This window comes from Diplotaxodon limnothrissa, linkage group LG23 (assembly GCF_057381915.1).
Source record: "Diplotaxodon limnothrissa isolate DT_005_m linkage group LG23, D_limnothrissa_male_GT1.1, whole genome shotgun sequence".
In the NCBI taxonomy this organism is placed as follows: domain Eukaryota; kingdom Metazoa; phylum Chordata; class Actinopteri; order Cichliformes; family Cichlidae; genus Diplotaxodon; species Diplotaxodon limnothrissa.
This window is the reverse complement of record NC_140617.1, coordinates 22674811-22818586: the sequence shown is the minus strand read 5'-3', so window position 1 is coordinate 22818586 and position 143776 is coordinate 22674811. Positions and strand designations below refer to the sequence as shown.

The window sequence follows — 143776 nt, the reverse complement described above, 5'->3', positions numbered from 1 at the left end:
AGCCTCGATTTAGCTCATTTGCAAAGAAAAACACTCCTAACTCATGTCATATCCGCAGTTTGACCGATTCACAGCTCCTGAGGGTTTCCTTAAGATAACAGCACTGGGTTCAGGCTTATTAAGGGTGGAAACTGGGCTTCTCCTACACTGGGCTTCATCTTACATCCACATGTTGGTCAGGAAGAGGCCGTCAAGCACTCAGCTCTGAAACAGGCCAGCTGTTCTCGAGCCAAAGCAGCAGAACAGGCCTGGGCTCTTGTCATGCCCTCGCAACAGCTCACTCCCTTTTAGCTTCACGTTTGTGTGAAGCTCTCTGGAACAATGACTATGTATCAGGGGGAACATCAGTGTTCATAGCCAGTTCAGCTGATAAAGGGTCGTTTTATGAGACTACTGACCTCAGTCATGCACAGATTTAGATTTGAAAGAAAATAAGGAATCAGGAAAAGGTCCATGCACTATTTGCAGTACTTTGTGCTTTAAATCTTTGAGTTTCAACAAGGCATGGAGACTTGTAACTTTGTAAGACTGATAGACATTTTGTGAAGATAACAACAATACTGTTTTATAGCAAAAAGCCTTCTGACTCCAGCATCGTGTCAATTGTATAGCTACGAAGATGGTATCAGCTATCTTGTCTACCTCCAAAGTGTTAACCATACTTGTCAGAAATTGATCAGAAATTGAAATAATGTTTCAGTTAATACATAAATTGAAGATGCTGTCTTAGCATCTTCTAGGATTTGGATGCTAGTGGGTTAGAACCAGACTAGATTGTTCACCTCCTGGCTTGCATAATGATCTTTTAACATTGAAGAAATTCTGTAGAATGTTCCATGTAGCCTGCAATTCTCATATAACATCATGAAGTATTCTGCTGAAAATACAACGTCTTAACCTTTATTTTAAAATCAGTCTTTTTTGAGCCTTTCACAGTCGCAGCAGCAGTTCAGTCTAACATGGCTTTTAGGGTACAAATATCAGACTAAGCTTACAGTATTGGTTTTCTAATTGTCTATCAACCTATTTTGCAGATCTATTACCAATAATTTAGGGCACAAAGGTGGAGTTTGAGTCTAGTGACCAAAAGATGAAATTACAGCAAGAATGAGCTTCTGCCTTCAGATGGCTGAATGTAGTCTTTGAGACAGCATGAGCAGCTCTGATATCTGGGTAAAGCCATTTGTAATGAAGAAGGCATTTGAGGTGGTTCTGGCTTCAAATCAGGATGTCTTCAGATTGTTGGGGGAGTTTAAAAACTTTTTTTTAGGCATACCTCGCTGAAATTATACCCTAAATTTGCTAAAGGGTTAATATTTCTCACCTGGCTTATGGATCATCTGAGGATTTATTAGAAAAAAACTGGTCAATGTTGTTGTTGCTGTAGTATGTCTAGATTACACTAGATAGCATGCTACCACTGGAACTACTGACTACTGGTGCTACTCAGAAAAGATGGATGGAAAAATAATTTTAAAAACCTGTCCATGTTTACACTGAGAAGATAAAGTATTGGAACCATTGCAGGAACAATGCCCGATAGTCTAGAAACAGGACAGCGTGGGGTTGGGCACCATCTCCAAATGATTACAGAGAGAAACAACACACAGTGTCATATATGTGAATACTCCCAAACTTGAGTCATGTTCGGGCGTAAGTGTTTCTTTTTATGATGTGGCCCCTGAGAAGCCTCGAGGCTTTGGAAAACGCCTGGGACCCAAGCTCTTCCAGTTTACTATGTATGGAGTTGTGCCAGCATAATTAGTTTCAGATGAACTTATTAAAAAGATTATTTTTCTTATAAAAAAAGAATCAGAAGTGATGTTATTAATATGAAATGTATATAAGGCGTTCAGATCTTTTTTTTTCTTCTTTTTTTTAGATCATGTTTCTTAAATCTTTCCAATGCACAGAGAAGAAAAGGAAACCTTTTGCTTGAAGATTCAGCTGGCTGGAAAACGTCTTTTGAGGCAAACACATCCTCGCAGAGCAGGACTGATTTCTCCTCAAAAGTTGCCCAGTATCAAAATGTTGAGTGCACCAGACAGAAAACATGGGCGGTTTTAAATTCTGGATCAATGTGAAGCAGTCAGTGTCTTTCCAAAGTTAATAATTTCTTTCCTTTGAGGGCGTTTTACCTTTTTTTTTCTCAAAATGGCAATGATAATTACCACCGTGAATGAACATGACCACCACCATTTATTTCCTGTGTTTGACGGAGCACCGATTCCATTACACAACCATTATTTAGTCTACGAATTTTGCCAATGGCAATAAAAATCGAGACGATCTCCTCCACGATGGAACTTACACCCCTCAACACATTCATTCAGAGATGAGGCTGCCAGAAAACGGCAAAACTGCAAAAAGTGTCTCTATGAGCACACACTCTCCTCTTTGAGCATATTTAACATTTTTTCCTCCCATCTCAAATTGATTTGTTTGGAGAGACAAGTATGCATGCATGTGTTATAAATTCCTTAATCTGTAAACCACAAATATCAACCACCTTGTAAATCTCTTTTAGTTCAACATGGCAAGAATTCTTTCTGTGCAGTAGAAGTTCTGCTTTTAATAGGCTATCGAGCAGATTATTATGGATATATTTAGTGCGGCATGCATGTTTTTTGGGGGGGTTACATTTTTGGATTATATGTTTCCTTTCACAGTTTGTGAATTTCCTCACTTTTAAACTGTACATGGCAAGATGTATGTGTCTCATTTTTTGCTGTGTACTGAGTCAGTACTGCACATATGCAGATCTGCATATGTGCACATCCTCATATGTACCTCGAACTACTGTCTGATATTACAAATATCAGTGGTCAGTGAATATCATCTGAGTAGTTGAGGGAGTATGTATAGAAGTTGGATCCTGTTACTACTGTTGCCTTTATCTCTTGTGAACATTGTTTTGATATGTCAGTTGCAAATTAATTCCTGCCATAACCTGAAAAGACAGATTACAGTACACGCTGAACGCAGAACAATATTAGATTTCTGTCTTGACGTCATGATGCACATGAGGCGGAAAGGTGATTAAGCGCAAGGAGCCCGAGGCAGACTTCTGGGATCAGGAATGTCAACAACTGTGGCGTGTAGTGTCAGTGAAGTACATTGTAGAAACTGGCAGATTCCACTGACTTCCACCACTATCGCCCAACTACTTTGAACTGACATGAAGGTAAAACTCAACCACTCATTACAGCCAAGGTATGCATAAGAGCATCACTAAAAACGCAGCACAAGGACCCTTGAAGCAGATGATCTTCAGCAGCAGGTGCCACTCCTGTCAGCTAAGAACAGGAGGCTCACCTGGCTCACTGGTTCACCAAAATTGGAAAACAAAAAATTAGAAAAAGGGTGTGCTAACTGCCACAGTGATGTCACAGCAAGAATCCACTGACTGGGGCCTGTCTCTTTACCTGAAGTTTGCATGTTCTCTTTGTGCCTCCTTGGGCATATACTCCAGCTCAACAGCGACTCTGAATTGACTAAGTGGAAGAAAATAGGTGGATGTAAACATGCTGAACACCTGCTTTTAATGATAAGAGCTCTATTTTACTAACCTCTAACCGATACTAATTTTCATTGATAGAACTCAATAGTTTTTAACTGTTAAATAAACATTGCAAAAGTTATGTTAAATCTGCAATAGTATTTTTTAGTCTTTTATGTGAAAAAAAAAGACATTTTCACAACAAAAGGAAAATTGTGGCTACTCACAGATACAAGGTTTTCATCATATTTTACATTAGACATGTTAATTCAGTCTGTTTGTAAATTAATTATATTCATGTATTTTAAATAAAAGGAAAATTCTATCAAATTAATCAGAAAAACACTGCTAAATTATGGATTTTTATAGTGTGTGACCCAACAGGCCTACTTTGTGGTGCTGCGTGGGTGGCTTCCTGCTGTTCTCTCGCTGGCTAAGGTGCCACCCACTTTCTCCTATGGAGCCAATGTGCAGTTAACTCCATTCAGCAATCAGCAATAGCTATAAAAGTTGGGAAGAGGTGCTGGCCAGCCCTGCTAGGCCAACTTCAGAAGTATAGTGAGTTACCAGGAAGTAGCTGCCTTCTACTGCAAGTGAGAAGTGTTTTCGTTGGGTGATGCTCTAGTTCAGCTGTTTTTATTTCAATTTCACCACCATTTAAGATTTGCTGCCTCCGTTCTCTTGTTTTTGGCTTTCATAGTTACAGAGGGTTTGCTATCTGTTGTAATAAACCTTTTCAATAGAATCTTGTTTTATTCATTGATTTGCTTGTTTTGGAAAACACAACATGACTCACTTCTATTCTCTGTCTATCCTTTTTATAGAAATAACAATCTTGAATATTGAATTTATTATGGAGATGCAATATGAAGAGATAATATTTCTTCATGCAAATTCAAATTGGATTCGAGCAATTAGCTTGTTTCCAGAAAAGAGCACTTGCACAGGTTATGCAAGGCAATGATTTCAGCATCTGGCAGAGTGAGTGATAAACCACTGGCACTGACTGTCTCTTTCAAGATGCATGATACAAACTCCTACTGGAGCACGGAAAAACAACACACATGGCTTGCATCAGCTAGGTTCAGCAACTTCAGATCCCAAGTCTTCCTGAAAAACTGCGCAGTGGAAGTAAAAAAGTACAATTGTCTTTCTCTCTTTCTCTCTCTACCTTTGAGTAAAACAGTTAAGAGGCCATCACTGGACAAGTATGTTAGCCACTGCTCCCAGATGTGATGATGTTTTTGTGTAAAGCTACTTTGAATCAAGCAATCAAGGTCAAGTGGTCAAGATCTGTGATTTAAGTCAGGAGCTTGAATCCATTCATGCCTGCCACCTCTTGAATTCGTCCTGTTTTGGGTTTTTTTTGAAAATGCTCAACTTTTTCTCAGTTTTGCTTCCACTGTTTGTTTGCTTTCCCTCTTTTTTTATAATTATTTGCCGTACTCCAACTAGAATCTTCTTTGTTCAGCAGTTCAGTCTCTTTTGTTTATGTACTCCTCTGCGTCCTTTTGTTCTCTGCCCAATTATCTGTTTACTCTGCCTAGTCAAGCATTCCAGCTGTGAGTGTTTCACTTGTGTTCTTTTGTTTCTAGTTTCTGTTTTCTTCGTGAATTTTTGTCAGCTGCCCTCTTGAATGGCCTTGAGATTTTTTCCCCTTTGTGCTTGCCCCTTGCTCATCATCATGTGTTTGACCATAGCTTCATAAGACCTGAATTTGGATATTTATGCTTCTCGTGTGCTTTGTTTGAATCAGTGCGTGCACACCGCATTCAGGCTCATATGACAATGAAGGAACCTGCCAAACTAATGCATGTTTTAGCCACTTGCAGTCAGGTGAAAAAAATCAATAATAGTGGTAGCTGTTTTGAAGTTGTTATTGTAAAACATGTGAGTAAAAATTCATGTTCCCGACATCACATATCTAACCTGGAAGAGTATATGTAATGGGGTGAGTGTTACTCAGGTTACACACAGGAGAGCAACTGTCAGATCACAACACAGTCTGCACTAACGAGGGCAAAGCAGACAACTGACAATTAAAGGGAGAGTAAAAAGTAACTACCAACAGAAACTTTATTTTTCCCTTAATTAATTTTACTTCCCTCTGTCTTCGTTTGGGGTTTTTTTGGGTTTTTTTGCCCTTTTTTATTCACCCACTATGTTAAATTGGCCAGTCACGCACCAGTATGTATGCCCATTGTCCATTTCATTAGTTACACATTTCGAGTACTAAGTTGGACCCCCTTTAGCTTCTGCAACTGCGTTAACTCTTCATGGCACAGATTCAGCAAAGTGCTGAAAAGATTGCTAGAACGATTCCAGATTTTTGTCATTATTCACATGACAGCATCACACAGTTGCTGCAGGTTTCTTGGCTGCTCATTTATGATGCGATGCTGCCATAAAGGGTTGGACATGGTCAAGAACAATACTGAGGTAGGTGGTAGTGTTCAAACGGTGGTTCCCTGGTGCTAAGGGTCCGAAGTGAGAAAACCAGCATCACTAGTCTGAACTTTTGATATGAGGCGAGATAATTCCATGCTTTCATTTTGTTTACCCCAAATTCTGACTCTACTATCCAAAGATTCTAGCAAAAATTGAGATTTTTTTCAGTTTTCTTTTGTCCAATTTTGGTGAGCCAGTGTGAATTGTAGCCTCAGTTTATTGTTTTTGGCCAGCAGGACTGGCACATATTGTCATCTTCTGCTGCTGTAGCCCATTTGCTTGTTCAGAGATACATTCTGCATAACTTAATTGCATTGAGCAGCTGTTTAAGTTACTATTGCCTTTCTTTCAGCTCAAAGCTGTTCTCCTCTGACCTCGGGCATCAACAAGGCATTCTGTCCTTTTCAGATCATCACCTGTAAAGCCTAGAGATGGTTATGTGTAGCGCAATACATCAGCAGCTTTTGAAATACTCAGACCAGCCTGTCTGGGGCCAATAATATTACCACATTCAAAGTGACTTAAATCGCCTTTTTTCACGATTCTGATGCTCAGTTTGAACTTCAGCAGGTCGTCTTGATTATGACCAGTGTTGGGCAAGTTATTTTGAAAAAGTAACTAATTATAGTTACTAGTTACTACTTCAAAAAGGTAACTGAGTTAGTAACTGAGTTACAAGATTCTAAAAGTAATTAGTTACTTGAAAAGTGACTATTGCGTTACTTTAAAAAAAAAAAAGTTTAACCCTCTGGGGTCCAGGGTATTATTGGCCATTTTTAACTACTTTTGATGTTTCCTCTACATTTCACCTTTAAAAACTATTTATTTGCCTTGTTTGGTATCATTCTTTTCAGCACAACCTCACATGTCTGAATTTACAGTTATGTTTTCATTTTGACATACTGTATTTACACAATTGATCTAAAATTAGACAAAAAACTTAAAATCCGAGTAGAAAAAGTTATATATTTTACTGTAACAACCACAAACATTAATTAACCATATTTCATAACTTTAAATACAAATATAAATTGCCAATTTTAAAATCATATGCACAGGTTTTGCAAACAAAGTTGTTTTCAGCCATTTCCTTTTTACCCCTTTTTTAATAACCATTTCAAACTGTTTACATAACAATCAGCTGTTCTGCATTCAATAAGATGCCACACAAATTATTTGTGCCACTCCAAATATTTCTGTCCACTATAAAGGAGAACACCACAGCCTGATACCTGCAGCTCTGACTCCTGTTCTCTACCCGGAGACAGCAGTCACCTCATTGTTCTTACACACAACATAAAACTATCCACAACACTACACACTAACTACACACTCCAAACACGCTAAACGTCACAAATCTCTCACATCTCAAAACTCGCTCTCTCTCCTTTTCTGCTCTCTCTCTCTCTCTCTCTCTCTTTTTCTGCTCTCTCTCTCTCTCTCTCTCTCTCTCTCTCTCTCTTTTTCTGCTCTCTCTCTCTCTCTCTCTTTTTCTGCTCTCTCTATCTCTCTCTCTCTTTTTCTGCTCCCTCTCTCTCTCTCTCGCTCTCTCTCTTTTTCTGCTCTCTCTCTCTCTCTCTTTTTCTGCTCTCTCTCTCTCTCTTTTTCTGCTCTCTCTCTCTCTCTCTCTCTCTTTTTCTGCTCCCTCTCTCTCTCTCGCTCTCTCTCTTTTTCTGCTCTCTCTCTCTCTCTCTCTCTCTCTTTTTCTGCTCTCTCTCTCGCTCTCTCTCTTTTTCTGCTCTCTCTCTCTCTCTCTCTCTCTTTTTCTGCTCTCTCTCTCTCTCTCTCTCTTTTTCTGCTCCCTCTCTCTCTCTCGCTCTCTCTCTTTTTCTGCTCCCTCTCTCTCTCTCTCTCGCTCTCTCTCTTTTTCTGCTCTCTCTCTCTCTCTCTTTTTCTGCTCTCTCTCTCTCTTTTTCTGCTCTCTCTCTCTCTCTCTCTCTCTTTTTCTGCTCCCTCTCTCTCTCTCGCTCTCTCTCTTTTTCTGCTCTCTCTCTCTTTTTCTGCTCTCTCTCTCTCTCTCTCTCTCTCTTTTTCTGCTCTCTCTCTCTCTCTCTCTTTTTCTGCTCCCTCTCTCTCTCTCGCTCTCTCTCTTTTTCTGCTCTCTCTCTCTCTCTAAAACTCCCCCCTTTTCCTAAACATCCAAATGTCATGTTGTCATATCATTTTTGATTGGTCGACATGGTGCATTTTTCCACCAACACGAAAGAGGTGTTTTTTTGTTTAGTTTTTTCTTTTTTTTGGTCATAAGCAGAGAGTGCTTGCTAGTGCTGTCCTTAGACAGTAAACTTGACAAAACTATTCAGGAAAAAACACCACGTATATATTGTTTATCATGGCTCTGGTTTTACACGGCCTATCAACACAATTTAAAAACTGGTAAATATCACCTTGTTGGTTTGTCATCTTGAAGGAGTCATGTGATTGGCTTACCACGACTACTTTATTCTTCCTCAGTCAAACAGCAGCACTCATGCGATTGTTTTGCCCCCCTAGCTGCAGGTGTTGTGCCAAAAAGTGATCGTCACGCAGAAACTGATTGTCTGCTAGAAAGTCATTGCCGCCCGTGGGAGCGTGCGCAGGTGCTTAAAGCTAGCGCCCAGATTACCAGGGGTGCACGTAAGTGGTCAGCAGGTACACAGGCGCTGTCAAAATAAAAGATGTGCACCAGATAAGAAGTTGCAACGCACGTTTCCTTAGGAGGACAGACATTTGTTTAGAACTCTTAAAGATGTAGAAGAAGCAAGCTCCTTTAAGCAATTACTTTGGTGTTCCTCCACCTCCAAACAAATGTCAGAAGGAGTCCGAACCGCAAAAGAAGCGCGTATTCTTGGAAAAGTGGTTGCAGGAGGTGAGCTGGCTTCATACAAATGCCAGCTCACTTTTCCCACTTTTCCAAGTGGGATGCGCACCTGTGGACCACTTATGTGCACCTCTGCAGATTACTTACAGCTACTTCCGTGCAACTGATATAAGGTGCGGTAAACTGAACACAGCTTCAGCCGTCTGTTTGTTGAAAAATAGTAACGCGACCACACCGCATTTTCTTGTTAGTAACGGTAACGGCGTTGTAACGATAGAAATAGTAATTAGTTAGATTACTCGTTACTGAAAAAAGTAACACCGTTAGTATCGCCGTTACTTGTAACGCCGTTATTCCCATCACTGAACATGACTACATGTGATGACTTGCTGCCATGACTTGGTTAGTCTGGCTGATTGGATATTTGCATTAACAGTTAAACACGTGTACCTAATATAGTTGCTGGTGAGTACCACCTGTTGTTCCATTCCAGCCTCCCTTTGGTATTTATTCTTAATTCCTCCACGTATGACCTCAGGCTGCACCTTCTCTTTTTTTTTCTTTTTGTGTGTGTTTATTTTTGTATTCTGTATGTTATTCATGATACATTTTGGGGTTTTGGGACTGGTTTTCTGATCAATTTCTGGTCAAGTTAATAAAGAAATACTAGAACCTGGATGCTGAGGTACAGAGTATCTGGCTCTGCATGTCACTAAACAATCTGAACACAAGCAAAGACCACAGTCAGACCTCTCCTCTTCGATTTCACCTTAAAACAAAACGGCATGCTGATTTTGTATAATTCTTTCAGGTTTCTGTATCCGCAAATCACACGCTTGACTGATTATTTCTTCCTTGTTTATTGTAACTGTTGGTTTAGCTGTGAGGCCCGCAGATCTTTCTCCCTGTTAGTTATATATCTGTTTATGACCACATCTGTGAAGTCAGTTCTGTATGCAGGCTATTTGCAGTGTAAACAAAAGGGTTCCGGTGTAAATAGAGGAATTAGATATGCCTCATAGTAAAAAACCTGGTGGTCATAAACCATGAGCATCTCAGAGTTCCAGTTTTGGAAGTCATCTGTTGTTGTTATCAGTACCGATACTACAATTTTTTAACCAATGTGAAGAACTGAAGAGGAATGTCACCAGTCTCCTTATTGAGCATCATGTGAGGTGAACGAAGGCAGAAACACACAGGCTTCGACTTAACTCCCTGACGATATAAGCACGTTTTTACTGTTTTGTTTTCACTTGAGCTTTTAGCATGAAGAAGCTGTTGAATGAGTTTTTGATGACAGCGGCAGTGCGCACACATACACACACACACTTTGGAGGGAGCCTTTTAGTGATTTTAGTAAGTTATTTAAGTTTAGGCTTTTGTGTGAATGCATGAATCTGTGTCTGTATCTCATTGTACAACTGTATAGTGACAATAAAGGTATTCTATTCGAACACTGAATCTCCTCAGATTTTATGATTTGATGATGATGAGGGGTAGATGTTGTCCAGGCAATGAGAGAAAGCCATGCTGTTAAGAGAAGGTTAGTGGTTTTCAACAGCCACAAGTGTGGTTTTTTTTCTTGAAAGAAAATCACAAATCACAACAGTCGCCTCAAGGCGCTTCATATTGTAAGGTAGACCTACAGTAATAGATACAGAGAAAAACCCAACAATCATATGACCCCCTATGAGCAAGCACTTTGGCGACAGTAGGGAGGAAAAACTCCCTTTTAACAGGAAGAAACCGGCAGAACTAGGCTCAGGGAGGGTTGGCCATCTGCTGCGACTGGGGTTGGGGTGAGAGAAGGAAAACAGGATAAAGATATGCTGTGGAAGAGAGACAGAGAAAAATAAAAAGTATGATTCAATGCAAAGAGGTCTATTAACACATAGTGAGTGAAAAAGGCAGAGGTATGCTAAATTACCCAAGAACTGGACAGGAAACCTGTGACAACAGGCCTGATGGGGTGATGAATCTACATTAGACATTTCTGGTTCAAATCATTGTCAGTATGTACAGAGGACGTCATAAGAGAGGTACAGCTGTGAGTGGCTACAGCCATCTGTAAAGTACTGTGGAGGCTCTGTCATGGATTGGGCTGCATTTCAGTCAGTGGCATTGGAGATCTTGTCAAAATTGGTGAATTATAAACAACATGATCCACCACGCATTTTTCAGCATGACAACGATTTCAAACACACTGCCAATAAAAGCACACCTGGATAGAAAAAGACACAGTGGGCACTATCAGTCATGGATTGGCCTCCCCAGAGTAAACCTCAAGATTATTGAAGCAGTGTGGGATTATCTTGACAGAGAACAGAACAAAGTGCAGAAACATCCAAAGAGAAACTTTAAATTTCCTTCAAGAAGCCTGGAGAACTATTCCTAATGTCTGTCTGTGTAGGTTCTCAGTCAACCATGTCATGGTACCCTTAAGAGCTTGAATAAAGAAGGCAACCAGACTTCAGGCCACCAAAACTTTGAAAAAAACCTCTTGGGTGAGACATCTTCACAAACTTGTGTTTTTCTTTCTTTTTTCAAACTCTTATTTCAAAAGACTACTTAAAGAAAAAACAAGAAAGCTGAGCATTCAGGCTAAGCTGAAGAAAAAGGGTGGACATACCAAGTGTTGACTTTCAGACTTGTTAGAATTGTACAGACTCTGATTTTACCTTAGGTACTGTATTTCCAGTGTGCTTGCATGTTCCAATATACTGCTGTGCTTATTTTGCATCTTCCCAGAAAATATCAAGAAAATAGATCCAACTCAGACTTTTTCGGAGTACTGTACATTAAATATACTATAATGTCACCTAAAATATCAAACTACTGAATTTCAGTTCACTGAATAGCAAGCCACCAGCTTCTCCTGACCTCTTTTGTGAAGTACACATTCAGACAAAACCAGCAGCAGTGTGTAGCTGTCATTGAAGCAGACCCCTGAGTAACATCTCTCTCACACACCTCTGCAGGCAGACCTGCCTCCACAGCTTTCCACCAAAACAACACGGTCTAGCCTCATCCATCACTGTGACACTGAGTGTTCTCCTTTTGACTGCACAGAATGTCCTTTCCTCACAGTTTGGGGGTAGTGTCAAGGGAATAATGGCTATTTATGATGCATTTATGTACAATACGATGGGATGTTGTCAGGGGCCCCAGCTTTCAAGGTTCAGTTGTAAACTGACAGTTTTGAAGGGCTTCAGGAACTAAATACCTGTCTGAAAGCTTTTATTGTTCAGCACAAAAATATGCTTCTGCTACCACGAATCATGCATCATATTCTCAGCAAGTATTAGCAAAGGAGCCCCTGAGATTTTATCATCACATCTCTGTGGTTCTTGACCTTGGAAGGGCTTCCTACAACAAAATGTAACATCTTGAGTGTAATGAATGCAATTTCCCTCGTCCTCCCGCGCTGTTTTGCAGGGTTGAGATGGTGTTATGCATGTTAAGAAACTCGCAGCCCTCCCACACAACCATCTGCTATCACGCTGTGTGTTGGAAAGTATTTATCACGCACTTTTGCAATCAGATTCCTCTGATCCGGCAGAAGTTTGTTCTGATAACTTTTATTTTAGCAGACTGTGAAAGTTGTAAGCTACAACAGGGAAAACAGCAAAATCCCTTTTACATCCTGCTTTCGTATCGGTTCAGAATTCAAGGACTGACGCTCAAATGGGCATTATGATGCTGCAGCAGGCATGATAACAACACCCCCACCCCCCATCCCTCTGATCTGCTGTAAGAGGATCTGCGGGCCTGGATATGGCATGGCAACTGTACAAGGCACCAAGCTTCCAAGCACACCGTATCTGTTTGCTTTGGATACTGGTGTTGTTGCAAACCTCCCGCAAGAGGATAATATTTCTTTGTAATTAATAGCAGCCTGTTCTGTCTTTTGGCAGAGGAAGGAAGCTGGTTTGCAAACAGAGAGAGACGGAAACTTTGCTTCTTTGCCGGTCGTGGTTGATTTGGATCAGCTGGATGGAAGAGCTTCTCTCGACTGCAAGAACTGGTTGTGAAGATTTGTTCTGCTGGAATACCCTTGTGCAAAAGACTGATCTGCAATCTCACTTACCTGTAGGGAAACATAATGAATTCCAGTAATCCTTTGGAAACCAGCTCTCAATTTTACTAAACTGTTATACAGAGTGTCCAGATCCTGGCAGCTAAAAGGCCTTAAAAGTAAAGCCCAATTTGGTTCATGTGGTTAATTGAAGAAAGTCTCTGTGAAAAAAGAATTCTGATTTAGGCTTAAAGAGTGTTAAGAATGGGAAATGACTCTTGCATTCATGTCTGCAGTCTTATCTAATGTCATCGGGTTCACAGACTTGGCTTGAGTGCAACATAAATTGGCATCAAGAAGCTGTAGATGCAGCCTAATCTCTGTGAAATGCCATAATCCTGGAAGGCTTTAAGGCTCTCGACTTGCAAATACACTAAAACAAAAAGATTCAAGTTTAGCCCTAAATGCCTACATCTCACAAGCATTTGCAGGCTCATTTGAAGCTGTTTCATACATTTTATCGATGTATGGCTTTACTAGTGCAGAATACAGATTTAAACCTATTTAAAGCTTACATGTTCAAGGTTCAAGGTTCAAGGTTCTTTATTTGTCACATGCATAGTTATACAAGTATAACACACAGTGAAATGTAGCCTGACACACTCCTCGACATGTGCAAAAATGGGGGGGGGGGGGGGGGGGGGGGGTAGAGGAAGAACATTATATATATATATATATATATATATATATATATATAGATATAGATATAGATATATAGATATATGTAGTATATACATTGGGTGAATGTGCAGTAGTAGCAGCAAGCAGGTGAATTCTGTACATTAATAAGAATAGACATCTGACTATTTTACAGGATAGACAATATAGACATATTTAAAATGAAAGGAATTTGGAATGTACATTGTGCCTTGGTTTAGTGTCTGGAAGAGTCCTGTCTCAGTCAATTATAGATGATGTGAGAGGGCGGGTGTGTGTGTTTAGGGCACGGATGGCTTGGGGATAGAAGCTCCTCTTGAGTCTTTCTGTCCTTGCCCGGAAGATGCGGAACCTTCTACCAGATTGCAGAAGTTGGAACAGTTTGTTGCCAGGATGGGACGGGTCCTTCAGTATCTGCGCTGCTCTAGTCCGGCATCTCCTGGTGTAGGTGTCCTGAAGCGGGGGGAGAGCAATCCTGCAGCAGCGTTCTGCTGTACGGATCACTCTCTGGAGAGCTTTTTGGTCCTTCACATAGCTGTTCCCAAACCACGATGTCATGTTCTGTGTGAGGATGCTCTCCACAGCGCCTGTATAGAAAATCCTGAGGATCTTTGGAGAGACCCTGAACTTCCTCAGTTGTCGTAGGTGATACAGGCGCTGCCTAGCCTTTTTGGTCTGGACCTGAATGTGGGCAGCCCATGTCAGGTCTGAGGAGATGTGGACACCAAGATACTTGAAGGACTGCACCCTCTCCACTGGAGCTCCATTGATGATGATGGGCTTGTAGTCTCTGTGCTGACCCCTTCTGAAGTCCACCACCAGCTCCTTGGTCTTGCCGACGTTCAGCTGGAGGTGGTTGTCCTGGCACCATGATGCCAGATTCTTCACTTCATCCATGGAGGCCGCCTCATCGTTGTTGGAGATGGCACCCATGTAACTCCTTTACGCAACACAAAGCTATCAACCTGCAGACAACACACATCCGGCTTCAGCAAAAAACAAGAGCAGCTCTGTGTGTGCAGCGAGGAAAAAGGCACATCCCTCTGACACATTTCTATCAACTCCAGAGTGTGATTGTAAGAAGCTCGTCTCGGCCAAGAAGAGTGACTCGGGCTGCTCTCATGACATGTCATTAAATCACGGCTGTAGAGGGTATTAAGACGTGTCAGTGACAGCTTAGTGAAAGGTTTGTTTAGCATTGTTTTTCTTTTCAGACGAGTGAAGCATGCTGTAGGTCAGCACTTGACTGAGGAAGAAAAACAAAAAGAGGTTGACCAGAGAAATTTACGACTTAAAAGTGCACAAGAAGAAAGTGTGAAACCGTGTGTCCCTGTTGTTAAATCCACAAAAAAGATCAGAAATCATTTTATCAGTTTGGTTAAGACATTAACACCACTAAAAATTGAGTTCTCATCAGCTTATGCCTAACAATGTCATGTAACACTAGCACTAGTAGATTGTAAACACCATTTACAAACAATGCCATATACTCATCTATATGGCACACAAAACACAACAGAAGTAGAAAAATCTCAACATAGGTTTAATAAAACTCAACAGAACTAAAAAGAAAACGGCTCACAAAACAAAACAAAGTGATTTAGGACAGACAAAAATGTGAATTAACAAGCTGCAGAAGTGACTAATAGCAAGCATCTATCTACATTATTACATAAAGTTTTTCTCCTTCGCAACTTTGATGAATCCTGCCCTTCTTTTCAGCGTGTCCCGGTGCAGTCCACAGCTGTTTCGCTACGTTATTGTCTCCCCTAAATCACTTCCCTTCTGTTTTGTGAGCTTTTTCAGCAATTTCTTATTTTCTGGTGTTTTCTTAGGTTGCACAGCATTGTGATCTCTCAGAGCCAACATACATCTGTTAAAATCTGTCTATCAGGACTGTATGTTTATGGCCAAAATAATTATCACAGTTATTTTTAATCAATATTGAAATCGCCGTTATTTGTTCAGTAACAATTGTTCATTGATTTTAGAGATAAAATGGTTTTATTGCACTTTCACATCTGTACAAATCTTTGCATCATTCTAAAATTGATGCAAAAATTCAACCAAACCTTAACACAGAATCATCAGGGCCCCGCTCTTTCACTCCATTCATTGTACCTGTACGATGACTGTGACTAAAACTTGTAGCAAAGAACTTTGAGAACTCTCTCTATTTTGCACACAACGCTTCGAGAGATAATTTTTCAACTCCATGTTCAAGATAGATTTGGCAAGATTCTGCAGTCACCTTTCTTGAAAGCGTGCTCTTTAAGATGTTCATTTAAAGAAATTCATTCCCTTGTTATTCATCTCTTTCTGTCTAGATAATACAACTCCCTCATTCAAGTCTAACAAAGTCTGTTACAGTATCATGTATCCTGGAATAGACATGGCTTTGGCAGCAGCTCATAGAGAAGACATGAGAAGAAGAGTTTCAGTCCTGATGATTTTTGGAAGCGGGTGCAGTGCACATATCTGATACTTGACGGTGCAGGGCGACAGTGTTCATCATGCACATTTCCATGATTCTCATCAGTGTACTATCTCAATACCTTGGAGCCCAAAATGTTGAGCTGACAAGCTCAGCACCTCTGATAGAAATCTGCAACGCTCACGGAAAACGTTTTTTTCCCTCTTGCCAATTGCCATGCTGGTCTCCTTGGCCGCTCACCTTGACATTATGTGCATGATTCCTAAGGACACTGGCAAAAGCAGGATTTCTTGTATTGCTGACATGACTTACCTGACGCAAACTGTGCCAGGGTTGTAAAATAAACCACTAGATTGTGCTCCACACATAATTATACACAAGTCAACATTGCTGGAGATAATTTACCTCGGAGGGTGTAAAACAAGTGTACCAGTGTTTATGAAAGCCCGCACTCACAGGAGAGCTGATAGAACATTGCTGAGTTTGAAAGACTGAAAAAATTATCTTATATCAAGCCTTAAAAAGCGTGAAACTACATAGAAAAATAATGGTTTTCTAAGAAATCGTTTTGCAGTGTTCTGCAGTTTTGTGTGTACGCAGGATTAAAAAAAACAGCAAAAAAAGTTTATGTAAAAGGTAAATTGTGCGTCAAAGCAAAATCAGGGCTTCATTTCACATCTGCCCCAAAGCATGCGGCGCATTTTTTCCTTTGACTCAAACTTAAGACTACGCCGCCTATATAATATTATACTATAGTCAAAGTAGATTAAATGAAGGGTGTTGCTTTATGAGCGTTCTAATCTGACATATTTACTGCTTGATTGAAGGTTGCAGTTAGGTGTGTTGCCATTCCCGCGTCAGCAAGTTTCAAAGGGTGATTCAACTATTTTGACTTTTTCGCAATTACCCAGGCCTAATTGAGACAGGAATCAACCTGATTAACCTGATTACACAGTTGCTTTATTGCCCCAGTTTGAAGACACAAAGTCCTGCATTGTGAAGACACAGCCTCGGGTTATTTATGTTTTTATTGGTGCAAAAACTGAGACTCTGAGGAGGTAGAACACAGGATATGAAGCACACAAGGAGATTGTCCAAGGCGCTTTAGTTGTTTTTAGTTGAAGAGACAAACAGGCAGTTATTATAAGTCCAAGTAAGATTATGTGAGTGTAATCTAAATTCACCAATATGGTATTTTACAATTTTATACATGGGAACATGTACAAAACAGACGCTGGGCAGCATAGCAAAGTCCAAGTAAAATGCAACCAGTTACTGGTACACTAGATGTAACCTAGCATTGAACATGACCAGCCTTTCCCCAGTATCTGATTATAAATGAATTAGCACATTACATGTAAAGCTTACACCTGAACTCTTGATCCAACACAGAATGGATCCATGCGTTCATGTTGTTTAAATCAGATTCAACCAAATATTTCAGCGGAAATCGAGTTCTCCATAATGAGTTTGAGTTACTATTTCCTTTCTATTATGTCAAGCAGGCTAGCCATTGCCCTCTTTCATCAACATAACATTTTCACTCAGAGGACATTTTTACTCAGAGAACCATCCTCTGAAAACCCTAGAGATCGTTGTGTCGGGAAGGCTACACGAGTCTCACTCATTATGCTTAAGGTTTCCTTCTGTTAAATGGTAGTTTTTCATTATCCAGTGTCTGTCCTGAATTCAGTATGTAAAGGCCATGTGGGACTTGGGATGTGATATTTTGATTTTTTTTAGACAGACAGACAGAGACTTTAATTGATTGATTTCAATAATTACTGAAACTTGGACTATGTTTTAATTTACATTCCTCCAATACAGCAAATCGATGTTGCAGTTGCATGTTGTTCATTGCAATTTAGTATTGGCCCCACAGCTATGGATGACTGCTTTATCAGTGTGCCACTCTACAGACTTATTTGTTTCTGCAAACAAGCCATCTTAAAATGAAGAGGTCATCTGGAGGAAGCACTTCATTATGTGCACACACTGACTCAAATGAAGTACAAAACGTGAGCAACACCAGAAGGAGTTAGCCTGGGCTCGCCAAATCACACTGACCATGAAAACCACAGCGGGACTTATTCTGGGAAAGACCCTTTGCTAAAACGTAACCATCACTCATTGCGTTGTACATGGACGCCTGTGGGAAAGGCCAGCGTGACCGCAGCTTCAAACTGTGCAGGCCCACAACAAGGGCTAAAACCTCAGCGCTGTAAATCAAAACAGTTCCCTGGAGAGCATCTTCCAGCCAAACTCATCGATATTTTCCTGGGACAACTTCTGCATACCAAACTGCAGACAAATAGAAGCCGCAAATTCTGAGAAAGCATTTTCATTTCAATAATAATTCTAACAAGGGGTCCAAAAATCGTTTTATTCCAAGAAATGTTTTTATATTTTCTGATTTAACATGTGCTAGGGCAGAATTGCAGAGCATTGTGACCCAGCCCTGAATTTAGCTGTAAATTACACTGATAAGAATGTGCACTTTCAGAGAAAACACATTAGATTTAGGAGTTTTTCATCGCGGGATACTGGAAACGCAGAAATTCCTAAAGAGAGTTTGGTATAAATTCTCTTATGGCATGTCAGCATTGGTTGTTGTGAGCCAAATCCAAGTTACCTCCCTCTGAGTGAAAGACAACCTGACACAATTTGTCTTCGCTGCAAGCCGTTTAGATGCAGCTCGTGTTACAAAAGAAACAATCTTCCGCCAGATCTGAATATTCGGGTTCCATGAATTCACAAAAAAAAAAAGGCACTTGTTCTTTAAGCAGAGTCGCCAGGGCACAGGAGAACCAAAGCTTTTCCAACATCTGGATCCAATGAGCTTCCTTTGTCCCATCCACAGTTGCCAGGGCCACACAGATGTACTGACAGGGTTTTACCCAATCTTCCATCTCACGTACTGCTTTCTATAATCCTCCCTCACCAAACCCTGCAGCCTACGGAGCTCTTTAAACGTCTCACTTGTGCTTGTTTTTCCACCTTTTGCCTTGCTCTATAGTTCTCCATGCAGATCACAGCACCCTGCCGATTATGCGGCTTACATTTCCCAAACACACTCTATATGCGCCATGTAATTTGGCATTGGCAACTGTAATTGCCGTGTCATGGGGGCAAAGAAGTGCACTGTCATCTTAACAAGTTTGTGAATCAGAGAAACCGCAGCCAGACTCATTACGGTAAAAGGCAGAAAAAAATATGGATTGGCAGAAGAATTGTTTTCCTTTTATCGTTACTGTAGGCTGTAAACAGCACTTTATGCTGTTTTTTCTTCAGTCCAGATACTGTCACCAGTGCTGCATAGCCATTGATGTGGTGTGGCTCAGGTTTTGCTGGGAATTTCATTCAGTGATGCTTGAACTTCTGTAGGTAACACTGAGCTTAATCACCGCTCAAGGTACTTGCCCATTAATTAAAAACAGCCGCTGCTAAACACTTCCTGGTCAACAGGAAGAGATGAGTAGAGACTAAATAATGTTTCATCTGTTTGTCATCAAAGAGCCATGAGGGATATTGAAGGTATAAAGTATATCTGGATTACTGTGGCATCCATCAGCTCAACCTGTACTTCATCTTCAATCCACTCAAACGCACTTGCATTTCTTGGAAATTTAGCCCTTGTGTATCTAACTCTGACTCTTTTAATTCTTCTGGGAAATGATTCTGGATTACAAGCTGCCTCAGCACATTTGCAGCTGTTTACTCGGTTTTGTCGCTTACAGTAAGCTCTGACTGTGTGGTGTGGCATGCATAAGTCATGGATATTAGTCATCTTTCAAGCCACAGTCAGCTCCATACAGATTAACACCAGCAGAAGCTTTTTAGTCTTGCATTGATTATAGATGGGTTTCATACATAGGGGATTTTCACTTAAATGCATCCAAAAAGTTTGTACCGGTATGTATATTTGTTTTACACTGCATAGTTTTCATCTTTTCATTGGTAAAGATGTTTGAACAACAACAATTAGTAATTAAATAATTAACCCTACCAATTCCTGCTGTCAGTTTCACGGATTATCGTGTGCTCCTTGTTCAGTTTCACAATTTGACTGTGAAAGTTCAAAATATTTATAAATTGTATGTTTTGGTTCAAGTTTGGCATCTTGGGTTTTTCTGAAGCCAAAAGTGACAATATTTAGTCAAGAAGCTGAGTGCTAAGTTTTTTGCTAATGCTAGCTGCCCTGGCTTTATCCACTGACTATATATGCACACAGGACAGACACATATACCTGCTAAATCCAAACAAATATTAACACACGAATGCTAGAATTGTACATGCCTAGTAGATAGCTGTCAAACAATCATGTGTTAAAGCAGCCAGCCTCCTAATGATAATACTGCAAAGTGTAGACTTAAATAAATTTAATCAAGTAAATAATATGAATAAAAATTCTCCTGAAGTTGTTTTTGAGCTAGATGGACACTAGCTATAGTGACAAAAAACAATTGTGCTGTCACATTAGATATTTTAACATGAGTAGCTAAGGACATGAGACAATAACAGATCCTCTTGTTAAAATGGCCAACTTTACAGGATTAGAAAGCATATTTAGAGATTGGTGCAAAAACTAATTTGGGCTTGCTGTGTCTCATGAGTTTTTGCTTCAGTTTTTGCTGTTTTATAAGTTTATCATTTGGCACTAATTAGTCAATATGAGTCTGTAGGTTGGATCCCTGCATCTCATCTAGCTAACCAAGTTTGCTAGTATTACCTTCTAACTCAGCATGCAACCCTTTCATCCATATACAAAAAACAAACATGGAACAGCCAAAACACCACCAAAAGTCCAAAAGCATTAGATGACAGTAAATACATCTGCCTTATTTACTGTCTATGGATTCGAGAGAAAAAATCATCCAGGTCCAAAAAAAAAAAAAAACAATCTGGAATTGCCTTAAATTGGCATTTTTTCTAATGGCCAGCAGGGTGTAACTCTGATTGCAAAAAGTTCTAATCTGTGAGACTTCATTAAACACTTTCCTTAGGACTTTATGAGCTCAGCTAATAATTCCATATCATTCTGAATCCAACAAGAAGTTCATTCTTTGAATTGATGTTCTCATTTGAGTCTCAAAACAGGACAAACCAGGGGGCGAGCATGCAGTGACCTTTAGTTTCACATGTTTGTAATGTTGTGTTTCAAAACTGCTAAGCTTTAGGCTTTGCAAATAAACTTCATTGATGCTTGTATAACAACACAGAATGGCACATCTTCTTTGTACAGTCTGTGGTTAATACATTTATGTAAAAATGATTGACTTGATGTCAGTCTGTGCTTTGGCACCACAAAATATCTTACAGTGCAGACTCTGAAAGTATCACTTTCACAAAGATTCTTTGGCATATTTGTTTCTCCCTGGGGATAGAAAGAAATCAGACACTTAGCCATAGATTGTATCGCCTCTCCAAACTATTTTGTGCTGAGGTTGCTTCTTTTCTCTGCTTTTGATCATTTCCTCTCTTCAGACGTCGCTCAAGCTGGCTCAAGATCCATTGTCTAGTGCAGAACAAGTGCATGCAGTGTCTTTTAACAGATAATAAACTAGGTCAGACTATGAAAGCCAAACTGCAGACAGAAGACGAACAATGGTAAAGAAACCTTTCAAAGTTTTCGGGAATCCACAGAGATCCCTGTCATAGACTACCCCCACACCCTCTCACCCCCCCAGGTCTGCAGTGGCAAATTTTACACATTGTAGTTCAGATTTGTCCCTTTTGCTCAACAATCAGTGACAGAGCCTGTCACTGTAAACATCATCATCATTAGCAATGGCTGTTCAGCTATGACATAATTTGTCACAGTGATTTAGCATCGATGTGACAGACCTGGAAGTTAGTTTTAGTAACTGCTCTAATCTTTTTCACAAGACAACCAAACCTGATGATGTCACAGGGAAGTGACACATTTATAACAAAAACATTATTGAATGCAAAATAAATATGCTAAGCTCAGTGCAAGGATGTTTTGATGCTCTAAAATCTTCTTCCATTGGGAAATAAAAGTCTGAGAAATGAAGACATAAAAAAGCAAAAGTGAGTGGTGGAGGTTCTGAGGCCCAGGCTGTAGTGGGCGGTTGTTCTGCCATGAGTTTCTTAAGAGTATGACATGTACATACATCTCTTTCTCTACTGCACACATGACCTATTTTTCTCTCTTACTGCTGCTATAGGAGTTGGATGCAAACCAGCACTGCAGAGTTGGGAGTGTCCAAGCATGTGGAGGGTGACATCATTTGGCTGGAGGTTGTGTTTTTAATGCACACTACCTTTCTGTTCCTGACTGTGATTCAAGCGAGCATCTCCTCAGGTTATGACACATTCCCTTGATTCACAGAAACTGAGACTACAAGTTTAAATCAAACAAATTATTAAAATTAGTTTCCAATGTTGGAAATTTTTTTCTCAGGGAAGTCAAAGTACTGGTGCAGTTATAGCAGCCAGTTCAGACAACAGAGCAGCAGGAAATGAATCGTTACTTCCACACAAAATGACATGATCTGGACTCACAGAGACTTGAACTAAACTAAATGCATTTGAGGTCAAACATATTTATTGCTATAGGTTGGCCTAAAATCAAAGACAAAGTAGAAATAAGGCTAAACTTCGAGTCTAGATAAAATAATGGCAACCTGGAATAATTTGCATCAGCTTATAGGGAAATAAGTTTCATTTTTTTTGTCTAGTAGCCTCTGGAAACGTGCATGGCAATACCAAACTCTATCAAAAGAGGGTCAAAGTCAACTCTTGACCTCAAAAATGACAATTCAGTGTGTTACATCATTACATCACACAATCATGTAGTTTACCCAGCTGGTTTTTGACAGCAATTTGGCCGTCCATAAACACTCATGAGAAAAAGAAAGTTTCCACAGGACTCTATGTTCTCATATAAAAACAATTCAGTAGCTTGTAGAACAACCTTGAGCAGCAATAATTTTAAACAACTTTGGTTCAATGAAGTAAGCAGGCATTCATTTATGCACAGGTTTCTTTAGGCCCTGCCAGAATATTTCAATCAGATTCAGTATGCTGTAGATTTGCTGCTGTGCTTGGGACCATTGTCCTCTTACATGACCCGGTTTAATCCAGACTTTAGCTGTCAGACAGATGGCCTCATATTTGACTTCATGATACATTGATATATAGAGGAGCTCATGGTCGACTCAATGGCTGCAAGGTGTCCAGGTTCTATGGCAGTAAAACAAGCCCAAATCATGACACCTCCACACCCCTATACACCCCTGCTTTCATTTAAAGCAGGGGTCTCAAACTCAAATGAGCCGTGGGCCACTTCTGGCACCGTCATCTCATTGTAGGGCCACTTTAGTGTCCAAATAGTACAAAAAAACAAACACGAAAACACCCACTAATATTTCCTAAAATGTGGTGTTTTTCTTTTTTTATTTAATTCGAAATATTGTGTAACAAGACAAAATTGCAAACATGAAGGCAATTTATTTCTCACTCTTAACTATCTGAAGCCTTTCAGTTTCATTTGTCATCCGCAAGTTAGTGCAGGGTCAACATTGCAATGAAATGTCTTTGATGAGCAGAAGACAGTCACTCAGCAGTATAGTACAGTAGTTTCATTGAACTACCAAATAAACAGCTCTTTCTGGCCAGACACGTGGCAGCACCTTTGCTACAATTTTGTTTGTATTTAACAAAATAAAAATGCAGGCATAAGCGTACACATTAGTTTTTGACTCCAAGTGAAAAATTTTTCTTTCCAAATAAATCTCTCACTGAACTAACACAGCCAATCCCTCAACATGTTTGCACTCTCGGCTCCGAACCGTGGTAAGGAGACCTCTGGCTAATACTTTGGGTTCCGTATCGGGCTCGTAGCCGGGAACTAGCTTTACTGTCTGGGTCAACTTTGCTAGCGAGAGACAGAAAGAGGCATTGAAAGGCTGCTCCAGCAGAACTTTATTGTTTTGTAGGAAAACACGAACACAGTGTAAAATCGAGTCTTAATAGCTTACTGGGCTCGTCAGGCACTCTTTTTGGCTGCAGTGGTTATTTTTATATTTACATGCTTCCATCTCCCGTTTCTGCTCGGTACCACCTCGTACTTTTCACTTTCCTTTTTCTCCCTCCCTCACGCTCACACACACACAGCGGGAGGGGAGGTCCCACGCGTTCTCCCTGCAGCAAGAACTACACCGCCCATGAGGCTACAGTCTTAAAGGGCCATGCCTGTAACATTCTGCCGTAGTATTAAATAATTTTTTGTATAATAATTTTTTAAAAATATTTCTTCACATCAATCCGCGGGCCGCAAGTTTGAGACCCCTGATTTAAAGGATCATCAAAATGTAAGGCAATTTGGCAGTACAATATTATAGTAAAAAAATAACAAAAATTTTGTGTCTGCTGTCACTCCTGTACATCTTCTTCAGTTTGTGTTCCTTGTGTTCCCATGTTAGTGTGTGGCTTCTTGTTAACCTTGCTATTCATGCTGTTTGTACTTACCTCATTCTCCTGTCTCCTAGTCGCTTCACGGAAGCCATCTTGCAACCTCGCCATAGCCTTGCTCACCTAGACGCTGGTCTCCTTCATCCTGCTGCTGCCGGTAAAATCCTCTCAGTTACTACCACTCTCACCTGCCTGCCTACCTGTCCAACTGCTAGGAACCTTGGACTCACCCAGACCTCAGTCTCTCGCCTTCCCCTCCTGCTTCTCCACCTGCGAACGATGCCCTTGACCTGCCATAGTTTCCCCCATCAAGTTCCTGCAACGAGCCATCATAGTGTCCCATCACATGTTATTTGTCACTTCCCTCTTAGCTCTGAGTCTCATATTTGTCTTTCAAACATTTGTTTCGGTTTTTCACTATGGGGAACACTCTCTCAGCGTTGTCCTCAGAAGCCTCTATGTCATTACTCCAGCCAGCATTGGCTGGCAGTCGTAATGCCTGCGTCAGAGAGGGACCACCCTCCTCCCTATAAATGGTTGTGACGCAGCGTCACCGGTCATTCAATTTCCTCTTCTCACTTCTCAGAAACCTCATCTCTCCTGACTGTCAACGTGAGTGCTAGCTTAACTGTCCACGTGAGCAAGCTAACACCTTGGTCGCTAGCACGGCTATCGGTTTCCAGTCGCCTGCTCTTCACCACAGAGTGGAGAGTGTGTTAGCTGGCACCACACACATAGCACAACAGCTAGCTGACCAAGCTAACTGTCTTTGCTTCACACGGTCACCAAGCCAAGTAGCACAAGCGCTAGTCACCACACTAGCTAGGTCATACTAGCTCACCATAGCTAACTGACCGATTTAAAAAAATAAAATAAAATAAAATCAGCATTAGCTGTCCAGCCATTCCAAGCTACCTACACCAAGCTTCCTTAATATGGCAGACTGCAAACCACTGCCCAGAATTTGCCCATGCAGTTACAAAATTTCAGCTTCAGATACACATGATGCTTGTGTGATGGGCCTCGGGCTGAAACACACCCATGCGGCTATTTCCACACCGGATTCATGTGAACCCGGTGTGCGAAGGCTTTACCCTGAAAAGCCTTCGTCGAAGGCTAGCCTGTCAGCCACACCAGGCACCAGCTGGGGCGAGATGGATATCGTCCTCCTGTTGGTGGACAATGCCGAGGTCAGCTGCGAAGCCTTGAGGCGAAGCTGCCTGATTCCCTCGAGGTTAATGACGAGCTACTCAGCGAATCCTCTGAGGGAGCGTCGGAACATCACGTTTCGGACAAGGATGATGACGTTTTCTTTGCCCCCTCTGCTTGGAATTCTGCGACACAAGGGGCCGATTGTGATAACCCTGGGACACAGTCCCGCAGCATGGAGCTATTTGACATTGCAAAACGAGCAGCTGAAAAGCTGGCAATCCCATGGACCATGGTGACAACGGAGACCTCCACCTCACGATACCAGGGTAAAAGGCTCCCCAAAGCAAAGTGCTTGTTACTAAGCAGGTACTGCCGCTTTTCTCCGAATGCGTGGACGAGGTCACATGCTGCTGGGCAAAGCCATTTTCGTCACCCAACCCCGTGCAGGAAGCGGCGGCGTTTGACTGCGCTGGAATATAGAAGAAGGGCCTCTACCAAATTCCCACAGTGAAGAATCTGGTGGCTTCTCATCTCCACCCAAACCAGAAACTTTCCCTGTCATCTGGTCATCTGCAGTCCTCCCTGGCTAACAAGGCATATAAATCGGTTGCCACTAGATCTGCGAAGTGTGTCAGCGATATTTATGCACTGTCAATATACAAACAGTGCACCCAATTCACGCGGGATAACTCTAGAGTCACACTCTGGCCAAATCTGGCCTTTGTGCCCAAAAATCCTTATCTCCAATGCACCCCATTTGAACTAGAAGCTTTTTTCCCCTCCTCCTTTCCCCTCCTCTGAAAAGGAGTGGCTACATACTCTCTGTCCAGTTAGGACTTTATGTACCTATATAGAGAGAACAAAGGCTTTCAGGAGGACGGATCAGCTGTTTGTTTCCTGGGCTAAACCACATGTAGCCTCTCATAGTTCATGTTTATAGTCCCTGCTCACTTCATAGCCTTAGCTCTGTTTACCTTGTGAACCTCGTCATAAATAAAGTTATTTTTTCATCACTTCCTGAGTCTCTGGTTGAATCTCTCATCTTGGGCTGCTGAGCCGTGACAAGTTTACAGCAAAGGTCTGAGAGGCAACCAGTCAACCATCTTGGAAGGAGTGCAGTTCTTCTCAGACAGATTGGGAAGATTTGCAACTAGTTGCACAATTACAAACACACTGCAGTCAGTCTGGGTCTTGCTTTTTTTGCGCTGTCATGAGTGTTTCTTTTTGCATAGTTATTTGCCTACAGAGAGTCTACAGATAGGGGTTTTCAAAGCTCAACTAAGCATATGTCAAATACTGATGGGCTGACAAGTGAGCCAGAACAGAGAAGGGAATATGCAGACCAGGTGTACCATTTACTTTGGGCACTACCTCCATCTGTCAACGGACAAAGCTCCATAACTCCACAAGGTCTACCAAAATACTGCCAATACAGAAGCATGTTCAGCTGAGCTCAACTCTGCAACATGTCTCTCTCCAGTAAACTGGTTATACTCTCATTATTTTCATGGTCTTACACTTGGTTACTCTTGTTTTAATGTCTTAACTATCTCTGAGTCTAAGTTGGACCCTGAATGTAAGCTTGTGATGTGCATTTCTGTGTAAATGGCAACAGATTAGGAATAGATTTGTGATTTTTTTCAAATTTATCACAGTTAAATGCCGTTATATCACAAACAGATTGAATGCAATTGCCAGCTTGATACCATACAATTGTAAAATGATTGACCGATAGTAAGCTGACTCTATTTTACCTCCTTTTTTCATTGATGTCTTGATGCACCAAAGTTGCTTTGAAAATGACAGCTGACCTTGATTGATTGCAGATCTGATCCTCGAATTCAAAGAGACCATTTCAAAGGGAAAGAGATTGGTAGATTATTGCACACAGTAAAATTAATTTTGGTCACACTGTGGTCTGCAGCCATGCTTTTCCCTAGCATGACTTTTCTGTTGTTTGGATAGCTGTCCACAATCTATTGGACTGCACAATACACAACTAAACAGTGCAGTATGTTTAGTGGGTCAAGCATTGAGTCCACGTGGATAAATGGTGTCTTTTTTGTTTATGTTTTTGAATTCTTTGCTCCTAAATCACCCTACCTCAAAGTTGAGAGCTGTTTACTGTAACTCTGCACCCACCAACTTACTGACCAGAAGTTATTTTGCCTGTTACAGCCACAAGTTGTTAAATTTCACTGTTTTCTGATTTCCACAATCCTGCCAGTCTCTTCCTGTGTGTGCCTGCCCTAAGAGTGCCGGTGTGGATAAAAATTTCACTAAGTCAGAACCGAGCATACCAAACTGAATTAAGACTAAAGTTGTAAGTACTAAAGCATGGCTTATCTGTGCCAATTAACCCCCACAAGCAAAGCATGTAGCTAACGGAACTTAGGCTCCTAAAGATTTGGGACTGAATCCTCAGCACATACAGCAATTTGGCCTAAACATTAACAGCACTGGAAATCTAAACCTTGCCCTTCTATGCAGAGCAGCTAAAGTCACCATCTGTGCATCACATGGCCAATATACATCAGCTGACTCAGAGCTCATTTATATAGAAAGACTAACCTTAACAGACACTGCACTCTGGTTCACAAACCCTAGATGCACTTGGACCACAAATCCTCTCCGTCTCACATCTGGAAACAAAAGAAAAAGTAGTGCAGACATATTAGCTCTGCCAATGTGTCTCTGGGTCATAAATCATCAATTTATGAATCATAGATGTGCAGCTGAGTCTGAGAGTGAGCTTTGTGAGGAAGATCTTTGCAGTTGGAACCTGCGAAGCACAGACGTGCCTTTAAAGCTTCACAATCTGAATGGTGCTCTTTCTTTCCATGTCTGCACAGGTAGACGGTGTGGGCAACACCAAGATGACTTTTCGCCACAGGTGACGCCATTCGTCACCCGATACAGCATAAAGGTCAAGGGAAAAGACAAACAGGGGGTCTGGAGACCTGAGCAGAATTTGCAGACAAAGTTTCACAAAGAGGGGTAAGGGGAGGAGGGGGAAAGAGGAAGAATAAAGGTGTTTCAAAGGGCAGTTTCAGCTAAAAACATCTGGATTAATACAGCTATGGGACACATAACCTCAGTTTAAACACCAAGATCTAACAGGATGTTAACAAAGAGGAAAAATAAAGCTAAATAATCCAGAAAGTACATGCAGTAATAAGAAGAGGAACAAGAGGAAGAACATGACCGGGGTCAGAAGCATTAAATGAATTCATCTTGGTGTGTGCAGATAATCTGTTTACTTACAACACAAACATGCTCATCATCTGAAATCCTCAGGCATATATTGCTATCTGCCAAAACATCCAGTGAATTACGACCGTTCTGCACTCCGCGAGAGCTGACTACTTATCTCACTGTGGACACTGACCTCGCTGAGACATAAAATAAGGTCACCGTGAGTGCAGCTCGCCTTGATCTGGACACTTTGCAGCACACATTGCTGGAGAATTCGTCTGTTATTGTTAAGACAGGCATCTCGCAAATATTTAAAGCTACAGTGCCTTGGCCACAAAAACAGAGGCCGACTCGATATCTGAGGGGAATTATAAATGTGTTCCCGTTTCACATGCAACTTTTGGACGAGTCTGAGTTTTCTCTGAGAATAGAAGAGTGTTTGGGATCCTTCAAAGGCCAAATTCACCAGTTTATGAAAGCAAAGCAGGTGTAAAATGCTAAAACAGAGAAATTCCTTTAGATCAGGGATGTCAAATTCATGACACACACAGCCCACTTTGATGTGGACCGGGCCAGACTGGTGAAACTACACGATAAACCTATAGAAAAGGTTACACATAAGGTTCTGGTAGATCGTTGCACAGACTGTCCTCTAATTTTAAAATTTTAGAACAGAAAGCTTTCATTAGAGAAAATGTCTTGCTTTGATGTAGTGTGGGTGGCAGTCGGGTCAGAGCTGTTGTTGACCCAACGTTTTGAGTATGGACTTTTTGTCAGTGTTTAGTTTTCCCGTGTATGTTTCCTGTTTTATTGTGATAGTCTTCTGTCACATATCCATTATGTGTAGTTTACTTCCTCCATTTTATTAGTTAGAGTTATTCCTGCCTGTTTCCTCTCCTTCCACTATCCTGTCTATTTAAGCCCTCAGTTTGTCTCTGTCATGTCATCGTCATCATCTCCTCCTGTGTGTACACGCACCCTGTCTATTCAGTCATTTGCCTTCATGCCAAGGAGCTCGAGCAACAAAACTGTGCATATTCCAAGATGGCCTGCTGAGTCCTGCTTTTGGATCCTATCTCTCTGTTTTCCACACACTTGACCGTGACTGAAAATAGAGTTAAAAGTTCAAAATGGGTCCACTAAACCTGTCAAGTCTTTGCCAGGCTGCTTCAGGCCCCCAGGCCTTATGTTTAACACCTCTGCTTTAGATTTTAAACGGACTTATTCATTTTTTCAAACTGACCATACCTAAATGGCAACTGTGCAGTGAGAAAGATAAGGTCTCATTCAATCGCCTACGGGAGCATCGTCTAGTGTCTGGCAGATCTGGAGACATGCCAGCACCCGCCCTGTGAAATCAGCATCTCAGCGCACGGACTTGACAAGTGCGCCTCCCTCTGATTCCCCCCCCCCCCCCCCCCCCCCTTCCTCCTCCCCTCCACGCGTTGTTTGACATGCCCGTCGTTACAGGCTTCGCCTCTGGCAGTTTCTTTTTTTAAAAGGCAAGCTCAAAGCCGCAGATTATACATTCTGCTCGCAATCTGCGCGGGCGAAGTAACCTACAGTGAGAGAGAGACACACAGAGAGAGAGAGAGAGAGAGAGAGAGAGAGAGAGAGAATCAGCGGGCTTTCTTTTTTTCCTTTTTTTATTTGAAGAGGAGCAGCCTGCGCGTAAACGGAACCGGGCATCACTTAAGGGAGATTTACGTGGTGTCTGGATAATTTCATTTGTTTGTTTGGCTCTTTTTTCAACTCTTGGTAACTCTGCGGGGTTTTAAGGAGGACGGCAGAGTGAGAGAGCACGCGAGTATCGGATACGCTGCCACTCACAAGTGAGCGCGCAGAGGCACCTGTGGATGCGACTCGCACCCGCCTGATGTTCGGACTGAGACCAGAGACATAGAAAGGATTCTCCGCAACGCTTAGCTGATACTCCTCTCCACCGACTCGTCACCACTCCACTCCATTCCAATCCACGCAGTTTCACTCCAGACCCGCACCCACCATGCCTATGCGCCTCTCCCTCCTGCTGGTTCCGCTGCTGACCATCGCCGGCTGCGACTCGTCCTACGTGCCGTGCGAGCCATGCGATCAGAAGGTGCTGTCCATGTGCCCGCCGGTGCCTGTGGGCTGTCAGCCGGTGAAGGAGCCCGGCTGCGGGTGCTGCATGACTTGCGCGCTCGAAGAGGGCCAGCCGTGCGGTGTGTACACAGGGCCATGCACGCGCGGGCTCCGCTGCCTGCCCAAGAACGGAGAGGAGAAGCCGCTGCACGCGCTCCTGCACGGCCGCGGGGTGTGCAGGAACGAGAAGTTGTACAAACTGCTGCATCCGTCAAAAGGTAGGCTTGTGAAGGGTTACCTGTGAAGGGAACATGGAGAGGCGGTTACTCTTAGTGCTGTGTGTGTTAGTTTAAAGATAAAGGGACAAATGGGAAATGTGGGTTACGCAGCAGTAACACTTCCATGTTCTCCGTGACAGCTCTGATAGTGTCATCGCGCGAATTCCTGCTTCACCCAAAGATCTGACGGTGCAAAGAAATAGTAAACAGCTGGAGAGAGATGTTACTCCTCCCTTGTCAGTGCAGGAATTTTGATGAAGCCCACAAGAGATGCACAAACTCCCTTTCAGAGAGCGAGAAGGATGAATAATCTCACTGCGCTTTCCGCTCTCCTGCAACTTTGTTTCTACTCAGTTTGCTTCTGAGGGGTTGATGGGAGTCTCCTCAGCACTTGAGCTGACCCCCGTGAACTCTTTGAGCAGTTGGTGTGTCCCGTGGTGATCAACTATAGGGCCCTTGTGGGTCTGCAAGTCTTAAATCAGCGGCGTCCCGTTTCTCCTCCCCTCCCTCTTCCAGTCAGACGAAATAAAAAGGGAGAAGATTACAGGTGGTTCTCAGCGGGGCTCCTCTGTGGCTCCAGCAGAGCTGCCTTAGCTTGCACTCATTGTCTTCAAGGTGTGAAATCATGTTTTGCCCACATACCTTCCTCTATGGTTACCTGTCTCTTTTTTTTTTTTTTGTCTTTAGACCTTTCTTCCTTTCTTTTGTCAGTTCGTCTACCACCTGTGCCTTTTCTCACACACCTGACCCACCTTTGTTTTTGTCCCAACACACAGCCTTCTTCTCCTCTTTCCCTGCCTGGCTGCTGTCCCTCTACATCTTTTCCAACCTATTCTTCTTCTTCTCCTTCTCTCCGCCACCTCATTCACTATCCCACCATCTCCACGATTCACCGTTTCCATTCTATCTCTTGCTCCGTTTTTCCTGCAGAGTTTCAATGGAAACATAAATATTCCTACTCTGTTTTAAACGCCAGCGGGCTGAGCAAGGAAAAAAAAAAAGAACTTGAACTATTTTCTTGCTCTGTGATATTGGCATAAAGTCCAGTAACAAGAGGTGGAAAATGGGAAAAGAGCGTGAATCAAAATCTTACTTTTGAACTGAAGGTCAGTTTTGATCCTCAGCCAGAAATGTGTTATTTGCTTACAGTGCTGTTGTGCAGTATGATATACGATCGATACCAAGCAAAGACTGGGCCAATATTGCTGATACTAATACCGATACATTTAATTTGTAATAGCAGCTTATGTAGAAGAGTGCATTGAGAGAGAGAGCTGTGATTTTTACTTCCCACAATAAAACACACCTTTCAGCTTTTTATGTATCTTGATACTGTTTTTTTTTTTTTATCTAAATCTGCCTGTTATTTTAAATGTGTCATAAGCTATAAATAAAATACATGTGACATTTGTCAATAATTAATTTAATACAATTCAGTGAAAGACATACTGAAGATAGAGGATAGAAGCAAAGCATCGATCCTATCACTAGTATCAATCCAATACCAATACCAGCGTTGGTATCGATACTATGGATATCTGGATTGATCCGTTCACCTTTACTTATTTGCTCCCTCTCGTCAGTCTTTGTTAGTCCCGTCCTGATCTCCTCTTCTTCACGTCTATACACAGTCTTCTCCCTCCACTCCCTCCCCCTCTCTCCAGCTCGGCGCTGCAGGCAGGCCCCGGCTGTGCAGTGATTCAGCAGAATGCAGGCTGAGCGTGGGTTTCTGATCCCCCGTCTGTCTGTCCGGCAGTCAGCTTCATCATGAACTCCCCATCTCCTGCTGGGCGTTCTGTTGACACATAAATTAAACAAAAAAACCCACATGCACACCCATGAGCACATGCCCCATAGAGTAAAAACGCTTTGCAGACACCTGACAACCCTGGGCTGTGGATATGCGTACATATATGCATTCATAATAGGCATGTACAGCTATATTAATGCACAAGTGTTCGTGTGTGCAGTCTGACCATATTTTCCATATTTGCTGTTTGTCAGAGAGCAGAAAACCTGTGACATAAGCTGGCATTTAAGTTGTAACAACAGCTAAAAATAGGTAGAATCTAGTTTTTACATTTGAAAGGATGTCTAACAGTAACATCTGGACAGATGTGGCAAGGGAGAATACATGGAAAGATTAGATAGATGAAGATGAAGAAAATATTTTTTTAAGTCATTAATTCCTGCAGGGAGCTGCATAGCTCTCCAGGATCACGAAGAGGAAAAGAGGCAGGAAGAAAGGGGAAAAAAGTGAAAGATGTGATCAGTCAGCACACGTCAGATTAGACAAGCTTGGGGATTAGCAAGTGAAGACTTGATTGGACATACTGGCGCTGAGCTGCCTCAGATTTCCCTGGGGAAAGAGAGAGAAAAAAAACATTGTCAGCAGGAAACTAGGGGGAATCTCTTTTTTCCAAGAACCTGTCATTAAGGGGAATGGATGGATGACATCATCATCATGAGCTTCATCATCGTCAGTCATCGAGGTTTTAAGCATCATTTGCAACTACACAGTGACCTCAGTTCACCACGCAGTTAGCTTAGTAGCTTAGCGACCATGTCACTGGCAGAACTACAGAGGTTTATATGTGGAGTTTTCAATCTGCCAAAACGAAAGCGGAAACAAGTGCGTGACACAGCAGTGGAAATGGGCCAACGAGGGCTTAGGACACATGCAAAGTTAATGCATGTTTCAGGATAGAAACCCGATGAAATATCAGTTTATAGTGCTGTTTGGGGGGGAAAATAGCCACAGTCACTCACTCTGGCCTCAGTGCAGTCACTGCGGCTGAGGGTGGGGACAAGGGAGAGGGGCGAGTGCTGAGGTTTGTGCGACTCCCCAAAATTTAGCACAGAGCAGTGTTTTTGCACAGATGAAAGATACTTGTACATGAAGCTTTCTGTGGGGGTTGGTACCCAAAATGGGTTGCGGCTGTTTTTTGGTGGCTTGCCACATGACAAGGGTAATAGCATGTTTTCATGGCCATGGGTGCCAGGGTGAGACTAAATATCTCATTTAGGTCACTTGCTATAAAAGTTTTAAAACCCCTGGTCTACATATACCCCAAACTGGCAGCCTGACTTGCCATAAATGTAGCTTATGTTGTCCCGTATGTCAACACATCCAATCTGAATCTGGCTTGTAGCCACTAACTGTGCTAAATAAGCATTTAGCTGGGGCAAGTGAAATCATCACGTTGTGTTGTGACATTTCCAAATTGGAAACTGCTGCCTTGTGCCCTCTTGAGCTTTTTAATTTGGCAGTTCAAGAAGTTGCAAATCCAGGTTGGAAGTCATGGTGCTCTTAATTTTGACCCATCATGTCGAGCCATGTTCACACAGGACTAATATTACAGCTGTTGACTTGTTGGAATGATTACTACTGCTGTTTTTGTTTTGTTTTTCATCTTTAACGTGTAAGCATCCAGTGGAAATGGCCCACCATTACTGACTGCAGATGAAATGTTGAACAGTAGTCCTGTGTGACTCAAATTTTTGCAGTAAAGGAAGCCATGTTTAACAGAGACATGCTTTACAGTTGTTGGGCTGCAAATCTGTTTGTTTGGTTCCCAAACTGTGGGGTGTAGAGTAGGGCTGCACGATTAATTGTTAGAAAATCGCGATCTCAATTCATATTTATGTGCGATCTCATAAATGACAATGATTTAAAAAAAAAAAAAAAGATGACGACGATTGTACCGCATTTTGATCCGGGACGTAATCTGCATGAAAACAAGCGCTCACTCTTCCTGCTCAACAAATGACAAGGGCGGAGCCTTATACCACGTGATACAGAAGCTGGCTGCTAAAATTGGCAGAGACATTACGGAGGCTATTACTTATCACCTGACCAAAGATATGGCTCCCATCAACACTGTGCAAAACGAGGGATTTAGGAAAATGATCAACACCCTAGACAAACGCTACACAGTGCCGTCCCGCAACTGTTTTTCTATTGTTGCACTACCTGCTCTATACACGCAGTGTCGAGCAACGGTGGAGACGGAATTTCAAGCAGTACAACATTTTGCGGCAACAACAAAATGTGAGACATTTGTTGTTTTTATGTTTATTTATTGTTTTTATGTTCAGTCTCAACTGTTACGAAGTTAGCGAATACGAATAAGCGCAATAAATATTTATATTGGAAAAGAAAATCGTGAGAGAATCGTAATCTCAATTCTAAGCAAAAAAATCGTGATTCTCATTTTATGCAAAATCGTGCAGCCCTAGTGTAAAGGATCAGCATTAAAAAGATTTAGTTAAACTTTTTGTTATTGAAAGCATCATGCTGGCATTTATTTGACACTTACTGACATTTATAACAGCTGATAAAATTAAAAATTAAAATGTAAAGAAGAAACACGAGAATTGCCATTCAACCACTTCATAAGTCACTTTCCACTGACTGTGTACTGTTTTTCAGGTTAGCTAACACCTCATCTATTCATACCAATAAATCATAAAAAGACTTTTTATTTTGAGTGCATAAATGTGTTCATACTCAAGGGTTCAATGAGTAACCAAATGATTAATGTCTGCTCATGGTGAAAAATTTGAACATCAAGAGCAAACACAAATGATTAATGCTTGCTAGGTTTCTGACACAGGCAGATATGTTACATGTGTAAGAACATTGTTTGATGTTTGTGATATATATTCACTCTTTGCCAATCTAACTATATCTGTATTTATAAAAGTAGATTGATGAAAGTAAAGAAAAGATGGAAGAAATACCCTTCAACTATGTTATGAGTGTTGATGTTGTGCAGTGTGTCCACCAGAGGGCACTATGCAACTTCCCGATTGGCATAACGTGTTTTTGAAACACACAATCAGCTGATCTGAGTAGAACAAAGTCTAAAAACAGTCATCCTCAACTTGCCATGATAAGATTATTTTTAAACTACATTGTGTCATTATCTTATTAATGACTCACTTAGCATTTCTATAGGGAAATTGTGCATGCTTTCTGTACCTGAAAGAAAAAAAATATTGGCCGACATATAGGATATTTACATCACCAAATATTGATATTGTTACCTGTCTTAAAATCCTGTATACTGGTGGGACTCTACCAGTTACTATACTAAAAGTGAGTTGGGAAACTCAGAACTTTTTTCAGCTCCTAAAGCAGGACATGCCAGAAAAAGATTGAGTATTTCTGCTTTATTAGCCCTTGGAGAAACACGCATCTGTACATGCCCAAGCATGGTGCAATACACTTTTTGGTTCAGTGCAAAAACTGTTAGTTTTATTGTGCTAAATTACATTCTTCAGTGTTATGTTGTTGGCAGTAATAATGCTCCAACAGACTCTGAAATCCAGCAACAACAGGTTTTTAAGGCTTTCGAAATTTTCCAAAAATAGCAAATGTTTTATACCAAAGGAACACATGGGGCCATAGCCGCAATGCATTTTGGTGTAAATAACACTTTTTTCCCCCAGAAAACTAATACCTATGGGCCGACTAAAACGATCTACCTCTTTTGTGTCTTGTTGCCTCCCAAATAGGTGGACAGCCTCATGATGACATGCTACGTGTCCCAGTCCCACCACAAACAAAGGTGCCCTTATATGGAGATCACATTAGCAGTCGCAAGGCCCAGGCCATGAAGCAGGCCAAGGACCGTAAGAAGCAGCTGGCCAAGCTTGGGCCTGCCAGCAACTTGGCTCCACTCAGCATAGATAAACTGGATCCTCATTTTGTAAGTGATGTAGAGATTACAAAGATGCATACCAAGGTAAATAAAATTAGAAAAGAAAAAAAAAACACTGACTGTTGGTTTTTTGCAAGATTTTGAGCAATTTTTTATTTTTAGTTTTTTTTCCCTCTGATTGAACAAACTTTGGCTCTACAAAATCAGATATTGCATACCACTGCATGTGGCTTCTTAAATTTTCCAGATAATTTTTAACCAGAATTGAAATATTTTGCATGTATATGCATTGTAATCAAGCAGACATTTAGATTTATGTTCTGTGTGACTCTAGGGCCCCTGCAGAAGAAAACTAGATAATCTCATCCAGGCCATGAAGGACACGTCTCAGGTCTTTGCTCTCTCACTGTATGTTCCCAACTGTGACAAGAAGGGCTTCTTCAAGCGCAAACAGGTACAAATGTATCAAAAAGTTAGAGTGCACTGCTACTTTGATATCTGACAGTCTAACAAAGTCAAAATGCCACAACAAATGATTGGAAAACAAGTTCTTTATTCCAGTCTTGCTTTCTTTACCCACAGTGCAAGCCATCTCGCGGTCGCAAAAGGGGGATCTGCTGGTGCGTAGACCGGTTTGGCGTCAAGATCCCCGGCATCAACTACGCTGGAGGAGAACTGCAGTGCAAAGATCTCGACAACAACAGCAATGAATGAGGGCAAACCGGTTGTACTCATTGAGCCCTATTTTTTTTTCGTAAAGCCTGCCAATCAAGCTAGCACACTTTATGACTGACAATCAGGAAAATATGGCACAAATGGTTTTATACTGTATATGTTCAGGTGTGATGGATTCTATCATCTTTAATTTTTTATTTTTTTTTTGTAATTTTGTAAAGGGAGCCAAATCAAAAAGCTTGCTTAAGTGAATCTGCACATGTAAAGCTCTATTCTGGCTTCCCACTGACTGTGTACTATTTTTGAGGTTAGCTAACACCTCATCTCTTCATAACCATAGATCATATAGAGACAGTATGTTGTGTGCTACGACTATTATAGAATTTATTCCAAAAAAAGACAAGACATATTTTAAATGTGGCTAAATATCAATATTTTTTTATATCTATATATTTGCAATGGTGATGATAAATATGCTAGGTGGCTAAGTGGGAATATCGTCTAGTACTCACTGTGTCACAAATCAAGTACTTCCATAACTTCCATTGTTATTTTGAGTGCTAAATTAAGGGTTCTATAAGTACCCAATGGTTAATGTCTGATCATGCTTAAAAATTTGAGCATACAGGGGGAAATACAAATAACTAATGCTAGTTAGGTTGCTAACACAGGTAATTTTTTTGCTTTTTTTTCAGGTACTAATTTATATGAGCTATTTGCCTATCCGGTCGTTAAGTCTGACGTCACTAGCCGTGTCTGGGCCTAAACTCCGCTGCAGGTCCATATATCAAACGATCACTATGGCATTACTGAGAGTTGAAAAACTGTCTAAAGTCTTTCATCTTTAATAAAATGATCAGCGTTCTGCTCTACCAGGTGTAACAATTCAGTTTAACATCCAGGCATCCATGAAAACGGAATTTATGACATTTAACGGAGTTAGAAGTTAGCAGGAAGTTAGCTTGCTAGCTTCGATCTAAATACAATATAGCATGTCCTGACTGCGGGGTTTTGGAAACAAATTAAAACGTACAGCTCTGTTATCACTTCCAACATAAATGAAGACAGAAAACTAAACAGCAGTGATGTTTGTAGGGTTACTGAAGTTTGGCTAGCTGGTATATAATGATGTGCTACGTGACCGCTAGCGACATAGCTATGTTAGCATAATATAAACAAGCTAACTTTTTTTCCACTCGATAAAAGTTAATGTGAGTCTTCTCGGTGGTCAGGAACAAATGTAATCGCATGGCAGGATGCTGTAAAAGGACTTCAGCCAGGAGAACAACTGGGATAATCCATCCACAATACGAGGTTAGTCATTCATATATTGCTGCATTGGCTGGGCTGTAGTTACATCCTAAGGTTTTAAAAACTGAGCGTAAATAAATGATTAGCGGTAATAAAAGCCGAGGGAGGTCAACAGTGATCACTGACTGTTTTAGGAGCTTTTTGAGATTAAATAGAAGAAAATACATAACATTAAACATGTTAAAAACACAAAAGCCATATTAAACGCAGACTACTTTAGGCCCGGAAGTAGGATTCGTCACGTCATCACTTAATGACCGGATAAAATCAAAATTTATGGCATAAAAATACATTTAAATTTAAATAGGTGAAGCAGAGATGGGAGAATCTGAATGTAAAGAAAATATCACCCTATACGTTGGCCAAATATTGGTATGGAGATCAGTCTTAAGACTCTTATATCCGCCACGCACTAATTTATCTGCATTTAATGTAGAAGAATATCTTCAGTGTTGAAAAATTTATTATTTTGTGGTCTAATGACTGATAACTTGTACATTTTCACAAATTCTACACTGTGTAAATGAATGCAGAGTGTAAGTGCAGATAATGTACAACATGGAAGTGTCTTAAAGGATGTATACACATTGTGACACAGTGACTAAGTTGGCTGTAGGTGTCCACTGTCACTTAAAAGGTGACAGTGGTTGATTCTGTTCATCTGGACGTAGCGTTTTCAGTGGGAGAAACGTTTCATCACTTCCAAGTAACTTCTTCAGTCTACTGGTACTTGTTAGGCATTTTTGTAGCTCAAAATAAGCTAACAGCGACTTTTTTCATTATAGTCATGCAGCTAATTTTATGATCAACATAGATTCAGAAATGAAAAGGTTTGCTATGAGAAGCTGACAAGCATTAATGAAGTTTGGCATTTTAGTAACACAGCACATTTATTTGGCTGAGACAATGAAAGTTATATGAGAAGATTAGTAGCATAGACTCGGATCATTGTTTTGTATATGATGCTAGAGGTAGCAGCTGGTTAGCTTGGCGGATCGAAAAAAAAAAAAAGGAAGTAAACCTGTGTCTCCAACGCTTTCTAATTAAACAAGTTATGTTTGTTGATTGCTTAATTTGTACAAAAACAAGGGTTTGCAATTTAGCAGAGGTAGGTTATGTGCCAGATTGTTATTGCGCTGGGACTAGTAATTTCCTCATCTCAACTGGTTGTCTCAAGCTAAGAAAAAGAAACCTATAAAATTCCATCCTAGTCAGCTAAGTCTATCTTTTTTTTTGTCCTCCAGTGCACTTGGACTAAACTTATTTGTGGCTGGTGCTATTCTCAGCCGAGCTTTGTATGCTTGTGAAACAGGATGTTCCAAGCAGGTTGCATTTTTGATAAATAAGCCCTTATGAGGAAGGACATTAGGTCCTGCCATCTTAACCCGTGAGTTTTCTTATTGTCAGATTTATGCACATTCTTAATTTTCTGTTATTGATGTTGGTGTAAGCTGAGACAGACCCATAGAACTTTCACTTTCCAGACAGCTGTTTCCACTGTTTGTAAATGTATGTATAAAGTATGTGTGCATGTTCCTGAGTGTGACTGTACGTGTGTGTGTATGTGTGTGTGTGCTAAGCGTACCATACCCTTGTAGTTCTCAGCTTCTCAAAAGCTCTGATTTCAGTTCACATGAGCAGTCTGCTCAAACTACTGTCTGCCAGACTCGGTGCTGTGCATTTCCCTTCACAGCTCGCACACAAATCATATGCAAAGGCCCCGCATTGATTATTTTTTCCATGTGAAGGGTCTTCACTGCCACCACACAGGCAAATGTGCTGGCCAATGGTGACTTGCTCTCAGGGTTCATCGAGTACTTCATTTTGCGAAGAGCAAGGTCGCTGAGTTTTTATGTAAATTCAAGTGCCTTCTGCCCCACGCCAGTTTGAATTTTGATTTGCATGTGGCTCCACAGAGCTGTTGGATGAGGGACAGATCAAGCCCAAAAGAGGAAAACAATTTTAGGTGTGGATGTGGTTTTCACTCTTCAGTCGGTTGCTGACAAAGACTATCGTGATCTTCCAGTCAAAGTGCTGCTATGACGACAGAGGAAAAGATTTATTCTATTGTCAAGCATTTGCCTAATTTGCTGTTTATTTTGTTGTGTAATCCTAATATTCAGTCAATGAAATATAGAAATGTCTCCTCGCTTTATCACGATGGTTGGGGAACACTGACAGCGGCACATCAGCCTGTTTTTCTCAGTGCAAGCCTCTGTCATGCTGTTGATTCAGGCACACGTGTAAACACAACAACACAGTAACACTCTGAACACTTTAATGTGAACATTATGGTGAAATATTTATCAGGTGTGTAATTGATGTACTCGTTTTTTTGTTTTTTGTAAAGGCTAATCACTATTTAAATAAAGTTCATGTACTCACAAAAACTGTACGTCTGCACTTTTGTCACGAGTATTTAATGAGGGGCCTCCATGGTTAACATGTTGAGTCAGTAGTTGTGTGTTTCGCGATTTGCTATCTCTGTGACCTTGATGCTGTTAAAGACAGCCCGTGAGTCTTCACGCAGGTGGCTTCCATCTGCTGTCAAAGCAGAACGGCTCTCTGTGACATCACTGAGTGGTTTTGGCTGCTATCTGTTGCAGCGAGAGCACTTATGAGATGACAAAGAGAAGTTAGCTTGTCTTCATCGGCTCTCTGCGAGATCTAGAATTCTGAGACCCTGAACAATTATTCTCTGTCATGTCTTAAAGACCTCACGCTAACATTTTATCCCAATAAAGTACTTCACTCTTAGACTGCAGGCTTACTCGTGGTTCCAAAAGTAGGATGGGAGTTTAAGACTTCAGCTATTAGGCCCCTCTCCTGTCAGGAGACAGACACCCTCTCTACTTTTAAGATTAAGCTTAAAACTTTCCTTTTTGATCAATCATATAGTTAGGGCTGGATCACATAACCCTAAGCCAACCTTTCGTTATTTTTTCTTTTTGGCAGCTAGAGGACCTCACATGATGCCATTAGGACCCTTTCTTCACTCCCCTGTCTTTCACTCCCCATTCATCTTATTACCTTCATTCCCCAACCACTCAGAGTGAACGCCTGCCTGTCCTAACATTTCTTCTTCCTACACTCTGTTGTTGGATGAACACAATTTAATCATGGCACCTTTTTCCACGTGATTTAACCAAGTACAATAACCCATTTTTGACCATGTCAAACCAACACATTTGGCATTTGGTGGTTTAATGTAACCAGATTACGTATCAACGTAGTATACTTACATTGACTTGAAGTGATTTATTGAAGTACGTAAAGTGAAATTTGTTTTAATTCATTCTACACAAGTGAAAAACTTTAGGAAAACACAATGAAAACTTGTTGTTTGAACAACTACTTTGTTAATCAAGGCAATTACTGCTAGTCTTGCTTAATGAACCAATATGGGGTTGTTGATTTCATAGAGACAAACAACCATTTGCACTTACATTCATGGGTAATTTATAATCACCAGTTAACCTAACTCTAAATACACACTGCAAACCAGCCAGATTGTGGATTTGAACGCAGGCCCTTCTGGCTGTGAGGCAACAGCACTAACCATCACACCACCAAGCTGTCAAACCAGGCTTAACAAAAGTAGGAAAGCTATGATTACAAGGCTTGATGCAGAATTTTCTGTACGTTTTTGTCCTTGACAGGTTAAACCACAATAAATAGCAATAGCATACACGTGGTGTGGGTGTAGCTGTCTGCCTCTTAAAACTCCAGCGATTTTCCTGTAGTTTGACATCTAATGTGATCTTGTGAATTTCTCGAGTCCAGGCAACTAACCACTCTTACTAGATTGTATCATGTCATCTCAAGAATAACAAATTAAGTTGCCGAATTTCATGCAGATGCTACATGTTTTAATTACGTTCACCATAGAAACATGAAATTATTTAGTTCAAATTACAAGTTTGAATCTTGTACATGTAACAACCACCCAATTTCATTTTTTTATAGGAAGGACTTTTTCTCCTTCTCATTGTTGCTTTGCGCTTGCCCACAGGTGATTTTTCCCTGTTGCTGGGTCTTGACCTTATAAAATAAAATGCTTGGAGATCACTGTTATTGTGAGATTTGATAATAGAGGACAGGGTAAATCAGGTTTTCTGCAGAATGTGATAAAATCCAAAGACCATGTTTTCTTCACACTTTCAGACCTGCAGTTTTGCTTGCTGGGGTCAGTATGAACAAGCTACAACTGCAAAGTCAATAAAGTATGCACCAAAATATAGATTATTTCAATTCAAAACGGTATGACTATATTTAATGTTTTCACTTGGGGAAATGCAGGCTATGGTATTATAAAACTGTCTATTCATACAGTAATGTGCAAAAGTCTTGACCCATCATTTCATAGGTCATTGTTAAGTGGGTTAAAACTTTAGAAGCTAGAAAAATCTGGCTTCTATGAAGAAAAACATAAAGAAATGAGGGATGGCTTGAGACTTTTGCAAAGACAGTCTAAATCTCCAAGGTTTGAACATTGTCAAGTTCACTCATTCATTCTGAAAAGCTTTCAAGTCATTCACATCACATGAATGATGACGTGCACAGATTGATTGTATCGTAGTTTTAATGGCATTATCTGTTTATCACTTACGGTCATGTCCTTCGGCTGAACATTTAATGCACGCTACTTCCAACAGGTACTACATTTCATCTTTAATACTTTGTATTAATAGCCAGGTGTACTCAAAGCCTAGTGTATAGTATTAAACCAACAGTAGTCTATAAGCTAGAGCATTAAAACACACCTCGAAGCATCACATATGTTGAAGGCTTTTCATTTTTCAATGCATACAGTACAAAACACTGATAACAAAGCAATCCGAGCAAAGTCAAAATCACTAAAGCATAGTCACCGACGCTCCAGATGACGCCTACTGAATATCTAAGTGGGAAAAGGGAGTCTTATCTCCACTCACTCCCCTCTAAAAGTAATCTGCAGCTACATCTTACGCAGCAAGCTGGATTCTATCATTTAATCCTTTTTGGTGGTTAAGACTTCAAATGTCAGTGTCATTGTACGAACTAAAGACACATACGCACAGACAGATAATACATAGCTTACTCTGATGTTCTTTGTTCCCAACCTCTTTACAGTTTTTCTTTTTCCTTTTATGTTTTGGGATGTTTGATGCCACTTTAGATCTGGGCCATGTCAGGGAGCTCCAGCTCTGTGAGGTACTGGCTGCAGTTGGGGTCATCCCTCACGGTCGGAGCTGATGGGATGGGTCGGCCAGTGTGTGGGTCGACACACCAGCACTCCCCCCTCTGACCATGGAGAGACATCTTGCACTGAAAAACAGAATTTATGTTGTAGTTTTGTTACCTGCACGTTTCATGCTAAGCTAGCAGTCTTACTATACATGTTTTATAAAGTGCATGCACAAAAAGAAGCTTATCAGGTCACAATGTGCAGTCCCCCCTTTTTAGTAATTCGTGTTCAATTAGTTGAATTGTTATTATCATTATAATAATTATTAATACTGTTATTATTATTACTATTATTATTATCAGTATTATGATGAGAAAATGACTGTAGGATTTGATATGTCAGTGCAACGGATTATTTTGTTAGAGATGGTGGTTGCGATGCCCACCTCCCCTCTCCATACCTGCATATTATCAGTTGGGTATAACCTCTGGGCTTACCGCCCTCTTTCCCAAAAAGCCCAGAGTCACCTGTTTTAAGTTATACTGCCCCCTCTTGTCGCAGTTGGGGATATGCAGGGCATACAGGTCTTCCAGAGGACCTCTGTTATCTCTGAAGGGCATCTTGGATATCCGCTCGAGGACCTGGTCGAGTTCCTGCTGACACTGAGTCTTTAGAAAAAAGCAAACATAAGAACAACAAGCCTGTCACGTCCACAGCAAGGCTGTTATAATTAACTATAACTACATGTGAGTCACCTGCGTTTACAAAGGGCTGTTTTTTTCTCTTTCTTCTCGTAATAACAATTTGGATTTTCCTAAATCTTGGCTATTCACAGAATAATATTCAGAAAAACTGAAACTAACATTTTTGTGTTATTGTAAGGTCTTTACCTTATACCCTGCAATAAAAAGCACCTTGAGAATCAAAATCAGAATACTTTATTAATATCTGAGGAAATTATGTGGTCACAGTTGCTCTGAGACAGTAAGAACAGTAAGTAGATAAACTAAATTAAATAATACAATATATTGCAAAGTTACAAAACACAACAAAATAGCTCAAATTATAAATATCCCAGTATGTTACACAAATTAAATACATATGGTTGACATTGAGGTGTCCCTCTTGTCATACTGCACTTTGTTATTTTGTCTCTCGAGGATGTGAAAATAAACTATTGCGGTGTGTACGTGTGCTTTAGATGGCGATGAGGTGACTGTTGTTAGGATTTGACAGTGTATCAGTAAAATTTAATTTTCAAATAAAATAACCAAACAAAACTGAAACTGTGAAGCCAAATCACAAAAATGTACAGCTCGCTACTGCAAAATTGGCTCTACAGACATATTTTAAACAATTTGCACTATATGAATACTGCACCTTGTTTCATTTATATAGAAGTAAGAGTAGTTTATTGTTATATGCACACATTAATATAGACAGGGTGTTTATTCTGTAGAGTGCAATCCTTATTTTCTTAGACTCGTTTCAGATAGCAGTCATAGAAAGATTTGAATACAATAAATAAATAAAAATACTAAATTATTATAAATAAAGTTAAATAATACAAATAATAATAATAAGAAGAAGAAGAAATAAAATAAAACTAATAAATAAAACCAGGATTCGAAAACACTAGAGAGACAGTACAAGTAATACATGTACAAACAATACAAACAATGACTTGAAGAGACTTGAGTTGTATTCATACTTTTATACTTACATCGTATATTTGTATTGTCTTTTATAATATTATTCAATCGCTTTTTACCGTTAGGGAGTTTTGTTTTCAGTTTTACTGTATGAAAGGAGAAGTTGACCTTGACTCTTGTTGTACTGGAAAGAAAGGAATTTAATTCAATTCAACTGCAAAGCTGTAGCAAGTGTAACCCATGGGCATCCATAGTGGCATTTAGGTGTGCTGGAGCTTCAAGGCTCCCTCTGAAAATCAAACATCTGTTCATTCATGTGTCTTCTTAATTTTCACATTTTAAAAATTTATTTTAAAATCAATTAAAACCAATTTCTCCAATGCACATCAACAGCAGGTTTGCAAAGCTATTGGCACATTTTTGACTCGGTTCAGCTACAGCTAAAGGTCTTTCTGTTTATGAAAGTCACTTGTGAATAATGACTCATCGGTAACCCCCAGAAATCTTGTTGAGAAGTTCTAAAGTTCCCAGCAAAGCAATTTAACCTTTACCTGATTGTTTTAGTGGACAGATGATGGATAAAAATTATGAGGTTTTCTCAAAAATCTCACTCAGAGCAGGTCAGGGGTATTAAAGGTTGAGGGTTCGTCCATTTAAATATCTTCAATGCCGTCTAAAAGAACCTGCAGCACCAGAGGGGGGCAGCACATGTCTGTGAAGTCTGAGTGCAGCTGTTCCTCCACACTCAAAGGGACTACAGTAGATGTACTCAGTTTATACAATCTTATATCAACACTAAGCTCTGTTGCAGGGCATAATTCAGGCGATTTCACCTCAGCGTCTACATCTGATATGTGGCGCAAGCTTCATGTGATCCCAGTGTCTCAAAGCAAAATCTTACCAGACTTTAAAATAACCGATTATTGTAATGATCCCATGTGTTATTAAAATGTAACACATCAGTGTAAATACAGCTGCTAAAATCACATGAGTGTGACTTTGTTAAACCTCTACAGAAATTAAACAGACACGCCACTTCGCCTTGCCTGTTTGGGCCGAGTAGGTTTCACCTCTTCCACCTTATTGGTTTTCATCTTGGTCTTCATCTCCTGTCTGTGTTGGCGTACGGCGCTTTCCTTGGGCCCCAGCCAGGCGGCCTCTTTATTGGGCTTTCGGATACCGGGAATCTCGCTCGCGCCATGCTCCGGCTGCAGCTCCACAGCCTCTCCTGTGGATGATGGGTAATGACACAAAAGCAGCAGATTAAGATTTCATTCTAATGCTAAAAAGATCAAAAAGCTATAAAGAATTTTGTTTTGTTTTTTTGGTTGTTTGTTTTTTAACGGCTCAGTAACATTGTGCGGTTTAGCCAGGAAAGTTCTTATGGCTATTGTTCGGGGACACGTTGCTGACAACCTAGAGTGTCTTTGCACTTTCAACCACTCTGTTTCCCATTAACTGTCATTCTCTTGGTAATGAAACGGAATTTTCAGCTGCTGGAAGTGACAGGAGACACACTCCAGATTGCACAGATCATTTTTCAGAGCAACAAAAGAGGTGCTTAGAAAACCACTGATAGCCTTTTTACAGGGCAGAGGTGAGATTGACCTCCGAGACTGAGCTCCATCAGGAATAAATAATAACAGCATGTCCTTTGGAGTAACAGCAATAATTCCTAGCCAGATGGTGGAGTTACACCCAGGACCCATGTATTAACAAAAGTCTAAATTGTGAATTGTTACTAGGACGTGTTGAAACAAGACTTCAAAGCTAAAAACGGTTGTAAGATACAATGTCATCTCAAACAGTGTCTTGGTGACATAAATCAGCCTAATATCCATGTAAAGTAACTAATTTCAGAATTTATAGACTAAATAGGAAATAAAAGACATATATTCGCAAAAAACATTTTTCATTGTGTATGTAAGACATAGTTAGATAGACAATAAACACAATGTATCATTGTGGAGTTAAAGCTTCAGACTCCTCCAAATCTTTCACTGTTTTCTTCAGTGCATAATATGGTCATCTCAAGCACACGGCTCAGTTGAGCCAATCAGGGAAAGAAATGCTCTTAAAGGTAGGTTGGCAATGTTGAAGATGTAAAACAGCTTGTTTCAGACGATATATGATAAAAAACTGTAAAGTGTGACTCATGCAAATCTACCCTTGTATAAATCATGAAACTATGAAGCACAAGGTTCAACATAATCTGTTTGGTGTTTAAAAGCATTAAAATGTTTTAAATGCATTTTTTCCACTTAATTTTGATATAAACACAGAACATACACATCTGTGTTTGTGGCTGTTTTTTTATTGTTTGTTTTACTTTTTGTTGCATTTTTACAAGCACGTCTCCTGAGCTTGTGATAGTTTATTTAACGCATTTGACTTTTCCACAAAATGTGTCCAAACCACTGTGAAATGTATCAGCACAATCAGTGAGTCACTGGAAATATTTCCTTTCTCTTAAGAGAGAAGAAACCCCACATTCTTGACCAGCTTATGAGCTGAGAAATGTTGGCTACTACTGAACTTGCGTCATGATGAAGTTTCCATGGTGGCTTTACAGTGTGAATCAGTCCCACGAGCAAATGTTAATGATGCTGATAAAAAAATACAATGGATATAATCAAATATGTAAAGTTACACTGTATGGACAAAAGAGATGGGCCGCACTTGTCACAGGTGCATAAAATCAACCATGCAGTATACATTTGTGACAGAATGGGTCGTTCTAAAGATCTCACTGAATTCGAGTGTGATACTATGAAAGTTTTTCCCTCCTTGTTATTCCAAGATCAGCTGTTAGTGGTATTACTGCAAAGAGGAAGCATTTGGGACACATAGCAACTCAGTCATGAAGTAGCAGACCAAGCAAAGTTACAGAGCGGGGTCACTGAGTGCGTAAAAATCAACAACACTCTTTTCTGTCAGTAACTGCATGGCTTCAAACCTCCACTGACATTAACATCAGCACAAAAACTGTGAGCGGACAGCTTCATGGCAGGGTTTCCATGGCTGAGCAGCTTCCTGTAGGTGTGATGTGTACGAAAACCAGTGCTTTTGTCCATGTAGTGAAGGGGTGTCAAACATATGGCCCATTGGCCAAAAGTGGCCCAGTGGGTGGCTTTGGAAAAATGTGGAAATTTTAAAGAAGGACACCATAAAAATTGGACCTCTAACAGTATTTTCACGAGTTTAACTGTTTTCTTGCTGACAAAGATTTAACCTACAGCCTGTCATACAGCAGAGTGAAAACTTTTTTTTTTATTGTTAGTGTTCAATTTAAGACTGAAATGTTTCTTTTTTTTTAATCTTTACAATATCATTTTCTTTTTTTTATTGAAAATGGAATATTTTCTGTGCATTAAGTACATTTAATTTACACAATAAATTTATTTTTCATTTCCATGACAGTGTAAGCCCAGAGAGTCTTGCCGATGGGTCTTTGACTTACTGCAGCAGCATTTCTTTTTTCAATTTGGAAAAACTGAAATGTATCGCCAGAACTGCAATATTTGTTTCTAACCCATTTAAAGGCTGAACGGTGAAATAATTGACAGAAAATTCTTTCTTAAAATGTTTTTTAATCAGGTGTTCTAGCAAATTAAAAAATAACTAATTAAATATTAAATCAAATACCTGAGTTTTTGTTTGCGTCACATCTCCCACATTCATTTTTTTAAAACTTTTATTGCTTAAAAACATTTTATTGTGCAATTTTCTTTTTAGGTTTTTCTATGAAAAAAATCACATTGATGTTTGAGAAGTCTCGAAAACTCACAAAAACTCATGTATCAAATGTGATTCACGAAGCGTTCAGAGGTTTAGACATCTCAGGGATTTCCCTTACGTAAAGTAAGGGAAACATTTTTTAAGCTTTACTGCTCCAGCCCACTTAGGATTCAAGTGGGCTGTACATGGCCAGTGATTTAAATGGATTTGACACCCTTGATATTCTACTACTAATGCTACTAGTTGTACTGGTGCTACTTGTATTACTTCTACTTTGCCAAGGATTTATCATGGTGATTTTGACTGAAATTAGAAGATCCTAGTAAAACCACTTACCCCTGCGTCCATACACATCAAGCTTTTTTTTTTTTGGTTGTGCACAAGAGACCTACACAATATTAAGCAGGTGAGTTTAACAGTGGAGCTAATCGGTAAATACATATGTTTTTTAAAGCCTTGATTTGAGTTGGCAGCCCAAACATATAATACATAGAAGTCTATTTTATGCCACTACATTGATTTAATTGTGGTGTCTTTAAAATGAACTCCAAAATACAGATTTTCAGTTTTCTTCCTAAATGAAATCACCAAGCATGCTACTTGAATAAAAATGTGATCATCTACAGGAGGAACTGCTGTTGGCTTTTCCCTCCCAAAGAAAATGAGTGGCTTAATTCCTGAGAAGAATCAAGCCAAAGTTCAACAACGTTTTTTTCTTTTGTTTTTAATTTGGAGTGACTGTTGCTCAGGAGGCAGAGCAAATCAGCTGCCAACTGAAAAGTTGGTGGTTTAATGCCCAGCTCCTCTAGTCCGCATGTTGAAGTATCTGTGGGCAAGGTACTAAAACCTGAGTTTTGCCCATTGAAGTGAAAGTTAACCTAAAAGTGCTCGTATGAATGGGCTTGTAGTAAGAGAGCACTTTCAGTGCACAAATAAAGTTGAAAAGTTCTATGTAAGTACCAGTCCAAATATATGACTAGTAGTTAAGTGCTTAGCTAATAGTGTTTACTGATGAACATTTAAATATCCAAGTAAATGAGAAAGTGGGTCATTAAATAAAGTAGAATAAATGGAGTAGCACGTAAAATTACTAACACTAGCTAATAAATGGTAAGCTAAAAATAGATCAGATCCCATTTAAAATGTATATGGACTGGTACTTATATAACACTCTTCTACTCTAACTGTGAACTCAAAGCACTTTCTTACTACAAGCCTCAGCGTATTGCACACACTTCCATAGAAGTCCTCTTTTACCTATCATGTTAGCACCTTGTCTAACATTTTAAGTACACACTAATCAGGGGCAACTTGGCCAAAGTTTCTTTGAAGGCCATCTTAAGAAAGGAGCCCAGTAGTTATGTTCCAATCCATAAAAACTCTACATTGGCGAGGAATTAAACCCAGGCCCCCTGTGTGGCAGGTGAGAATTCTTCCATTGTGCCCAAATGAACACAAATAAACATGAGAAAAGCTGTGTGGGCGAATCATATGAAAAAAAAAGGATCAAAAGAAAAATCACCAAATTCGGTAGGATTAATCCTGTGTCGATTTTAATCCTTTTAAAGCAGAAATACACATTCCCAGAGGAGCAAACAATGCCCTCAGTGACACTGGCGTTAAAACAGGAACCTTAAATTTAAATTTAGGGACAACTGCCTCTTCAAGTCCCTGTAGAAATTCCTCCAGGCAGCTTTCATTTACTTCACCCGTCTCTCCTCGGCTTGGAGTCTTGTTAAACATTAACCTAAAAGCACAAAAAAGCTCTCCAGACAGATGGAGCAAACAAAGAAAGAGGCCATCAGGTCCAGCCCAACTTGTTGTCTCTGACAACAGAACATACTTTGGAGTTGAGGGTTGGCAGGGAGTGGAAGAGGAGCGTCTTTCCAAACCAGCAGATTTTCGATGAAAAGATGTTACATGATGCGCATTCTTGCTGCTACAAGTAATATTTCACAAGGTGAATTTATGAGTCAGGACACTGTGTCTTTTTGCTGAACTTTTGGTGGAAATCGTGTATTTCGCTTATGCAGGGTTTCACTTGACACCTGAACGAAAGAAGGGAAATAAGCAGAGACAGTAAAGAAGGTCAAATAGTTGGCCAATCAAGTGGATAGTTCGCAGCTATGCAGACCAAGCTTTACAATGCAGACTTGTGGAAATGTATTTAAATGAAAGCGGCGATGGTGGACTGAGGAGGCATTCCCTGTACCCTGCAAGAGGTAAATTTGACATCCGGTTATAGAATATGATTACAAAAGGCCTAAGAAAGAGCAGGAGAAAGGAAATTTCAAACGAAACAATAACAAGGTGCTGGCGCCCGTTGCCATCAGATAGATCTAGTGTTGTTGGACTTGAGTTCCCCCTACGATGCTGCACTGTGCTCTCTCTGGATTTTCTTTGAGGAAAGCATTTCTTTCCTAAAAGGGGCAAAAGTCAGATGTTCAGATGAGATGTTCACTAAAAGTCTGGGCAGGCACAGACACACACATGAATACACAATCTATAGCAGTACGCTTCCTCTTCAACGCACATACGCACACACAAATACAAAGGGTCAGGACCCCACTTTTAGGGGGCACTAGGCCTCTGCAGTATAAACCACTCCATAGCAGTGGGCTGGAGATCAGCAGCATCAACAGAGCAGCAGGCCTACTGTCCAGTCTACTGCTTGAATTAATCCCTACACAATAGCCTGAGAGGCTTCCTTTCTATATCTGATCCATGTTGAATTCCCAGGTGGCACGTAGGCCAGAAGTGTTATGTCTGATTGTCCAGATTTTGGTCAAGTGAGCAAATGACAGACTTGGCCAAGCCATAGAGAATGGAAAGGTTCAGAAAGGAAATCTCCAAGCACCAAGCATTCTTGCTCCATCGTATACATATTATAACTGAGTACTGTGCAAAAGTCTTGTGGCACCCTTCATTTGTTTACGTTTTGCTGGGAAAATTTGGAAATAGGCGCAACAATTCAATAAAATATGCAAACATACATGGAAATGCAGTATATAAACCACGAACAGAGTTTGTGCCATTCTTTCCAGCTTGGAGGTAAATATTTGGTGAGACCACCTTTATTCTTCAAACACAGTCCAAACTCTCTCAGGCAGCTTTCTTGTCCTTTCTTTAAGTAGTCTTCAGGAATAGTTCTCCAGGCTTCTTGAAGGACATTCAAATGCCTCATACCTCCATCTGACCTGTTGCCACTGATTTTCAGTTGAGTTCTTGTGTAATTTTCAGACGTCAGCCTTTTCTCCCTGTTTCCCTTCCTTATGAATGGCTTCTTGACAGAACATTTCTAATAAGCTTTAATGAAAAGTATATTGGCCAGATGTATCTTTCAGGGCCTTTCAGGATTTTTTTCTATTTCTTAAAACATGGATTTTAGGTATTGTTCATCTGCTGTAGCTATTTTGTCACGACTGACACTTCTTCGTTTGTCCGCCAGTTGTCCAGTTTCCTCATTTTTTGTAATAACACATTGCACACCATGCTGAGAAAAACCAAATGTTCAGCTAACAGCTTTTTAGGGAGCACCATGTTAGTGCAAAAATGCTATTTTTTTGTCAGTCAAACTGCTCTATGTTTGGCATATTTTGTTGATTAAAGAAATTGGAACAAATTCAGGGTTTTTCCAACAGGCCAACAGTAACAAAATGTCTAAAGATACAATTTAAAATAGGTTCTTTGCTAAGTTGTCTGCTACATATCGACACAACACTAACCATTTTTTGAATTAGATGTCTTTTCTCATGCTTGAATGATTCATATGTTAGTGTTAAGTGGCTTTGAAAGACTTCCAGAAAGCCTGGAGAAATATTGCTCAAGAAAAAATAACAACAAAGTCTGGCTCCTTACAAAATATAAGGAAATGAGGGGTGGCTCGAGACTTTTGGACTACTGGAGGTACAGCTACTGTCCATTAAAAATGGGGCTCTAAACTTATAATAATGTTAGGGAGCTGCAGACATCTATATTGAACTTCTAACTGATTAACTGCTAGCCTAACCTAAGCCCAGTATGAAGATACGAGCGGTCAAAAACAATATTTGATTTATATTTGGCAGATCTTGCACTTCTGCTTTTGCAACTCTAGGTTCTTGAAGGCTCCTTCAATTTTCAAAATCGCACGCCTTGTTGATTTCAATTTCAGAAAAGTCTGAGGGATCCAAATCTGGCAAGTAGGTTTGGGTTGGTATTAAGCACAGAATGTGACCATGTGGCAAAATAACAATCACAATGGCATGAGCAGTGGTTAATGTAATTTCCAACAAATGACTCCCCATCAAGTCATGTCAGGACAGTGCCCGTGGTCAAAATTGAGACTTCCAAGGACTGACTCAATACAAGCAACCTTTCTGAAAGTTGTACTAGAAATGCCCACCTTGAACTTTAAATCAAGTAAGTTTTGAAAGGTTCCAAGACTGGAAATCACTGTAATTAACTCAAACAATCTTCTCTGACAATTATTTCTGTCTGTTTAAATCTTTGCTGAAGTGTAACTCCAGAGACATCCACTAACTAGGTCAAGCTTCATACACAGATATACTATATGCGTTACTTTTGGCTACCACTTACTCAATTAGAAGTTTGCATATTTTGTGTGTTTGCACACAAAGGTAAAAGGGGAAAAAATTAAGAACAAATGAAGCATCTCTCTGACTCTCAGTAAGTGGAAACAACAGTTACCCAAAAATGATCTCTTTAAATTTTAGAGGCTTTAAAAGGCACAGCTTTTCTCTGTTAACTTCTTAAGCATCGCTCTAAGGTGTGAAATAAATAGGTCATATGTCAATGAGTAGATTTATTACAGACTATAATCCATTACAAGACCTAGTGGAGCTGTTTTCTGGAAACACAAACTCAGCAGAGTTTAGATATGTTTACCTTGCAGGCTTTTTGGCCTGCAACAGCCATCTGAAAGCAGGCTGTTGCACAGGCTCCAGCATGTATGTATGCTCTGTGGTATCCAAGACTAGGCATCACTACCGGCAGCCCTGGGTGAACTTTGGGCAGATTTTACACGGCCTAAACAGAGGCAAGCTGTAACACGACAACGCTTAGAGTGCATCACGCTGGCAATAATACTCTGCTACAAACCTTGTACCTCAAAGGTCTACTTTTTAGGAACTGATCATGGTTTTCGTGGTGATGTCATTCTTATCCTATTAATCTTTCAACTAAAGTCACAATAAACAATTACATTATAATAACTTTTTAGCATTTTTTAACTATAATGTTTATGGACTGAAACAAGCAAAGGAATAAAAAAAGGCTGTGGGATGGTACAAAAAAATCTAAAAGAATGCACATTTTGTACTTTTTGACAAACATTTAGATAGAGTCATGATGTTTGCAAGCCCTGAAATACACTCTGTGTGTTTTGGTCAGTAACAATGATTGTAAACTTGACTTTTATCTGTTTAGAAAAAAACTAAATAAGGCACCATTAAATAGATTTCTTTAAACAATGACAACAAAAACAGTTTTTTCTTTGGCTAGGACATGACTTCGATTATAACAAAAATATTATTAGACTTGTACTATTAACTACTGCCACTAGACTATAATAGATTAGGCTTGTAAATCAAAGAATCTTCCCCGATTCTCTACACAGTTTTATCAGAATTAGCTATTGTTTATCTATTATTTAGAAACATGAGTTAATCATTAATTTGTTTTTAAACAATATTTAGTTTTCACTGTTTGCTAACTACAAGTTACTAGGGTTGGTACTTTCAGCTGCTCCCTTTTCCCCTTTTTCTAAAAATCCTCCCACTTATTTGTGCTTGGGAGTACACTAGCCATCAACCTTCCATGTATAATGCATGTGTTAACCACTACACTACAGAGTTAGATGTTAATCAAAAGTGTCAGTTCACAAACTTCTAATTATCTATCATTGTACCATTTTTTTAATAAAATAAAGGTTGCACATATTTTGGTGCTCATCATCAAGCTTCTGCCATAATTCTGGGTGGATATTTGACCACTCTTCTTGGCAAAACTATCGGTGTTCATTAATTTCGTTGGTTTCCTGGAATGGACCTGATATTAAAATGTAGTCAACAAATTTTCAATAGGATTGAGTTCTAAGCTTTGGAGCTCCAGAAGAGATTATAGAAGATTAACAGTTACAGATTCCAAGATCACCCATTCAAACAATTGTACCTAACTACAACTTATTTGAACGTGTCACCGCTTTGTAATGGTCTGAAAGAAGACCCTTAGGTGAGAGGAAATTGGTTTGGATGTGTAGGGTCAGGTCTACCATGACCTGGAAACTACATCAGTGTTGACAGTTAGAGGGTGCTGAACAAGAAAAAAGCCCCTGCTTAAAAATTGGCACCTTCCAACTTGGCTGAAATTTGCAGTTCCCCATATTGACAGGTCAAATGTCTTCTAGGAAAGTTTTATGGTCAGATGAGACAAAGATTGAGCTATCTGGCCACAGTGGTAAGAAGTGTTTTTGGAGCCGTCAAAGTAAGACTTTCAAACCAAAGAAGACTATACCAACTGTCAAGAATTGCTGTGGTAGTATCATGTTCTTGGAGCTGTTTTGCTACCACTGGTACTGGTACATTGGATATAATTGAGTGAAGAAGAAGTACCTTCAAATCCTTCAACTTCACCTCAAATCATGAGCCATATGGTTGAAACTTGGACACATCTGGGTGCTCTAACAGGACAATAATCCCAAGCACACATCAAAACTGGCTTTGGAATGGAAAGCAGGCTAACATTAAGTTTCTGGAATAGCCTTCACAAAGCCCCAACATCAACCCTATTGAAAGTTTGTAGACTATGCTTAAAGGTTGGATGCCAATTTAAATGAACTCAATCAATTCTACCAGGAAGAGTGGTCAAATAAAAACTTACACTCTGGAAAAAGAACAGATCAAAGAAAGCATTAAAAGACCAAACTTGTGCCTTTGAGCTGATGATCTTCTTACGACAACTGTAGGTCTTTCTCATACTTTTAAAGAATTTGTCCTTTATTAAAACAAGCTCAGAAACTGCCCCCATTTACACTCCCAGTTTCAGTTGCATTTCAGACAGTGTTTGTATTGTCTTAAATCACCCTTGACCAATCTGGAGGCTGGGAAGTTATTCTGGTTCTCAATAGGCAAGAGGAGATTCTTGGCACGGATATGCGTGAAGTTGACGCCTCAGGGGGAGATGGCATAAATACCCATTTTGGGCAAGATTATCTCGGAGCTATTTCAGTCCTGCAGGCTCCGTCTGAATGCCCCTGCAGGTACACAGGAATGCCCCCTGTCAGCTAACAGTGTTATTTCAGCAACCAGATGTCACAGGAGTCCCCCCCGTTCTTTCCACCTCATTTCCCATCTCCATAACAGCAAAAGTAACACTGGAAGACGGTTGTTTTGAGTGGTTGGTTGATTAACAGTACGTTTAGTGAGGTGTTGTTAAGGGGACAACAGCATTTGCTTCACTCTTTTGAAATCTTGTGTGCAGGAACTGGCTCTATTTGGAGCTTTTTTTTATCAACATGTTCTCTTTCGAGGTTGTATCTGTATGATTCCAGTCAAAACAATTAAACGCCCATCCAATCTGTTTAAAGGAACCTTTATTTGGATCCAGGTTTCTGTGGGAATGGAATATCAAGTGATACTGTGCATAAACACAGGGTAGTGGGAAAAATGTGGGTGTTAATTTTAAATAGGAAGACATTTCAGCTCAAAATCAAGTAAATAGGATAACTTTGTTGCCATTTTGTTGTGTCTGAAAAAACGTACGCTCTGATATTTTATATCATTATATTCTTAGAATCCAATTTTCTAACCAGGTCACGGGTTCATTTATGGAACATTATTTTGCAAGGGAGTATCCCATTTCTTTCTCCCTTTTTCACCACATTACAGTGACCACTTTGACATTTCAGATCTGTTAATCTTCACGGTCTGTGTCAAGTGCCAGCAATCATCTCAGGATCTCTATCCTAACAGTTTGATCCTGTTGAATCCAATCCAGGATATTCAAGACTCCACAAAAACAGTTGGATATTAGGTTTATCAAAGTAGGCTTCAAAGAAATGTCATTACAGTATATAAATTTCGTATATGAAAACCAGAGTGGGAAAGATGCACCAACATGTTGATCTGAATGGTTTCAGTATAAAGTCTGAGAGCTAAATATTGTCTAAAAGCATATCCACACTGTCATATATATATATATATATATATATATAGCATACATATAGCAGATTTTAAATCAGATTTTGACTTCAAGTGAATTGACTAACGCAACTCAAGAACTTGAAAATTTGTATTTCCTTTATGTATTTCATCTCATAAAGGGCAGCCTTTTTACTAGCATATGCTAGACGATTTCTTTTTTTTTTTTTTTTTTGGGGGGGGGGGGGGGGGGTGTTAAAGCAAAAGCTATATGTCTTTGAATGTACAATTAGCACATACACTTTCAGTGTATTATACTTTACTTATCATGAGATGGTTATAATAATACACTGATGCAGACAACTATCATTTAAACCAGGAACTCAATGATCCCGCGAACAGAGCTGAATTGTGTAGTTTGTGCAGTAGATCTGACCAACATGCATGAGCTTAATCTTAGAAATCCTATCTCGATCAGGCTGTAGACAAACGTATTCTTTACACACCTAATTATAAATGAGTCAGTTTTCTTTCACTCCCAGTCAAAAACCTTCATTATTTGTACAAAGAGTTTTAATACGAATCTAACATGACACTGAAAGGAATTTTCAGTGATGAAGCAATATCTGTTACCAAGTTATGCTATTAATTAGGTGCTTTAGTCAGAACAAAGCACTGTAACCTCAACCACAGACACATATGCCGAAAGCATCACTGCAGTCTTTATCTCACAGTAATGTGTTCCTTTCCTATTTGCTATCTTGTTTTGAGTATTTTCACTGATATTTTTCATTCGTCTCTTGTCATAAGCCTAATCAGACTTTTGGTTTTGATTGCAAACAATAATTTAATATCACCCAATCTTCTATATCTTCCTATTCTAACTTTTAACAAAAAGCTGTGCATTACTTTTTTTCTTCTTTTCTTTTCTTTCCTTTTTTCCCTACATGATTATTCTTGGATCAAAGAAATAGGTGCTCTGACCTTTGGCCTCTTTGCTGCGGGTCACTTGTAGTGTTGATTAGAGAGATTATAGGGACTCTGCAGCTGCTCTCGGTGCACTCTTGTATACCTATGATCAGATAAATTCTTTTGAAGAAAAAAAACTGTAAAAATGCCACCTCTAAGTAGACACAGCTTGCTGTTCCTTGTCTTTGTTCCTTTTTAAAAGCTGACATGCTAAATGGACAAAGAAGAAGATGATGTCAGGATGATGTGTATTTATATAAACATCCAAATAAAGCAGCTGTACTATTTCGTCATTTGATTCCTTGCCCAGATGCCAAATCAGCTCAAGAATCACCTCCTCAGGGATCAAATAAATAAAACTACTTAATTATTAAATTAATCTTTTTCCCCCCAGATTAATTCCTGGAATAAAGTGAATGCAATGGGTATTAACCAGAACATTTAAAGGCTGCTCTTCATCATCCAGAGACCTCTGTGAGCTGCTTTGTGTTTTTGCTTTTTGCAGATGACTTACGTATCGCAAAAGCTCAGACTCCACGACAAATCAACCTAGCACCTATTAGTGTAGTATCTTTGAAAAAATGATGGGATGAGCAGCAATTTATTCTTTTGTGACTCTTGAAATTAGCCTCAGGAAAGTGTTTCCAGCCTCACTTCGGTAAAAAAAAATAAAAAATAAAAAAATCTAACTTTCTTTCATCTTCTGGCCCCAAGAAAGCTCTGCATGTCACTTAGACCACTCACTGTAATGCTGCATGAGTTTCAGACTTCACTCTTCCATCTGCAGCAGCATTAGCACCAAAGCTTTTATCCACAACATCTCCAGGTTCAGCTTTTAGGGCTTATTTCTAAGCTTTTACCAGTTTTTTTGGACACGTCGAACTAAATCTTGAAACCTTCAACCCGGGGAACCAGGCGCCAAAAACCTCAGAGAACGCAAAGAAATAGTGATGTCTAACAAGCCTTTACACGATGTGCCCATGTAGTCTGCTCTCTGGTTTTGCTCTTGTGTAACTCTCAGTTCATTCCTTTACATGCACTATTCACATGAGCATAACCAAGCAATTATTGAGGCTGATGATTAAATCACAAAATGCATCACAAAGCTTTTTTTGACCTCTTGTGTTCAGGGAGTGGGGGTTACACATGGGTCCTGTTTTTGGTAGTTTCTCTATGTTCCAGGACTCCAGTGCCCAAAGTAAACATGTGTCAGTCTGAAGGTAAACTCTGACAAAGCATGGATTTTGGAAATGAGTAAAAATCACACCCCGGTTGGCCCCACTCTACATTCATTGACTGTGTTTTGCGGCCTCAAATTCAGCCAGTTAATGAGGCTGTTTGCTTTTCTTCCTCACTGTGACCTGCCCTTGTTCAAACACAAACCACATAAGCCTCGCTGGCTCCAGGCTTCATTGTGATCCTCCAGCGTATACATCCAGGTAGGCAGCCTACAGTTAATGGAGTCAGTGTCAAAGCCAGTCTATAGTTAGGTCTAGTCAAAGCCTAAAGTCCACTTTTCCAATCAACGTGGCATTCCTTCAGCGTTCTCCCTCTCTACTTATATATTTCTTTCTCTCCACTCCCCTGGGGGAAATGTCAACATCAATACTACACTGTTTTCTGTGTCCATCCCACTGAGTACAACTTCTGGGGCTTTTGCAGGTGACTAACTCTGCTGCAGTGTTTTAAAGGCAGCTTTTTCAGGAGGGCCAGCTGTGTGGTGCACAGCTGAGATGAGCTGTGCAGAGTGGCTGTTCCTTTATCTCTTGTGTTTATTTCTCTGCGTGCACACTAGAATGACCCAATGCACATTACATCCCCCGCCTTGCAAAATGCTTTAAAAACTAGTCATTTGCTGTAGCACAAATTATAAAATGACACCCCTCAAATGCGTGGCAATGCAAAGGCCATGTATGAATGTAGCAATCTAGCAACTATGAGATGCTGAAATCTGCGTGAAATACAAACTCGCAGTTTATTTAAAGGTGTTTAAAAGAGGGGAAACATGGTTTAGTATCATAAATATGCAGTGAAGAGGAATATGGACAACTTCCCTGCTGAGTCCCCTTTTCAGCCAGATTAGGGCTTAGCCTTCATGACAATGCAATATTTCTGCACTGTTTCTCAGCCTGCAGTCTAGACAGTGTCATTAAAAATTGATAGAAGAAAAGCAGGTTTCCGGTAAACTGACTGACCGCTGGTTTGCTCCCGCTGCTCCTGGCTGTGGGCGCTTGCCTCGGTGTCCACTTTGCGCCGACATTGCCCCTGGCCCTGCACCAGTTGCTCCAGGGGAAGCTCCGAGTCGGGCGTCGGGTAGCATCGCAGACCGGTGGAGCACCTCGGGGCGTACACGCCACACAGCTCGCCCTCTTGCCGGGCGCACACGGGGCAGCACCCGCAGCCCGGTTCGCGCACTATCTCCGCGCATGTCTCGGTGAGCTTTGGGCACAGCGCCTGGCGCTCCGCGGTACAGCCCGGGCAGCGGAACACCATCTCGGTCAGAGAGGCACCGGCCAGAGACACGGAGAGGATCAGCAAGCTGCAGCCCGCGTACAACAGCATCGTTACAGACATGAGGTTTGGGGGAATTATCATGGGGCAGTGGAAGGCAATCACAAGTGTGGGGGTGTGTGTGGGGGGGGAGAGAAGGAGCAGAAATGTGCACGCGAACAGGTGAAGCCGGGGGGCTGGGAGGTCTGCTGGGTCCTACACATTCCCAGGTTTGCTCTCGGGGCCAAAGAAAACTTGTGTTCATTAGGGGGGAAATAGGAAGATTATAAGATTTCCTTCACGGGGAAGAGCAGTTGTGACACTTTCTCATTATATTTCTCGATGGCGTGTTTTATTGGAAAGATCAAATCATCATCATTATCTTTAAATGACCTGCACTGCTGCTCCCCAGCTGAACCAGTTACATCAGACCTTTTTTATGGCCGTATCAAGGCAAAATTAACCTCTTATAGGCGATTACTGGCAAACTATTCAAAAATGAAAAACAGGTTTGTTTGTTTTTTACCAAAAGCGATGTGAGGCTTGAAGTTGAGCTCAAAAAAGAGAGAGAAAAAGACAGCTTGCATATTCAAAGACTACTTTACATTAGCCTGTTTGTTTCAATCAGCACCTTCTCCCCTCAACTCCCAAGAATGTATAAACAAACAAACAAACAAACAAACAAACAAACAAACAAAAGGACTATGTGCAGAGTATTCCTTACATGGAAAGACATCCCCACAGTGGCTGACATGTCAATTGACACTCAATTAAAATTTGCCAGCTGCTACCAGCCTATATACCTGTGTACAGTGATGCTACTGTGTGTGTTACACAGCAGTGTTTCCTATTGATTGGCGAGGCCAAGCCTTGAGGTGTCGCGCTCGCCCGCTAAACAAGCGCCATATTAACCCCGTCCAGTGCACCAGACTAATAGGTGTTTATCCAAGGGCCCAGAAATAGAAACGGCATGTGTAACCTTACTCCGCAGATATAAATGCAGATTATTTTGTTTTGTGGGTACCCACTGATTTCATGCTATTTAGCCCCATTCAAGATCGGCATCCCTGGCTCACCTTGGAGGTATGGGGAGGGAGAAAGGGCACATTTGAAGCTGCTTTATATCTCGGGGGTGTGAGTTAGGGGGATGCATAAAAGGCTGTTTGCACATAGAACCTCATATGTCATTTTACAAAAACCATGGATGGAAAAGCAGTGGGGAGAAAGCCGGTAATGTGTCTGGGATGGTCACCAGCTTATAGGCCTAACACGCCACAGTATCTGCCCCTGTGTGCAAAGTGATCCCCACCAAGGTCAGTTACTTAAATTCCTCCCCATGGACTTATTAAAAAAAACACAAACTCTGGATAAATTCTACATTTATAGAGACAAATATGGGATCACTGATGTGCTATGTGCTTCAGTCTGTATACAGAGGGAGTTCTTTATGTAAGAGCCCATCCCGGAAATGGATACAATCACCCCAGGGGGCACTTGAATAATAAATAAATAATAGTTATACAGCAAAACATTATTATTCGAATACATGGGAAAATAATAGGTAAGTAAGGAACAGGTAAATAATAGGTAAGACTGTTCTAGGCCAATAATAGGTAAGTAAATACTAGATAAGAAAGTACTAGGTAAGTAATACGTAGGTAAATAATATGCCAGCAGTAGCTAAGTAAGTAATAGGTAAGTACGCAATAGGCAAATGTGTTTAAAAAATGTTTCTAATAGAATTTGCAAACAATATAAAGAAATTAAATGATTAGCCCTGATAAACAGCTGGCTAGAATTATGGCCAAAACGTTAGAAAAGTCTAACTAAACTCTCACATAAGCCAAAAAGAAAAAAATATTAATTAATGACTAGATTTAGTCAAATCATGAATAAACTGAACAGAGTTGCAGATAAAAATAGTACATGAATTACTGAAAGAGTAAGCCAGTAAACATAGCTGAACAGTTCAAACTGTTAGCAGAATTTTTGTTTGAGAAAACAGTAATCTGGAAGTAGTTCAGATCACATTGAGATCAGATCAACATGAGAGGTGTTGCTGATGACAAGGCTCGTGAATCTATCGGTGAGGTCATTGCCGATATATTAGATAGGAAATGTATATGCTTCAATAGCACTTAAAGCACATAAATACCTAATTAAAACTAAAAATTCCTAATTTGAATAAGCCAATAGAGTTCCATCTATCTTGAAAAGAATCTCTCATTGTTGATGAATTATTCAAACTCCTATCTAGCCAGTGGAGAGATGAATCACTATCTTACCGATTAATATGATGTATTTAGTTAATTTTACACTGCTAGGCCTCACTGCAAGCCTGTTACTTTACAGTCATCTCTAATTTCAAAATGCATTGTCATTTAAAACAAATAAGAATAAAACCGAGTTTACTAAGGTTATTGGACTCTCCTGGCATCTTATCAGTGAAAACAAGTCCATTTTTTACACTTTGACAATGAATGAGTGCACTGTTTAAAGTCTGGCTTTGATTACTGACTTAAATACAGTTTCCCTTTACTTGGATTACTGATTGGATAAGTAAAAGCAATGAGCAGGGAGTTAGGAAAATAATATATCATCCTGTTAGTGGGGTTAGTGGGAGTTACCAAGGTCACACGAACAGCAGATACGCAGCTGGATTATGACTTCATATTGTAATTAACTGTCAAAACTAGTAGACATGCATGCATGGGTAACCTCTTCCTCCCAGATGAAGGTGATCCACTTCATACATTATGTAAAGGTTCAAAGGTTTGCTGATGCTGACCTCTAGTAGCACTATGACTAAACTGCATGTGGAATGTATTGTACTTCATTTCTGCTGTATGAAATTTAGAAGGGTTACCACCTGGAGGTTTGAAAACATGTTTGATAACATCAGTGTCACTGAATCACGGCCATGAGGCTTTCATTTATTGTCTGCGGTACAGGTTTTTTTTTATTTGGCCAAAGTAAAATTATTAGCATTTGTGCAAATCTCACTTTGGATTCTATTTTTTTTTAGGTGAAAAGAAAAATGTAAAATTAAATAAATAAAACTTTGGGACTAAGGGGTTAACTGAATATGCACTCAGGTCTCTTAAGCGGGTAAAACACACAGCATCTTACTGAATGGAAATGTTTACCAAATTACAGAGCATAAATCCTTACATGGAAATGTTCGCTTCACAAGTCCCAAATGGAAAAATGCTTGTGTGTTTGTGTGTGTGTGCGAGAGAGTATGTTTGTTTGCTGCCTAGCAACAAGTGATGCATGTGCAAATTAGGAAAGTTCCTGCTTTATTTGCTCATGCAAATCATTGTAAAGTATCTGTTATGAAGCCAAAAGTGTTACCCAATAAAACAAAAGGGCTGCTGAAAACTGCTTTCCTGGTTTAGATCAGTTAAGTGTACAGAGGTTAAAGCTTGTCACCTGGTTACATGCTATGTAATCACTGTACATGGACGTGATTGTCTTGTAAACCTTCACAGTATTCTTGATTATATTCAGATTTATATTCTGCTTTCTATTATAGTTGACCTACCTGCTAAAATCAAGCTCATGTTGGTTCACCACAAATTCAATTCAATTTAATCTGGTCTGTTTTGATATGAGTAGATGCGGTGCAAGCTCCAATGATGCCTCTTGGACACCCATCGAACTCTGTTTTTTATTGGTTGCCATGGCTGGAATCTGATTGGACCAACACCCGCCAGCAGCTGTAAAACCACAGCTACCACAGGGTCTGTGTCCTATTATATGGGCTTTTAAAGGGAAGAAGCCAGAAAAAGTCTTTAGTGCATGACCTTTGAAGGGTCCATGTAAGATTTGCAACACTTCTGCCTGACTTCATCTTAACTTTATGTATATATATATTTTTATTTTATTTGCTTTTGGTTTTCAAGCACAAAGTTAAAACACATATAGTATATACTGCTACTTATGCACAGATGCTCATTTTCTATGGTTTTGACATCTGAAAGTTGTATATATCCTCGCTGTTTGCAGTTTTGTATTTATTTCTATTTAATACAGACCATTATATGGAATCTAGCCTCTTTGCTGCAAGTGCTCCACCCAGTGGCCACAGACGTTTAAATTTCAACTATACATCATGTCGAGAAATGTTTTAGCACATGACAGAACTTTTTATTGATGAAAAAGTAGAAAATCTCTTTTTAAAAAAAGTTCTTATGCATTTCTATTTTTGTGCCTTTTAAGTAGAACGAAAAGAACTGCTTTTATAGGCTTGCTCTGTCTTAATCGTTCTTTCAGTATTTTTTGGCCATAGTTTACATCTTATATATGTATAAAAATATGTATTTTTGAATTATTGTAAGATCATAACAGAGCTATTATACTTTTGTATTTTCTTAAATCAGTTTTATTTTTGTTTCTGTTTTCTTGTTTTTAAAATTCAGATTCAGTCAGTTTCCTGATCGGGTTTGCTCATTTTAGTTTAGTTTTTATTGTTTAAAATTTTTTGTTTAAAAATTGTAATACTATATAGAGGACATATGCTGAAGTCAAGATTCAGGAAAATCTGCATAGGTATTAAAATAAAAAAGCACCACTTTTTGAAGCCAGTACTTTAAGTCTTGCAGACATAAGTATCAGGTCATCAAAGCCTCATCAGGCAAGCTGTAATAACAAACTTTACCAAACTGACAAAGAGGAAAACTAATGATATTTATTTTCTCTAAATAGATTTTTAACGTTTTAGTAAATTTCCACATTTTACAAAAATCATCTCAGTTAATTTTTATTATTTTTAAGGGCCACTTTTTATTCTTATTTCAGTTAACAACAATTTTTGCACATCTAGTTTTAGTTTATGTTTGTTTAATTTTAGTATAATAACCTTGAACTGAACGTTTGACCTTTTGACTATATGCAGTGACATTTATATTTATCTTTAATGTGTGCCTTTATTCAAACTGTGAGGATTTTTACTATTATTATGAATAATAATAATATTAAGAAGAAGAAGAAGAAGAAGAAGAAGAACGATTTTAAAAAAGAAGAAACTTTATTATTAATGGGCGCGTAAGAGTCATACCTTTTGGTATAACGAGGCTACCGTACACGCTTTCAGTTCCGTCATGTGACGGAGGTAAAAAATGTCAACATCACTCTGCGCTTGATTGCCACAATAACAAATGAGCACCATAACGTGGCGTTTCTTTGTGCGCCAAAATTAATATGCTCTACTATAACTAACACCTTGATGTTAGCAATCCGGCTGTCGGCTGTCATTGCACAGGTATGTCGTTTTGCTTACTTATCGGGATACTTTAGCCGAGCTAACTGCTAGCAATAGCAGAGTTTTGGATGCCTATGTCAGTTAGCGTGTCTCTAAAGCTTTGAACGCTAACTACATTAACACGGAAAAAGTGCTTATTAGCCCGAGGCTGTGGTATAGTTGTCTGTAGTCGTCTTTTGTTTTTATCAAATCCGCTGAAACAACAGCACGAAACGTACTGAACGCGTGCAAGACAAGCTTTTCTGTTTTTAATTTCCGTGAGTTGTGTACTCAGGACTATTTCTTGAATTCTTACAGGATGGCTGCACTTCAGACGGGCCACTCTCCTCTCGTACATAGCTTGGCCACGCTTCTCCGAAATAACGGTATGTGCCAGTGTGACACTGTTCCCTTTCCGTACAAGATCCGTCCAAAAACAGCAGCATGACACAGGATCATGAGGCGGCTAACTCATGTTGACAGGTTCAGGACCATCCAGGTTCGCTCTGTGAGGAAACATAATAATCTAAGAGCCTTCAACCCTTCCCCCCACCCCAAAAGCTGATTGCGCTTTAAGCTATTTCAACAGACGATGTATGAGATAATAACTGAGCCAGCCTAATCCCCTATTCATTAATAATGTAGGGGTTTTACAGTCTGTTTACAGATAATGTTTTCCTTTTAATTTGTCTGAGGAGTTATTTGAAAGGGGGTGTTATATTATTGAGAGAAATCAACCATCCATCTATTGTCTTCCACTTATCTGATGCTGGGTCACATTCACAGCAGCCATACTTTCGAGTCCCTCCTGGGGGATCCAGAGGCGTTCCCAGATTTAACCATGCACGATAAAGAAATGCTGTTGTTTTAAATGAAAGAAATCTGTCAATAAGCATTGTGTGCTTAAATTGTAAGAAATACATGTGTAAAGTTTCAGAACAAGATTTAGTTGCTCATCGCTGAGACTGTCCTGTAATTATAAAACTAAGTTTTCGTTAATTTATAGAAAATAGGAAATCATTTTCTGTGCTTTTCATTTTCTGTGATTTTCAGTAAAAATGGCATCAAGGTAATTTTTACTATGGGCCCGCTGTAAAAAGAAGTTCCTGGAGCAGATAGTGCTAAATTTAAACAACCTTTTCTGTCATTTAAATGTTTATCTATTACTTAATTTCTGAATGTCCATGTGGGAGGTTTTTATCACTAGAACAAAAACTTATAAACTTATTAAAAAAATTGATAAAAAGTCCAAAATTTATGCCCTCCTTCACATTTTTCGAAACTGTCCAGTGGAGCCTTTGTTGTAACGATTCTGTGCCCGGGCCTTAAGTAATTACCTCACCTCTAAGGCACAGTCCAGGTAAAGGGTGTATTCACTGCCTTACTCTTTTGGTTGTTACCCAGAAGTCATGACCACAGGTGAAGGTTGTGGACGTAGATGGATCAGTAAATCGAAACTGTCTTCACCACAACGGCCTGGTTCAACAGCCGGGTTTCTGCTGACGCCGCGCTAAACCGTCTGTCGAGCTTCCCAACACTCGTGAATGAGATCCCATGATATTTGAACTCACTCGCCTTGAGGCTGCCTCTCTTTCCCAACCCAAATAGAGCATTGCACTGTTTTCCCAGCAGTGAACCGCTTCGTCAGACTCAGAGTCGCTGGCTTTCATGCTCGGCTGCAAACCGCTCCAGTGCATGCTGATGGTCATGCACTGATGAAGCCAACAGAACCACATCATCACCAAACAGCAGGGATGCTATTCTGAGGTTCCTCCTGTCCACAGAACTCTCCAATATGAACTAAATACATGAATGAGAGTGGTGTTAATAGTTCACTGATAATGATTCATTTTCAGAAATGCAAATTATTTAGCCGACATCAGACCACTAACAACAGTATAATACGGTAGTTTGATTATGATTTTTTGTGTGTCTAACACACTCAGCCATTTGCCAAGTTTGTGATCACTAAAGCCTTTTTTCCACTGGCACCTACTCTGCACAGTTTCTGCATTTTTCAGTTACAAGTACCATCTCAATGTGGGTGGGGTCGTTACAGCAAGGCTGCCCAAACATCTCAAGACCTCAGTAGTATGCGCCACAAACACAACACATCAAGTGAAGGTTTTGGTGGGAGGCGTGTGTAAACACTTCCCTTGTTACCAGGTTTAAAAAATGGCAGGTTTGAGTCTTGGGAAGGAGTCGCACTCGTGTCTCTTTCAGTGTAGTCGCTGCCTGGCCGATTAGCGGCATGCCGTCCATTGACGTCACATTTTTGGCTCAGATTGGCTCGCTTAGAACCGGGGCCAAAGTGATACTAAAAAGTATGTGGTACCAGCTACTACCACCTAATGGAAAACCTTAAAAACTGAGTCGCGCTGAGTAGAAGTTGGTGAAAAAGAGGCATAGCTACCTAAATTACTGAGCTCTACTGACATCCAACAACAATAATATTCAGGTGGATGCTTCCAAATCTGTAGCACTGCATTGGAGCTACTCATTCATTCTGTAGCTGACTAACTTGCGGAGGTGGGAATCACCATACATCCCACGATACGATATTATCACGATACTTAACGCACAATACGATATTATTGCAATTTTTAAAAATATTTTGCGATATTCAGATTCTGTACATAAAGGTAAACTTTATCAATATTCATTTTATCTAATATCAAAGTCTCGCACTCAGTCTTTCTCTCATTTCAGTCAGTTTTATTGTTGAAAAACTGAACGGTTTGTATTACAGTCTAGTCCAACTGAACTGAATGCAACCATCTGGTACAATTATAGCTATTTATGAAAACTATGCAGCCCATTCAGCAACTGAAGAATTTGACAATAAATTAAAACAAAATATAATTTTACATTAAATAAAAAAAAGTTTTAAACTTAATTAAAATAAAACATGTCTTAAATTAAAATAAGTAAACTGTCATGTTTATTGCTGCCAAAAAAAAAGTTAAACACATTTGGACAGTGAAGGAATGTCAGGATTCTTGCTCAGAAAAAGGATCAACATGCTCTGAAGTCAGAGTTCCAGTCCACAAAAACCTTTTTTGTAACAAAATATCGATTTCTGCTGTCCCTGTATCGATACATTATTAGCAAACAAAATATCACGATACTACACAGTATCGATTTTTTCCCCCACCCCTACTAACTTGTCACTTGTGAGTCAAATCTGGCTGATTACTTTAAGCATGAAAGCTCGCTTTCACCCTTCAGGTGACATGGTGCTGGACGGCAGCAGCACGCTGACCCTGCCTGCTGCCACCTTGCAGCAGCTCACAAGGCTGTTTGAGCAGTACTTGCTATCCCGGAGCCAGCAACACGGGTTCCTCGCACTGCCCTCCCACCCAGCTGACACCGCTTCGCTGCTGCAGCTGCAGTTTCTGTTTGACATCCTGCAGAAGACCGTTTCCCTCAAGGTTGGTTTTAACCCAGAACTTGGTTCTTTCACATTGAGTCCCAAAAAGTTGGCCCTGCCAACTAATTTCTGACTCGCTGTGTGTTTGCAGCTCATCAACCCGCTGGGTGTGAGGCTCAAGTCTGTGTTAAAAATTTTCCCTTTCAAGTCTCTGAAGTGTTTGGAGGTAATGTGTGAATACTTCCTACTTTCACTTCTTGTTGTTTAAGGTCACAGGTCTTTTACATTATAACTCGTCCCTGCTTGTTCTTCCTCACCAGCTGAAGAGAATCCCCCCTCACTGTCTCGAGGGCCTCAGAGGAATTTACTCCCAGCTGGAGGTTTTTACCTGCTCAAAAAGCCTCAGTTCCTTGGAGGTACTCCCAGCCGGTAGCATGAGCAGGTTTCATGAGAGGACCAAAAAGCTCAGTGATTTATATGATGTGCATTTTTAGGAGCTGCTCTCTCTGTGTGGAGGTGATCTGAGCTCAGCACTACCGTGGCTTGAACTTCACACCCTGAACTTCAGCTACAACTCCATAGTTTGCCTTGACCAGTCACTGGTGAGACAAGCAAATACACAGATGTGTCATTACTGATTCATAAGCATAAGGTTTCTATCCAACCTCAACTTCTTCAAATCTTACAGAGTTTACTGAATGTCCTGAAATCTTTGGATCTAAGCCATAACAAGATTCAGGAGTGTGCTGAATTCCTAAAGGTTGGATTGCTATCAGCATTTGGTTACATAGAATCTAAGCTTTATTTGTTTATTCTGCAATTTACAGTAATCTTGTTTTACTTTATTTTTGCTTTCGCCCAGGCTCTGACTGAGCTGGAACACTTGAACCTGGGCTACAACTGCCTGCAGAGGGCGCCAACACTCGGTATGAGTGCTAGGGCCAAGCTGGTCACACTCATCCTCAGGAACAACGAACTGGAAACCATCAACGGTAGGAACAACTGTTATCAGTCGCAGGCTTCCCGTACTCTTCTTAAAGCCCAATTTACCTTCTCAGCAAAGAGACCAAATAGTGATGAAGCTGGTAGATGAGGAAGCAGCGTGAAGATATACAAACTTTATTGCCACTGTTTTGTAAGATAGTTTTCTTCATCACACAGAGACATTTTTAATAAGGGAAAAGAACATGAGAATTTAATTACACAACTTAATGTTTGGTCATTTTTTTCCTTTAAAACCAGTGCTCTTGAACTTGTGCATGAGTTTGAATTCACTTGCATCATTGGCATCTCTCATCAAAACAGGCGTGGAACAGTTGTCTTCTCTCCAGCATTTAGACCTGGCCTACAACATCCTGCTGGAGCATTCCCAGCTGGCTCCTCTCTCCCTGCTGCACTGCCTCAACACAGTAAAGATGCACACATGCACACATTTATCCTTAGATGATCAAATTTACATGACACTTTGTTACTGCTCCCAGTGAGGTCAAGCGATTAGGGCTCATTGTTTTTAAATCTGCTTGTTAGCAGGTTTCTTCAACCATTTTGGATGGATTTGCATGAAAACGTTACAAAAGTGGGGCTGGGCTAAACTGCTGGAATTCACCAGGATCCAGTATTTGTTTTTTGTTTTTGTTTTTTGAAAGAGTCTGTAACATTGCGATACAGAGGAAGCATTTTACCTCACATCTCTAGAAAATACTAATGAGGTTGACTTTGAGGTCCCCCAGCTGCCTGAGCTTATAGCGGCATAACTAAACAATGGTTTAAAGGTGCAATAGCCATTTTCTGAGTTTATGTTATAGAAAAATAAAGTTGTACTCATCAATATACACAGATTAGTGTGTAATTACATCTTCCAACAAACTGATGTGTTCTTATAAACTTAGATTTAACCCATTAAAAATGCACAGGCGCCGGCACTGGTTTGTGCCACAAACATCTTGAATACAGTGGACGTCACTGTTCTGCCTAATCATATTTTATCTACGTGGTTAGAGACTGGCCACATACATCCCAAAGAAGGAGAGAACTCGTAGCCATTCCCATGCTGTTCAGGCAAATTTGAATTTGTATATGCACCTTCAGACTCTAGATATGAAGGTTCATACTTTGTGTTTTATCGTCTAAGAAGGGGTCCCCTCCACTGACAAACTGAAAACAGGAAGGAAGGAGGCAACACCACCAGTATCTTAATAGAATATCATCCTCTTCTTCCTCACCTCAAGCCCCTGCAGAACTGAAGTCAGGGCCCTAACACAAAAAACCTGGCAACAGATTAGATGCAAAATCCCCCCATTTCTGTACAGCTGATGAAAGCTGGATGAACAATGACAGCTGGTTATAAGCTAATGTTATGCCAGCTAATGTTAGGCTTTAGCCCTGTGACACAGTTTGATTACATTCCCACATTGTATGGCAGTTTATTCACTAAGTTTCACTAACAGCAGCTAACAAAGGCTAACCGAAGCTAACAGCAGCAAAAACACTGACAGAAACGTTCAGGATATCTTGAACAACTCACCTCAGTATCGCGCTAATCAAATAGAAGTAAACTTCATTGACTCATCGACTTGTATCAGACTCTTTTCACAAAGATTTATAGCCTCACCCACAGTAAATAGGCATGTACATATATTGACAGCTGAGGTAAAGTGTGGACTGACAATCTTTACGATTTGATATCCCTGTGTTGGTCCTACATCATCATCATAACAATAGTGGTCCAGCATTAACGTCGCAGCTGACCAGTGGCATCTGAGCACTTAGCTAACATTAGCCAGGAAGTTAGCTAATGCTAATAAAAGAGTTGAATTCAGTTAACTTCAATCAGCAGTCTACTGACATCTAATGGTGAGGTTTTACACAAAAAACTTTAAAGTCATGTAATCTAGCCTAAGATTTTCTGCCTCCTTGTCTCAAACTGGGAGGTTTTTTTTCCATAGGTGAGTAGCTAAGAATGCAAACTCTACTGTCTTTTTTCAGTTGAATCTGGAAGGAAACCCACTGTACTTCCAGAAGACCCACCGCACCTCCACAGTCAGACACCTCTCGCCAAAAGCTGCCAACACCAGAGTGAGTGATAAGAATTGTAACTGAATGTATTATGCATATATATACTTTTAAAGTTTACCTTACATTTCCAAAGAAGGATGGAAATGTGATGTGAAAGTATTGTTTTTAAGTTCTAGTAGCCTCTGGGTCATCTGTTCTCCAATTTGTCACAAAGTGCAGCTTTGCTATTCACACAAAGGTTTGAGCTTTGCCTTTCTTGTTTTCACCCAAAATTTCAGGCATTCCCTTTTTTCTTTCTTTATAGCTCAAACTTGATGGCACCCTACTGTCCTCATCTGAAATATCAGTGAGTCTCACTCTTAACATCACTTCATCATCTCACAGTTTAAAAGCTTGATACTAAAGCAGATTCTCTTCAGAGTGACTCAAAAATTCATGCGGTGTAAATTGTTGCTACTTGCTACATTTATTTACTTTGTATTAGGGCTGCTCAATTAATCGAATTGTTTTTTTTTTGATCAAGGTCTTTTTATTGAACAAAGAATTGCTTCCAACAACAATTATGGCAATATTAACAAACAGTCCTGCCCCCCCCCTCCCCCCCCCCCCCCATCCAGAACTGTGTAACTAAAACCCAGCCAGAGAGGAAAGAAGAGATAAAATAAAATAAAATTACAGATACAAAGTAAATAATAAAATAAATGAACAACAGCAAGGGGAAAAAAAAACAACAACAAAAAAACCAAAACAACAAAAAAACCCAAAAAAAACCCCACTCACACGCACATTAAGCAATAGTATCCAGACTTAATCTTTCAAAGTAAGTAAGAAAAGGTTGCCATGTGTCATAAAACCTCTGAACCGAACCTTTTACAGTGTAGCGGATCTTTTCCAGCTGAGTATAGTACATGACATCCTTAACCCATTGCCCATATACAGGTGGAAGTGGCTCTTTCCATTTCAATAATATCATTCTATGGGCCAAAAGAGTGCAGAAGGCCAGAAGATCAGAGTGTGATTTGGAAAGACTAGCATCACAAGGCGCCACCCCAAAAATAGCTATAAACGGGCAGGGTGCAATTGGAACATCAAATATGTTGGACATGGTTTCAAATATGCTTTTCCAAAAGCTACCCAGTTTTGGACATGCCCAGAACATGTGAAATAGGGAAGCAGGCTCTCGTTTGCACCGGTTACATGTGGGGTCAAACCCATCCTTGATTTTGCTCAGTCTAGTTTTAGACCAATGGAGACGGTGAACAACTTTGAACTGAATCACCACATGTTTAAGGCAAATAGATGACGAAGAAATTCTATTGATTATCTTATGCCAAGTCTCATCTGCAATCCGTTGGCCAAGATCACTTCCCCATCGTTCCCTAAGTGATTGCAATGTGGACAGCCTAAAATCACTTAACAGCTCATAAACATCACTTATAACCCGCTTAGCATTTGGTTTAAAATCAAAAATATCATCCAAAAGGGATGGACATGGACAGGACGGAAAGCAGTCAGTATTAGAAGCAACAAAATTCCTGAGTTGTAGATACCTGAAAAAGTGTGACTGAGGGATCTTGAACTTGTTCACCAGCTGTTCAAATGAGGAAAAGATATTGTCCGTGAAAAGAGCAGTCATTGATGTTATTCCAAGCTTTGTCCATATGTTAAATGCCTTGTCCGTTAAGGATGGGGAGAACATGCAATGTCTATGCGGTGGTGCATTAAGAGAGAGTTCAGTCTGTTTAAAGTGCCGTCTGAGCTGATACCAATTAATCGAATTGTAATCACGATTACGATCTGGGCTTTCAACGATCATTAAAAATGACTGAGCCAATTATTAGCCCCTCCCTCGTGCTTTACTCTCGCGCTGCTCCGTGTGGCAAATCGAGCGCACCTCTCTGCATTTCGAACACGCGTCACAACACTGAGAGCAGCGGTCCCCAACCTTTTTTGCGCCACGGACCGGTTTATTTCCGACAATATTTTCATGGACCGGCCTTTAAGGTGTCGCGGATAAATACAACAAAATAAAACTAGTACCGGTACCAAAAAAAAGAAAATTTATTCATAACACACGTGAAAAGACCCAGGAAAACAGAGTAAACAATAAAAACGATAACAAAATAACGTTGAAAGCCGATTAAAAACCCTGAAAACTATACATTTCACACCTGAGCCTCTACTCTCGCGGCCCGCTACCGGTCCGAGGCCCGGGGGTTGGGGACCCGGGGGTTGGGGACCCGGGGGTTGGGGACCGCTGATTAAGAGGTCCCCCAACTCTAAGCAGAAGTTATTTGGAGAGGAGAGTGACTGCCATTGGTTGAAAAGAGAGGTAAAAAAAACTTCAGTGGTGTGGAAACATTATGGGTTCGCGGAGTCAGACGTGGATCAAGTAGACATAGTGTGTAAACTTTGCTACAGTGTCGTAGCTGCACCACAGAGCAACACTGCAAAGTTCACTAAACATAGATGTTTACATTTTTCATTTATTTTTTATATTGCAAATATTTGCACTGTTATCAGTATTTGCACACTATTTTATATTATTTTTTGACAATCTTTAAAGCCATCATTCAATACATTGTTATTGTTAAATAAATATCGTCAAATAATCGAGATCTCAATTTCAGTGAAAATAATCGTGATTATCATTTTTGCCATAATCGAGCAGCCCTACTTTGTAGCAAGGTATAATCTACATTTATTTGCACTGTATTTGGAAAAGAAAATGTGGAATTAATACTTAAAATCATTTGTGGTAGTAAAGTTGGAGTACTCTTCTCTGCAGGTTCTGCCAAAACCAGGGCCGCTGATGGTCCAGGTGCAGACTTTGCCTTCAGGTTACACCATGCCTGCAGAACGCAGTTACCAGGAAGCATCTAGTGGGATGGGGGAGCTGAGTGACAGCCTGTCCGTCGGCGAAGCGGTTGTCTCAAACCTTCGCAGAAGGAAAAATAGGGTGGGAGTGATGCTCTTTTGGGTGTTGATATGCTTTTTTTAGTGCTTTTCTCTGATATTTAATGAAAAATTGTCAATTTTTGTTTCAGAGTAAGGTGAAAGTGCGGAGGGCCAGTATATCCGAACCCAGTGATACTGATTATGAGTCCAGACCCTTGTCCTCCACACAGGGTTTGTTGTCAAAACATGTTTGCCGTCTAAAGTTTCAACATAAAGGCAAAAATTATGATTTACCTTGTACTGTAGTAATGGAGTATGCTCTTGTTAAATATTGCTAAAGTATCAAATAACCTTATCATATGCTCAACTAAGAAAAGTCATGCAAAGTCCAAGACTAAAAGTATAGAGGTGGATACGAGCATGAATGTTTGTTTTTTTTTGTTGTTTTTTTTCTGTTCTTTTTCCTCTTCTAGGCATCGTCCTTCAGCACCAGCAGGAGATTGAACGCATGTCCAGCTTCAGGGAACAACTCGGAGAAGACTGGCTAAGATATGAACACCATCTAGATGGAGCTTCACCCTTAACGCTCACCACCACTGTTAACCAGCAAACCTCCTGCTCTCAAACCCTCTCCAACGGCCTCACCACCACCATCGCTACTACCACTACATCTATCCCACAGCAGCAGCCATTGCCGCCGTCTTCCCACAAGGTCCCGGAAGTCCTCCCACCACCTATTCTTTCCTCTGAACCCAGAAATGAGGCCTCTGACGTGGATGCAGACCTGGAAATGGAGTCCACCTTGCAAGGTGGTCAGACCCCTCAGCTGACAGAGTCCACCTTGGATAACAGCATGGTAGATGGGCTGGTGATGAGCCAGGGAGTAGTGAGTTCACCTCAGCCAAGTCCAGAGAGCCACAGGTCTGCTAGAGCAGCAAGTGGCGAGACCAATCATGAAGAAGAAGAGGATTTAGGAGGTAGGGAGGTTGAAAATTGAGAAACATTTTAAACAGTATCTAACTCAATATGTGCTCGACTTAACAAAATGCAGTTATTCTGAAGGATAATCAGCACAAATCTCCTCCAGTTATGATCTGCTTTCTCTGACTACTACTTTTCTTTTCTCTTAGTGGACCTTTGTCACCCTCTGCTTGTTGGTGTCTTATCTGACAAAGAGGAGGGGCTTGGTGAAGGTCAGTGGCAGAGGAAGGGAAGAAGGGAGGTGTTCTTGTGCATCAAAAAGGGCTTAGTGCTTGAGATGGACATGCAGTGTGGCCAGGAGAGATGCCGTCTGGAGCTGGATAGCCTGGCTAAGGTGGAAACAACTGAGGCTGCGTGGACCCGAGGGGTATGAAAGGAGATTCTTCATCTTCATCTCTAACATCTTTACGTCTATAAAGGAAAATATAATGTTTTTATCAACTTGATAAATGACTTTGACTATCTTTCAGGATTTAGAAAATCAGTTTCCAGCTGTAGAACTTTACTTTGACTACATCAGCAAGGACAAACGAAGGAGACGCTACGTCCTGTTAGATGATGACCCTCAGCAAGCACTGCAGGTTAGCTGAAAAACTCTCACACATTTAAATTCATGCACACAAACTTCTGTTGCCAGGAGTGGTTGTTTGTGCTGTCAATTTTCCCACACATCAATGCGGATGACGTGCAAGGTGCGTACAATGAAGCAGTGTACGTAAATAAGAACACCCACCCACTGACTTCTTGGGACATGCTGTAGTTGTCTGGGCATGTTCACAGGCTGTCCTCTGCTCAGTCCATGTTACCTTTGTGTACCTGACGACAATCAACAGCAGTACAATCTAAAACCTGTGTCAGATGAAATGTTAAAAGCAGAAAGCTGTTCAGTTAATATGTAATGTATGTTTAAATACACACATAACTGAATTACGTGTAAAACCAAACGAGCACCTTGAGGTTCTACTTAAGGAAAGAACTAAGAATGACTGCTAGTTTCAGAAATTTGTCAAACGTAGTAGTTTATGGAAACCCATTCTAATATTTTCTCGAGTTCTCCTATCCTGTTAAGACAGGGGTGTCAAACTCAAATACACAGTGGGCCAAAACTCAAAACTGGAACAAAGTCGCGGGCTAACGTTAATATTTATTGAAATATATTTATTCCTCCAGATATAAGAATGAATCTTTTCTAATGGACTCAAAAACGTTTTGCTGAAAAACTGAATATGGAACAAGCAAAGCTTAATACTAAACAATATATATATTAGCTGTATAATACCAGTAGGCCAGCTCTGATAGTAATTTGGTGTGGCTTCGCGGGCCAAATGTAATTAGGCTGCGGGCCAGAGTTTGACGCCTATGTGTTAAGACATTTTATATAAATACTTCAGTTTTTAGCTTGCAGTCGCCTGTCAGAGAGAAAAGCAAAGAGAATGCTTGTATATCTCATGGGCTGCAGGCAGAAATGTATTATTACCACCTTTCTCTCCTCCAGAATTATTTCTTATTTTTTATTTTGCTGATCAGGTTCTGACTGACATATTGTCTAATAATAAGGTGCAGCCTGTTGTGGAGCACCGCACAAACTTAAGATGTAGCTCTCCATGACAGTCCCAGTTTCTCATGCGGCCTCGTGGGAAAATTGCCTGCCCATGTTTGATATGAGAATCCTCTATTGTAACAGTATATCTGTGACATAAAATAACACAAAGCATTATAGGTACCCTTTAATTTTCTATATAATTTTTTTGTGTAGTTACAGGAAAAAGTTAATATTGTCTGGAATGTGTGGAGAATGCTTGTATATCTCTGAACTGCTGTAAAAAATGTATTATTACCACCTTTGACTCCTGCAGAACTGTTTAGTGAGCAGAAATGTCTTGGTTTTCCTGCTTGTTAACAAACATTTTTTTTTTTTTTGCTGACCAGGCTCTGACTGACATACTGTCTAATGTGGTGGAGGAAAACCAACGCCGGGTTTCTGAGCTCTGTCACAGCTGCATTCGCCTGCAGTGCCTTCGCTGCAGGTCAGAATTCATTCTTCAGGGAGGGGACGATGAAGAGGAAGCCGGTGAACGAACAACGAAGAGGAGAGGAGCTGTGATGCTATCAGAAGGTGTGCAGGAACAGGACGGGGAGGAGCTGATAGAGGCACAGTGGGCCAGCAAAGGTGAGAGTGAGTTCCTGCAGCGTTCATCGTCAACAGTTGATAAACAGACACAGGAAGAGGCACTCAGTAAAGTGAGTGTTATATGTATATAACACTCCAGGCAGATAAAATCAATATTATTCTTTCTTTAAGTATTTTTGCATGTTTTCTCTTTAAATTGGCATCCATAAAGTTAAAATGTGCAGAGGAAAAAATGTACAAACAGCAAAAAGAGTTTAAGAAAAACCTTTTGATCTGTTTGCACTAGCCAGATGTTTGGAGCTGTTTTGAAATGGGGAAAAATGCACTTAAGGCAACAAAATGCACTTTTGTTAAAAAAATACAACAAAAAAAATAGAAAACTGCCAAACCAAGGTGATATCTGGCTTTAGTTTATAGCTGAATCTGTCATCGTCACATGTGAGAGGAGCCCACACACACATGTGCACAGACATGCACACTACAACACTCATTCTGATTCATCCATGAAACTGAGTCATCCCTGATGAATCATGGTCACTCTCACGAACTAAACTATCCTTAAATAGCCAAGTACTAGATGTTTCTAGATGAGGAGATTTTATTTATAAAGCACCTTTTGTATACAAAGAGAGATTAAATGTCTTGCACAGAGAAATTAAATCGTTCCAAAAAAAGCACAGACAGGTCTATAAAGAGGTAAAACAATCTTGTGCTCATTTCCAGCTCCATATGTTTTTTCTTAGACTCTCCTAGAGTAGCTTTGCATGATTAACAAAATAACCCTTAGTTCTCTTTGAGCCCTAAGCTTTCTTTTTTTAGCCAGTGCTTTTCAAACTGTGGGTCAAGCAATAGTGGTGGGATACATAGCTACAGCACGTCGTCGGTGGAAGACCAGGGTCAAAATACACAATAAATTGAATGATAAAAATAAACGGTGAAGAGTTTGCTGCTGCTGTCTTGCTAACCTCAGGTTATTAAAGTTCAGCTGGGCTGGTTCTTTATTATTAATGAAAATGGGTGGTGAGTAAATTATAGGTTTACTTATTTTCACAGGCAAACAGGCACAAAGCACTGTGAACAAAAAGATGCCATTTTGGTCATAATGGCCAATAAAAAGATATAATAAAGGGCAGTTTAAACTAAAATGAGCAGTTTAAACATAAATAAATGATAATAATTCAATAATCCGGTGGTGGGTGTGAAGCTTTACTTTTTGGACTCTGATCTAGGGGATGGCCAAAATGTCTCAGAATCACTGCTTTAAGCCAACTTTCATATACATTTCTATACCCTGCAAACAGAAGGTCTGTGAGTCAGGAGGAAACTAAGCCAAAAATGTCCACCATTTTTATCTTGTTTATCAAGATAAAAATGGTGAATAATGCAGTAAGATAATGAATAATGCTATAATAGTAAGAGGCAGATTTTTTTAATGATTAATATATGTGGGTCTGCAGGTTTTGTGCTACCATAAAAACCAAAGCAGAAATGACACAAGGTCACACATTGCGAGTACCAAATTCATTTGATTTCAGAGTACTTGCCAACTATCAGTTTCCCATGATTTCACAAGACAAAATGTTAGTTTTAGACAGCCTCTCTCGAAGCGTCAAACACGTTATCTCGTGGATTCCATAGCCAAGAGTTCCCACTTCAGCAGGATGCAGATAATAGTCATCATTCCAGCAGCCTCCTACCCGCAATCCAACCAAACCTGACATTAAGACCTGCACGGGCTTGTACAGACTGTGTTCAACAAATGTTTGGAGAGTTTTTTTTGGAACCATACACCTTTTGTTAGTGTGCTTAGTCTGTGGTTCTGCTGACATTTTGGGCAACAAAAGATTTTTTCACGTTGCACGTGTCTGGACGTAGACAGTTGTTTGCCTGTGGGTTACAGAATACACTCCTTGTAGATAAAATATAATCTCCTTTGACCTGAAACATATCCATGCATGTTTTCTGTCACTCTCCTCTGTTGTTTTCAGATTTCTTTTAAACATCCTGTTATTCTTGAGTACAAAACCTAAGTTCAAACAGGTTTATTATACAACCCTTGTCTTTTTGTATCTTGACATGAAAAATATGTAACAACATATCTTGATTAAAAAACAATACATCTTGATTTCCATACAGTTGTTACAGTAACTTTGTTAAACTGGACCTATTTCTATCTCTTGGATATTACAAGAGAAGCTCTGCATGAGTCACAGGTTAGAAAAGTCGTATCTTTTACCGCGTCTTGGTGTAGCTACTCCATTCATCTACTGAATGAAGAAAGGCCTTTTAGTTCCTTTCTCTTCAAGGCCACCCTCCCATTAAGCCTACTCTTTTTCTCAAATTTGCTGCCCCTCGCAAACAGAAGGTTTGAACAGCAGGTTGCCAGGGCTTCTTTAGCCTGTTTTGGAGAGCCTCACCAATAAGCTTATATAGAGGTACAGCCTGTTGTGGAGGGCCTCACCAGTAATCTTTAAAAGAAGTGCAGCCTATTGTGGAGGGGTACACCAAGAAATGTAAGAATAGGTGTGGCCTGTTTTGGAGGCCCACACCATTAATCTTATAAAGATGTGCCGCTATCTGCAACAGTCCCAGTTTCTCATGATCCAGATATACTGACCTCATTATTTGAATATTTTTTTAGCAACGTTTAATATGAGATTGCATCATTGTAATAGTGTTTTTATGACATAAAATAAGGAAAAACCTTACAGGTCCCCTTTACTATATACTTTTTGTGTGTATTTACAGGAAAAAGTCAGATTTGTCCAGAATGTGGCAGTGACCATGTTGTCCAAGTGGCTGTTCAAACGTCTCCCTACAGCAGTACACCCATCCAGCGTTCATTCAGGACCGACAGTGACGATGACCATCGGGACATAACTGTGAGCATGCAAAGTGCTAATAAGGTATTTCCCATATGTTAAATTATTCACTGTCTTTTGCCATGTCTCCTGCGGTAATTGATTTTCAGAATTGTTAATGTTTTCTTTGTTCTACATCAGGATGATTACACAGATGCTAGTAGCAGCAGCAGTCCCATCCCAGAAGCTGTTACCGCAGCAGAAGAGTCCATGTTTGTCACTGCCCAAGGAAGCTCTTTCTTCATTGGAGATAGTCCAAGTCAGACCAGTCACCTTTCCTGCAACTCAGTGTGCCAAAGTAGAGAGGACCTAGCAGGCAGCTACCACTACACCACTACTGGTGCTACACCACCTCAAGTGCAAGCACAGCCTGCAGAAAGGTCCACCCCTAATGGTGAGTCTGCCCTTTGAAGACAATGCAAGTAATGAGGGTCCAGGTTCATACATTAAATCCGCGTCTATGTCGTTTGAGCTGTTCAGCCAGTAGATTTCAACCCAGGACAGGACTTACTGTGACAGAAAGACAATACTAACCTGACATTTAACTACATACACAAAATGGAAATACACTAAGGTCTTAAAATAGGAATTTTAACAAAACATTTAGAACAAATAAAATAAATTCAATACAACAATTCAGACTACTAATGAAAGTTGCATGTAAGTAGTAGGTTTTCACTTGAATAGGGTTCAGCAGATTGCATCACCACTAATCTTTTTTTAACCATATGGATTTAAATTTAGGAACCAGTTCATGTGTTTTTCTCTTCAGATCAAACTGTCTTAGCCTCCCTTCCTCCTCCTCACTTTCAAACATCATATAAACACAAAAATAACTAAAGCATAAAATTAAATGTTCAGGCCTTTGTTTTCTCTTTGTTTTTTGTTTTCTTTGGCTCATGGCACAATATTTGGATACATGTTACACTGTGACATTTGTATATGCTCACATGTTATTGTTTATTACAGTACCCTAACTACTGGTTTCGGTGTGTACTGTACTTCACAATGGCCATTTGAATTGTGTGGTCTGTAATGGGATGATTAAAGGGAATCATTTATTACACCCACATACAGGTAAAAAACAAAAAAAGACAGATTGAGTGACAGAATCACTTTAGGACCACACATGTGGCACACTAATTAAAGTGGCCTTGTGGATTTTGCTGTGTGGGGAAGGTAAGAGGAGCTGAGAATTAGATATAATCAGATACTACAACGAGACGTTCCCTATAGCCTGACATTCACAGTCATCTAGACCTCCAAAGCGAAGCTGATTGGATAAATTATCTGTCAACAGGGTATCCTGGAAGATTAAATAAGCAATTGGTGTTGTTGTTGTTTTTATGATTAGTTCATTGGGTGCATAGATAAAACTATAGTCATAAAATGTATATATAATGAATTCACATATGTTGTTTTTTTTAAAGATATTCATGGACTTTGAGATGTATTCTTTATTTCTTTATTGTATCACAAACTCATGTGATTTAGGATTTTATAAATGTCTGTTATTTATGTCGGGGGAGGGGGGGGCTTTTAGACAGTCTGTGTTTGTGGATGAACAACTTCATTAACTTTGTACTTACTAATATTTAAATGTTTGCTATCACCTGGCCATGGACTACGACCAGGTGGTGGTTTATTGAGAGTCACACCCAAATGTGGAAAGGCTGAGGGTGGCCACAGGCTAAAAGGCTTCTCCGTTTCCTCTTACAATCTTTCCTCTTATAATATTTGTAAATGTGAATGCCGAAGTTCTTATTAATACTTTGGATTTAAGTGGTTTAGCACCCATTAGACTGTTTAATCATTTTGAATTGAGCATGCTGTTGTTTCTTTTGTCTAGCTGTTAGCTTGTTACCTTTATTACGATAAAGGGCGATTGTGGCTCTAGAGTTCGTCTTGTAATCGGTAGGTTGCCGGTTCGAGCCCCGGCTCCGACAGTCTCGGTCGTTGTGTCCTTGGGCAAGACACTTCACCCGTTACCTACTGGTGGTGGTCAGAGGGCCCAGTGGCGCCAGTGTCCGGCAGCCTCGCCTCTGTCAGTGCGCCCCAGCTGTGGCTACAATGTAGCTTGCCATCACCAGTGTGTGAATGTGTGTGTGAATGGGTGGATGACTGAATGTAGTGTAAAGCGCTTTGGGGTCCATAGGGAAAGCGCTATACAAATACAGGACGTTTACCATTTACTTTTTGGAGCAACTCTGCAGTGACAAAAGGCAGGAAGACAGAATAACTGTTGTACCCTCGACTGAACTGTTTCCTTATTCTCTTTTTTCTTTTCGTTTTTCTTTTGTTGTGGCAGCGGGCACAATGCACAGCAGATGTTACACTGTGGCTTTTGTATACACTGCTATGAAAAAGTATTTGTCCCCTTCCTTATTTAGCAATTTTTTGGATATTTGTCATGTTTCCAATCATTAAACAAGTTTTAATTCTTGACAAAGATTACCCAAGTAAATAAAAAAAACCTTAAACTTAGAATTTATTTGATCTGAAACATATAAGCGTCACATGCAAAAAACTAAGAAATCAAAAAGGGGGCAAAGGCTTTTTCACAGCACTGTATCTTAGGCTTGTAGAGCATTTTATAGTCACTATTCCAACACTCTGTTGTCGTAAAAGAGAAATGAAGAGCTTGGTAATGAAAGCATCACTTCACCTCAAATGTCAACTCTTCTTATCAGTTAACTGCAGGCACAGTGCACATCTTTGGACGGATAAGCGAGCGCTTGTCATAAAGAGTAGTGGTTGAACTCTTTCGAGTCATGCTTTAAACCTTTCGGCTGTTAGCCGGTAGTATAGTTTTAAAAACAATACAGCTAAACATGCACCTTTTAACCGCACCCAAGTGAAATTCTGACATGCATACCCAACATACACATACATACATTTTTACATCTAAAATAACGTTGTTGGCAGCACTGTTTATTGAAGAACAAGCCAAACAGCAGTAAAATATAAGTGGAGTTTTATTGCTTCAAACTCAAATTCTGCACTTCGCGTGGTCATTGTAAAACACATCAGCAGTGGCATGTGGTTTAAACTGTTTACATCGGCTTTACTGCCTTTGCTAAAGACAGATGTAAGTCCTAATTGAAAGTGAGCGCAGACTGAGAAATATTTATGAATATTGTGTGGCACAGAAATCCTCTGAGCTGCTCTGTATCTCTGTGACAGCATCTGACTCCCCCCCCCCCCCCCCCCCCCCCCCCCCCCACATCTGGCTGCCATTTTTAGATGAACCACATGGTAAATGTGCAACAAGACAGATTGGAGTCATTGCTGGAAGTGATGGGAGAGGAATGAAAGCCTCAGAGAGGGAAGGCCGAGTCGTAATGATAGCTTTCTGTATCTTTTTTCCTCTGTGTTTTTTCCAATTGTGAGATTGCAGTTGCAGAGTCATGTAATCTGTCCTTCTGAAATGGCAGTTTTGTTCTGGAGAACTCATCCCAAAACACTGACGCACATTGAATATGGGGTTTGTTTGGGGTTTTTTTTAGCGACACAGTGCATCCATTGTTCCAGAGCACCTCTTCAACCGGTCTCTAAAGACTCGTCAACCTGTGCGTATGCTTGTGTGTGCATGCACCTCTCCCCATTTAAAAGCAGTTATCTGAAAGTTCAAAGGCTGTTTTAATCAGATCTCTGTTTGCACTCTTCTCAAATCAAAGGCCTCAGCTTTGGTCTCTGCAGATCCGTGCCCTGTTGTTTTTGATCAGCTACAACCATCCATCACAGTTCTAATAACTTCTGTTGCTGTTCTTTGGTGGATTTATTGCTCTTAAATGCCTTTCTGCATGAGGGCTGTTGGCCAGCGCTGCAGTCTGCTACAGTAAACTCTGAATATGGTTTCATAAAAACCAAGAAATACTGTATGCAAGGCTTCCCAGTGTTTCCAGGAAGCTACGCTATAACGATATTAATGTAGAATCATCTGAAAGCATAAATACAAAGCTGATTTTAGTTACTTTGTAACTTATCATGACTTAGTTTTTTTTTTCTCATATATATTTTTTAGATGATTTGGATCTTCTGTCTGAGGATTACGAGGTGGTGGACCATCGGCTCAAGCTTTTCCTGGATGTAGAAGTCTTTGAGGAAGAAGAAGAACTTCATTCTTTCCTTAAGGTTTGTGAGCCTCACACAGAGCTTAGAGCTTAAAAACCAAAGAAAAAAATGTATTATTGTATGGTTTCATAATTCACAGTAAAGAGAAGATTGAGAAAATATGTTTTCAGGGTCTTTAAATCTTTACTGGCATTAGTGTAATTCAGGAAACGCTATTGTTTCCAGACTCTATGTTAAAGCACAAGTTTGCCGGCAATGGCAGCCTATGACTGATCGCTCAATTTTGGCAGTGCAGCGTTTTTATATGTCGGTGTTATTGTTTCTTTTGTGACTGTGGTTTTAAAGGAAAAAAACAACAAAAAACTTTAGATTATCTCCCCAGTGGGGTGAAAAAAATTCCAACTTAATAGCTGGTGACAACTTTAAGACCTATTACCCTTCATCTGCGGTTTCATCTCAATCAGCCAAGACGAACTCTGACAGTAAATCTCCCAGGATCCCATTGAAGCCCCACTCTTCTTCTTCTTCTTTTTCTTCTTCCTCTTCTTTGGCTCCTTTGTGTAGCTTGTGCACTGCTGTCGTCATTAAATGTTGTTTGAGACTTCTTCGAATCACCAGGCTGTTGCTTCTCTTATGAGACACTTGTACAAAGAGCAAAAAGGACCAAGCAGCTGGAAACAGGAAGTCACACACCATTCATCTTGGTTATGTTTATTTACCCAGTGACAGGGGCTGCTCCATTTTTCACTTGTTCTCTTACTTCTTGCGTTATATTGGAGGAAATGATACAAGAAAACTTACAGAGCTTGGTTTCATCTGATAATGTGGTTGTTTAATAGTTTATTGTTGACTTTATGGTGCTCATTACAATGTTGTAAAAGAGTTTATCAGCACAGGAGAGCCTCTCTGTTCTTCTGCTAAGACAGTCAGTGTTTTCCAGCTTTTTGTCATTTACCCCCTTCTGTTTGCTTGTTTTTCTCTGGACTTTCAGATGTCAGCTGTCAAATTTGGAGAACCTGGGGAGGTTCCCTCGCTGCTGGTTGTCTCAAATCAACGTATTTATTTCCTGGAAATGACATCAGATTTGCAGTAAGTAGAGCAATTTTGTTCACACAAAGCTGATTAAGCCAGTCTTTCCCAAGTAAATCTCTGTGTTTCCCAGCATAATGGAGTTTTGTAGCATCCTTTACCCACATGTGTTTCACTTCAGCCAGTAGTGATTAGTTTGGTAGCGGTGAAGAGGGGACGAACTGTAGTGACAGAATTGGGGACAAGAGTTTCTAAAGCTCCAGATAAATCACAAAGTTTTTGTTCAAACAAAAAACAACACTACAGAGAAGGCAAACATGAATGACCGTCAGTGCCGTCTTGGAACCCATCAACTACTCTGCTTCTGATGCAAAAAGCATCTTAAAAAGCTAACAAAACATTAAATCATCATCAGATGATTGGCAATCATTTCAAGATTGTATTTCAGTAACTGTAGTCTTACCTTTCCTTCTGCAACCGAAGCTTGCTCCAGTATGATTGGTCAGTAGAGTCAGATCATAAACCAATTTTAATATAAGATAAGATAAGATAAGATAACCTTTATTAGTCCCACACGTGGGAAATTTGTTTTGTCACAGCAGGAGTGGACAGTGCAAAAGTTATGAGGCAAAAATTAGAATACAATAAGAATAAATACAGTACACAACTGTACAGAATAGAATAAAATACTATATACAGTAGAATAAAATAAAATAGATATACAATAAGATAAAAATAGAATACAAATACAAATACTATATACAACTGAGTAAAAATACAACGATGACAGAAAGGATTATTGCACTTAGTATTATTGCATATGTATGGATGTGTGTGTTTGATCAGTTAAAGTCTTTGTTGTGGAGTCTGACAGCAGTGGGGAGGAAAGACCTGCGAAATCTCTCCGTCCCACACCGTGGGTGCCGCAGTCTCCCACTGAAGGAGCTGCTCAGTGCTGTCACAGTCTGCTGCATGGGGTGGGAGATGTTGTCCAACAGGGATGACAGCTTAGCCGTCGTTCTCCTGTCACTCACCACCTCCACTGGGTCCAGAGGGCATCCTAGAACAGAGCTGGCCCTTCGGATCACCCTGTTCAGTCTCTTCCTGTCCCCAGCAGAGATGCTGCCGCCCCAGCAGACCACACCATAAAAGATAGCAGAAGCCACAACAGAGTCATAGAATTTCTTCAGGAGTGGGCCCTCCACTCCAAACGACCTGAGTCTCCGCAGCAGGTACAGCCTGCTCTGCCCTTTCCTGTAGAGGGCGTCTGAGTTATGAGTCCAGTCCAGTCTATTGTTCAGATGAACACCAAGGTACCTGTAGCTGTCCACAGCCTCAATGTCCATACCTTGGATGTTCAGTGGTTGCAGTGGAGAATGCTTGTGCCTGCGGAAGTCTACCACCAGTTCCTTGGTTTTACTGGCGTTGATCTGGAGGTAGTTCAGCTGGCACCAGTCCACAAAGTCTTATGGTCTTATTTATATAATATAAATATAACTTGAGTAAATACAAAATGCTCTTTGTAAATGATGATTTCATTTAAGGGAAAAAAACTATTTAGACCTGGGGGGGAATCAAGAGTTTGCAATAACTGGCACGTCACTGTGGGGGAATTTTGGCCCTCTCTTCTTTGCAGAATTGTTTCAATTCAGCCACATTGGACATGCTGTTTAAGGTCAATGCCAAAGCATCTTAAGTTCAGGATTTGAATCCAAACTTTGATTAGGCCACCCTAAAATCCTCATTTTGGGATTTTTAAAAAAAAAAATTTGAGTCATTCAGAGGTGCTTCAGGAACTGAACTGATAGTCATCCTCTTTCAGGATTTTCCTTACTTGAGCAAAGCAGCCCCAGACCGTCACACTACCACCACCATGTTTGACTGGACTGTTGCTATGATGTCCATTTTACGAAATGCTGTTAGTTTTATGTCAGATGTAACGGGACTCAGACCTTCCAAAAAGTGCAGCTTTTGTCTCATGAGTCCACAGGATATTTTCCAAAAGTCTTGGGAATCATCAAGATGTTTTTGGTAAATGTGAGACGTTGTCTTTGTGATCTTTTTGGTCAGCAGTGGTTTTCTCCTTGAACTCTCCCATGGATGCCATTTTTACCCAGTATTTGTCTTATTGTTGAATCATGAACTCTGACCTTAACAAGTGAGGCCTGCAGTTCTTTAGATGTTGTTCTGGTTCTTTGGTGACCTCCTGGATGAGTCGTTGATGTGCTGTTGGGGGTTGGTGACTCCTGGTACGGTTCACGCCTGTTCCAAGTTTTCTCCTTTTGTGTATAATGGTTCTCACTGGAGTCTCAAAGCCTTGTAAATGGCTTTGTAAAAACTGAAAGATGTCAGTAACTTTGTTTCTCAGCTCTTTCTTTAGATTGTGGCATCACGTGTTGGTTCTGAAATCATTTCACCTACTTCGCTTGACAGACAGGCTCTATTTAAGTGATTTATTGATTCAACAGGTCTGTCAGTAATCAGACCTGAGATTGGGGAGTGAAACTGAACTCAGCTTTCTAAAAATGTGGTGAATCCCACTTTATTCATGATTTTACAATGCAAGGCAATTGCTTGTAACACAGAGCGAGGTAGGTTTGGATAACTCTTTTCCTTTAATGAATGAAACTGTCAGTTACCAACTGCATTTAGTACTTATTTGGATTATTGTTGTCTAATATTATAATTTGCTTGGTAAGCAGCAAAAAATCAGGACGGGGCAAGTACATTTTCAAGACACTGTATGATGCATATTTGTTTGCTTTCTTACATTTATTGTATCTTGTTTGAACTGTGATGGCAATACTATGAGTTTTGCAGTTTTATTTTAGTACTTTATGTAGACCTTAATGACAAAAACGATCTCAGCACTTTTTCTAGCTTTGTGGTATCTCCAGTGCCTCGGTGATTGATTTACGTTGAATCAAGTGTGAAGACTTTCCCCAAGAGCAGGGGTATGCCGACCATAAAACCGAAACAGATAAAAAGATGATTAAATCAAAGCCACTTAAGGACAAGTTTAAGCAGCGTCCTCAAAGCTGACTTTTCCATGCAACCACGTGGCAGATAACAATTATGTCTTGTGATGGTGGTGAAAAACTCAGCACCCTCTGATTAGGATCTGGTTAATATTGCACAACCTGCCAAGCAGAATAACCTGTTTCTAGGTCACATCTTGAAAACACATTGATCTCAAAGCGTCTGCAGTCCCTGGGCTCTTTTCTGTTTTTCTCCCCTCTGTGAGAAATTTGTTGGCCATAATAGGTCGACTTCCCTCACACATCAGCTTTTCCTCTGATGCTCTTCCAAGGTGACGTCAAAAGTTGCTATGTACTGCATGTTGCAGGTGCTGAATTCTCTTGTTCTTGGCACTGTCTCGGAAACCAGACTGTTAATATGGATTTGACCCGGTGTCCTAATCCCTGAAAAATAAGGCATTACATAAGTTACTGATGTGATTTGTACTAACAAAACTCTGACTTTTACAAACGGATTACAAGTGTCAGACATCACGTAAACTGTTTAATCGAGGTCAGCGAGGCAGGACATTTTCTTTACCTCCTGATGCCTCATGTTGTTTCCTCCCAGCAGAGGCCAGCTCACCAATTGGCTGCAGAAAAGGGACAGCTACCCAATCATGGAGCTGAGCTACCTGGAGGTGGGGCTGGGCTCTCAGAGCATCCACATGGAGTTTGAAGATGTGGACGTGGCCTACACGCTACTCGTGAGGGACAGCGTGCGGTGCAAACGCTTCTTTGGCCGTTTAACAGGTAAAAAAGAAACCCCACAGAATAAAAGGAAACTGTATGGAAGTTTTTATTTTGTTAATATAGTCAGAAAGACAATGTGACTGTCCCGTTCTCGCTGTGTTTACTGGTTACACTGGGTTCAGGATTAACCTCAGGGCACAGTGAGGGAAGATTAAACACAGTTAACCTAATTTTAAAAGTTGGAGGGCTGTGTTACGTCCCTGAGGCAGACATTTGAACAACATGTTCCCTGTCACAGACCCACTCGCCGCCACAAAGTAATACTATACCATATGTGTGCTTTGTGATGCAAATTTCTACCCGTCCCCCTCAGTATTGGGTTTCCACAGACTGAGCACATCACCACACCAACTTGTCTGACTGAGAGGACCAGAGGCTGAGAGGAAAACCTTTTATTATACAGGGACTTCTTCCTGGGCTTTGGAATGTCTGGAGAAATATGGAAAATCAATTTGACAGTTACCAGCCCCTAAACATTTGGAGAAAAACAGAAAAACATTTTGGCATGTGTGGAATAGGATCGACGCTTAGTTTTAGCACATGTAACGTTTTGATATTGAACCCATGCGAACAAAAATTACAATTAAAACAGCACAGAGAGGGATGGTCCCTGATGTTTGTACAGATCAAGCCTGATGGATGTGGGAAAAAAAAGCACGAGATGTGTTTTGTATATGGACTTTTTAAGGATCTTGCTCAGTTTATTTACTTGTTTTGATTTCTGTTCACGTAGAAGTCTTAACTGAACAACAACCTGGGACAGGATACAGTTAGCATAGCAAAGCTACCTCCTAATTCAGACCAAGCTAATGGCTCAGTCACAAGTAAAAGTAGGACAGCATTCTCCTTACAACTACAAACAAAACCGATGGCTGCCTTTTAATTGTGTTGAATTTTTTCACATTCTGTGACCGATTACCACGTGTGGTGACTAAATGGTTACACAGAGCTGGAGGGTATTCAACACTGACGACCACTTTTGTTAACTGCAATCACTCTCAAAGAGATTGTTCAAGTTCAAATAATTGGTGTGTAGTTTATAAATACAGACAGATTGCCAACATGTTGCAATCAATCTGAATGAGTCTTTGTCAATGAGCACAACTCAACTGGCTGCCAGCTGGTTGACACGGTTATAGGCGCTGCTTTGTTGAAGCTGCAAAGCTGTCCCACCATCTTGAATATAGTGGCCAAGATGGACATCACCGTTCTACGTAATCTACCGCATGTCTGTGGCTAGAGACCGGTCAAATATGTGGCACGCGTTTCCTTCTCACCTCAAGCCTCATTTCTTGAACTGAATTCAGGGCTCTAACACATAAACATGCATAAATATGCTCATTGTTAGCCTGCCTAATGTTAGGCTGGAGTGTCTGTCGAGTATCGAGTTTATTCACTAAGTGTCCAAGTCCAATAATGTTAGATCCAAAAACAAAGTTTTACTAACAGCAGCTAACATAGGCCTACAGCAGCTCACAGGGGCAAAAACACTGGCATTTACTGACAGAAAAGTCCATGATATCCTCAAGATGTCACCTCAGTATCGCTATCATCAGAGAGAAGTGAGTTTTGCTGACTTATTTACTTATTTACAAACATTGCAACATAATTTTGAGGCTACAAGTGTAATTATTTCAGATCATATCAAATCTTTTTACATATTGTTTTAAGAGGAAGGGGTAATCTGTTTTTTATAAATGCTCTATTTTTCCTTTTCAAAGGAATGTTTAAAAAGGCAAAAACCTTTAAAAAAAATTGACATTTTGCACGCATCGCTTATAGAAAGGGTCTGAAACAACTGCCAATTATCAAAAGTGGGCAGATTTTCCCTTTTGCAAGTAATTCTCTGAAGGCTTCCTGCCACAGTAGTGGGTATATATTTTAGCCAAAATAGTCCTGAATCTCTGCTGAGAGTCGCTACCACAATTTGGTTTCATTTACCAACGCGCTTTTGTAAGAGTTGCATTTAGTGGTTGGTCATTGAAGATAAATTATTTTAATATAATTTTCACTCTGGTTTCATCTTTCAGTAAAAAATACAACAACAAAAAAACAGAAGAAACATTTCAATGTAATGTACTGAAACAAAAAGGCAGTTCATTATCTAAATATGTTTGTCTGACGAATGTTTCCAAAGCTAAATTCGAGCCTCACCCACATATATGAGAGTATTTATGAACTTATTTGATCCTCTCACTGACCAGGATCAAGGAACATTTTAGGCATCCCATTTGCTTCTTTCTTCTCCCTCTTCCTTGAAGTTTTGTCTCTCCACTAACAGCATTTTCTTTTTAAGTCCATAAACCGCTCATTTACTGCGTTGTATTCTTTGTGGGTGAAAATAATTCCAGATTGCTTTTAGCAAGACCAGAATGTCTCCAAAACAAAGCAGACGGAGTAGAGAAAAAAAAACAACAACCCACAAATAAGATCTTTTTGTATCCTTCCAGGTGCTCAGAAGACAAATGAATCCCGATGTTTCTCATTGCTTTAGACACCTACATGTGAATTATACGAAGGCTGTACTTATTTCTGTCCTGAAAACAAAGTGGCTAATATGACAAACTCTCTGATGCCACTGCCAAATTAACCCCGAAAACAGCTGTTGCAATATTTTGTCAGGAGAAATACGGAAAAGCTTAACCATAACAAAGTCTGACTGTTGTCCAAGCTGGCTCCTTTCATGTGGACAAAGTTTTTTCGAAACCACAACTGGAATGACGATGGACTCGCTGCCTGGAAGACAGAGGAAGGATGTGGTTATAACAGGGACAGTTTTCTGGAGCTTAGAGCTTCTTTCTCCAACCTAGTCTGACACAGCTTTATTGAAACAGGAGAGATAACACAAGACCTCTGGAATCTACGGCCCAGTGTTTTTTGGGGTGTTTTTTTTGGGTGGGGGGGTCTGCCAGGTCTTTTCTCATGCTTGAAGGACTCTATTAATGTTCACTGTTGCAATCAAACCGTGTTGTAGAAGATTTGGTGCGAGTTGTCGGTATCAACAGAGAGAGATGTTGCTTTGGAAACTGGAATTAGAAAATCAAATCTTTACCCATTTCCTGTCCCGGGTGTCTAACGTATCAGACAGTGGTTTGGTATTTGATATCATGTGAAAATGATCAGGGGTGTTGTTGTTGGAAGCAGCCACACAGCAATATTGACACAGAGCAGAGCTCTAGTGAAAGTCTGTTTGTTTCAGATTTGGTTCTTAACACGCTCTGCTTGTCACCTTTACTTACTCCTGATTGTGGTCTTGGATGGCACCTTGCTAAACTGTCCACGTTAACACGTTATTTAATCTCGTTGTTAGTCTTAACGCTCACTGCTTCCCCTCAGACATGCTAAACACTGCCAGGAGTGTGGGGAAACTTTGACCCGGGGCCAGTGCAGATTTTCGTGAAAGCAACTGAGCCATCTGTCAGTTTTGTCCAAAATATTTTGAAACTTTTTTTTAAGGAAATTATTAAAATAAATGAATATGAATAAAACTATGCACAGTCTTGAAAAACATCAGACACGTGACACAAAGCGGGGCAAGAACCTTACCTTTTTTATCCAAAGGCAACGGAGTTTGATAAACCACAAGATTTTAAACAATTCGACAATTAGATTTAATGACAAAATATGATTTTTCTTTTCTTATTTTTTTTTAATTTTTTTTAAGAAATGAAAATGGGTTCTCGTGCAAAGTGGTAACCACTAACTTTTGGATTAAAAAAAAGGTAGTGGTTACAAATATATGAGAACAAAAAATAAAATGCTGATCTAATTTTGTGGCACTTAATCCTGAGAGGTGAATTATGTGTTTATAAGCACTGATTAGTTCAAAATGATTGTTTAACTTTGAAATTTATCAGGAATGTAAAAACTGTGTGTGTGGCCAATGTCACGACTGGTTTCTGAACCCTAAATCTTTCTTCATGGTTACTGAAATGTCAGTATGAATAAACATTTCATTACATCAAACATTATAGATTGATACACACCTTTTAGAAGCTGGTGTATATTTTTAGAATCATTTTATTAAATTAAGGAACCAAACTGTCGATGAACTTTTGGGGATACGGTGTCATTTTGTAACATAGGTGAAAATTAGATAAGACTTTTTTTTTCTGATTTTCACATTTTTGATAAAGGAAAGCATGTTTTGCCCTCATTTTATGTTCCTTCGGCTGTAACTGAGCCTTGTCCTTTCTTTCTGTCTCCTCCTCAGTGTCTCTTTAAATCTTTGAAATCTCATCTATTCAAACTTGACCCCAGTTATCATTTCTTCCCTTTGTTGTAGTCACACTCAATGATACGCCACAATTCACAACTGTTGGCGTGACCCGGCAGATTGTGTTCCCAGCATTTTCTCAACCACTGATTCAATGGTGCTGATATTTAACACCTGCACCTTATGACAGTTACCAGAAGAAGTTTCGGCTTGGGTTCCACTTTTGTCTTTAGACTTCTTTCCATGAAAGTTTGGGTGTGACATTTCTAGGATAGTACACGTTTACAAGTTTAGAAGTAATATTTGTATCCTTTCACCTGATTGCTTTCTCCTGTTAAATGTTCCTAAACCCCCAAATCTGTCAACTTCATCTAAAATGCCTCAGGAAAGTGAGAACAGAGGAGTGCTACCCTCTCAGCTGATTCAACAAGCTGTAAACCAGCCAGCTGTAAACTGCTGAAATGGTCACATGTCATGTTCAGAAGGAATCTAAGAAATTTTAAGTAAATTTCAGCGGTGAACTAATAGATTTTTGATTGGGAAGGTTGAGGTTTCAGACTCTTAATCTTCATTCAACCTTCATTACATTTTTTGAGTATTGGAACCATTTTTGAATTTTTGGTGGTTGGATATTTCTTAATGTGCTAAATGGAACATGTCAGACAAATGACAAATACACCTCCTGAAACTTAAGATAACCAAATGAAGCAACTACCAGTGCGAACAAAGGATACTGTCAATATTGACCTATCAATAAATTAGAGGATTATCTAGGCAACTGGGGCCTGGATTGTCCATTAATGATGAACTCTGCGATACATCGATGGACACTGAGTGACACGCTTTATATGTGGAAGTTTCATCTCAGAAATTCTGTGGTTTCTTTTGGAATACTAGAGCTCTTCCACCTCTGGAATTATTTTGCAAATGTCACCTAAAATGACCCTAATGCATCATATCCCACAATGAAAATTGACATCTTAAAAATTTCCACAAATATAAACCCAAATCTTAACAGATTACATATTCAGAATGCTGAAAAAACCTCAGTTTGTACTTTTGTTGGTCAGTCACAGAGGGAGCACACAAATGGCCGCCCCTCCCTGACCCTGGTTCTGCCGTAGGTTTCTTCCTGGTAAAGAGGAGTTTCTCCTTCACACTGTCGCAAAGTGCTTCCTCGCAAGGTTCATCTGATTGTTGGGGGTTTTCTCTGTTTTGTAGGGTCTTTACTTCCCAAGATAAAGCACCTTGAGGTGACTGTTGTTGTTTGTTTCTATTTAAATACATTTGAAATGAAGTGAAACTGAATGCTAAAAACAATGAAATGACTGCGGCCACTCTTGATGCTTCTCATGCAATTTTTTTGTAATCTTTGGTGTTTTTTCATGCTTCTCCCATTCATGGTGAACTCCCTTTCATCCGTTCTTTTCATCCTGTTGCCTTCCAACCAATAAGCATGTACCCATGCATAGCATCATCGATACTAAGCTACATGCTTTGGGGGTTTTTTTGGAACACCGCATATAACCACATTTGCGTAGGTTGCATACCCCTCTGCCTAAGCTCTGCATATTCAAATACCTGAACAAATGCAGAACTATTGAAAGGTTTTAACTTTCCCACATAAAGATGATATTTGGCAACCTGCCCCTGTACCCTTAATGACAAGTTTTAACACCTCAGTATATAACAATAAACATGTGGTTTGATGACTGTTGGAATAGCATGTGGACTTATCCAAGGATGGCTGCATAGGCAGAGACCACCCTCACTATCTTCTCAGGCACACCCAGTAATTCTGTTCTATGAGGAGGTCTGAAATAACTGAAACAACTGTTCATAAAAGAGCTTCAAGGGTTACTCTTAGGAGGCTTTCGGGGGCTAAAGAGTTAAAGGGAGAAGTGCTAAAATGGCTTGTTTCAGGTAGGATGAACTGAGGGAGCTCACCGAGATGCAGCATAAAATAATTAACAGTGAATCATGCAAGCCAACTCTAGTAAAAACCTGGGTGAGAGGGAATATTCACGGGTAATTCTTTGACCACTACTAACTGTTTTCTTGCCGTTTCTTCAGGAGTTGTGCGTGAGATGGCTCACAAATCAGAGAGCAAGCTGAAGTCGATCTCCACCACAAGGCTCACCCCTGAGCACCATCTCTGGTACGCACCCACACTGCATCTGCACGCCTACTTTTGCTGAGGGAGGACCCGCTGGATGCAGTGAGAAAACAGCAGGCGTCTTTGATTTTATTTGCGTAGATGCTGAAAGATGTGGTCTGAATAGTGTTATGCACATTTGTATGTGGTTGGGCCGTGTAGGTTAAAGGGAGTTACGGCAGTAGAAGTTCTAACGCTGCACATTTCTGACACATCTTTAGTTGATTACAATCAGCTTTTTTTAGACTCCATTTTGTAAAATGGCTCCACTAAATTAGCTGGTAAACCACATCTTAATTTGTAACATGTGTTTTGCTCTGCAAGTCCTAGAGCATGCATGTCCCCCGTGTAGTTTGTTAACAGTGCCAGTAGTGTTTCTGCACCTTTATTTGTATGTTTTCCTTTCTCACTCAGAAGATAGACGCTTTTCCTGGGTGCTCACTGAAAAGGAATGTGGTTTAGCTCATGAAAGTATGATTTCAGGGAAGAAACATGCAAAACAAAAAAAAACCTCCCATAAACCTGCAAAAAAAAAAACACGTGCTGTGAATAATCCAACTTTTCAATCATACACACAAACTGTGTAAGTATATGAGGCAGTTTAGACATCCTGGAAGAATTTTTTTTTTTTTCCAAGTTAGAGAACATAAATAAATACTTTCTTTTCTCTTTAGCTTAAAAAAATACATTGACAGTGACAGAAACCAAGCCTGTTAAGTGCCTGTTAAGTAGATTAGCAAATTCATTCAGGTGCCAACACAATAAGGCCTTAAATCTCCCAATTTGTCATTTTTCCTCCAGGCTTCACAACACAAAATCAAAAAATACAAACAAACCTTCATGTGTTCTGAGGCAGCAAACCACAGTCTCACTTCCAGTGTTTGCACAACACTACTCCTGTCAGCTGTCATTATGTTAATTATCCCCTTTGCTTCAGAGTCACTGTAAACTTTACGCTGGGATGTTGAAGCCCTTCAATCTCACACCTATCAGCCACAAGGCTCCAAACCGCCCTGTTATTTTATACAAATCGGTGTTTATGCCATTGTATCTTTAACTGAAGGAGATTTTTGTTTGTGTTTGTATGTCATGTTAACACTGGACTTTGTCTGATCTGTCAGGCCTTTAGTGTGCGAAGACATCCAGGCAGATATGGAGGACGGACAGCTGCAGTTCTTCTATGTTCTGGCTTTTGTCCTACAAGGTGACACATCCACTTGTTCATAAGTTGTTGTTTTTTTGCTGACTTGAGTTTTTATTACTCTATTTTTCTGTTTGTTTCTTTTTATCTCACAGAGTTTGCTTCCGTTCTAGATTTCTATCAGTTATCACTAGATAACTACAGTGGGGCAAAAAAGTATTTAGTCAGCCACCGATTGTGCAAGTTCCCCCACTTAAAATGATGACAGAGGTCAGTAATTTGCACCAGAGGTACACTTCAACTGTGAGAGACAGAATGTGAAAAAAAAATCCATGAATCCACATGGTAGGATTTGTAAAGAATTTATTCATAAATTAGGGTGGAAAATAAGTATTTGGTCACCTCAAACATGGAAAATCTCTGGCTCTCACAGACCTGTAACGTCTTCTGTAAGAAGCTTTTCTGTCCCCCACTCGTTACCTGTATGAATGGCACCTGTTTGAACTCATCATCTGTATAAAAGACACCTGTCCACAGCCTCAAACAGTCAGACTCCAAACTCCGCCATGGCCAAGACCAAAGATCTTTCGAAGGACACCAGGAAAAGTATTGTAGACCTGCACCAGACTGGGAAGAGTGAATCTACAATAGGCAAGCAGCTTGGTGTGAAAAAATCAACTGTGGGAGCAATCATCAGAAAATGGAAGACATACAAGACCACTGATAATCTCCCTCGATCTGGGGCTCCACGCAAGATCTCATCCCGTGGGGTCAAAATGATCATGAGAACGGTGAGCAAAGATCCCAGAACCACACGGGGGGACCTGGTGAATGACCTGCAGAGAGCTGGGACCAAAGTAACAAAGGTCACCATCAGTAACACACTACAACGGCAGGGAATCAAATCCCGCAGTGCCAGACGTGTTCCGCTGCTGAAGCCAGTGCATGTCCAGGCCCGTCTGAAGTTTGCCAGAGAGCACATGGATGATACAGCAGAGGATTGGGAGAATGTCATGTGGTCAGATGAAACCAAAGTAGAACTTTTTGGTATAAACTCAACTCGTCGTGTTTGGAGGAAGAAGAATACTGAGTTGCATCCCAAGAACACCATACCTACTGTGAAGCATGGGGGTGGAAACATCATGCTATGGGGCTGTTTTTCTGCCAAGGGGACAGGACGACTGATCCGTGTTAAGGACAGAATGAATGGGGCCATGTATCGTGAGATTTTGAGCCAAAACCTCCTTCCATCAGTGAGAACTTTGAAGATGAAACGAGGCTGGGTCTTCCAACATGACAATGATCCAAAACACACCGCCCGGGCAACAAAGGAGTGGCTCCGTAAGAAGCATTTGAAAGTCCTGGAGTGGCCTAGCCAGTCTCCAGACCTCAACCCCATAGAAAATCTGTGGCGGGAGTTGAAAGTCCGTGTTGCTCGGCGACAGCCCCAAAACATCACTGCTCTCGAGAAGATCTGCATGGAGGAATGGGCCAAAATACCAGCTACTGTGTGTGCAAACCTGGTAAAGACCTATAGTAAACGTTTGACCTCTGTTATTGCCAACAAAGGTTATGTTACAAAGTATTGAGTTGTATTTTTGTTATTGACCAAATACTTATTTTCCACCCTGATTTACGAATAAATTCTTTACAAATCCTACCATGTGGATTCATGGATTTTTTTTTCACATTCTGTCTCTCACAGTTGAAGTGTACCTCTGGTGCAAATTACTGACCTCTGTCATCATTTTAGGTGGGGGAACTTGCACAATCGGTGGCTGACTAAATACTTTTTTGCCCCACTGTAGGTACCTTGCTAGTACCTAGTTAGACCCTCCTTTATCTTCAGCGCTGCTTTAACTCATCATGGCATAGATTCAACAAGCTGGAAAATTCCTCAGAGATTTTGGCCCATATTGACATGATAGCTTTAGACAGTTTGATTTGATTTGATTTGATTTTGATATACCTTTATTAGTCCCACAAGGGGAAATTTCATAAGGCTGCCGACCTATTGCACGCAATGGCGGCACCATCTTACCCTCCGACCATTCATACATGACACAAAACATCACATGGGGAAGACAGGTCAGAGAGGTATAACAATGGAAAATGCACCACACGAGGAAAGATGAGGAGAAAAAAATAACTCCCCCCAGACTGAGCTCCAACAGGGAGATCAGTTTGAGAACAGAAAAAAAAACATCTCTGCACATAGCACATGAAAAAATCTTAATACAGCAAAGAAACACATTACAAGCAACAGGGGTGGGTAAAGGGGTGAGAGACAGCCGATTTAGACAGTACATCCCGGCCTGCATGCGCTGGTCTCCTTGATCCACCGTCAGCATTGAAAGGGAATAAGCGTCGAAGGCGTTTGGAAAGGGAGGGGGGATGAGTGTGTGCATATCAGTGTATATGTATGTGTGTGCGTGCCCAGAGTTCAGCTGAGACAGTGTCCTTCGCCCTGCTAGGCTAAGTAAACAGTCTTCCAGCCAACCCAGGTGGCCTTGGGAAGGAACAGACTAAACACAGTCGTTATCAGGGTGTTTTTGATCGGCTCCAGCCTTGCGACCGCAGCTGGCACCGAGAGGGTATCCGCATGAAGTGATGGTGCTTTTTACTTTAGTGCGAACAGGTCATATGAATTTCTAAGCTGCTCTAACAGTCCAACACTGGTCTCTCAATCTCCCGTTGGAGAGCCGTGAGCTTTCTATGATGTTATCCAAACTTACGTTCCATGATGTTGTCATTCTCTTTGCTCAAAGAGCAGGTCCTGAGATCTCACGACTGCAATGCACTTCCCCAAGATTTGATCCAATTTGCGCTCAAAGGTGTTATTCGAGCGAGCCCCTCCAAATGTACCGGTAATCCAGTTTTTCACTCAGAGGTCTTGTTCTGAGTATTCACAGCAGCCGTGCGTTCTCCAAGATCTTCTCCATGCTGCACTCAATGAGCCCATTTTGAGAAACTCACGCCTCGTCCCATCATTTCAATCCCAGCGGGCAGCCTTGTGGGGGTTTGAACAGCCGGTTCCGCTTCCTTAATTCTTCGATAAGCCAGGGCCAAGCCAGCTCCGATCAGCAGGAACCCTGTTATCATGGTTCCGAATAGGTAGATATCTTCAGCAGTCAGGCTCACCCGAGCCCAGACTTCTCGTTGAGAAGGGGTGTCAATTGCATTCAGAGACCAGTTGATCAAATCCATAATTCCTCTTTTAGGTTTTAGAGAACAGACTGTGAGAGAGTGTTCCAGGGAACATTCTCTCACTGCCAACACATCCAAAAGGTGCTCGATCGTATTGAGATCTGGTGACTGACCATTTGAGTAGAGCGAATTCATTGTCATGTTAAAGAAACCAGTTTGAGGTTTCATGGTGTGTTATCCTGCTGGAAGCAGCCATCAGAAGATGGTACACTGTGGTCATAAAGGGATGGACATGGTCAGCAACAATACTCAGGCAGGGTAAGGTGTTTTAACAATCTTCATTTGGTACTAGGTGGTCAAAGTGTACCAAGAAAATATCCTCCACACCACCACGAGCCTGAATAGTCGATACGAGGCAGGACGATTCCGTGCATGCTTACTCCAAATTCTCACCCTACCATTTCAGTATCGCTGTAGAAATCGACACTCATCAAACCAGGCAACATTTTTCCAGTGTTGAATTGACCAATTTTGGTGAGTCTGCGAATTGTTGCCTCAGTTTCCTGTTCTAGCTGATGGCAGGAGACCACACCCATTATGGTCTTCAGGAGCAGGAGACCATAATGGGTGTGGTCTTCTGCTGCTTTAGCCCATCTGCTTCAAGGTATGCTCTTCTGCATACGTTGGTTGTAACAAGTAGTAGTTATTCGAGTTACTATTGCCTTCCTAGCAGCTTGAAACAGTTTGGCTATTCTCCTCTGGCATTAACAAGGCACTTTCACCCACAGAACTGCTGCTCACTAGGCATTTTCTCTTTTTCAGACCATTCTCTGTAAACCTTAGACACGGTTGTATGGGAAAATCCCAGCAGAGCAGAAGTTTCTGAAATACTCAGACCAGCCTGTCTGGCACCAAGAACCAAGACACGTTCAAAGTCACTTAAATCACCTTTTGACCATTCTGCTGAAAAAGGTGATCTGACAGTTCTGCTCAGTTTGAACTGCGGCGGCCGTCTTGACCATTTCTTCATGGTTAAATACACTCAGTTGCTGCCATGTGATTGGCTGATTAGATGTTTGTGTTAATGAGGAGTTGAACAGGTTTATCTAATAAAGTGGCTGGTGAGTGTATCTCTTTATGTTAGTGTTGTTTGTCGTGAGGTTTTTGTATTGAGGTAATTTAGTTTACAAGCTGGAGAAAAAGCTAAATCCTAACTGTTGGTTTTAGCCAGAAGTAAGGAATCTTGGCCCAATTAAATCCCTGACGCTACTTCTGCACCCCCAGAATTACTGCAATTACTGCAGGAATAAATGCCAGGATAATGTGCTAAAGGGGAGAATTACAAATGAAATGGCAACAAGGTTTTATTTCCTTGAAGATAAAAGTAGATTATGGCAGGAAGAGCCCCCCACCTCAAACCCCCCCAACCCCCACACCCGTGGGGAGTAGCTGACGTGAGATGCCTATCGACAATCAAACCTGTGCCCTTAAATGAGGCAGACATCTTTTGTTTTTACTCAGCGATGGCAGGTGACTGCTTTGGCGTGAGTTTGGTAGATACTGACCCTGCAGGACTCCTAACTGGCTCTGCTAAAGCAGGCACATTTAAAGCAGGGGTAGCTGCAGGCTGCACAGAGCTGTGTAGGTCTCTGGAATTTCAAGTACTATAATTTTAACATGTCTGGATCTGACTTCTCTCTGTTTTTTTTTTTTCTTCCTCCACGTGTCCCACAGAAGATGCAGCTTTCTGGCATGAAATGTAACACCATAACTTTTCTTTGTAGTTCAAAAGTACTTTGTAAAGCTTTTAACATCAGTGACCTCTAAAGGCAGCTTATATGACAAGATCAGAGGTTAAAATCTCAAAGCTCAAAACAGTAAAGTTTAAATGTGTTGCTCTTGCTCGAGGGAGAAAATACTGCAGTTCTTTATAGAATGACCTGAGATGACTTAAGATATGATTTAGCTCTGTGTGAATATGTTATAATGGCACTTTTGGAGTTATTTAAAAAACGTGAAACTTTTCTGGCTTTCTTTCAGAGGATATCTGGATGCCGTTGACGGTTCTGGCGACTAGAGAAACCCTCTATCTGCTCAGAGAGGATCACCAGTGGAGGAAAAACAGCCCGTCGGCGAATGAAAACAAAGAACCGTGCAGCGGGAGCGTCACTGTGTTAGAAACTCTGCCAATCAGCTGTGTGAGCTCAGTTCTCCTGTGGCCTGTGGACCAGTGCAGGATGGATATAAAGCTTTACGATGAGGTGCGTGTGATCTCAGAAGTTTAAACAAAGCCCAGAAATGTCATGAGAAAGTCTTATAGTAACTTTATGTGCTTCTGCTTCTTGTCATGAAGACAGCTGCCACTCAAAACTACACAGAAATGAAGAATAAATATATCTTTGGTTTGATTCCAGACAAGCTTCCTTTTTTGTTTCTTTTGCATGCAGCTGATTAAAAACACCGGGGAGATGAGGAATAATTAGGCATGAGAAAATGCAAACACTCTTTGGTAGAAAGCAGTAATGAATGTAATACCACTCTATTAGTTATGTATCTTGGCAGAAATTGTAGTTCACAGGAACATGTTCTGGCATACATTTAGTTTTTCCTCATATGAAACTCGCATACAGATTCAGGGAAACAAATGAATGGCTCGTTGGTGTTTTGGCAGATCCTAAACTGTATAATAATAACAGGCTGATAAAGCAACAAATAGGTAACAAAAATGACTTACAAAAACAGTCGCGTATTTGCATATGAAGTATTTCGAGGTTTTAAATTGGCCGTGGCGGTTGGGGATGTTTGTGTCATTCCTTCGTCTTTATTATCAACTACAATTGCAAAGTTAGTATTGATTTAATCTTGTGATCGCATGTGTGGGTGTGTGCGTCTGTCTGTTTCGGGTACTTTGGCAGGCCTGTCTGACTGTGGAAAAATTTTGTTGTGTTCCAACAGTGAAATATAAAGTCAGAAAACGTTGTGGGATTTAGAACCGGGGATAAAGTTTTCTCCAAGTTCATACGGGCTGGTCAAAGGCTGAGAATCAAATCTGAAAACAGCTAGGAAAACATAAATGAGATATGGCATTGCCAGACCTTAAGAAATATTTTCATGCTGCACAAATGAGACCTGCAATCTGCGGTTGTGTCAGTGATTATGAGGCAAAGTTGAAACTCTTACAGCAGTATGTAGAAGCAATGGAAATTAATTTTCATTGGACATGGAGATAAAGTAAAGATATACTTAAACAGGTAGATGTTATCACTCAGTTTACATTAAAGGCAAGGCAAGGCAAGTTTATTTGTATAGCACAATTCAACAACAAGGTGATTCAAAGTGCTTTACAGAGACATTAGAAACAAAAACAAATAAAAAGCATGATTTAAAATTGATTAAAACAAGAAAACAAACAAACTAATTAACAAACAAACAAAACAGTATATAAAATCAAAACAGATAAAATCAGAACAATAGATAAAATCAGTAGTTAAATGTAAGTTTTGAAATTTAAGCTTAAAAGTGTGGATTTGGTGCTTTATTCAAATGCAGCTGAGAACAGGTGAGTCTTCAACCTGGATTTAAATAAACTGAGTGTTTCAGCTGATCTGAGGCTTTCTGGGAGTTTGTTCCAGATATAAGGAGCATAAAAGCTGAATGCAGCTTCTCCGTGTCTGGTTCTGACTCTGGGAACTGATAAAAGACCGGATCCAGATGACCTGAGGGATCTGGAAGGTTCCCTCAGGTACTTTATGTCAAATTGGGGTTTGACATAAAGTACTGTGCAGAAATCCTGGGCCAACCTTTGTTTCCTTATATTTTGCTTCCAATGAGCTGTAAACTGTCTTGTAATTTGTTAAAGACGTCTATGAAGTAGCAGTTTGTAAGGAAGGGAAATGGGGAGAGAAGTCCGATGTACGCCAAAGTACACAAGAACTAGACCGAACATCAGTGGCAACGGGTCTGATGAAGTGATGGATGCAAATTTTACGCTTTTTGTTCAAATCATCATCAGTATTTCCTGAAGTGGTCTGGAGAGAAGTAAAACAGTGAGTGTCTGCAGGCATCTGTGTAACATGTTGGAGGCTCTGTCATGGTTTGAGCTGCATTGCAGTCAGTGGTGTTGGAGATTTTGTCATGGATTGGCTTCCCCAGAGCCTGGACTTCAACATTATTGAATTTTAAAAATTAAAAAAGAGATGGGAGAAAGGTCGTTGAAGGTCATGTTCAGAGTAGAACTGCACACAAGTCAGTAAGGCAAAGCGGCGTGATGGATGTGTTTTGTTTGTTTGTTTGTTTGTTTAAGAAAAACAACCATTGGGCAATATATCAGATTTTTAAATCCCGAAATATCAGGATCTATTATGTAGCCTATTACCACTGCAAGCCACTTTGCAACCCACCACTTAACCAACTTTTTTTATGCAGTTTCTGACTTTAATCAGAGTTGTATCTGTGTTACATAAAAGGCCACCAAAGTTTAATTACTACATGTGAAAATTGAAATATTTATTTATTTATTTTTTACTATAGTGGTAAAAATACCTGTAAAAAAAACATCAGTCACTGTTTAATTGTTCATGTGCTTACTTTAGTCTTTGCCCTCATTTGTTTTTTATTATTATTATTTATAAACAAATTACACTCAGTGTAAGTGTAGGGATGTGGAGATAAATAAATATTAATCGTAGAAAAGCATAAAAAAGAACCATTATACATTTAAGTCTATGTGGAGGACTTATTAAATGCCACAGATATCATCCATCCCAGTATTTTGTGACGACCATATCACGCACAAGACTTTCACTGAAGATGAACACAATCTCATTGTGTTTGACGTTTATTGTTACCAACAGAGTACGTACCGGTGAATTAACCATACTGCTGTTCAGTAAGTGGCTAAAATGCAGTGCTGTTTTCTAATGTTTGCTACTTTGACAACATCAGATCTGATAACAAAGTTCTGCTGCCGTTCTCCTTCTGTTTGTGCAGCAGCATGTTATAGATTGTGGCCCTGCCAAGTTTAACTCGCATGTGATTAACTGCTTTAATTTTCATACTTTCCCGTGTGTGTTTCCTGCAGACTGTGAAACAGGAGAGGACGTGGTGTGTGCGCTCAGAGAGTGGCGAGCTCCTCCAGGGTCTGCTGGCCTGGGTCAAAACACAGTGGGAGGCCATGTTTGGAGTAAAACTGCACACAAGTCTGCAAGACAAAGCGGCGTAGTGTGTGTGTGTGTGTGTGTGTGTGTGGGTGGAGGGGTGCAAAGAGAGAAAAAGTTATAAAGTTGTATGGTGCCGGGTAAAGTTTGGTGAGCATGACCGAGTGTGTCTTTGTTTTCTCTCTACGCACTCTGCACTCAGTCTGGTCCCATTACGCTTGTTGCTTTAAGCCAAGAACTTGGAAATGATTGCACTCATTCATGTGGCACACAAGCCTGTAAAAGCACTGGTTGCATAATGTTTCCTCCAGATACCATCCCACTGAACTTTTCTACAGCTGGAATGGAGTGTGCCTTGTTTCTTTTGTTGATGCTGTGTTGTCCTAATGAAATGCACCTTAATGCATCACATGCTGTTCTTTGATCGTCTGTAGCATCAAGCTAATATGGAGCAGATTTTGGGGGAAGGTTTGGAGTTACAAGCATTAAGTCAAGGGAGTGAAACAAATGTTCTGTCTTAGGATTTGTAGGGAAGTAATGCAAGAGGCTGAGCCTAGAATATGTCAACCGCCTTTGTCAGTTTTTTTTTTTTCTCTCTCTCTCATCGTCTTAGGGTGCTTTGCATCACGCGGTCAACACGAGGCTGGGGGAGCCTCTGAAAGGCCAAGGTTCAAGACATTGTCGTCAAAGAATTTGCACGCAGTTTTCACCTAATTAAGGTCTTGTGATGTTTCAGACGTTCGGTGAACAGTAGCACTTCTCGTGTTTAAACATTTTGAAAAAGATGTTTATTTTAATTTGTAATTCGGGTTTGGTTGATTGGTTTGTTTTCAGAGCATTTATCAAGGGCAGGGAGAAAAATCTGTTTTGACATCAGGCACTGTCATCATTCAGTAAATGTGATGGATAAACATTATCTCAACTGAATCCTTGTTTATTTAGTTTGTACATCGGTTAAAGCTGTAAGACGGAACGTCTACAGCTGTGTTCATATGTAACCACTGTAATGGGAAACTGTACATATCAGTTACCGCAAAGGTCAGCAGTTAATTTAGGTCTACTAATTAGGTCATTAGTAATTTATTTATTTCTGTGCTTTTTTTTTCATAACAGGTTTATGCAGAAGACTGTGTTTTATTTTTATATCAATGTGATGCCAATCATGCATATACGTGACTAAAGAAAGTGATGTGTTTGGAAGTGAAGTTCATTTTTTGTAGCCACACCAAGGTGTGATTACTGCCAAACTTGCTGAATGAAGAAATCACCTAATAGAACCGGTCTGATAAGTGAAGCAGGCTAAAAGATCTCAAAAAGCAACACATCGTGCCACAATCTAAAGAAACAGCAAAGACATTGACAGCTATGAGTCTGGAAAGGGTTGCAAAGTAATTTCTAAGGCTTTGAGACATGCATCCTACAGAAATTACTCCAAGAGCGCATCAACGACTCATCGTTAGTAGGCCACGTAGGAACCCAGAACAACATCTAAAGAATTGCAGGCCTCACTTGTCTCAGTTAAGTTCAGATTTCAAGTAGAAAACCACTGCTGACCAAAAGATCACAAAGGCTCGTCTCACATCCGACATAAACTAACAGAATTTCATAAAAAGATCATCATACCAACAGTCAAACGTGGTGGTGGTAGTGTGGTGGTCTGGGGTTGCTTTGCTGCTTCAGGACGACCTGCTGTAATTGATGGAACCATGAATTCTGCTCCAGGGACACTTGGATTATGAAGCAGGACAATCAACCAAAACACACCAGCAAATCCACCTCTGCATGCCTCAAAAAATGAAATTAAGGCTTTGGAGTGGCCTAATCAGTCCAGACTTAAGTCTGATTGAGATGCTTTGGCATGTGGCTAAATCAATTCTCCAAAGAAGAGTGGGACAAAGTTCCACAGCAGTGATGCAAAAGACTCATTACCAGTTATCACAAACACTTGACTGCCGTTCTTGCTGCCAAGAGTGGCACAGTTAGTTATTGAGTTTAGGGGACAGTTGCTTTTTCACAGGTAGGTCTGGATAACTGTGTCCCCTCAACAAATGAACTTATCATTTAAAAACTGCACTTAGTATTCACTCAGGTTATCTAACCTTTAAATGTCTTTGATGATCTGAAACATGCAAGTGTGACCAATATTCAAAGACTGAAATAAGGGAGCAGCACTGTAAATGTGAAGTGTATTGAATGTGTTTTACTAAAATCTTACTTTAAAACATTTGCTAACTTAAGTTTGAAGGGAATCTATTCTGTTTACTAGCATTACCAGACCAGTGTTATCCAGGCAGTTAAATAGTGTAGCGATGTACTAATCAGAGTTCGTAAGTAGTGCTTATTTTTTTCGAACTGTGACCTGATAAATGTATACTGTCTGAAACAAGTAATTTTAAAGTAAATGGAGTAAGATTTAATTTATATAGCATCTTTCAAAAAAAATATCTCAAAATTCTTCACAACCAAAATGCCAAAAACATATGAGCGAGAAGTTTAAAAAGATTAGTTCTGAGCTCATAGGTCACTGAGTCCACGGAGCTGAAGTTCCGAGCGAGAGAGCTCCAGAGTGTGGGAGTCTTTAGTTCTGAGCATCAGCAGGCTCTGGTCACATGACCTCAGGGACGTGCTGGGGTGTATGGATGTAAAAGTCACAACCAGAATCTGAAAATGTGTCCTGAAGTTAATGTGAGCCAGTGCAATGGTGTGAAAGGACCCTCCCACTTACGGTTGGCTGCCTCCTGCAGAGTGCAGTTACACATGTCCTTCATGATACAAACGTCCCAGTGACTTCTGCCGCCACACAGTCTTAAACTAGGGATGGTTGATGTGTGGCTGAGATGACATCGTATAGATCTGGGAGTAGAAAACAACCATCTGAAACTGAGTGTTTACAACTCACTGAAGCCTTTGAAGGGATTAACTTGCACATATGGTGACCTCGTTATTTGAAACTACAAACTTTAATTTAGAGAAGAAAAGACAGCACATAATATTCTGCTTCAAGTCAAGTCTTCAAGTCTTGATTGTTTAAGGATGTTTATGTTATGTTTCCCGTTAGTCAGTTGAAGCCAAACTGTCGAGCTTGTTCCTGCAAAGCGAAGCTTACTGTGAGTCCAAACCAGAGGCCACCAGGCAAGGTAGGCAACTGCTGGGGGCCCTTGGCCCAGCAGACAACACATTTTTATAATTAACTGAGGAAAGTTATGAAATTTAGATTCAAAGAAATTTGGACGGGGCACTAGAAGTTACGCTAAGTTGTACTGAACTGTACATTATTGTGCTGGATGTGCAGTCTGGTGCACCTATTGTATTTTCTGTATTGTTAATGCAGACTTTGTGGTTTCATGGTGCTAAAATCTGTATTTTTTTTCATCATGTAAAACTCTAAATGGACAGTGCAGCCACAGTGCACATTAGTTTAATCATCTGTATTGGAACTATTACATCGCAGCTATCAAAAGAAAACAGTAAACACTATAGATTGAATGCTGTCTGTAGGCAGGAGCTCAACGTAGAGCTGCTATCCTTCCACACTGAAAGGAGTCAGTCGAGGGAGTTGAGATATAATTTAACTTGAACACCTCCTAGGCAAGTCGTCCTGGCCATGTCGCATGAGAAGGAGGCCACAGGACCCAGGACATGGAGAGATTAAATCTCTTAGCTGGCTTGGGAACTCTTCAATGTCCCCTTGGAAAAGCTGAAGGAGGTGGCTGGGGAGAAGGAGGACCTTTTTGCTTAGACTGCCACACTCACAAGCTAGACTTAAATAAGTGGCAGAAGAAGTGGATAAATGGGCAGATGGTAAACACCCAAGAAGACCGTTCAGAAGTTGAATTTGAGGAATTCTGTAAAACGTTTTAATGTTATTAACATGTTGTTATGAGTACCTTATACTATATCCCTTACTATATCACTGACTTATTTTTCTGGCACCAGTAGCAAAAGAGAAAGATAAAGTGCTTACTCCAAAGGCTGATAATGCCACAGTATTGTTCCACATTTAATGTATTATATCGTAAGTGCACTCTACTCCAAAGACTCCTCCTTATGTTGTTATCCATGTTTCTTTTTTCGTTTCAGTTCAGTCAAAAAAATTGATATTATTTATTTATTTAAACATTTCTAACATAAAGACGATAAAGTCGGAGTTTGGAGGGGTCCCCTGTTAGTATGTGCCCTGGGCCCCAGCAGACTGTGGAATCACCACTGGTTCAGGTTCAGCTCTGTGAAAGTTAACCACCTTCAAGGTACAATTTTTTTTTTGGTGTTTTACATGTGCTGTGCACATGCTTGTTGAAGCACTGGACAAGCTTCAGTTGCAGCCACGTGGCCGAGGAACCCATCTCTCTCTCTCTCTCCCCCCCAATCCATCCAAAACCAGTGAAGAGCAGCAGGTTTAGCGTTCCTCCTATAAGTCTGATCTGATTCAAACAATAAACACCAACATATTTTGTGGTTGATTCCTTTTATTTACTTTTGTAATTTCAGGTGCAATTGCAGAGGCTGCATACCAGCAGAGATGCTTGCAGCTTAAGATGTTAAAATGTGTTCCCAGCTGATATATAGAAAGGTTACAGCTCCTCCTTTCCCAGTCCACAAATTAAAAAGAAGCAAAGCAATTAAAGCTCATTAGGACTGCAGCTTCGGTACAGATGGAATCTGCGGATTTCAAATAGCACTAACAATGTTAGCATTTGAACTGTACTGAAACAACTTGTGAGCTTATACTAAGGTGGTGTTGTTAGTTTGATTATAGTAATGAGTTTTCTAGTTCTTAAGCAGCTTCTTAATGGCTTATTAAAGAAAAAATAGCCTAGAAGGAAGCAAAGAAGAGAGGCACATAAAACATTTATGGTGAAGTTATACTGTACATCATTAATTCCACTTTATGGTTCTGATATGGCATCTGGGAGCATTTTGCCCACACTCACATTCCCATAATAAGCCATGCATTTCACATTTTTATTATCTTTCTCCATGTGGTAACCGTTTTCTGTCTCTGTTTCTCTGTAAACTCCTTTACAGTTCATTTTCTTCCTGAGGATCGGAGCCTCCTCCATCTTCTTTGCGAGGAAATACTGAAGACCCTTCTGCTTCTTTTTTCTTTCTGTTTTCTGTTTTTGGCTGACAATGTGGTGAAATTAATGATCCCAGAAAGTCAGCCTTGACTAACCCATGAGTCATAATGATTGCATGCTATGAATTTATGTCAGAAAGGTTTATATTTTGGGGAGGCAACAAAGCATCTGAGGCGGATACTTAATCACTGCCACAACTACACAGGTGGGCTGAAATTAAAAGTGCTCTTTATTAGTACTGAGTCCCTCCCTTAATAAAGCTGTTAATATATTCTCTGCAGGGGTGTCAGCAGGAATTTTGAGTCCCGACAAAGACGTTGCCAACCCCTGTGATGAGTTTTTCGGAAACCGGCTAACTCCAGTGTCATTTTCTGCACGTCTCTTGTCATATTTTCTGCGATCTTGCATATATCCCATTCACTTTAAAAGGATAAAACGTGCAGGCGAATGAGTTCATGCCTCCCTAACACCATATTTGAACAGCAGATGAAAGCAGGGACAGGATAGTTAGTATGAAAGGGAGCTGGGATGGAGCCACGGCGCAGACATCTGGCTGGACTCGACTTCCCACAGGCTCCTCCAAACATTTCAGGTCCTCTGGTAAATCAGGAGCACTACAGCTGCACTGTGCATGACAGCAAGAAATCTGTTGTTTTGCCGAATGCTCGAGTCAACTAAATTCTTGGATGGTGGGCCTCCTCGTGTAAAAGCTGCAGTCACGCAGTGCTCTGTCAGGCCAAACTGTGGTCCAGGAGGAGGATAATACAGGGGTCCTCAGCAGAAAGACAAACTATTACATTATGGTGGTGTTACACTCTGTGTGCTTTTGTTTTTGCATAAAACAAACAAGAACGTTTAGAGATAAGCAAGAATCGAACTGAAGAAATGTCTCAAGTGGTGTGTCTTTGGCCTTACTTAAAGGGGACCTTCCATGATTTTAAACAGCAAAAATCAGTAACAGTTGTCTAATCTTCCGTGACTCTCGGCGAGCTTTGAAGGCTTCTCAAAGTGATGTCATCTCAGACGAGAGTTTAGAAACCGCAGATACTGATCTTCGAACTGGACGTGAAGCTTTAAAGACGTGGGGCACTTATCAGGAAATGAGGGTCTGATGAGAGATGCTATCAAACTGTGTTATGGGAAGGGTTGGATCCAGCATCCAACATATCTCTGCCCCAGTTCTGACCTGTGCTAATCTGTCTCACGTGAGTCCTTTAAATGTGTGCCAGGTAATTAGAAACGCCTTTATGAAGGTCCATAAAGATTATAATGTTCCGATTAAAAGGATTGCTTTATTAATCATTTTATTTTTGACAGCTGCTTTACAAAAAGAAAAAAAAAAAGTAAACTATGTCATAATTTTAACTTATGCCAAATACCTATGTAACTTAATTACAAAGATAAATAATTACGGTGATTCTATGGTGGCTCAGAGAGGAAAAATGCTGCCAATGCACATAAAACACAAAAGAAATAGGATTTTTTTTTTTTTGCAAAAGCTTAATAACAATAAAAATAATGATAATAATAATAATATAGAAAAAAATTAAGTGTTTCTGGGGACACAACTGCATGACCAGGACCAGACAGAAACCAAAACATGTGAAGGACACGCTTAAAAGAAATGAATCGTTCATTGATGTGGTGAGAAAGAAAAAGATGAAGGTAAAGTGTGTTTTAAACCCATGATCCATGTAATACTGTAGATACATGTTTGCTATTTGCTCTGTACTGTTAGCTTGTCACTTCCTCAGCTGGACTTGTAAAATTTGTCCTAAACCCCCCCCCCAAAAAACAAAGTAAAACAGAAAAACAAAGTTGAAATCAAGTGATGTCTCTAAACAAGAAAAGACAAAACCTGAGATTATGAATTCAGCCAAAGCAGCAGCCGGGAGAATTTCATAGTTTGATCCAGGAGTTGAAGATGTATCATGGCTGCTTTTGGACATATTTCATGATGTCAGTGAGGCAGTTTGAAATCTTGTTCGCAGAGCTGGGACCACACCTGAGAGGCAGAGAAATGATTTCAGAGAGCCGATTGACCTGGAGCAGCATCTAGCTTTGTGCCTGAGGTAAAACTGTATTATTTTACCATTTCTATATCTCTGCATCATCGCATAGTCCTGTGCACACTTTGAGCTATGAGCACGCTTGTTACAAAATACATCAATCTGATTGGTCAGAAAATCAGAACAATTTAGCTTGGTTTAAAAAAAAAAAAAAGTATTGCTGTATTACTGTAAGGCCTTTACCTTTACATTGAGGCAACTCTTGTTGACATTTTGCATTAAGAATAGGCAAGTCCAAAAAATATTTTTAATGCACGAAATATTTGCACAGCCTTTCCAGAGAAATTATTTTCTTGTAATTACTTTTTTTATAAACAGAATTTTTGGCATTTTTCGGCCTCCATACTAAGTGGCTGCCCTGTTGTGACATACCTTTCGTGTCCAGACAGCAGTTTATCCGGGACATTGCAAAGACCTATAGGATTCCCCTGGTTCTTCACCGTGAGGGCAGAACGGTAGTCGGGCAGCTCAGGTTTCAGGGGCCTCCTCTTGTTCTTGAATGGGGCCGAGTTACGTGGAGGAGGTGCAGCAGCAGGAGGAGGAGGAGGGAAGCAGGAGCCTGCAGGAGTCGCAGACCTCTCTTTCTTTTGTGCTCTCGTTCGGGACCCCAACACATGGGGTCAACGCGGGCTGAATGGCTTCATAGTGAAAGCTGCCTCGGACGCAGACGGTCGGCGTGAGAGAGCGAGCGCGCGCGCGCTAATTAGAAAAACGTGGTGAAGCAATTAAGCGCGAGGAGAGAAGCAGCGCGCCGATTGTAGTGCAGAAGGTGAGTGTTTGGTCTCGAGAAAAGTTAGTTAGTGTCGTTTGGTTTTCCTTTTGGAGTTTAGCTGAAGCCGACTGTGGTTTGTTTGTTTTTTTGTGTTTGGTACCCGAGAAGTTTGTTTATTATTTATTTTAAAGAGCAGGGTTTAGTCTAAATATACTGAGTAGGTCCGCGTGGCGAGTTCTGAAGCTGTGCGTGCCGGAGTGTCAGTGGTGAGTCTTCCTATATTCGTCAGTTTTTAAACTAAGGGGAAAAATTTAACACATGGAGACTTTGAATAACGTCACCATTAGTGCGGCTCGCAACATTGTGAGATCACACAGTGCAAGGAAAAACGTTCTTATATGTAAATAGAAGTTTTTTTTAAGGGAGCAGTTCATGTGCTAATGGCTGTTTTGAACTTTCAGAAGTCAGACTCTGAACTTGATGGCTTCATCTTCTAAGAAGAAGAGGATTCTTGTTTCCCCACTGAAGCTTGGCAGGACTTAGTTTTCCTCCAGGAATGCCACAATTTCCAAAACAATTCAGTCTGACTCAGCAAAGCGTATTCGAAGCCTTCAACAGCTCCACCAAGGAGCTTTTAAACTTCCTTCCAGCTACACAAACCGACATCAATCATGTGCATTGACTCCATTTTCCACTTTAGATTTAATTTTTGTCCCTGCTCTCCTCAAAGTCAAACTATTGTAGACAGCAAAAAAAAAAGATGTGATTTGCATTTGCAGATGCTGGATGGTTCTCCTCCTGCTGCTCTGATTGTATCGGGAGTCCATGTGCCCTCTGTCTGCTCCCTGAACCCTAAGAATCCCAGCTTTCTGCTTTTGGTTAGGCAGGAATGTTAACTTTCCCTTTGTCCAGATCCCTTCCCCAAAAAAACTCTCCACAACCCACCCCACTCATAACTCCTGGAGAGCATAGTGACTCCTGAAGCAGAAAAGGGTTTAAACCACATGAGCAAATAAGCTACTGTTTTTGTTGTTGTTTGTATTTTTTTTTTGTTTTAAAGCCGACTTCAGTGCATTTGTGAGTCTGCACAAAATGCTCAAATTTACTTGAGCCAGATGCATGTTTGTCTTAGTCAAATGTATAGCTGAAAGGCGAATGTTTGGTTTCCTTGGTGTCTTTATCTGGAGGGGAGGGCAGTTTTACAGTGTGTTAACAAGGGGTGCTGTAAAGCCCCCTGAGATGAGTAAATTCTGTGCGTTTGCTGCTGTCTCAACTTATTTTTTTTTTTCCCCCTCCCTGCTTCTTTTAGCTCAGCACCTCTAGAAACTCTTAATGGACCCTGAGCATTAGCACGAGCTGAACTCCCTTCTGGAGCAGTCCTGTGCAAAGTGAACAACAGCTGGAAACTCAAAACTATTCTGAGCCCGTGGCACAAAATTGCATTCCTCCTTTTTTTTTCTCTTCTTTGTTGTTTTTCTTTTCGTCTTTTTTTTTTTTTTTAATGTCACCATAGCTGTGATGACACAGTAAATTTTTCTTGTCATTCACCAAACACTCAGCAAAACTCACACATTTGTTTTCTGCAGCTTATTTTTCTTGAGGGGGAGTATGGGATGTTAGGAGATGGTGCAAGAGCACGCAAAGCATATTTATAAAAAAAAAAAAGTTTTTAAATGTGCGCACTTGTTTGGCATGTCTGCTTCGCCTTCGTAAATTCTGCTGGCTAGGTCACTGGCTTTTTCCAGGTGCTTGTTCAGGTGACTGATAAGCTTGGTTAGAAACTGATAGCAGGAATTCAGTGAGGTCAAACTGAAATCTCGGCTTCTGGCTTCTTGTTTTGTCTTTTCTTCTTCTAATTAAAGGTTTTTCCTAATTACACTGAGATTAGATGTCCATTATTGGTCAGCCTGCTCGTGCCTTTCATTGCTTGAGAGATGCTTTTGGTCTGTGTGCGGTATTCTTTATATCAGGTCATGTCCTCAATACACACTTAGGCCAAACTGTTGCAATGCAAGAACAAGTTTCAGTGGAGGAAACCAAAGGCAGTGCTGCCCTGGGGGCGGAGGTTTAAAGGGATAAGTCTGCCTTGCTGAATGAATGCCAGAAAGAGGCTTTTAAATTTTAGCAGCAGCCTTTTCTCTCGTCCTCTGAGACCTCTTGGCTAATGTGCCATCTAAAGGTGGATTTTGTAACACTGCGTTGAGGGTAAAATGGATATCACCAGGCAACTGGACTTGTCTCTTGTTTTGTTTTGTTTTTTGTCTCTTTTGTCAGCTTTAGAAAACCAAGTGTACATTTCCCAGGGATGTGAGTGTGATGCCCCTTCTTTAGTAGATGAAGCTTGTAATTTTTTGTTTTCAAAATGTAATTCTAGATTCAGGGCGACGCTGTTGCAGTTCGAAATCTGAGGGGATGATTTCAGGGACCTACTGTCTGGAAGTTTTCATAGCTTTGGTGTGGCTTAGTCTCGTGAGACTAAGGCCTTGTTAATTTTTTTTTTTTTTTTTTTTTTTTTTTTTTTTTTTTTTGTGGGATATTTTTCCATTACGCAGGTCAGGCTCGGGCAAGTCACTCTAACCATTTTTCAGCGTCAGAAGGTGCCAGGGTTGGAAAAGAAGAATTTCAGAGGACTGGATGATGAACAATGCGTCTGAGTGTCAAATGCTAATCTGAGGAGACAAGCCTACAGATGCCTGTAATGGCTAAAGGCTGATGCTGTTGCAATGAGTCATGAAATGCTGCTTATTTTCTTTGCTACACCCTGTGGTCTAAAAGCGTAATTGTAAAGATGAGCAGTTCATAGAGTCCCTTTTTCTCATCCTCCTCCCCCTCTGTGTTGGTTTCAATCAAATGTGTTTTGAAATAAAGTTATGGTGGCATTTCTCTTTTACAGTGTGTCTGGTGCCCTGTTTGGTTAAAGAATACCCTCATCACAGACTAGACTGATCCAGGATGTGTTTTGAAACTGAGTTCAGTCAGGCTTTAGCCAGAATTGGAGGGGAAAAGCACAAAGCTAATCTTATCTTGATCAGTTATTAAACTGCTACATCAACTCTAAATGTTATTTCCAGCTGGCTGCTAAAGCTTACAGCCACTGCTGTAAGACTTTTTGCACATTACTTTTTGAGTATTTGCCACACTTGAAGGAATTTAAAAGAATAGTTTCTGGTGCAGAGTTGGAGAGCAAATTCCTAGATCTAGTCACTGCTATAATATCATAATTCCTGCAGCCTGGAGCCACAGCAGGTCTCCTCAGAGCTAGCTGCAACTTGCCAGTTGCCTCTTTGATTCTGATTAAGCATCTCTAGCTTGGCGTGGCAGTGAGGTGTAGGAATGTTGGTTCTCGAAAATGCTGCTAGGGACTAGTGCACTCTGACCAACAAGACTGATTCGCATTTAAAGACCTGTATGTCTGACCTGGGTTTAAACCACCTGTATGGGCCTCGTGTTACTTGATACCAAATGTGTGGCTTTTGTTTATCTATTTATTTTTAAAGATTTGTTGTGGAGACTTTCTTGGAATACCTGCATTTCCAAATGCATGGTTTTAATCTTCTTTTGGGTGTGAAAGCTTATCATTTGGTTTCTTCTAGTGACTTTCGGTTGAAGTAATGCTTCAATATTTAACTTAATTGAATAAGAGCTCGAAATGTTTATTTTCTGTACATACAGAGGTCCTTTAACAAGGTTGTTCAAAGTCATCACACTGATTGAATGTTTTGTTTTTGTCCCCCCCCAGCATACAAAACATCTGCTGTGGGCACTCAACAAGGCGTTTATGTGTGTGTGTGTGTGTGTGTGTGTGTGTGTGTGTGTGTGTGTGTGTGTGTGTGTGTGTGGTTGGATTACATTTCTGTGGATCAGCCTATAATTATTCAGCTAATTGTTTCATACTTAATGATAAACATCTGCTGTATGACCATCTGTCCACAAAGGCTTCTTTTAGTTGCTGTGATCCTAAAATAAGACATGCATAAACCTCACAGATTCACAGGCTGCTGTTCTTGCTCACTTTGATTTTTATGAATGCAAAACGAAGTTTTCCCATCACTTCTCAGTCTCATGCTTTTGTTTTGAACCCAGAGCTAACTTAGTGGTCCGATCGCCTTGGCACCATGAGTTGGAGCTTTCTAACCCGTCTGCTGGATGAGATATCCAACCACTCCACCTTCGTGGGGAAGGTCTGGCTGACTGTGCTCATCATCTTCCGCATTGTGCTGACGGCCGTTGGCGGCGAAACCATCTACTATGATGAACAGAGCAAATTTGTCTGCAACACACAGCAGCCTGGTTGTGAGAACGTGTGCTATGATGCATTTGCGCCGCTCTCACATGTCAGATTCTGGATCTTCCAGGTGAGCTCTAGCAAAAGAAGGCTGTCGGTGTTTATTTTACTCACACAAAACAGTACTGTTAATGTCAACATGCATACATTTACCTCCAGGTGATCATGATCACCACCCCAACCATAATGTACCTTGGATTTGCCATGCACAAGATCGCCCGCATGGAAGAGACGGACTTTCGGCCGGGCCCAAAGCGGAAGAAGAGAATACCAATCATCAAACGTGGGGCTGCGAGGGACTATGAAGAGGTAGAGGACAACGGAGAAGAAGACCCAATGATTGCTGAAGAGATTGAACCAGAAAAGACAGACAAAGCAGAACAAAGTAGGGCAGCAGTACGTCTTTCACAAAGCATCTTTAATGTTCTAATAGATTACAACCCCTACTTGATACTAAGTTGGCTTCTAATGTTTCTGTTTTCAAGGCTCAGAGAAAAAACATGATGGTCGCCGGCGGATCTTGCGTGACGGCCTGATGAAAGTCTATGTGTGCCAACTGCTGTGGCGCTCTGCCTTTGAGGTGGCCTTCCTTTTTGGGCAGTATATTCTTTACGGCTTCGAGGTGATTCCCTCCTATGTCTGCACTCGTTCTCCGTGCCCGCACACGGTGGACTGCTTTGTTTCCCGTCCCACGGAGAAGACGATCTTCCTTCTGGTGATGTACGTTGTGTCCTTTCTCTGCCTTCTCCTCACCATCCTGGAAATCATCCATTTGGGTATCGGCAGCATCCGTGACACTTTCCGCAGGCGGGCCACCCTCAACACACGCACCTCCCGTCCACCGGCCTCACGCTCCATGCCTACAGCTCCACCAGGATACCACGCCACCATGAAAAAGGAGAAAATGAAAGAGCTGAGGGACTTGCCAATGGGTGATTCTGGGCGAGAGAGTATTGGGGATGAGGGTCCCTCGTCCAGGGAGCTCGAGCGGTTGAGAAGACACCTGAGGCTGGCCCAGCAGCACCTGGACCTCGCCTACCAGGTGGATGAAGGAAGTCCTTCACGCAGCAGCAGCCCAGAGGTTAACACAGCTGCACAGACTGCTGCAGAGCAGAACCGTCTCAATTTTGCCCAGGAGAAGCAAGGAGAGGCGAGCGAGAAAGGTAAAGAAGACGCTCGGACCTCCATTCGACACACTGAATTTGACACAGATGAACCAGGAGGTAGAGTTCAGCCTTCAATAATCAAAACCAAATCATTTATTTATATAAAAAGCCAAACATTCAGCTAAATGTGGTTCAGGTTTCTCAAAAGTAAGAGTTTGCCACTCTTCTGTTTTGTATAACTGTAAATTAACATCATTTGGGTTTTGGACTGTTAAAAATTGAAGAAAATTATTTGCAGCTCTAAACCATGGAGAAAATATTTAGAAGAGGAGTATTGCCAGCATATAAAAGTACTTTTTCTATAAATAAATTAGGGCTGGAAGATGTGATTAATCAGCTAAAATCATAGACTCTGTGAAACATGTAGCCACAGTGACCTCACCCACTGGTTTGTGGGTTTGCATTTTGAAGCCTCAACTTTAGCTTTATGGCTGCTGCCATCTTGCTTGTCTTAAGACTGAAGTGACCATATTTGGGCAAGATGGTGGAGTGCTAAGGTATTAGCTAATGCTAGAGAGTTTGGTTGGAAAGCTGCACATGGAATCCAGTGGTGCATTGCCCAGTCCGGGTTAGCTTCTAAGTGACCTAGAGATACAATATTAGATTTTAACTTGGCAGACTGAAGCACAGATTATAACAGGTTGTGAGTACAGTTAACTGTACAAAGTAATTATTTACCAGGTGATTGCATCATTATGATGATGATGGCTGCCGACTACAGCCGTCTTCTTCCACCAAAGTGGTATTAAAACAATTAAGTAGTCCTATCATGACTTGGAATAGTGTGTGGGTTTTTTTTTTTTTTAAATGGGCCTCAAGTGGCCATTAGAGGAACTGCAGTTATAGAGATCCAACCCTTCATTGTTGGCTTTCCATCATTTAGTTGTTTGAAATTTTGTCCAGTCAGCACTCTAAAATTCAAGGATGGCACTAACCTTAATATTTGGCACATGGAAACCAGAGAAGAATATTGAATCTTTCTACTTCCAGCCGATTATGTAAATACAGGCTTAACTTTGGACTTTATGTCAGATTTTTATTTATTTTTTGTGGTTTATTTCCTACTTTGGTTTGACCTAAAAACATCAGAAAAAATCTCAGTTTTAAGTGAACATGCATGCTTAATAATCTCTGGTCTCTTTATCTTCTAGGGATACATGCCTGAGCGTGCTTCCTGCCTCAAATGTCTGTCCTTTCATTCCTACTGGCCTTAAACACATGGGGGAAGCACATATGGGAATGCAGTCAGACCACTGAGGGAGACCAAAGTGTGTGTAATATGTGTGCGTGTGTTTGTGTGTGGGGATGAGAGAAATGTGCCTTTCAGTATTAGAGGTCAGTTGAAAACAAAGAAATGCTGACTGAGCGGTGTTGTGACAAATGGTTAATTTCCACGACTCTAAACTTGAAAGCTTGCCGACCTACATCCAAACTTTGACTGTGCCTTTGGCTAGACCTCGTCTACCCCATGTTCTTTCGTCATCTCTGTGTTTTGTTGCATTGCAATAACCTGTCCATTATAAGACCACGCAAGGATTATTGTAAGCTTCAGCTGAGTGTATTTTTTTTATTTTTTTTTGTTTGGTTCACAAGAGAGGCTTTTATTTTTTATTAATGTTTCTGAATGTTGATGTCTCACTTGGTTGAAGCTTATTGGTCTCAAATCTTAAACATGACCTTGCGTTATGTAATGTTTTTGAGTATGTGCAGAAGCTTGTTAAGTGGGGCTAAACCTGTAACTGGATGAGTCATCTTTAATTTAAATGTTGGGAATTATTGGTGTATTAGCCAGATAATTCCACTTCAGAAATGTTTGACAGAAAGATTTTTTTTTTTTCTATTTCTTTTCGAAGCCTATTTACCCAAATCAGCCAAAAATATTTACCTGGGAAATGCTTGAATTCTTTAATCAACAGGAACCGTTCCACACATTTCCAACAATCATCTTTGTACAATCATTTTACCGGCCTTTATTTAAGTTTTTTTTGTTTTTTTTTGTTTTTTTTGACCAAACGTTGTAGGCTAGTGACATTTGTGTAGAAGGAAGTGTTGTCATGCAAATACCACCTCAGCATTTCAATGTTAATCCTTTCCTAAATTATGTTCTAAAACAAATATTTAGTGTTCGTTGGGGCAGAAAGTTGGAAAATAAATTCACTTTTTGTGGTTTTTCATGCTAACTGGCTAGAAACATCTGTTTTCTGGGGCACTGTCAAACATGTAATTCCACCCTTGTCTTTACAAATTTACATTCTTCTTTAGTGAGACATATTTTCCGTCCTTGACATGCAACCTCTTTCTCCTTCTCCTTCGTGCTGAAACACGGATACCTTTGTGCATCCCGGGAAAGAAGGAGGAAGAAAAGCCAAGCTGAGGAAAGGATGACAGTTTGCTGACGCACAGCCTGGTGCCATGTAAACATGTAATCTTCAACTCACCGTGAGATTCCTTCCTTCCTTTTTTTTTTTTTTTTTTTTTGTGTTCAGTAGCTTTCAGTATTCATACAGTTGAAACGTTTTCATAGTTGGTTTTATATCCTGGAGAACAAAGTGCGGATCGCCAAAGAACTGTTGCTGTATTCTTATAATCATCTCACTTCCAGTTTTGCTACTTATTTCGAGGTACGACATTCAATTTTTGAGTATAGTACTTTTTTTTTCTATTGCAAGTTTTGTAGTTATTGTAACTGTAGAGATTATTTTGTCTTCAGAGTAAATAAATATATTTGAAATCGTTTACTCCTGTCCTTGATTTGATTTATTTATTTATTTTTAATAATTGTTTAAACCTGTGGTTGAATTGCAGTCTGCTCAATATGTATTAACATGTTAATTTATCAATTAAAATGAAAATTTATTGGATTGTAAAAACGAGTGACATCTGTTAGTTACCCTGACATCTACAGGGTCAGTCATACTGTTTAAGGTAAAATGATGGGTTTTAAAGTAGGCCTACTATGCCCTCCAGAGGAATAATCAAGTAATGGTTAAAAGGGGTTTAAATGAGCTCAAACTATTTCACTGTCACTTTGGTTTATTATTATAATAATAATAATGATAATAATAATAATAATCTTTCAGTGGCCCAATAAGGGAAGAACCCAATTTTCCCCTTGATTTAGTCGTTAAATTGGTCAATTGGGGGTTCTGGATTAATTCAGCAAGCAAAGCAAACATATCGACCAAGTCCTCATCAGGTATGAATTGAGTTTTAAGCAATGTATCTAAAATGCCAAATTTATGCATACATATCCAAAAAAATTGGTATAGCAAATATGCGACTAAGTTATGTGGAAAGGAACAGATGTATAGAACTCAATAGATAAATTAAACAAGGAAATTTTAACAGAAATTTTAATTTTAAGTTGATCGTGTCATTGGCCATTTTTACAATGTTCAATTTATTTAATTTACGGCAGTAAGGACTTTAATTGATGGTTAAAGTGTTCCTAGAAAAAGTATCTTAAATTTTATTGACTTTAATTTTTAGCACATGTAGAACTATATCTTACACTTCCTTGTATGACTGTGTGTTGAATATTGATGTGAGGTACACTAAGCAGTACCAGTGAAAGGGTGAAAACAACACATTAAACAAACAAAACCCGCTAAATAACACTTTAATCAAGGTTAACATATAAAGTACAATCTGTTTTGAGGCTTATGTAGCACACACCCAAACTAGAGAACAATCAGGACAGAATTGTAAGTGAATAAGACAAAATCAAGTTTAATAAGAGCAGTAATCAAATTTCAACTGTGACTTGTAAGTAAACTGAAATCTTTTATTTGGGTGAACTGGCCTTTAAGGTCTGATGTTCAGATACATGTACACTCTTCAGGTATAATGTTAGGCAAGGTCTCATACTTGAATGAGTATCCACCATCAGATGTCGTGGTGATCCTCAGGGACCTCATGGTCCCCGGGACGGGAGCGCAACACTGAGTGATCCCCAACATTGCAGTGGTTAGATCCCCACCCGAGCAGTTTCCGTGACAGTAGTAAAACGTCAGCACTTTCGGATGGACGATCCAGTTGTCCCACCCTAGCTCCTCAAAGCTGATGTCGATCTCTGCTCGGTGGCAGTCGCTGTGTAGAGGCCTTTCCTGAGAGGGCCGCTGCAGAAGATAGATGGCAGAGGGAGACCAAGGAATGGTCACTGCTGCATTGCGGGGTGACCGGGAAGGTCCACGAGGTTGAACATGGAGGTGAAGAAAGGGCATCTTGTCTGGTTCTCCTGCGTGGCACTGACAGGCTGGACAGTGGACCTGAAGAAGAAAGGGGCCTTCGGCGACAAGGGCCAGCAGGTTCTGATCCAGATGGTAGGTGGTCCATCCATCAGAGCTTGAATTTGATGGAGCCTCCGCTGCCTGGAGTCGTTCTAGTGCTGTGGTTACAATGAAAAGCTGGGCGGAGGAGTTAGCTGTGACTGCTTCGCCTGCAAAGAACCAGAAGTGGGCTGATGTGACTACAGTGTCCTGGCTGTTGATGGAGGGCTGGAAGTAATATGTCATATGTCTGTTTGCAGTTTCTCTCTGAGCTGAGTCCGATTTGGTGCAGTCTACAGGGAGACATCAGATTAAAAAAACAAACAAACATCTGTTAGCCTACTTAACACTTTCTTTCATCTCTAAGCACAAAGTGAAATTCTTCACAGTGAACAGCGGTGATGAAGATGTGTACATCACAGCACAGTCACTTAAGAAGGCACTTGGCTGAGTGACGAAACGTTTCTCCCACTGAAAACGCTACGTCCAGATGAACAGAACCAACTTTTGGTGATTTACTTACCTGGATGACTGAGCATGCATCAGGACACTGTCAGGTATGATTACTAATTTGGATCCAGCATGAACTTCTTTCAACCTGAGAGGACACTAACAAGTTTATTTCAGCCCAGTATAAGGTTATTCTTTGACAGTTAAACCCCAAATTACACATGCCCCATCTACACACATTTATTTAAAAAATTGTTTTCTACTTGCCTTTTATTATTTAAAAAACTGCATTGTTGGCTTTGTTTCTTTCCTACATGTAGTTAATGTGTCTAAACATGAGTTAAGTTTATAAAAATTAAGTGTTGCAGATAAAGTACACATCTCTGCCAGTTTACTGCAACATAACTACAGTGGGGCAAAAAAGTATTTAGTCAGCCACCGATTGTGCAAGTTCCCCCACTTAAAATGATGACAGAGGTCAGTAATTTGCACCAGAGGTACACTTCAACTGTGAGAGACAGAATGTGAAAAAAAAATCCATGAATCCACATGGTAGGATTTGTAAAGAATTTATTCGTAAATTAGGGTGGAAAATAAGTATTTGGTCACCTCAAACATGGAAAATCTCTGGCTCTCACAGACCTGTAACGTCTTCTGTAAGAAGCTTTTCTGTCCCCCACTCGTTACCTGTATGAATGGCACCTGTTTGAACTCATCATCTGTATAAAAGACACCTGTCCACAGCCTCAAACAGTCAGACTCCAAACTCCGCCATGGCCAAGACCAAAGAGCTTTTGAAGGACACCAGGAAAAGTATTGTAGACCTGCACCAGACTGGGAAGAGTGAATCTACAATAGGCAAGCAGCTTGGTGTGAAAAAATCAACTGTGGGAGCAATCATCAGAAAATGGAAGACATACAAGACCACTGATAATCTCCCTCGATCTGGGGCTCCACGCAAGATCTCATCCCGTGGGGTCAAAATGATCATGAGAACGGTGAGCAAAGATCCCAGAACCACACGGGGGGACCTGGTGAATGACCTGCAGAGAGCTGGGACCAAAGTAACAAAGGTCACCATCAGTAACACACTACAACAGCAGGGAATCAAATCCCGCAGTGCCAGACGTGTTCCGCTGCTGAAGCCAGTGCATGTCCAGGCCCGTCTGAAGTTTGCCAGAGAGCACATGGATGATACAGCAGAGGATTGGGAGAATGTCATGTGGTCAGATGAAACCAAAGTAGAACTTTTTGGTATAAACTCAACTCGTCGTGTTTGGAGGAAGAAGAATACTGAGTTGCATCCCAAGAACACCATACCTACTGTGAAGCATGGGCGTGGAAACATCATGCTATGGGGCTGTTTTTCTGCCAAGGGGACAGGACGACTGATCCGTGTTAAGGACAGAATGAATGGGGCCATGTATCGTGAGATTTTAAGCCAAAACCTCCTTCCATCAGTGAGAACTTTGAAGATGAAACGAGGCTGGGTCTTCCAACATGACAATGATCCAAAACACACCGCCCGGGCAACAAAGGAGTGGCTCCGTAAGAAGCATTTGAAAGTCCTGGAGTGGCCTAGCCAGTCTCCAGACCTCAACCCCATAGAAAATCTGTGGTGGGAGTTGAAAGTCCGTGTTGCTCGGCGACAGCCCCAAAACATCACTGCTCTCGAGAAGATCTGCATGGAGGAATGGGCCAAAATACCAGCTACTGTGTGTGCAAACCTGGTAAAGACCTATAGTAAACGTTTGACCTCTGTTATTGCTAACAAAGGTTATGTTACAAAGTATTGAGTTGTATTTTTGTTATTGACCAAATACTTATTTTCCACCCTGATTTACGAATAAATTCTTTACAAATCCTACCATGTGGATTCATGGATTTTTTTTTTCACATTCTGTCTCTCACAGTTGAAGTGTACCTCTGGTGCAAATTACTGACCTCTGTCATCATTTTAAGTGGGGGAACTTGCACAATCGGTGGCTGACTAAATACTTTTTTGCCCCACTGTATAAGTAAGGCTGCATTACAATATGCAGCACTGAAATTTAAGCATTGTCACCACCTAGGAGGTTGTGTTTTTAGTAGTGTTTGTGTGCATGCATGCCATTATGTTTGTAAAAACAATGGCTCAAACAGTTGAATGAATTCTGATAAAACTTTGCAGGAGTGTAAAGTGGGATCATGTTAACAATCCATTAAAATTTGGCTTAAATGCACCATTGTCTTCAAGGTCAGCTTAATGATTTATTGGTTGAAAATTGATAAAAAGCCTTATGACTTGATAACTATGATTCTTACAAGTGTGGTGTGTCAACACATACCTCTCATAGACCTCTCCTTTAAGGTCAAGTTTGATTGATCTGAAGGTCAAAGTGTTAATAATGCTAACAAGAACCATTTAAAATGACAAGAGGTTTTCACTCTGACCACACTTACTGATATGATACTATGGTAAGTACTGTAAGAAATACCGTCCAGGGAGTGAGCCACCTCGGCAGACAGCACTTCAGGGCGAGTGCCATTAGTTCCATTACATTTTAGAGAAGGCAAATATATTTAAAACTAATGTCTCTGAGGTTGCAACTCACACTATAACAGTGATGGATAAACAGCACTGGCAAACTTTTTTTCCCCCCAAAAATCCCATATTTATTAATGGAAACTTTAGAGCCAACAATCCGTTTCACCCTTTTTTTGAGGTGTTCTATTTTATTTTCAATTAGACAAGAATTATCATTAAAGGTGATCAGGTGTGTTCAAAGGTTACCAAAATAAATCGACTTTTAATTCACATACAAAGAGTGATATAACATAAAGCTTGAGGAACTTCAGTGAAGGTGATGAATATCAGTAGATCAGGTTAATTTTAAACAACTTACTTTTGTGTGTATTTTGTGAGTTTTTGAAACTTTTATACACTCTATGTTGGTTGTAACAGAGAGTGTATAAAAGACAGATGGTGCTGCCACCATGGGGTGAAAAGAGAACATTACACATTATTGATTCTGTTTGTGGCAGCGGGCCAGAACTAATACGTTTTAAGGAAGGAGCGAGGGGACATATAAAATCTGATTTAGTGCCATGATTGGCCCGGGACAGACTTTGGACATCGCCCTGTCTAAGGACATAAAGACTAAATCACATATCTGTCTACCTAACTATTAATTGTTTTATTTGGAACATGTAAATATACCTAAAATAGCAGAATACATTGTCTGAGAAGCTTCTTCAGTTCTCCTCAGAACTGAAGAAGCTTCTCGGATGAGAGGTGAAACGTCTTCAAATAACTTAAAGATGTCCAGATGCTTTTCTTTCCAAGCTCCTTAGAGAGCAGAATACATTGTAAATAGGAAAATAAAACAAAGTTAATATGCTGAGTTGTTGTGAATGTCTCTATATTTTACACAATTTAGATGCTTGGAAAGGAGTAGGATGAAGTTTACACTTATTTGATCCCACCACCCTTAATACTATTACATAATTTTGATTATTCAGTGTATCTTATTATCTTACTACCTGGCATTTGGATAGATGCAATTCTGCTGCGCATCATTTTGTTTTTACTACTAATACAAATGTATATTAATGGATGTTAAAAGAAGTAAAAATATGTATAACCATCTATAATATACAAATAATAAACTTTGCAAGGAAATTTTGCAGAAAAATTTTGCAAATAATGGCATCCTTATGGTTTTCATTTAGAATAAGATCTATTAAAACTTAAAGTCAAAATGTATCCGTATACTGTTTTATTTGTAAGAGTAAGAGGACATTTGACCTGTTGATCGATTTAAAGACCCGTGTGGAGTTTTAGACTCACTCCACTCAAACAGATAAGTGCAAAAGAATTTCTCACCTGAACCCGGGAACAGAATTATTTGCGATGATTCCTGGTTCGGACGGGTTTGAGGATTAACCCATGATGTTCTGCTTGTCCTGTGGGCCCTCTGGTGCAGGTGCCTCGTATCAGGAGGTACCCTGTCTGCATCGGGACCTTGCAGCGTGCTCAGAGGGGGTTCTTCGAGCCCGAGACCTTCCAGAACCCGTACTTTGAACCAGGATAGCACAGCCCCACGGGACAGCTCCTCACCCATGCAAGCTTGAATTATACCATGGATGCAAAGAGGACCCAGGATGAGGACAGTACAGGACACCATGACTATATATCTTGAAACTCTTGATGAGAGGGGGAAAAAAAATCCTTAAAGTAGGCGCAACAATTTTTACAGCTTCAGAGTCTGCCTTGTTTGTCTGGTTACCTCTAGAAAATGGATTCCCTCCTGTTGCTTTCCCTGTTTTCTAACATATTTGTTTTGTCTCTGCGTGCTATCTGCCTCTGAGGGAAGTCTGTGAAGTAAGGCATTCTGCTGGTGAAACAAATGGAAGATAAAGAGTGACCTTGACGGATTGGATGTTACACACAGTAACAGGGGAATGTGTCTCTGTCTGCTTCTTTGTCCTACTCAGTTGTTTCTGGGTAGATTGGTTTACTTTAATCTTCAGCATACAGATAAAAACATATAAATGCCACAAATATATAAACTTCTCCTTTTTTATTTGATGTGAATTAAATTTAGGCATCTGTCAAGACATTCCTCCTCTCAGATTTCTGTATGCTTCCATGTTGCACACTCTTACACACACACACACACACACACACACACACACACACACACACACACACACACAAAAGCAGTAATACATTTTGAAATGATAGGAAGGAAATTGGAAATCCTTTCAAAATTAAGAATAAATCTACCTGTGATCACTAAATCTGTAGTCTGGCATTAAGCTGAACACACACAGCTGTCAAAAACAAAATGCCTTTGTCTGCGCCTCTTTATCTGACTGACCTTGAATCCCTGTCTGGGAAAATGTTTTCTGTGGTTTAGGTTTGAGGAGAATTTACAGTGGGGCAAAAAAGTATTTAGTCAGCCACCGATTGTGCAAGTTCCCCCACCTAAAATGATGACAGAGGTCAGTAATTTGCACCAGAGGTACACTTCAACTGTGAGAGACAGAATGTGAAAAAAAAAAAATCCATGAATCCACATGGTAGGATTTGTAAAGAATTTATTCGTAAATCAGGGTGGAAAATAAGTATTTGGTCAATAACAAAAACACAACTCAATACTTTGTAACATAACCTTTGTTGGCAATAACAGAGGTCAAACGTTTACTATAGGTCTTTACCAGGTTTGCACACACAGTAGCTGGTATTTTGGCCCATTCCTCCATGCAGATCTTCTTGAGAGCAGTGATGTTTTGGGGCTGTCGCCGAGCAACACGGACTTTCAACTCCCGCCACAGATTTTCTATGGGGTTGAGGTCTGGAGACTGGCTAGGCCACTCCAGGACTTTCAAATGCTTCTTACGGAGCCACTCCTTTGTTGCCCGGGCGGTGTGTTTTGGATCATTGTCATGTTGGAAGACCCAGCCTCGTTTCATCTTCAAAGTTCTCATTGATGGAAGGAGGTTTTGGCTCAAAATCTCACGATACATGGCCCCATTCATTCTGTCCTTAACACAGATCAGTCGTCCTGTCCCCTTGGCAGAAAAACAGCCCCATAGCATGATGTTTCCACCCCCATGCTTCACAGTAGGTATGGTGTTCTTGGGATGCAACTCAGTATTCTTCTTCCTCCAAACACGACGAGTTGAGTTTATACCAAAAAGTTCTACTTTGGTTTCATCTGACCACATGACATTCTCCCAATCCTCTGCTGTATCATCCATGTGCTCTCTGGCAAACTTCAGACGGGCCTGGACATGCACTGGCTTCAGCAGCGGAACACGTCTGGCACTGCGGGATTTGATTCCCTGCCGTTGTAGTGTGTTACTGATGGTGACCTTTGTTACTTTGGTCCCAGCTCTCTGCAGGTCATTCACCAGGTCCCCCCGTGTGGTTCTGGGATCTTTGCTCACCGTTCTCATGATCATTTTGACCCCACGGGATGAGATCTTGCGTGGAGCCCCAGATCGAGGGAGATTATCAGTGGTCTTGTATGTCTTCCATTTTCTGATGATTGCTCCCACAGTTGATTTTTTCACACCAAGCTGCTTGCCTATTGTAGATTCACTCTTCCCAGTCTGGTGCAGGTCTACAATACTTTTCCTGGTGTCCTTCGAAAGCTCTTTGGTCTTGGCCATGGCGGAGTTTGGAGTCTGACTGTTTGAGGCTGTGGACAGGTGTCTTTTATACAGATGATGAGTTCAAACAGGTGCCATTCATACAGGTAACGAGTGGGGGACAGAAAAGCTTCTTACAGAAGACGTTACAGGTCTGTGAGAGCCAGAGATTTTCCATGTTTGAGGTGACCAAATACTTATTTTCCACCCTAATTTACGAATAAATTCTTTACAAATCCTACCATGTGAATTCATGGATTTTTTTTTCACATTCTGTCTCTCACAGTTGAAGTGTACCTCTGGTGCAAATTACTGACCTCTGTCATCATTTTAAGTGGGGGAACTTGCACAATCGGTGGCTGACTAAATACTTTTTTGCCCCACTGTATAACCTTTAAACAGGCCTAAAAGCACATTTTCACAGTAGTTTTCTTTTAAAATAGGCATATTTGATCATATATGATCCAGGCGATTGATATATGCATTTTTTGTCTGTTTTTTTTGTTGGTTTTTCTTTTTTTGCCCTTTGTCACCGTCCCTCTTCCCCGCAGTTTTTCTTTCCCTCTTTCTTTCTCCCTTTTCTTTCCCCCAGTCAAGTCTGTCCCGTGTGTAGTAAGTGAAAATAAAATAAACAATAAACGCGAAGGTGAATCAAATAGACCAATACGGCAAGGCCGGGATGGTCCATTTGGTAAAGTAATTCCATTAGGCATCTTTCTTTGCCTTTAGACAATAATTCTGATGGCAAAAGAACCAAACAGGACAGGCGGAAAAAATAGATAAATAAAATAAATAAATAAAAATTAAATAAATAAAATAAATAAATAAAAATTAAATAAATAAAATAGGCATATTTTCAATCAGTAAAGCTTTTATTTTGAGCAAATGTTAAGATGTGAAAGTACAACCAAATCCGTGAAATGATGAATAGAATGAAAACCCATCCTAGCCCACCGAGGAGCTTTAAGAGTAGTGCACCTCAAACTCGTGGACTTAATCCTGAAGCAGGAGAGATCTTTTTTCAACAAACTTTTAAAATAAGCAATAAGGGAAAATTCAAGAAAAGAGTTTTCCACAAAGTCTTGCAGAAATGGCAGATATCTGACATAGTGCATTGCTAGGTGGGTATAAAAAGGATCAAACTTTTCCCACTGCTTTATCCGTTTGAAAATCAGCTTCTATGTGTTTTTGGGATCATTGTCCACACTCAAATATTTCCAAGTTTCAACTGTCTATCTGCTGATTTGAGTTGAAGATTGTAGCATTGTCTTAACACACGCTTGAATGTTCCACAACAGGGAGCTGTCAAAATGTCTGCTTTTATAGAGGAGCTCACACTTGCTGATGGTCATAAAGGTGAACATAAATGGGCACTTTGACATCAACATTACGATGTAGTCACAAAACATAGAAGGAAAGGACAGCCTTGATTTAGCAGATTTTTCCAGGTTTAGAAGCTCAACTTTGGTTTTCTGTCTTCTTTCAGGTGAAGGACTAGATATATGTGGGACCTTCAGATTGTTCCTGCCTCTGAGACTCTCTGGGATGATATAAAACCAGACTGGATGTTAAAAACATTTGTCACATGCTCAAGAGTATGTAAGGAGAGATTAATCAAAGCTTAACTTTCAGTTTTTGCAGCAGAAGATGGTAGGAAATATTTGGATGTATTTAAGAGAATATTCATTTATTCAGTAGTGTTAGTTTACATTGGCAGTTTGAGCTCCATAATTTTAACAGTTATAAATTAAAGATAGAGCTGAAATGAACAATTACTTTTATTATCTACTGTTTCCTTCATTTAATTATTTTTTAATACAACAAAAAGATAAAAGAAAGAAGAAGAAAAAAGATATTTGATACATACATACATATGTATATATATGCACATACATATATATATATATATATATAGAGAGAGAGAGAGCGAGAGAGAGAGAGAGACAGATTTTTTTTTGTAATCTTGAATCTCGTGTTCACAGTACAAAAAACAAAAAACTTCATTTGCTTCTCTTGGTTTCTGAACACTTATTCTTTCCAATTTGCTTTGGCACTTACACACTGGTTTGTTAACATGTGACGTCAAGACTCATCAGCAAGTGTTTGTTAAAAAAAATAAACGTTTCTTTGTGTGTCTGTTAGTAATGAAAGAGTAGTGGCTGACTCTCAGCTGATAATGAATTTGTCTGTGAATGAAAGCATTGACGGCCAACATGGAGACAGAACCTATGATTTAGCATTAATAAGATATGCAGTTATACAACATGAACATATTCTGTGTTTCAAAAGGTGGTGGTATGAAACACATTACTTCATTAAAAAAAACAAACCCTAGTATGGGCATTGAACTCATGCCCTGTTAACACCATATGATAACAATCTGAGCTTAGTGGCATACTGGGATTACTTTTTTCAACTTGAGAAAAATGTGTGCTTATCCAGAAATATTTCAGTTGGTACCAATGAAAACAACCATTAAATGGATAAACCCAAATCTTGGATGCTCCATTTTGCCTACTAATCAGAAGATAGCTGTGTAGTTCATTCAACGAGTAATGTGGATGAAACAATTGAGAATGGTATACTTATACAGCTATTGTTGTATTGCTGAGTCAGCTGGGATAAGTAAAGAATGGGGGGAATTTTATGTTAAGTTTTTCTTAATATAACCACTGTAACCTTTTGACTTTTTCTACTGAAACATTATGTATGAAAAGCATAATTATGTTTACTTAATAGCCATTAATTAATTAGAGGTTGCACTATCGTTCTCAGGCATAAAAGAAGTCCTAAACCTAGCATCCTCTTCTGTCACACCAACTCTCTGCATGTCCGGTATCCAGGAATGTACTCTGTGATCTTTGTCTTTTCTTCCTGCCTGGCAGCGCCATCTTCAATATCCTTTATCCCTCTATAGTTACTACAGTTCTGCATATTACACTTGCTGCAAATCAGTACCAGTACACTTCATCTCCTTTTCTCAGACATTCTCCCTCTCCAAGATTGTGTTCAACCACCTGGCCAAAAACTCCACTACCCTCTCTCCACAGGTATGTCATCTGTACACTCTTCATCCGCTTCATAGCTGTCCACATTTTCTCTTCTCTACACCTTTAATCCAAGAAGGGACATTAAAATGTGAGGAATAATAAATACAAAAAGTGTGAGAAGGCTTTTAAAATGTGTGGCTACAAGATCTTTCAAAGTATTGGCATATCTGCATTGACAAGATTTGGGCCTTTGATGTAGCCCTGGTGTTATAATACTGCTAAGTTACCAAATAATCACTGCCACTCATCTAAGCAGGAAAAAGTTGCCACACCTACACTGAAGATCAGATAGAAAGATGAGGAAAAGAGGGAACCGTAATGAGAGACAGGAACCAATGAAAACAAAAACAATATTGGTCTAAAGAACACAGACTACAGGCATTGGAAAACAGAAAGCTTCTGGCATCAAAAATCTGTTCTACTTCTTTCAGTTTCTCTACATTCATATGTAGAGAAACCACCAATTAGGCTTGGATTCATTAAAACATGTTGTGCAGCAGTGTTGCTCAAACTGAACTCTTTACCTTGCACTATTATAAACATTTGTGTGTTATATGAATATTTATTATTGTAGAGTCTTTACCTTACAAATAAACGCATCTTGAGGAAACTTGATGTGAATTGGGGCTATATATTTTTTACCCCCAGCATTTTCAAGCTCTTGTAATTACTTAATCCACATGAAATTTTCAAAGCAGAAAAAATAAAAACTTTGTGGCACATTTTTTTTGCTATAACAGCATGAATATCAGTTTTTATATCTATGACCCAGAGGAACATGATTTTGCACCGTTACCTTGGAGGACCTCTTTCTGATAATTCACTAACAACCCCCCCCAAAAGTCAGTAAACTTAAGTAAAGGCTCATACCAACCATGTGGCAAAGTTCAAAATATGTTATAGCATGTGGAATGTCCCTCTTTTTTAACCTACAGTTCGATTGCAGGTTCATTCTGTGTAAATAAGCGGACTAGGAAAATATTCATATTATGACGGTTATGTTTTGCATGGTTTACTTTAATATACTAAAATTATTGTCCAAAAAAGTAAAAAAAGAAAATCCTGAAGGTAAACAGCCAGGCAAGACTCCAGAAATCAAGCTACAACTCGTACTCATAATCCTGCTAATTAACATTTACGCCCCCCCCCCCCCCCCCCCCCCCCCCCACACACACACAGTAATACATTTTGAAATGACAGGAAGTAAATTGGAAATACTTTCAAAGTTAGGAATAAATCTACCTGTGATCACTAAATCTGTAGTCTGGCATTAAGCTGAATACTGGGTTTCAAATGTCTCAAGATCAGTCTGTTTCATGAGGCTATATTTGTTTCATACCTTTTATTATTGTTATTAGTAGTATTATTAATTATAAAGCCATAAATGTTGTGTATTAAGTCCTTAACATTTTTAAAGACAATAGGAAGAGCTTAGTATTACAGATAGCTATTTTGTGGGTCTCGCTTAGCATAAAGCATTTCTTTTCTGCATGTGTACATTGAGCTGAGAGAAAACACAGCATCAGCCAGGAGGGTTGGCAGAAATGGGAAGATGCTGAAGAAAAACATCTCCATGGTGGAGACCAGCAGGTATCTGTGTTTCGGCCGAGCAGATGTGACCGCGTGCAGCATTGCTGCGATGACCGGATCGGCGTCCTTGAATCCCACCCTACATGTTGACGTGAAGTAGTCATTGGCCAGATCAATGTACTCTCTGCCAAAGATTCGTTTTTTCTCATCATCCAGTTTGTTCCAGATGTCCAAAGCAGTTTTCCTCTTCAGGATGTTAGTGGCTTGGCCAAAATTACCTGGCTGAATGATGCTGACCTGAAAGGGAGTTTATGTTCAGTTAGTCCATTTACAGCGTTTTTGTGTGTATCTGTGTTTCTGTGTGTGTTTTAACTTAAACAACAAATCCATGACATTTATGAAAGGTTATTTGCGTTCCTGATGAAACTTGAGCTAGCTTAGCATAAAGACTCAACTAGGAGGAAAGAGTCTTCTATCAGGTATTATTAAATCTTGATGGGTGTTCACATCAGTATCAATTACTCCAACTCATGGATTCCTGTAAACCCATAACTTGTTTTCTCACTTCTATTTTTGTTGGGTTAGACCAAAAAGAAGAAATGGATTAGGCAAACTTTAGATATACTCTAATTAATTTTCTATGATATATACTATGATGTCATGTTTGATCACAATAATCTCAAAATTAAGGACACAGAGCTAATATTTTTACATTTTTAAGTAAAGATTTAGGTTTCAAGAGAAACAATGTGGTTTTGAAAAATGGCAAAGCTTGCACAATGTTCAAGGTTTCTGCCCTGGACTCGTTCAAATGGTCACAACGTAACTGGTAAACACATGGTCACTTAGAGCTTCATGTCTGTTAATGAAATACACATTAACAGACAAACAGTCTTGAGCCACCCCTCATTTGTTTATATTTTGTTTCCAAGAAGCCAAAATTTTCGGTATTTTTTTCAAAGTGGTCTTGATCAATAGCTTGCTGGACTTTCTAAAGGTCTTTCAAAGTTTTTTGGGGGGGGCATTGGTTGCTATTTTAGTCATCTGTGGTCTATACGTAACAGGTAACTTAGTAAAGAACCAGGTTTAAATTGCATTTAGAGGCACTATGTTAATAGCTGCCCATTGCAAAAACACATTTAAGGACAAAAGGAGAAGTGGGAGGCCTTTAAAAATCCTACAGCAGATGAAAAGCATCTTAAGAAATAGGGAAAAAAAAAAAAAAAAAACCCCACCTAATCAGAAACGTTCTCAGTGGAAGGCTGGCTGTCAAGAAGCCATTCTTATTGAATGGAAAGAGGGAGAAAAGGCTGAAAGGCTGAGGTGTGAAAATTACACAAGAACTGGACTAAAAAGCTTTGACAACTGTTCTGATGGAGTGATGAATCCATATTTGACATTTTTGGTTCAAATGGCCATCATTTTTACAAAAGGTCAGGAGAGTGGTACAACAGTGACTTTCTTGATGCATGCTCAATCATCCAGGTAAGCAAATCCCAAATAATTGATTCTGAAACCTGCAGTCAGCTGGGACTGAAGAAGTCACTTGGATAAGTGAAAAAATGTTTCTCACACTGAAAATGTTACGTCTAGATGAACAGAATCATTTTTTTTGGATACAAAAGTGAGTGTCTACAGCCATCTGTAAAACACGGTGGGGGCTCTGTCATGGTTTGGGGCTGCATTTGAACCACTGGTGTAAATTAATAGAATTATGAACAGAATCAAAGCAGCCAAATTGTTCTGTGTGTTATACAAGTGTGAGAACCAGATGTTTCTCTGAATCCTGTTCCTAAAAGCAAAATAAATAAGCATTGGAATGTCTTGGAAAATCCAATGAAAACATACCATGGTTTTTCATTAGAATGTGATGTCCCACAGCACTGGCAAAAACAACTCTGTACAGTGTAATTAAAATAAAAAAAAATTCAACTTTACTTACTCAATGAACCGTATTCATAGAAAGACTTCGTTCCCATTCCCCTCACAGGCATAACATTTTATGTACCACAGAATTACTAAATTTTCTACTTCATGCTTTACAGTGTCATGGGATGTTTTTGTGTATCTTTTCACCCATTCGGTACCTTCACGCCAAAACTAGCCATTTCCACTCTTAAGCAGTCAGCAAATGCCTCCAGTCCTCTCTTTGACACACTGTATGCTCCCATGTTCAAGCAGTAGAAGAAGGAAAAGATACTTGACACAAAAACCATCCGACCTGAAAACATTACACAAGCCTTTATTATCCATAACGCCACTACAGTATAAATGTGAGGACAGTAATGTAGCTACACATGGAACTCACCTTTGCTGGCACGAACCAGCGGTAGGAAAGCGATAGATGTCCTAATGATTCCAAACAGGTTAACATCCACCACGTTTTGGAAATCTTCAATAGTGTTCCATTCGATCTCGGCCCAGTCTGAGATCCCAGCATTGTTCACAACTGCCCACAGACCTGACAAACAATAAAATCCCACTGACCCTACTTTTTTCTTTAGAGAAATGTAGTTTTAAATGTGAAATAAAAAACATGCAACATGTCATGGATAGACCAAATAGACTAGAAAGTTATTTTTTTCCCACACTATTTGTCAAATTTGTAAAAGTTTTATTTCTTGCAAAAACAGAAACTGAACTGGCCTTTGGAAAGTTGACCTCACAAGCTAAAAAAATTAAAAGACTGGATTTACTGTGGATTCAAGACTTTTCATTATTCACCTTTGCCTTTTAATCTGTAACTATCATTGAGATTTTATCCTTACATATTTAAATACAAACAAGTCAAGAGATAAAGATAAAGAGATAAAGAAAAGTCAAAAGTTTGTCTTTTCTTTATCTATGGAAATAAGCAAACAATAAAATACAATTTTCTCCTTTTTGCCATGGCTAATCTTTGATACATTTTTTCCATTGAGCTAAACTCCTACCTTTCTCTGGCAGGTTCTCCTGCACCATTTTCTTTGCCTGCTGCAAGTCTTCATCCCTTGTGACATCCAACTTGAGGATTTTTAGATTACTGGAACTCTGTCTGACCAGGCTCTGGGCTCCAGCTCCTCCTGGAGACAAACACCCAGCAAAGACCACAAACCCCTTTTGGTCCAAACAGCGAGCCAGGTGGTGCCCGAAGCCACTGTCACAGCCTGTTATCAGCACAGCATGGCCACAGCTGTCCAACACATGGTTGGAGCGGTAGATGGAAATAAGCTTGGAATAGATGAAGAGGAGGATGGCAGTGATGGGGATGATGCTGACCATTTCGATGAGGAAGAAAATGGTGATCATGCTGCTGAAGTTTCAATGAATTACTGTGCTAGATGATTATCTGTATAGATGCACGGTTGATGAGGTTCAGAGGATAGACTGGCCACCTTCCTTGGCATGTGTAGAATATATAAATAGCTTCACCAGAAAGAAAGAAAACAGAAACAAGATTCAAAACAAGTGAAAATAGACGAAATCTTTTCTTCTAATAGAGAAAACGTTTCTTCTTGAAACATTAAAAAAGGCCACAAAATAAAGATTAACTCTTACCAGAAGTGTCATCTCATGTTCTGGTGAAAGGGAGTGCAGTCTTTAAATAACAAGTCATCAGGTGAACTCTGCCAGGACGACAAAGTCAGATCAGAGTTTTTTTTTTTTTTTTTTTACAAAATGCCTCCGGCTGCTTTCATTTGAGACATATCTTTGTAAGACATCATATGTGTACTGGAACCTTCACACAATTATGTGGGGATAGCTTTTGTGGCTTTACCAAGAACTAAAGATTATACAAAAGTACAGGAAGTAAAGATTATACAAAAGGGTATTATACAGGAACACTGCAAACAGCCAAAGTGTTTGTTGCCTCAGTTCAACAAGTCAGTAGTCGTTTCATCAGGAGCAGACATTAAAAAGGAAACAAATAATGTTGTTGACACAGCCAACAAATAATCGAAACAACTGGCTATAGGCAGACTTATAGAGCTATAGAGCTTTAAGGCATCAGTAGTCAGTCTGTCCCCCTCTTTTTCTTTTTTTTTCTTGCCTGTGCCGTTCGGTTCTTTTGCCATCAGAATTATTGTCTAAAGGCGAAGAAAGATGCACAACGGATTTACTTTACTAAATGGACCATCCCAGCCTTGCCGTAATGGTCTATTTGATTCACCTTTTATTGTTTATTTTATTTTTTATTTTCACTTGCTAGATACGGGACAGACTGAGGAAAAGACAGGGGAGAAAGAAAGAGGGAAAGGAAAAACAGCGGAGAAGAGGGACGGGGATAAAGGGCAAAAAACAAAAACCAACAAAATAAGCAGACAAAAAATACATATATCAATCACCTGGATCACCTGTTGAGAAAGAAAAAAGAAAACAAGCGGAAGAAAAAGAGAGCAATAGAATAAACAACATCATGATGATATATTGGAATATAACAGTAAATACTAAATATTAAACATTATTGTGCAGCACGTAAGCCACAGCCACAGCCCCGTCCTCCAGGGCATGAAGCAGGTATGGAAGCGATCAAAACTCCAGACATCCAGAGGCCCTCAGAGCACAAGAGACCAAGGAAGCCCAACAGAGGGGCAGCCGCGCCACTATCCCAGAAAGAGCCGAGGAGAGTCCCAGATGAGGGGTCACTCAGCAGCCGTGGAGCAGAAGCCAGGGGGGGGGGGGGGTTGCGGTGATGTGCCCGTGAGCTCCGCCGGCAGCCAGCTGTGCCAGAGTGACTGAGGCTGGGGGCACCCCACCCCCGAAGTGGCCCGAGCGAGCCCCAGGCCCGAATAAGCAGCCACCAAGGAGTGAGCCGGTGTGTGCCTGTCCCATCCCCGGACACAAAGAACCACCAATGCACCGATGTCTGAGGGCGTCTGCCACTGGAAGGGGAAGTGGTGGCGGGAGATAGGCCTCCATACCTTGGAGGGCCTGAGATGTCCCTAGAGAGGTGACATCTGATACCCGACCTGACATATGGACACAAACAAGCAGGCACACACAGATACAAACATCCATTCCCACCCTCATGCTCTCATATGCACTTACTCCACACTCACCCAACGTGGAGACAGACATAGAGAGACACTGTACACACAATCACACTCCCCAAGCGTATTCTAAGCGCCTAGGTACCCTTGCCCCTGGAGGGGGAAACTGCACCCAGACCCGGGTGGTGTTACCCTTTTCCCTGGGGTGGGGAGAAGCAGACCGCCCTGACTCCGCAGCAGCAGGGAGGCCCCACATTCCAGACCCCAGTCGGACGGCCAACTGCTCCTCCTAGCCCTCCTGCTCCAGCAGGCCGCAGAGAACGGGGGTGTGTGAAGACTCCAAACCTCCCTCCGCCCGCTCATTTGTAGTGTTGATGCATGTGTGTTCTAAGGTGCATATAAACCCAGGAGGGCATGGAGCTACCTGCCAGAGAGCAGCAGGTAAGCGCATAGCCCCTCCTGATAGCCCTCAATGTCTACATGTATTTAAAATTGAGAGGTGGGCAACGACGCCAGGGGTGAGGTTGTACACCCTGATGGTCTTTTGGATTCCGTGTAGTGTGCTCACCCCCAAGATCCTATATGTATGTGTAATGAGAGTGTGAGTAATGTGAATGTCTAAGTTGTGGGATAAAATTGAGGCAGAGGCAGCCAGAAGGGGACAGATGGGGGGGGGGGGGGGGGATGCCTCCCCTGCACCCTGGTGACACACCCTTACCCCAAGGCCCTACATGTGTGGGTGATTGTGGTGGAGCGGGAAGAGGGAGGCAGCTGAAGATGGGGAGGGAAGGAAGGGAGGGGCAAGTGACCCCTCCCTGGATCCAGTTCCCCCGCTGACCCCAGTAGGCACCCCCATACTCCGCAACCCGCCAGGGAAAGGGGGTCCTGGCCCATCCGGACCGGGGGCCAGTACAGCAGCGCCGCCTGACCCCGCAGAGCCCGGGACAGCCCACCCGACCCCACCACCCACCCCGTCATCCACTCATCTTCCAGAGTACACAAGACAATAGACGCCCAGGCTGAGATCTTCCTCCACCTCTCCTGTATCTCCCCCTCCTGCAGAGAGTTCCTGAAGAGAGGAGACCTCCTGCAAGATGTAACAACCTTCCCCACCAGTTGAAGAGCCCCCCAGGTGGCTTGATGCACTGGCGGCACCCTGCGCCAGGGCTGGGCCCCCAAACACCCACCCGCCCACAACCCCCCCGAGGCCCAGCCAGGGCCCCAGCCCAGAGACAGAGCACCCCCAGAACTTCACGCCCGTCCCGGACCCACCCAGGGGCAGCCAGGCTACCAGGTCAGTAACCCACGTCCGTCAGCACAGACCCTCCCTTAGCCCCGCTGCACGCAGCCACGAGGAAACCGTCACTTAAGAGCCAACAGAACCCTTAATAGGCCGTGACCGCTACCCCAGGTTCAGCCCTCCAAGGAAGATGCTCCTGGGGAACCCCCCGACGCCCCAAGCCTGTCCCTACCCCCACACCAATCACAACAGCGAAGGCAGGACCAAATTATGACCTCCCACCCCCATTAGGTGATGGAGCTGATCAAAGGAGCCCAGAGCAATTGATCTGATGTGGTGGCAGAGGCTGTATCAAGACTAATGTAATCTAATAGATAGTTTATATTGGTTAGAATTAAGATTATCTTTATTTTTCCTTATGCTATGCATAGGGCAGTGAAAACCATATGGGCGATATTCTTTTCTGAAGTGACATTATCTAAGCTGCCAACAAACACACTAAAGGGGAAGTTGGAATGTTACATTTCAGACACTTCGATAAGTCTTCACATATCTCGCGCCCAAACTTCTGAACTGGTGGACAGAACCAAAGAGCGTGGATATAATTGTCCGGTGAATTGGTTTGGCAGTGTGAGCAGTTGTTGGTAGACGTAAAGCCCATCTTGAACATCCGATGACCTGTATAGTGCACTCTATGTAGTATTTTGTATTGAATTAATTGAAGACTGGGATTTCTAATTAGATGAAAGGTTTTTAAGCAAATCTGAGACCAGAAGTTTTGGTCTAAGTTAACTGATAAATCCGCTTCCCATTTTGCAATAGGAAGTGATATTGATTCATCTGTTTTAGAAAGCATTCTGTATTTTTTGGAAAGTAATTTGGGGGGTTTTAAGAGTAAGAAATTGAACCACACTTGGTGGTGTTTGTAGTTCAACTTGACCCGGTTTAATTTTCTTTTTTACTATGGATTTAATTTGTTGATATTCTAAAAATCTTTTCATGTTCATCCCATATTGTGTAACTAGGCTGTCAAATGAGATAAATTCTGTTCCTTCTAGTATATGTTCTAAATACACTGAACAAAAATATAAACGCAACACTTTTGTTTTTGCTCCCATTCCCCATGGGATGGACGTAGAGACCTAAAATTCATTCCAGATACACAATATAACCATCCCTCCCAAACAGTGGTCACAAATCAGTCCAAATGTGTGGTAGTGGGCACATCTGCTATATTGAGATAATCCATCCCACCTCACAGGTGTGCCACATCAGGATGCTGATCTGACATCATGAGTAGTGCACAGGTGTACCTCAGACTGCCCACAACAAAAGGCCACCCTGGAATGTGCAGTTTTGTCTCACAGCAAAATGCCACAGATGCCACAAGCAATGAGGGAGCGTGCAATTGGCATGCTGACAGCAGGAATGTCAACCAGATCTGTCGCCCGTGCATTGAATGTTCATTTCTCAACCATAAGCCGTCTCCACAGGCGTTTCAGAGAATATGGCAGCACATCCAACCGGCCTCACCACCGCAGACCTCGTGTAACCACACCAGCCCAGGACCTCCACATCCAGCAGGTTCACCTCCAAGATCGTCTGAGACCAGCCACCCAGACAGCTGCTGGAACAATTGGTTTGCACAACCAAACAATTTCTGCACAAACTGTCAGAAACCGTCTCAGGGACGCTCAACTGCATGCCCGTCGTCCTCATCGGGGTCTTGACCTGACTCCAGCTCATCGCCGTAACAGACTTGTGTGGGCAAATGCTCACATTCGATGGCGTCTGGCACGTTGGAGAGGTGTGCGCTTCACGGATGAATCGTGGTTCACATTGTTCAGGGCAGATGGCAGCTGAGAATGTCCCAGTTCTTGCATGGCCAGCATACTCACCGGACATGTCACCCATTGAGCATGTTCGGGATGTGCTTGACCGGCGTATACGACAGCGTGTACCAGTTCCCACGAATATCCAACAACCTCGCACAGCCATTGAAGTGGAGTGGATCAACATTCCACAGGCCACAATTGACAATCTGATAGACTCCATGCGACGATGTGTTGCACTGCATGAGGCAAATGGTGGTCACACCAGATACTGACCGGTTCTGGGTCCCCAGACCCCCAATAGCGCAAAAAACTGCACATTCCAGGGTGGCCTTTTGTTGTGGGCAGTCTGAGGTACACCTGTGCACTACTCATGATGTCAGATCAGCATCCTGATGTGGCACACCTGTGAGGTGGGATGGATTATCTCAATATGGCAGATGTGCCCACTACCACACATTTGGACTGATTTGTGACCACTGTTTGGGAGGGATGGTTATATTGTGTATCTGGAATGAATTTTAGGTCTCTACGTCCATCCCATGGGGAATGGGAGCAAAAACAAAAGTGTTGCGTTTATATTTTTGTTCAGTGTATTTGATTCCTTTACCACTCCAATCTGAAAAGTTTATCATATTATTGTTTTGTAATATGTCAGGGTTGTTCCAGATAGGTGTACGTTTGCATGGGATTAATGAAGACTCCGTCAATTTTAGAAACTCCCACCATGCTGTCAGAGAAGAGCTGATGTTCACGCTTTTAAAGCATTCATGTCATTGGATATTTGAGCTGATAAATGGTAGGTCTGAAATCTCTAGATTATTGCAAAGTGCTTGTTCTACAGCTAGCCAAGGTTCGTTTAAGAGGGTATGTTTTAGCCATCCTGAGATAAATTGAAGCCTGTTGGCTAAGAAGTAGTGCTGAAAGTTAGGCAGTTCTAGTCCTCCTTTATCCTTGGTCT

General features: G+C 40.5%; 6 protein-coding genes across 11 annotated transcripts; 3 read left to right on the top strand and 3 right to left on the bottom strand.

The window, feature by feature from the left end:
• Nucleotides 1-30701: 30701 nt before the first annotated feature.
• On the top strand, nt 30702-37592 carry igfbp5a (insulin-like growth factor binding protein 5a). Of its 3 annotated transcripts, none has more exons than XM_085347074.1 (4): nt 30702-31035; nt 36556-36749; nt 37036-37155; nt 37284-37592. In XM_085347074.1, exons 1-4 carry the CDS (start codon nt 30702-30704, stop codon nt 37413-37415), a joined length of 780 nt encoding a protein of 259 aa, XP_085203200.1. In that variant the 3' UTR covers nt 37416-37592. The 3 variants fall into 3 exon arrangements, with proteins under 3 accessions (XP_085203200.1, XP_085203199.1, XP_085203201.1); XM_085347073.1 differs by having other exon boundaries at nt 36556-36785; XM_085347075.1 differs by having other exon boundaries at nt 30708-31035; nt 36592-36749.
• A 6249-nt stretch (nt 37593-43841) lies between these two features.
• igfbp2a (insulin-like growth factor binding protein 2a) lies at nt 43842-60961 on the bottom strand. 3 transcript variants are annotated; one of them, XM_085347212.1, is made up of 4 exons: nt 60547-60961; nt 46553-46734; nt 44382-44522; nt 43842-43994 (listed from the first exon to the last, which is right to left on the bottom strand). In XM_085347212.1, exons 1-4 carry the CDS (start codon nt 60944-60946, stop codon nt 43842-43844), a joined length of 876 nt encoding a protein of 291 aa, XP_085203338.1. In that variant the 5' UTR covers nt 60947-60961. The 3 variants fall into 3 exon arrangements, with proteins under 3 accessions (XP_085203338.1, XP_085203339.1, XP_085203337.1); XM_085347213.1 differs by having other exon boundaries at nt 46577-46734; XM_085347211.1 differs by having other exon boundaries at nt 46538-46734; nt 60547-60946.
• Nucleotides 60962-65950: 4989 nt separating this feature from the next.
• Nucleotides 65951-107134, top strand: stk11ip (serine/threonine kinase 11 interacting protein). Of its 2 annotated transcripts, none has more exons than XM_085347957.1 (26): nt 65951-66104; nt 66402-66469; nt 69312-69514; nt 69605-69679; nt 69774-69869; nt 69948-70055; nt 70142-70213; nt 70316-70445; nt 70759-70862; nt 72439-72528; nt 72773-72814; nt 75257-75427; nt 75516-75597; nt 75840-76343; nt 76497-76714; nt 76818-76928; nt 78277-78517; nt 81227-81384; nt 81481-81733; nt 85364-85473; nt 86405-86502; nt 90034-90212; nt 96502-96586; nt 97705-97787; nt 102912-103132; nt 105952-107134. In XM_085347957.1, the coding sequence occupies exons 2-26, from the start codon at nt 66403-66405 to the stop codon at nt 106090-106092; spliced, it is 3642 nt and encodes a 1213-aa protein (XP_085204083.1). In that variant the 5' UTR covers nt 65951-66104; nt 66402; the 3' UTR covers nt 106093-107134. The 2 variants fall into 2 exon arrangements, with proteins under 2 accessions (XP_085204083.1, XP_085204082.1); XM_085347956.1 differs by having other exon boundaries at nt 90031-90212.
• Nucleotides 107135-113788: 6654 nt separating this feature from the next.
• Nucleotides 113789-120928, top strand: LOC146608071 (gap junction gamma-1 protein-like). The gene is made up of 5 exons (XM_085348759.1): nt 113789-113943; nt 117970-118241; nt 118331-118556; nt 118657-119334; nt 120489-120928. The coding sequence occupies exons 2-5, from the start codon at nt 118002-118004 to the stop codon at nt 120500-120502; spliced, it is 1158 nt and encodes a 385-aa protein (XP_085204885.1). The 5' UTR covers nt 113789-113943; nt 117970-118001; the 3' UTR covers nt 120503-120928.
• Nucleotides 120929-123155: 2227 nt separating this feature from the next.
• Nucleotides 123156-128221, bottom strand: inha (inhibin subunit alpha). Its single transcript, XM_085348350.1, has 2 exons — nt 127921-128221; nt 123156-123898 (listed from the first exon to the last, which is right to left on the bottom strand). Exons 1-2 carry the CDS (start codon nt 128219-128221, stop codon nt 123156-123158), a joined length of 1044 nt encoding a protein of 347 aa, XP_085204476.1.
• Nucleotides 128222-134680: 6459 nt separating this feature from the next.
• Nucleotides 134681-138061, bottom strand: LOC146608069 (D-beta-hydroxybutyrate dehydrogenase, mitochondrial-like). Its single transcript, XM_085348745.1, has 4 exons — nt 137707-138061; nt 137082-137234; nt 136861-136994; nt 134681-135070 (listed from the first exon to the last, which is right to left on the bottom strand). Exons 1-4 carry the CDS (start codon nt 138059-138061, stop codon nt 134681-134683), a joined length of 1032 nt encoding a protein of 343 aa, XP_085204871.1.
• Between the last annotated feature and the right edge of the window lie 5715 nt (nt 138062-143776).

What these genes read in the sequence shown, in the direction of transcription:
- inha (XM_085348350.1), bottom strand. Translation starts at nt 128,221, where the DNA reads ATGGTGTCCTGTACTGTCCTCATCCTGGGTCCTCTTTGCATCCATGGT. An exon ending in AATTCTGTTCCCGGGTTCAG is followed by an intron (nt 123,899 to 127,920) that starts GTGAGAAATTCT and finishes GTCTCCCTGTAG; the next exon opens with ACTGCACCAAATCGGACTCA.
- LOC146608071 (XM_085348759.1), top strand. Translation starts at nt 118,002, where the DNA reads ATGAGTTGGAGCTTTCTAACCCGTCTGCTGGATGAGATATCCAACCAC. An exon ending in TCAGATTCTGGATCTTCCAG is followed by an intron (nt 118,242 to 118,330) that starts GTGAGCTCTAGC and finishes ATTTACCTCCAG; the next exon opens with GTGATCATGATCACCACCCC. An exon ending in GACAGACAAAGCAGAACAAA is followed by an intron (nt 118,557 to 118,656) that starts GTAGGGCAGCAG and finishes TCTGTTTTCAAG; the next exon opens with GCTCAGAGAAAAAACATGAT.
- igfbp5a (XM_085347073.1), top strand. Translation starts at nt 30,702, where the DNA reads ATGCCTATGCGCCTCTCCCTCCTGCTGGTTCCGCTGCTGACCATCGCC. An exon ending in TTACAAAGATGCATACCAAG is followed by an intron (nt 36,786 to 37,035) that starts GTAAATAAAATT and finishes GTGTGACTCTAG; the next exon opens with GGCCCCTGCAGAAGAAAACT. An exon ending in GCTTCTTCAAGCGCAAACAG is followed by an intron (nt 37,156 to 37,283) that starts GTACAAATGTAT and finishes CTTTACCCACAG; the next exon opens with TGCAAGCCATCTCGCGGTCG.
- stk11ip (XM_085347956.1), top strand. Translation starts at nt 66,403, where the DNA reads ATGGCTGCACTTCAGACGGGCCACTCTCCTCTCGTACATAGCTTGGCC. An exon ending in ACCCTTGTCCTCCACACAGG is followed by an intron (nt 75,598 to 75,839) that starts GTTTGTTGTCAA and finishes TTCCTCTTCTAG; the next exon opens with GCATCGTCCTTCAGCACCAG. An exon ending in ACCCTCAGCAAGCACTGCAG is followed by an intron (nt 76,929 to 78,276) that starts GTTAGCTGAAAA and finishes TTTGCTGACCAG; the next exon opens with GCTCTGACTGACATACTGTC.
- igfbp2a (XM_085347211.1), bottom strand. Translation starts at nt 60,946, where the DNA reads ATGATAATTCCCCCAAACCTCATGTCTGTAACGATGCTGTTGTACGCG. An exon ending in GCAGCGGGAGCAAACCAGCG is followed by an intron (nt 46,735 to 60,546) that starts GTCAGTCAGTTT and finishes CATCATCCACAG; the next exon opens with GAGAGGCTGTGGAGCTGCAG. An exon ending in GGCAGTATAACTTAAAACAG is followed by an intron (nt 43,995 to 44,381) that starts GTGACTCTGGGC and finishes TCTGTTTTTCAG; the next exon opens with TGCAAGATGTCTCTCCATGG.
- LOC146608069 (XM_085348745.1), bottom strand. Translation starts at nt 138,061, where the DNA reads ATGATCACCATTTTCTTCCTCATCGAAATGGTCAGCATCATCCCCATC. An exon ending in GGAGAACCTGCCAGAGAAAG is followed by an intron (nt 137,235 to 137,706) that starts GTAGGAGTTTAG and finishes ATTGTTTGTCAG; the next exon opens with GTCTGTGGGCAGTTGTGAAC. An exon ending in GCTGGTTCGTGCCAGCAAAG is followed by an intron (nt 136,995 to 137,081) that starts GTGAGTTCCATG and finishes TAATGTTTTCAG; the next exon opens with GTCGGATGGTTTTTGTGTCA.